The sequence below is a fragment of the Ylistrum balloti genome, unplaced genomic scaffold (assembly GCF_031769215.1).
Source record: "Ylistrum balloti isolate Yb309-2 unplaced genomic scaffold, AGI_CSIRO_Ybal_v1 Utg371196, whole genome shotgun sequence".
Classification (NCBI taxonomy): Eukaryota; Metazoa; Mollusca; class Bivalvia; order Pectinida; family Pectinidae; genus Ylistrum; species Ylistrum balloti.
The window spans coordinates 974,872-1,095,303 of NW_026782651.1; the positions used below are offsets into that span (position 1 = coordinate 974,872).

Consider the following 120,432-nt stretch of genomic DNA (forward strand, 5'->3'; position numbering starts at 1 on the left):
GATAAGTTATGACTTGTGAGGTAAAGTTATACAGTATCTAGATAAGTTATGACTTGTGTGGTAAAGTTATACAGTATTTAGATAAGTTATGACTTGTGTGGTAAAGTTATACAGTATTTAGATAAGTTATGACTTGTGTGGTAAAGTTATCGTGTATCTAGATAAGTTATGACTTGTGTGGTAAAGTTATCGTGTATTTAGATAAGTCATGACTTGTGAGGTAAAGTTATCGGGTATTTAGATAAGTTGTGACTTGTGTGGTAAAGTTATACAGTATTTAGATAAGTTATGACTTGTGTGGTAAAGTTATACAGTATTTAGATAAGTTATGACTTGTGTGGTAAAGTTATACAGTATTTAGATAAGTTATGATTTGTGTGGTAAAGTTATCGTGTATCTAGATAAGTTATGACTTGTGAGGTAAAGTTATACAGTATTTAGATAAGTTATGACTTGTGTGGTAAAGTTATACAGTATTTAGATAAGTTATGATTTGTGTGGTAAAGTTATACAGTATTTAGATAAGTTATGATTTGTGTGGTAAAGTTATACAGTATTTAGATAAGTTATGACTTGTGAGGTAAAGTTATCGTGTATCTAGATAAGTTATGACTTGTGAGGTAAAGTTATCGGGTTGGCATGGGAAAGAATTTAATTCGCTCTGTCTGAAAATATTCTTTATTAAATTTAAAAAAAGAAAGAAAAAAAACACGTGCTATTCCTCAAAACTGAAAACTGAAAATGTAGCCGACCCGTAATGTACATTTCCCCTCCTTATACATTTATTTGTATCTCACTTCTACCGTACCTCCATTGGAAGAGCGAAATCAATATGTATATTTATGTCATCTTGTATTAATATTAAGGTGTTGTATATTAATTATTATGTGCCTGATCTCCGTTAAATATATTTGATACAATAAGAAATACTAAAACCCCATACACCCGGAACTGCAAGCTTCCGGAAGAGTTTATATATATGTGTACAATGAAACTAGTTCCAGAGACTGTCAAATGTTGCAGTACAGTTGACAGTCAGCAGATCATATTATTAAGTATATCAATCAAATATTTGGCGCGAATCAGTGTGCGCGTGACGAAGTTATCGCCCCTTGAAATGCGGGCAGGGCACTGCGATCAGTGGGATTTACTTCCTGAAACTGTACATGACAGAAGACGGTGTCTCAGATTTGTTGCAACGGACTGGTATGATGTGTCATGTTTACAGGAGGCGAAGGGTGAAGACCAACTAACCAACAGAACAAACAGGTAAACTAAATCTCATAGAATTCACAAACACATTGTCGTGAACATGGATCTCGACTGTTTCGTGTTTTCTTATATCAAAACAACCCGGAGACTATTTCATTGGGCTTGTCCGACGATCCCACTACTTCCTTGTTGGTTGTGATAATATTTGCGTTTGTTATAATTGTTGCAAGATTGTTTTACCTAAATTATGTTGTCCATACCACCGTTGATTACTATTTGAGCAATATTTTTTGTTGTAACGATCATAAACATTGTAATTATAACAAATCAGATATTGAGCAGATCATTTGACCCCATGGACTCGGTTGTGCGGAAGGCAGTCGGCGTACTTCTATTATTATACCAGTGTCAGCGCAGTGGTTTAGTACTCTGATTGGCGACCCATTATCGTGAAAAGTGTTTTTTTTTTTATTTATTGATTTGACATCAGGTTTTATGTTTGTGGTAGAAGTAATCTTTACTCTAGAAATCTTTACGATTTTGTAAAGTGGTTTGTCATTTGTGGAGAATACAAATTGTTTGAATTCGCCGTAATGTTGCACCCATTATCATGATTTTCAAATGAAAAAATATTTTTAATTAAATGGTTATCAATAAATAGGAGGATACTTCAATTTTTAAAATGATATTTTGTATTTTATGTTTCATGAATATAATATTGTTTTTCTGCATCCCATCAGTGTGTGGTCAAGGTCTTGAGACAAATGCCCAGTCCGAAGATTTACCCCAAAACACTAAAAAAAACACCTCAGTCTTACCCAAAAACACCCAGTAAGAATGAGTCATATGTGAGAACAAAACAAATACTCTATATTTCTGGAACTTGCAATTGTACGTAGGATTTTTTTATATTTACCTATTCCAAAAGGAGTAACTTTAATAGGCATACTGTTTTTACATTATTACTAGCAATCGATGTCAGTAATCTGCAGAATACTGCAATGCTTTAGTATTGATATCTTTTGTATATAGAAGAATAAGAAAGAATCCAGTTGATTGTTATAATGTTTATTTGGTATAGACAGAGACATATATATATACGTCTCTGGTATAGAGTAATAAAACGGCAATTTTTCTCCAATTTCACATACATCCCCTTGGCCTTTCCATTTTGGTGTTGATCAGACAAACAAGATGGCTGATAGGCGACCACCGTGAATTTGACAGTTAAAGATTGTTGTAACAATATCTTAAGAAGAAAAAGGTTTCAACCTAAAACAGAGGAAGTAAGGGAAAAGAATAAATAAAGACTAGACAATGGATTGGCCCAAGATCCTTCTGAGATCTGTTATGATCATAAATCAGTAGACTTTTGTTTGGAAATTCTTTGCACTCAATACTGGTTCCATGGTGTGACCAATGTAGATTTTTTAACTAGGCAGAGAAGTTTTATAAGTGTTATACTGACAGTTTGTCCAGTATTACCTTGTTATCCAGCCACCATTTGTCCCGTATGAATTTGGTATTCTGCAACCATTTGTGAAGTAAAACGTTGCTAAACTACACATATTCATGTGGTAAAACCCTTTTATTTAACTGCAATCATTTTCTCAGGAAAAGCATGTTATACAGCCATTATTTGTGCACTAAAACCTTGTTATACTGTCATAGTTTATCCTGAAAAGCCTTGTTATATTACCTTTTGTCCAGTAAAATTTTGTATGACTGTCATCATTTGCCTTGCAACGTTTTAGCATGAAAATGGGTTAAAGGTTTTAATGTTAAATGAAATGACAGATGTTACCCTGTATTTCTTGGTTTTAATCTAACTTGTTGTTTAAAAACTATCTTACATGTAAAGTCCTATATTTGAAACAAATCTATAAACTTTATTATAAAATTTGTAAACCTTCTATCCCTTTTTGCTGCTGAAAATGTTTACAAAAAGAAAATGTTGATAACTGATTGTATCTAATGTGGAACTGAAGCAGGCCATGAGTGTTCAATCTCCCTCACAAACACATCCTGGTGTATTGATTTTGTAGGGTTTAGGAATGTTTCAAGATGGAATCAGTGATTGTTAGTGTAAAGTGATGACATTCAGCAGGTTTTATTTCAATAACTGTAAATGGTGGAAAATTTGCTGCAGCTAAGCTTTTGCTTCAATCACCCTTTATATGATGGGCTACCATAAGATGCCTATGGTGAAATACATGTTTCCTGTATGTTAGACACAATTAAAGATTTTGTGAAGGTGAACAGTTTTATGTCTGGACTGGCAAATGTTGACAAATTTTTCCTATTATACAGAAAATGAATAATACTAAGATTAGAATTCAATGAAAAGAATGGCTTTTATAGGATGTCATGATGGAATTTTGTCAAAATAGATTTCAAAGCTTTTGTTTACAAAGAAATAAGGTTGTTTTATGTCACCGTCTTTTTGTTATGGAAGTCCTTAAGGCTATTACAATTTATGATAACTTTGACGGGCCTAATGATCTGATTTCCATTTAATTGGTTTGTACATGTGTAGAGTATATAATTTCCTTGTGTTGCATCGAGTAACAGGAGACACTGATAACTACAGAACCTCTTGAACCACTTCAGATGAATTTTATGACTATTTATTATAAACAACAATGGAAAATTTAGGGTATTTTTATTCCATGATCCTGGAGGATGACACTTTTTATTATATCACATTATTACCATCATACATCCTTGTGCTATAGGCCACCATCTTGTGCTATCACATTAATCAATAGCAGTAAGGAGATTCAAATTTTCATTAACTAGATGGCGTTTTGAATTTCATGATTGTTTGATATTTTATTGCAACAATATATACTTAAGTGATCATTGTTGCATATCTTTTGATATAATATTCAGGAGAAACAATTCAAAATATAAGTTTGAAATACAACCACCCTATTTTCCAGATTATAAGCTGCACCTATTTTCCTTGTGAGTCGGGTATGTGGCTTATATACTGATGCAACTTATATGTGGATAAAAAAAATGGCAGGATGAATATCAACAGTACAAGACGGTACCAAGTTTTTTTATGAGTACCTGCCGTCATATGTATGTGACTGAAACAGATGTCTAGAATCGTCATTTACAACTGCATACAGGATAATTTAAGCTTGGAATAAAAAAAAGACATTCTCATGGATTTTATTAATCATACCTTTTATTATGAATCACAATAATGTCTTCTGGACTTTCGAAGCCATAACGTAAGTTTACAATGGCCTTTTGCATCCTGGGATCGATAGGTCATAGGTCAAATTCTAGTTGATCGCCAAACTTGTTTATGATATGATTGGTTTCATGTAACTCATAAGAAATAGTATAGGACTATAAGAATTTTATCAGCATGCAAGTGCCTGCATTAATATTTTACAGTATGGACACAAATGGAGAGATTGTTTAGTAAATCATACATAACGCCAGGCCCTGTGCATAGACAATCTATGAAGGCACCCAAGCCAAACGAGTTCAATATTTGCTTCTTTACTTTTTTTGAAGACATCAATAAAATAAAGGATTTTCTGTGTATGATTCATTTGCAAACTTTATAAAATGTTTCACTGACGATCTTGATAAATTACCTTCTATTGTCTGTTATATCAACAAACTTTGGTCAACATAACAGTTATCATATTGTAAGAAAGAGTGCATCTTATATGTGGATCAAATAGGAAAAGCGAAAAACTGGCTCTGTGGCTTAAACTTGTGTGCAAACGAAAAATACAGTAGTTTTATTTTGTGTTATTGAACATCAACTTCTACAGACAGGTGATTTCAATGTCATGTTTTGAAATACCAAAAGACAATGAATGATGCTTATAAGGCTGTTACATATTATAATTACTTAAACAGTCACAAGTTTCCAGCTAGGTCACCCAAGACATTGTAATGTGAAATTCATTTCTCTCTAGTAAACAAACTAACTATTAATATCTCCCTTTTTCCAGATATTTCTGGGTTTTTTTTAAGGTTTTCTGTACAAATCTCCCTGCATCTGTGGTTTAATCTTGTCATCAGTGATCTGTTCCTCTGCCTTTAAACAATTCTTGTTATCTCTGATCATTCAGTGCTTCTCATGAAACATTCTTAATTTTCATGTTTATTTCCCTTGGTCCCTAATTGTGCATTGTTCCAATTTTACTCTCAAAAATAGGTAACACTTGTTACATTTACCTACTCCTCACCAAAACCACCATCTGCATTATGGAAAACAGCTTCTTATTAAGATTTCATTCAAAGTAGAAAAAATAACCCTTTTCCTTGCTGAAAGTTTTTTTGTAGTCAGATGACTGTGAAGGCCCATAGGTCTCTTGTTTATTTATTTGTGGTGCTAAACTTAATGGTACGAGGGGCAGTGCCTAATAGGGGAAATTGATATCAATTGTTAAGATACTTGTAGTTCAAATGAAGCAATTTCATTCCAACCAAACCAGGTGAGAGACACTGTCTCTTGTAATGGGCCTCATGATTGTGTATTTCTAGTGGTGATCCTCAGATTTTGAGAAATCATAGAAGATCGATAATGATTGATATTAAAATATATATTGTAAATTATCAGAATATTTGTGTTTTCTCATATTAGATTGATAGTCTAAAAGCATAAATTACATAATGTATTCTGGGAAATGTTCACACCAGTTTCTATTTGCCCTTTTCATCTATTTTAAGCAATTTTAAGATGGGGACAAAAACCTGCAGCACCTATATAACCTTTCCAAAGTATAAAGATATATGAATGAAAAGCCAATCCTGGTAGTTTAGGCTTAGTAAGGTTGTCAGTGCCCTCTTGGATACAGTAGATGGTATGCAGGGCATCCCACTAAGAGGAAGTTGTAAAATCCTGGAAAAATAGGGTCACACCAAGCTGAGTTTGGTGAATTTGAAGTTTTAGTTACTGTCGAGTCTAGTTTCATCTGTGAAGCTAGGTTATATAACCCTTTTATATAATGACCAGAGGGCGAAATGAATAGGAGACAAATTTGTGTATAATGGAACAAGAGCAAAATTAACCTTGAGCAAAAAATATACGGGTATATAGTATATATGTATGATTTTACAAGAAGTGATGGTTTACAAAACATGAATATTGGCTTACATGCTGTAAGTTAAAGTGAACCAGGAAGTACTGCAGTTTGCATAAAGATAATCAAACTTAAGAAAAGCAGAACAAGATATAACACCAAATTGTAAATAATATTCTTGTTACTTAAACAAATTCTTAATAAAATCAATGTTAATGTTTACAAATTACAAATAAACTCATTAACAATAGGACAGCCATGATTTTGGGGATTTCCTAGAACGCTGAGTCATATACCCAGGTATCTGATATGTTTACTATCTGGACATGTGTCCTATGCGTTGTGTACTTATGTACCTACTTAGATGGCCATCCTAGCTTTCACTGAAGATAGATTATTGAATAACAGGAAACTGTCATCTGTTGATGGAAACAAGTATTCTCCATTTATATATATATGTGTATGAACTTTATAAGGAAGAAGTGAAGTGTTTTGTATGTTTGAGAAAATGGAAGTAGATAATTTTTGTATGTTTGAGAGGATGGAAGTAGATAATTTTGTATGTTTGACAGAAAGGAAGTAGATAATTTTGTATGTTTGAGAAAATGGAAGTAGATAATTTTGTATGTTTGAGAAAATGGAAGTAGATAATTTTGTATGTTTGACAGAAAGGAAGTAGATAATTTTGTATGTTTGAGAAAATGGAAGTAGATAATTTTGTATGTTTGAGAGAATGGAAGTAGATAATTTTGTATGTTTGAGAAAATGGAAGTAGATAATTTTGTATGTTTGAGAGAATGGAAGTAGATAATTTTGTATGTTTGAGAGAATGGAAGTAGATAATTTTTGTATGTTTGAGAAAATGGAAGTAGATAATTTTGTATGTTTGAGAGAATGGAAGTAGATAATTTTGTATGTTTGAGAGAATGGAAGTAGATAATTTTTGTATGTTTGATTGAATGGATTTTACTGGTCAGAAAACTGAAAAGGTCAAAAAGTGACCATTTATGAATTTACTAAATTATTTGTTATTTCTTTGCAAAAACAGGAGGAAAGAAGGGAAAAGATAAAATTCATTAAAAAAATAAAGATGTTATTGTAATTGGCACCAATATATCTTGGATCTCTTTTGTCAGTAATGGCATTGCCCTTTCTGGAAAAGTACTAAATGTGATCTCTTCATCCATATTCAACAGGCAGCTGTCTTGAATTATCAAATTAGAGTTTGTGATCACTATTTTTGGAGACATACTGAATGGATCTTTGTCAAATATCATAAGTGTATTTTCAGTAGCCGTAATTATTAAGCATTTTCAGTTATAATTGATCAGATGATACTATGGTGGGTGCCAAGATTTCATGGATGGGATCTCTTGTTTCAATATTCAATGTGACAGTGCAGACTTTTACATCAACCTCCTCAGAAACACATTAAAAAAAGTTATTAGATTATATTAAGTGCAGTGAGTGCTTTATGGTATTATGTGTTACAAGTTGATCCCAACAAATTCCAACAAACTGTGTGTCCTATCAGCCTTGGAGAGCTGGCTGACTTGTTCGCTGAAGGGAATAGGAACTTCAGACATTGGTTAAGAGATATTGATTGGTTAAGAAATATTGATTGGTTAAGAAATATTGATTGGTTAAGAAATATTGATTGGTTAAGATTGATTGGTTAAGAAATATTGATTGGTTAAGATTGATTGGTTAAGAAATATTGATTGGTTAAGATTGATTGGTTAAGAAATATTGATTGGTTAAGAAATATTGATTGGTTAAGAAATATTGATTGGTTAAGAAATATTGACTGTTGGTTAAGAAATATTGATTGGTTAAGATTGATTGGTTAAGAAATATTGATTGGTTAAGAAATATTGATTGGTTAAGAAATATTGATTGGTTAAGAAATATTTTTATGAACATTTTCTTCAGGTTGGTAATATTATTTGAATGAAAGTTCTTATAACACAACCAGTAGAAGATTTGAGTGTTTTGATGACTTTACCATCACCATCAGACAAATGACCAATGTGAAGTGTACCAGAACTGATATACATAGTGTACCAGATGGTAAGGGTTTGGCTGTACTAAAATCCTTTGTACACAAAGGTAAAATCAAAGTGTGACAAGATGACATACAAAATATTCCTACAAACATTCATGTGGAAATAATTCAAAACAAAATTTTTAAAAACATACACATTAACAATTTGAAACCAGTTAATTATTATTTAATCAATCAGGATAAAATCACAGTTGATTTTTAGGTCATCTGACTGAAGGGTCTGATGACCTATTGCGAGCGCCTTTTGTCTGGTGTCGTCCATCATACGTTGTCCGTCGTAAACATTTTCAACTTCTTCTCAAGTTCTACATGTCTCATTGAGCTGAAACTTACCTGCAATGATCCTGACATGATCCTGACCAAAGTTTGTTAATTTCGGGTTGGTCCGAAATCCAACATGGTCAACATGGCCGCCATCTTGAAAACACAATTTTTGACTTCTTCTCAAGTTCAAAATTTGAAATCTTGTATTTTATATCAGCTGACCATTAAGGCCCATGGGCCTCTTGTGTGTTAATCTTATGTCCAGTTTTAAGCATCAGGCACCCGAAAACTAAAGAAAATTTGTAAATTGGACATACTGACTACTATAACACAGATGGATATGACCAGAGACATATATAACATATATATATATGTCTCTGATATGACATGATGATTTCTTGTACTAAGTCATGCTATCCACTCAATATGAAGACATATCATTGCTATCCCCTTTGAGTGGTACAAGAGTTTACTGGATCAGTTGGTTAGTAGATTTTCTTAATGTATTGACAGATGTCTCTTGTTTGAAAATATAAAGACACATCAATGTTTTTTGATGATTCAATGACCAGGAAACAGCTAATTTGCCTCTGATTGTATTTAACACATTGAACAAGCTATTAGGAAGTGCCTACTTCATATAACTTATTGTCAAATGTACTGTATATCAGGTACGCATTAAATTTTACAGATTTTTTGTTTTTTTTCAGATTGATCATCATGACTGGATTTTACAGGAGTTGCATATGTTCACACTGACTATCCACTGACCTCAGTCTGGGACACAGAACTGATAAGTGTCCATCTGTTTCAATTTATTTACAGTAGTGATACTAACAAGACACTCATCATGGGTTGTTGCCAAAGCAAGGACAAAAATAGTGCTTCCAACATTCAGTTCTCCGACATAAACAGTAAAGGAGCAGAGGAGTCAACTGGATCTACAGAGAAAAAGCGAGAACGTTATACAGAGGATCCAACAAAAAGTACGGGACGACAAAACAGTGAACCAGCAGCCTCAACAGGTACAGTAATAATCATATTGTGACAAAACAGTGAACTGGTAGTCTCTACAGGTACAGTAATAATCTTATTGTGACAAAACAGTGAACCGGTAGTCTCTACAGGTACAGTAATAATCTTATTGTGACAAAACAGTGAACCAGCAGCCTGGACAGGTACAGTAAAAATTATCCTAGTATGACAATTCAGTGAACACAAGTGTCAGGATGACCTATAGCTATTTTATTTCATGTTGTTACCCTGTGTTAACTTTCCATTCTAATTACTTTTTTCAATAACCAAAGGCTTAGGGTGCGATATTGGACATAGTGGTTGCTGGGAGGAAGGGCTACAAGGTTTGTGTAAATGAATGACCTTGACCTACTTTTAAGATAACAGAGGTCAAATGTGTAAAAATCTTCAAACAACTTCTCAATAAACTAATGGCCAAGGCTACTGATATTGGTTCTGTAACATGCTGGGATGAAGGGCTACCTTGTTTGTTGAAGTAAAAATGACCCTGACCCACTTTCAAGATCACAGGGGTCAATCATGTCACAAACTTTAAACTACTTTTCCTCGATAACCAAACAGCCTTGGTTTTTAATATTTTTTGCAGCAGTATTGGATGAACACTACCAATTTTATTCAAACGATTGACCTTAACCCACATTCAAAATCATAGGAATCATATGTGTTGAGAACTTAAATTTCTTCTTTCAGCAAGTAAAAGGTCATGGTGTACTTATGTAGCAGTATGTTTGACGAATAGGATTTTGAGCAGACCAAATTTTGCAAACAGTTTTCTTTTTCTTGTGATTTACTTGGTGATTGAAGCAAAATAGAGATAATCAAGCACTACAAATTAAAACACAGATCTATTCAACATCGACTTTCATAAAAAAATACATGGCTATTTACCTTGCATGCAGTTTATCATTTATCTATGCGTACAGTAAATACAGCTACTTGGGTAATAAGGATGTTGTAAATTTCAGTGTCAAGGATAACTGAATGTATCGAAGGCTGAAGTATTAGATTAGAAGTAATTATGAGGATTATGGGTTATCAAAACAAAAGACACCTAAAATTGGGTTATCGAAACAAAAGACACCTAAGATTGGGTTATCGAAACAAAAGACACCTAAGATTGGGTTATCGAAACAAAAGACACCTAAGATTGGGTTATCGAAACAAAAGACACCTAAGATTGGGGTTTTCGTTGTGGAACATTTGCTGTTGCTATTGTCAAAAGTTGGTTCTTAACTGACCTGTGGCCCTCAAACACCTAACAGCATGGTTACCTGTAGTTACTGTCTAAATTTGTAGGCAGACATTGGTCTCCCTACAAGGTTGAAATTGACTATGGAGATGAAGATAAATAGCTAGATATAAAGGACCCAAGATCACTCTTCTTTGCAGATGAAATGCGTATCGGCCAGATTAAGTTATACGATCTTTATATTCTTCATTTGAGAAACACTTCATGTAATTGTGAACAAAGATGTTTTGATATCAGCTGAAATATACATGATTGAGGCCATGCACTTGGATGTTGCAGGTTTGCCATGATATATATGTACAGGGTGCCCCTAGTCTCTAGTTATGTGGCAGACAAAAGAGCAAGCAAGGTCCAACTTATACATAACCAAGAGATCCCTCTCAGATTTCTCATTTATCTTACAGTTATTGTTGGAAAGAGATCTTGGAGAATTGACTTATAAGTATAGGTCTTGTAACAGTTAATTACTCATGGAACTGGAGTTTGAAAACAAATGATCCAACCTTCCATTTATGACTTGTACCCAAACAATTAAGAAAAAAATGTGTATTCTGAATTTTAGACCTGTCAGTAAAATTTTGAGTGTACATGGCATAACTGGTTTTCAAAGGAGAGACTGGCCATACAAAATGAACTGGTCTGTAGGAAATGGCTTCATTGTCTTGATTGGCTGTAATAATTATATTTATATAGAAAAACAATTTGTGAGGTTATAAATGATATACTTCCTGTGTTGATGTTTGTGTTATCTACTAACTTTACCACAGTGATAGGGTTCCCGTCACTGGTGATGACACTAAGACAGAACTTTGTACTGTTAGGTTGTGGTCAGGAAGTGTATAAATATCTCGTGTTGAAGTATTCAGCAAGTATCTTCCTCATTGGATAGATAAAGTTGCTATACAACAATAAATGTATATACCAGATGCACTATTAGCCTGTAAATTTAAAGCAAGAATTAATTCTCTTTCTGTGTATAGAAATAAATGATGTTGACATTCTACAACTTGGCAGAAACTTTTATCTGAGGTGTTTTTAGCTCACCAGTCTGAAGGCTTTTGACATGGCAAGGCGTTTGGCACTTTTTTGTTAAAACGCTACACATACTAGTCATGAATGACTTTGACCATACTTTATGAGAGGCATCCATGGAAGAACGGGAATGACTATGGAAGGGATGGTTTTGGCCCCAGTGGGCCATAGAGGGGGGCCCAATATGGGATATATAGCAAAGTTTTTAAAACCCTTCTTTAGTAAAGTAGAATGACATTATTTTGTCAAATTCATCAGAAGCATCCTTTTGGGAAGAAATATTGTTTGTGTACAAATGGAGGGTCTTGGCCCCAGGGGCCTGAGATGCCAAGCCAGTAGGGTACACAAATATAGCAAACTCTTAAAGATTCTGTAGAGTAGAAAGGGTTTTTATTTAAATTTTGTCTGAAGCAGCCTAAGGTGTAGCAGATTAAGCTTAGTTGAATGAATAGGTCTGATTCTCTGTTGGGTGGTGTGTCAATCAGGAGCCTTTTTGGAGGAAGGAGAACTTTTTTGTGTAAATTGTTGGTCTCTGCTTCCTGGGATTAGACCAGTATTTAGACTTAGGTCCCCTTGGGGCCAGAGGGGCAGGGCTCAATAGGGAAAACAGAAGGAAAGAGTTTGAAATTTTTTTCTACTTAGATAAATAGGCTGTTTTGTTTTATAAATGATGGGTCCGATCCCCTCTTCCCACCTGAGCTCATGCCATAATAGAGGAAATAGAGGAGTAAGATTTAAAACCATTTTCCTTCTTTTTGCCTGAAAACGTTTTGTCTGAATTCACTTTTCTAATGTTCTGGGGAAGAATACTCAATTTTGTGTAAATCAAGGGCCTTTACCAGCTTCAGAGAGACAGCGTTAAATACGAAAAAAGGAGGTAAGTGCTTAAAATAATATTTTATTTCTATTTTTTTTTTTTTTTTAATTTTTTATTTGAGGCTTTATAATACCTCATATTTTGGGAGAAACTTACAAATATAAGTCACAAATAAGTGTTTGATATGAAAGCTGAAGTATCTTGTGAATGATACATACTGAATGGGTCACAAAGTTATTACTGGTATCTGATGGAGCTTTTTGTAAATAAATAAATTCCTGGCATTTCAGCTTACCACAGAACGAGAGGTAATGTATATTGTGTTATACAATACCAGTGATCCTCCTTCTCTCTATAGCTTAGTATTGGTGTAGTAAAAGATCTATGCATGAACTTCTATTAACTATTATAATATTAATTGTAAAGTGTTAAGGCATTGATCTAGTCTTGTGTCAGATAATACCAAGAGTCTTTTATTTCAGGGGTCAGTAAAGTTTTACTGATGGCAAATTCTGTTTCATATTCTGAAAACAAAACTTTTCTGAGGATTGAAAAGGGTTGTTATGCAGCTGAGATAGTGCTGTCCCTGTTAATATATATGTATAAAAATGCTTTTATTTGTGCATCATTCATTGTATATATAGTCCTACAGGGTGTCAGATTAGACAGGTAAATCTGAGCAGTATGACAGAGTCCCACAGGGTGTCAATTAGACAGGTTAATCTCAGCAGTATGACAGAGTCCCACAGGGTGTCAGATTAGACAGGTTAAACTCAGCAGTATGACAGAGTCCCACAGGGTGTCAGATTAGATTGTCTCGTATATGTGTACCTTACTTATTTAATACAGTATACTGATTCATATGTACAAAACCTTCTACACTTATACATGCATATATTGTATATTGTGTGTTTATAAGGAGTGATAGCATGCCCTTATAAGGAAGTATACTCTATTTACATTATAGTATGTAGGAGATTAATGTTGATCATGTGACTGTTCTGTTATCTAGTAAATATACAAACCACAGTCATTCATGTGATCTGACCCACTGTGATATAAAAAAAATAGAAATGAAACAATGCCACGAGAATAGAGACAGAAGAGGTTGGACCAGCACAGAGTGACACAATAAGTATATTATCCTGATCAGCTGTGTACTTAGTGTATAACTGTGATGCAACAATACCATGTGATCTGGGCCTTTTTTAAGGAATCAGCTGTAAATAAAGTACATTTGCTTTCTCGTATGATATCAAATGTGTTTCTTGAATATGGCATAATATCTGTATTCTTTTTATATATGTATGCTGTATGTGAAAAATATGTAATTATGTAGCTGGAAACTTTATACAGTGGAACCCACAACAGTGTGTTATGATATTCTGTTTTCTAGAAAAAAATATCATAGTATGCTATCCATTGTGATATTTACCAAGCTGGTCACAGGAACCAGAAGTACTATAATAGGCAAACCTGGTAGTAAATAAAACAGAGTGGAAAAACAAGATTATGATAATGGGTACTGATATTTTGTGACAATTGAATTAAACATAAAATCTCAATTATATTGATACCTTCACTTATGTATGTTTAATCATGGTAGGCACATCCATGCAAGATAATTTTGTAAGTTCTGTTTCTGACTTAAAACTATCACAGGATAGATTATTGTAGCATATGGATGGCTTTCCCTTGGGTATCTTGTCTTTTTCAAACATATCTTGTATGCTTTTATTTTCAAATTAACTGTGTTTAATTTATTCAGATATATCAGAAAGACCACTGAGTATAGTAACTATTGATTGTAAAACATACTATCTCCTGTTGACAGTTCAGTGTCCAAGTTGACCTATCATAACACCCAATATCATAATAAGTTGGTGCCAATGTGTAAATCACATCCACCTTTTTCCTTTTATTACATTTTTTAAAGTGAAAAAAAAAATGAAATAAAAGCTAATTGTAACATAAAATAAACCTAAGCTAAGTTTGATGAATGAGTGGTATAGGGTGCAAGTTATACATGGTAATATCTGTTGTATATTATATTTATGCATTGTTTGAAAATTGGAAAAAAATAAAAAGTTACAAAAAACCCCCCAAAAAACATAAAATAAAGCATAGAGAGGGGTAGTAGAGCCAACACCGGGTGCGGTTCGGTTGGAGGTTAGTAGGATCCTGACCCTCTTCGTCTGGATACCCGAAGGTATGCAGGGTGATTGAAGGAATATTGAGTATCAAAGGCATTGTGATTGACTTCTACCCCATAAAATAACCAGAATTAAAAAATGTTAGGGTGTCTTTGACATGAAATAAGATGCCATTTAAATTGGTCACTTTATGTGAAATTTTACCATTTTATAGGGTTATCTGGTACAACATGCTTAGAGAACTGCTTTGAAACCAGATCAGTGAAAATCTGAAATTTACAAGGAAAATATTTGATGAAAACATATATTTTGTCCTCTCTTCATTTGTATCCATACATGAAAATTTGTGAATTGGAATACAGTGTCTATTAAGTACCTTTCTGATGGGTCAAAACTTCAAAAGATTTTTTATATCATCCCTGCAATGATGGTATAATCTTTTTATCAATTTGATAAAAACAGATTTCTCCATTAAATATCTTACATGTTTCACAAGTATGACAGAATATCTATATTTGCACTTAGGGAAAATGTACCAGATACATTTTGTCATATGAGTGAAATATATGATATTTGATTCGGAAACAAATAAGTTTTCTTTTTGTTACATTTTCAAAGGCAAAATAAAAAAAAAAATCCAAATATAACATAAAGGAGTATTCAGAAAATGTTTGGAAATTTAAACATTTTCTTCGAAATCTGATAGTTTGACATTACAGTGACACCATTTGAATTGACTGCTCCTGGTGGTAGTCTACCACTGTGTGCTGTTACCTAGTAAGAATGTCATATACACATATTAAAATGTACATGGAAAAGACTTGATAGAAAACTAACTCAACGTTATCTATACAACAGGAAAATTAAATCTGAATGCAGTGGCTAGAAAACTCAGATTAGTTATACCACCCCATCAAACTGATAAACTCCTTCATTTCACTGGCAAAATTGTAATAGATTATGTTATCAATAGAGGAATTTGTATGTAACACGACGTGCCACAGACATAACACTGTATAGATGACCTTATCTATCTACCTGGTTGATATTTTATCTGTTATGATTCTCAATCAGGAAGTTACTGCTACAGTTATAATGATAACACCACAACTAAAGTGATAGGTACAGTGTAGGTCCTGATCAGACATAACTAAGGTGATACAGGGTAGGTCCTGATCAGACATAACTGAGGTGATACAGTATAGGTCCTGATCAGACATAACTGAGGTGATACAGTATAGGTCCTGATCAGACATAACTGAGGTGATACAGTGTAGGTCCTGATCAGACATAACTAAGGTGATACAGGGTAGGTCCTGATCAGACATAACTGAGGTGATACAGTGTAGGTCCTGATCAGACATAACTGAGTTGATACAGTATAGGTCCTGATCAGACATAACTGAGGTGATACAGGGTAGGTCCTGATCAGACATAACTGAGGTGATACAGTACAGGTCCTGATCAGACATAACTGAGGTGATACAGTGTAGGTCCTGATCAGACATAACTGAGGTGATACAGTATAGGTCCTGATCAGACATAACTGAGTTGATACAGTACAGGTCCTGATCAGACATAACTGAGGTGATACAGTATAGGTCCTGATCAGACATAACTGAGGTGATACAGTGTAGGTCCTGATCAGACATAACTGAGGTGATACAGTACAGGTCCTGATCAGACATAACTGAGGTGATACAGTATAGGTCCTGATCAGACATAACTGAGGTGATACAGGGCAGGTCCTGATCAGACATAACTGAGTTGATACAGTATAGGTCCTGATCAGACATAACTGAGGTGATACAGGGCAGGTCCTGATCAGACATAACTGAGGTGATATAGGGCAGGTCCTGATCAGACATAACTGAGTTGATACAGTATAGGTCCTGATCAGACATAACTGAGTTGATACAGTACAGGTCCTGATCAGACATAACTGAGTTGATACAGTATAGGTCCTGATCAGACATAACTGAGTTGATACAGTATAGGTCCTGATCAGACATAACTGAGGTGATACAGGGCAGGTCCTGATCAGACATAACTGAGGTGATACAGTACAGGTCCTGATCAGACATTACTGAGGTGATATAGTACAGGTCCTGATCAGACATAACTGAGGTGATACAGTACAGGTCCTGATCAGACATAACTGAGGTGATACAGTACAGGTCCTGATCAGACATAACTGAGGTGATACAGTACAGGTCCTGATCAGACATAACTGAGGTGATACAGTACAGGTCCTGATCAGACATAACTGAGATGATACAGTACAGGTCCTGATCAGACATAACTGAGATGATACAGTACAGGTCCTGATCAGACATAACTGAGGTGATACAGTACAGGTCCTGATCAGACATAACTGAGATGATACAGTACAGGTCCTGATCAGACATAACTGAAGTGATGCAGTACAGGTCCTGATCAGACATAAATAACTGAGGTGATACAGTACAGGTCCTGATCAGACATAACTGAGGTGATACAGGGTAGGTCCTGATCAGACATAAATAACTGAGGTGATACAGGGTAGGTCCTGTCACATCATACTCCTACACTGCTACATGCCACCATTTCTTAGGATTTATTTTTTGTATTTCGTAAAATGTCTCATCCCTGATACAATTTTTGTTTTTGCTCAAATCATGCAAAATTTTGTATTTGCTTGTTTTAAAGTAAAAACATGACTTTATTTTTGTGCTATTTGTGTTGTTTCAGCCCACAAAGGCCAGCTGCGAGCCCTGTATGACTATGATGCCCGTGCAGAGGATGACCTCAGCTTTAAGAAGGGTGATCTACTCTTCCTTATTGATGACAGGTAAATAATAGTAGACACAACCTTGTTATACTCTTAGCTCTGGTACTATCTGAAGATTCCTAAACCCTACTTTATTAGACTTTAAAACCCTACTGTCTTAGACTCTTAAAGCCTACTGTCTGATACTCCTAAACTCTACTGTCTTAGACTCTTAAACTCTACTGTCTGATACTCCTAAACCTACTGTCTGATACTCCTAAACTCTACTGTCTTAGACTCCTAAACTCTACTGTCTTAGACTCTTAAAGCCTACTGTCTGATACTCCTAAACTCTACTGTCTTAGACTCTTAAACTCTACTGTCTGATACTCCTAAACCTACTGTCTGATACTCCTAAACCTATTGTCTTAGACTCCTAAACTCTACTGTCTTAGACTCTTAAAGCCTACTGTCTGATACTCCTAAACTCTACTGTCTTAGACTCTTAAAGCCTACTGTCTGATACTCCTAAACTCTACTGTCTTAGACTCTTAAAGCCTACTGTCTGATACTCCTAAACTCTACTGTCTTAGACTCCTAAACTCTACTGTCTTAGACTCTTAAACCCTACTGTCTGATACTCCTAAACCCTACTTTATTAGACTCCTAAACCTACTGTCTTAGACTCCTAAACCTACTGTCTTAGAATCCTAAACCCTACTGTCTGATACTTCTAAACCCTACTTTATTAGACTCCTAAACCTACCGTCTGATACTCCTAAACTCTACTGTCTTAGCCTCCTTCACCTGTCTTAGACTGCTAACCCCTAATGTCTTAGCCTCCTTCACCTGTCTTGGCCTCCTTCACCCTAATGTCTTAGCCTCCTTCACCTGTCTTGGCCTCCTTCACCCTAATGTCTTGGCTTCCTTCACCCTAATGTCTTAGCCTCCTTCACCTGTCGTGGCCTACTAAACCCTACTATCATGGACATCTAAAACTCGTTTGTCAATGAAGTGAGATATAGACTTCTGAACCTCAATGTTCATAGATGAAGTGACCTTTTGTGATCACCTTTTCCTGGCATCATGTGTTGTTAACTTTTAACGTTTTTGGTTTTTTCATGAAAATCCTAAACCAAATTCAATGAACCTTGCATGGCCAAAAGTGCATCAAAATTAAAAATTATATGGTCCTCAACCCCTAGGGGCTTGAGAGGCAGGTCCAAAAATGGTGAAATTGATTGAAACATCAAAACTCTTATTCTCAATACCCAGGTATGGTAGAGTCTAATACATTGCATGGATGGAGGGGCACTTGTTATTTTGTTAGGGGGGTGCTGGGAGGGGAAGAACTGTGATAAGTTTAGTTTTATTTGCCTTGTATATCCATGTTAAATCACTGATGAATAATCAAGATCCATTTTCTATATATATTATAGTGATGCTGACTGGTGGCTAGCAAGACACACTGATTCTAAATATAGTAACCAGGATGGAGGTTACATACCCCGTAACTATGTGGCAAAAGAAGATACTTTGGATGCATATGAGTAAGTATGAGATTCAGAAAATCACCCGTGGATACGAGTAACGAATGATGTGCGATATGCGTGTCAAATAAAAAAGGATGAAATTGATTTACACAATAAACTTCTTTCCTTTCAGCTGGTTCATGGGTAGTCTGTCTAGGAAGGAGAGTGAACGACTCTTACTGGGGCACGGCACAGAGCCTGGAACCTTTTTAATCAGAGAAAGTGAAACATGTCCAGGTTAGTCAAAACACTTGTAAATCTACTTGGAATGTCTACAGATAAATACCAGTGTTAGATATTCAGTATGTCTACAGATAAATACCAGTGTTAGATATTCAGTATGTCTACAGATAAACATCAGTGCTAGATATTCAGTATGTCTACAGATAAAAATCAGTGTTAGATATTCAGTATGTCTACTGATAAATATCAGTGTTAGGTATTCAGTATGTCTACAGATAAATATCAGTGTTAGGTATTCAGTATGTCTACAGATAAATATCAGTGTTAGACATTCAGTATGTCTACAGATAAATATCAGTGTTAGATATTCAGTATGTCTACAGATAAATATCAGTGTTAGATATTCAGTATGTCTACAGATAAATATCAGTGTTAGATATTCAGTATGTCTAGAGTTAGATACCTAGAATGTCTACAGGTAAAAATGTCTACAGGTAAATCGTTAGATACTCAGTACAACTTCAGGTAAATACCTTTGTACAATGATTAGTATATTGATGACTCATCCTTCTGATAACTTAATTGATGTTCATGTTAAATTGTTTGTGTGATATTTTACAGGTAACTATGTGTTGTCTGTGCATGACCATGAGTCCACAAAAGGGGACACTGTCAAACACTACAAAATTCGTAACATGGACGAAAACAAAGGCTACTACATTGCAGCACGAAGAGTACTGGACAGTTTGCCAGAACTTATACACCATTACTCAGGTTAGTAATACATAGGTACAACACAGGTAAAAATATATGTACACGGGTAAAAATACATGCACACAGGTAAAGTTACATATACACAGGTAAAAATACATGTACACAGGTGAAAATACATGTACACAGGTAAAATACATGTACTGCACAGGTAAAAATACATGTACTGCACAGGTAAAAATACATGTATACTACACAGGTGAAAAAACATGTGCACTACACAGGTGAAAATACATGTACACTATACAGATGAAAAAACATGTTCACTACACAGGTGAAAATACATGTACACTATACAGATGAAAAAACATGTACACTACACAGGTGAAAATGCATGTACACTACACCGGTGAAAATACACGTATTGCACAAGGTAAAGATACTAATGGATAGAAAGAGACTGTTATTTCAACTGTTATCTAGACTTTGAAACCAATCAAACAGGATTCTATTCCCGAACAACTAACTTTGGCTAATCCCACCGCTGCCACCATGTTGTTAACGTGGAACGAGCGTCGGTCAGCGATCCGGGGAATGAACACCGAAAAGATTGATTGCAATGACAAATGTTTATTTACAATGATGACAATAAAGAGATTAAATAAAAAAAAAACCTATAATACCCACACGTCACACTCACTAATTCACTCATTCACAAACACAATTATTACAAGTTACAGTCTGTAGCTACACACACAACGACGAATGGGATCCTGGTACAGTTCCGGTGCAAGACAGTCGCTAACCTGCAACCACGCTCAATCCAGAGCCAAGAGGTATAAACACATCAAGCAGCACCATGCTTGCTTGAAACGCCCAAATTGGCAAACTCACTAGTGTCCAAGACACGACAGGAAAGCTGGGATGTACACACTAGTGTCCTTGACACGACAGCCATCCCAATAGTAGATATACTGTGACTCAGCCTCCAAGCAAGTCGCTGACCCTGGCCTACGTAACGACCCAACACATGTATTCCATGCTGACCTTGACCCTGGCGAAGAGAACTTATCCGGTCGGTCCTGACGCTGGAGTCACAATGAGTTGGCACAGCTGACTGGTCCTGGCTTGATAGCTGAGAATCCTAGTCCGTTATGTGAAGCTACAATAATACATAGTGGAAAATAATGCTGTAGTCACACAGATTCACTCTCACCTGGCATACTAATTAACTAATAATTAATTATCAATAATATAAATATTCATTAATATATTGTAAATATACGTAAATCAATATAATAAAGATAAAGGGATAAGTGTGCGGCTCCAAATGGCTATAAAAACACGACTAAGCACAATTCATAGAAGTTGGCGTCTCACGGCTTCCATACTTTTTTACCCAGTGCGCGTACACACTCCAACTAACGCTATAGCTCTAGCTCAGGGCTTCCATAGAATTTTAAAACGGACAAGAACCCTATATTTATTAAATAATTCTACACACAACAATCTATTATGTTTATATTATCTAAATACACCAGAAATCAATAGGAAGTATGAAATTAAAATGATATAGCAGAAACACACCACAAAACAAGTGTACTACATGTATCAACAATAGTTACGCATGATTGAAGCGCACCGACACCTCGATTGCTTGACCCGATAGATTTGACGGCATGGATAAAATAATGCCAGAAAAAAAACCATATGGAAACGGAAGAAAGAAACATAATTTACCACAGTCTGTCGTCTGTGCCTTGTTCACAATATCGGAAACAGCTATATTTACATATCGGCTACACGAACTCACAAAACTGTGGACCGTAAACAAGTGTCCATTCCGTGCACAACCGGTCAAGCCCGTGACGTATATCCGCCCAGTGGTGCGGACAATTAAGAGTCCTTACACCGCAAAACAAACTCAAATTAAAACTTACCATTTATAGACAAACTATACATGCTTACGTGACAGATATATAAATTCATTGAAAAAAATAATATGTTTTGTTTTGAACTAAATCTTTCTTTATATTGCAATATCCTCATAATAACACAGTGAATCAGACAATTTGTCAATCAGGATTGAAATTTATAGCCATATAAAGATTTTTACTAATTTGATATGATAAATTTCAGCAAAAATGATGTCAACATACTGCTATTCAAAGCACCACACATTCATAAACAATTTTTTTATTGAAGTGAGCTTAATCAGCCTTGTGTTCACAAAAAAGTGCCATACTTAGAGAACCTGGCTCTGCCAGCCGTTTCCGAACTCCAAAATGGTGAATTGAGTAAACAAAGAGTTAAAGATGAAGATAAAACTAACAATTGCTTATCATATAATCATTCGCAGAAGGAGCAGATGGACTGTGTCGGATGCTCACAAAACCGTGTCCTAAGCCAAAGCCTGTTATGGATGACTTATCACGTGAAACAAAGGATGCTTGGGAGATAAATAGAGACACATTGGAGTTTACCAAGAAACTTGGGGCAGGACAGTTTGGAGAAGTCTGGAGAGGTCAGTAGAAAATCAGCTTACGGATGTCAGAGACATTGACAGGTGTTGGTGCATGTCTGTACATAAAGTACCGTGTGCACAGGCATATAACATATATTTCCTAATATTTTATTTACCATGCATGTAAATCAGTTGCTGGGCATGTAATTTTGCGCCATTTGATGGTGGCAGATATAGCGGGGTTAAATTCCCCAAGAACATTACAAAATATACACAATATGATGGACTATCTTCCAACTCACTCCTGCCATTTTATTTTGGAGAGGGGAAGTGGGGAGTGTTATCCATTTCCATCTATTACATCACATTGTATCCTGTCCTGTCTTGTCGCACCATGTTACAAATCAGTACCAAACCCTAGAACTTGTCATCAGCTCTGATTCATATCTATTTATGTTTACAACATCATATGGTATAATAACTTCAAGCTTGCAGCAATACAGTGGTTTATTTAGTCTAGATTTTTGTTTTTTGTTGACTCTTTGTTACAGCGAGCTATGTTTGATAAGTACCTGTATAGATATATCTTTATTGGTTGATGTTTTCTGCTGGTAGGAACTTGGAACAAGACCACAGAGGTTGCTATTAAGACACTGAAGGAAGGATCCATGACTGTAACTGCCTTCTTAGCTGAGGCTCACATTATGAAGCAGTGCAAGCATGATAAGCTGGTGCGTCTGTATGCTGTGTGTTCAGAACAAGAGCCGATCTACATCATCACTGAGCTCATGTCTCACGGCAGTTTACTTGACTACCTGCGAGATGATGAACGAATGCAAGTCAAGTTTCCCCAGCTTGTCGACATAGCAGCACAGGTAAAAAATATATGTTTTTGGACAATTGTAAATAGGTCATTATGAAACAACATTTTCTACACCTACTGAATAGCTATAGTATTGTCATGTGATCCCAATAAAGGGGCATATTGACACACCTTGCCGAAAAAGCTGGTTTAAAAAAAATGAGCTGTCATACCGTGGCATACATCAACTTTTTCCATAAAAATTGTAAATTGCTAAATGGATTTTGACCGAATTTCGTTTAACTGCGGATTTTTTCAATAGGTTTAGGGTTTAACTACAGACTTTTTCTTTAGTTTTAGGGTTTAACTACAGATTTTATTGCATCATCTTTGAACCAAATTTGGTTGATTGCCTTAGATCAATGAGATCACTGATAAGTTTGTATTTGGTGAAAATCTATCAACGTTTGTCAGAGTTACAGGACTTTAATATCATTAAGATAGAAAATTTCTGTCTAAGAAATATTTACTGACAAATTTGAACCAAATTTAGTGTATAGATTTTGAACGATGACATTCCAGATGGATTTGATATCAGAGTAAGTCTAAGTAAGTGATAATGGACCAGCATAATAATTGAATATTGGCAAGAACCATCGGTCTTATAGATTGTTTTAATCCATGTTCATGGGGACACAGTAGAAAAATTCAGTTGAAACCCCTGATTAACCCTGCCATGATATATGTATATCCATTGATTGGCAGGTGTCAACAAAATGGAACATAAGTTTATAGACTGATCTGTTTCATTGATATCAAGCTGAAGTCTCAATAATAATAACACACACATGATTATGAAATTGAACTTACCTGGGCAGTTATATTCACGAATTCATTATTTCGCGCTATAGAAATGACTTTGAATTCGTAAATGATGAGTTATTAGATAAACTAAACAGAAGTGTAAACTACATTAAAAGTAAATTAACAACAGCGATTCATACAAATAATCGCGAAAGATTTGAATTCGTGATTGGCTGTCCTTGCATATTAACGTGAAAATAGATACCGTGCGGAATATAAGTGATTTACAGTACTTGTCTTCAACCTCATCTTTTGTCACCATATTGGAACTCAACTAACCAGACTGGAGGATGAGTTGGTATCGTGTAGGGTTCATAGGTCAAATGATATACCTTGGTATAAAGTCAAAACTCTCTCAGTTTTGTTGAAACACAGGCCAGTATAGATCAAATATATCTTATGTTTTATTTAGAACTGATCAGTAGTTTCTCAAATATATCTTATGTTTTATTTAGAACTGATCAGTAGTTTCTCAAATATATCTTATGTTTTATTTAGAAGTAGTTTCTCAAATATATCTTAAGCAGTAGTTTATAATATATCTTATGTTTTATTTAGAAGGAAGCTTTATAAAATCAGTTGAGGATATTTCCAGCTTTTTTAATCTGATGCTAGAATCATTTTCTGTTGTTGATGACCTTTAAATTTGAGGTTCAAAGGTTATAAAGTAATAGCCATAGATTTCATAACATTTGATGTTTCCATTATAGGTAGCCAGTGGAATGGCATTTTTAGAAGAAAAGAAATTCATCCATCGAGACTTGGCAGCCAGGAACATTTTAGTGGGTGACAATAATCTTGCCAAAGTGGCAGATTTTGGATTGGCCAAAATTATAGAGGATGACGAATACAACCCCAAACATGGTAGGTTAAATATCTACTTGTAATCGTTTGTGGCGCCTTTGTCTATCCATTGTTCCTAATTTTTTTTCTCTAAATATATCTGCTAGTTATAAAGACCTTAAAAAATCGCAGCCATAAAGAACTGAGTGAATTTTGACCAAATTTGGTCAGAAGCATCCTTGGGGGGAAAGGGAATATATTTCATATAAGCAGTGGGACTCAACCATCTGGGCCCAATATGGGAAATCTCTAAGAATGACTGGATTAGTGTCAAAATTGGGTCTGTAGCATCCTATGTAGGCTAAAAGAAAACTGATTCGATATAAATGTCTCTGACCCCTTGGGGCCTTATTAGTGGGGCCTAATGAGGGAAATTGTATCCTTCTTGTAGGATAAAGGATATTTGTCTAATAATGGTCAGAAGTATCCATGGATTAAGGAAAACAAATTCTGTATTTGGTAATCAATACTGGGTTTCTGTGTCTTGTGTTTCTTTCTTCAAGTGTTACATGTTAGGTAACCAGAATGATCTTGTAATGTGGTTCCTCAGGTCTATAGTGCACATGATACGGACGGCAAAAATGTTACTTAGAATTGTAGATCTGTGTAGATTGGTGTCTAAGCAATGCTGTTAAATGTCTGTTACATGTGAATTTATATAATAATTAGCCATTGTAAGTAACACAAATAAATGATAAATAAGGATTTACAAGTTCTCACTACATGCCATTTTTTTATCTTGAATCAGGTGCGAAGTTCCCTATCAAATGGACAGCTCCAGAGGCAGCCTTGTACGGTCGCTTCACAATCAAATCAGATGTCTGGTCTTATGGCATCCTCCTGGTTGAAATAGTGACACATGGTCAGGTCCCATACCCAGGTAAGTGTCATATCAACAGTCACTTGCCTTATATAAAGTTATTTGTCATACCCTCTATATACAGGTAGGTGTTATACCTACAGTCATACCCTCTATACACAGGTAGGTGTTATACCTACAGTCATACCCTCAGTACACAGGTAGGTGTTATACCTACAGTCATACCCTCTGTACACAGGTAGGTGTTATACCTACAGTCATACCCTCTGTATACAGGTAGGTGTTATACCTACAGTCATACCCTCTGTATGCAGGTAGGTGTTATACCTACAGTCATACCCTCTGTATGCAGGTAGGTGTTATACCTACAGTCATACCCTCCGTATGCAGGTAGGTGTTATACCTACAGTCATACCCTCCGTATGCAGGTAGGTGTTATACCTACAGTCATACCCTCCGTATGCAGGTAGGTGTTATACCTACAGTCATACCCTCCGTATGCAGGTAGGTGTTATACCTACAGTCATACCCTCCGTATGCAGGTAGGTGTTATACCTACAGTCATACCCTCCGTATGCAGGTAGGTGTTATACCTACAGTCATACCCTCCGTATACAGGTAGGTGTTATACATACAGTCATACCCTCCGTATACAGGTAGGTGTTATACCTACAGTCATACCCTCCGTATACAGGTAGGTGTTATACCTACAGTCATACCCTCCGTATACAGGTAGGTGTTATACCTACAGTCATACCCTCAGTACACAGGTAGGTGTTATACATACAGTCATACCCTCTGTATACAGGTAGGTGTTATACATACAGTCATACCCTCTGTATACAGGTAGGTGTTATACATACAGTCATACCCTCAGTACACAGGTAGGTGTTATACATACAATCATACTGTAATATTGGGGCTGATCAAATAGATATTGTACAATCAGGGACCAAATCACCCCGTATACAAGATTTGAAAATGATCCCTACATTACCTCTCCAAAAGTAGTGATAACTAAACATGTGACAGGTTAGCATTTTGGATTTTGCCAGTTCAATTGTTATTGCTATTTCTTGCAGGATTTTTTTATACATAATTTTTCAAACTAAGTGATTGACTAAGATTGACACCAATTAAAGTGTACCCTGAGAGGTCAGCTATGTTGACCTTGAAAAATAGTTCTGCACATAAAATACACTATGCCGAAAACGCGAATGCCGTGGAATGTTCCGTTACTGAGAAATTGCGACTTTTCTGAAAAACACACCTATGGCTGAGAGGCGTTGACCTCGTTTTCGGGCACCCAAACCTGTGACGTCATAAGTTCAACGCTTTTGTTGATGCAGCCATATTGTCTTTACTGTGCTACATGTGATTGTGATCTATTTTGGGATTTTCCGTGGTAATTTCTTTGTTTATTTACGTGAAAGTACTTCACATCTTCGCAATATCTAAGGTAGTGAACGAGGGGTCGGTGAATTAGCGCTTAAATCCGCTAAAATGGCTTCCTATCGACCAGGGAAGCGGTGTGTATGGTTGTCCTAACACTAACACTGATGGGGTGTCGATGCATGACGTCGATAAATAAAACTGATTGTTGATTAAATAAAAGTATATTTGTTAGGTTGATATTTTGTTATTAATTCTACAACTAAACATTTTAAATTGATAGTCTAGCCTATGACTTGGGCGGTCATAGGAATATTATTCCTTCGTAATTGTGAACGCCTAATACTCGGAGAAGGCCTAGTCGTGAATGGGTCACGGGAATTTTCACCCCGAGAATTTTCATACTACTATTATATAGTATAGAATAGAATTATTAGAATCTATAGAATAGGTTATGTGTGTATGTTGTTTGCATAAGGTGTATTTGGTTTTTAGATCTTCCAGCAGACGATGTTGTTTAGTTATTAATTTTGCGATCGTAAAAATAACAATAAGATCACCAATCTTGATTTGAAAACACAGTTCACGGTGTAGAGATGTCATCTAAACTCATAATCACACCTGTGCCAGGTTAGGTAATTAGCACCTCTGTGGCTGGAAAAAACAATTGTGACACCTGTGAGGCGACATGCCTGTCGGCTAACAACAGACGCGTACCAGTGCTAGGGTAAAAACCAGTCAAATAATTGTTTAAACTTCTAAAACATCAAATTTTTATTATTAACACAGCGGAGGGTGTTATAATTGGTTGTTGACACCCTATCTATATATATCCATAGTGCTACGAAAATTCCCTGGAAAGAAAAATTCCCCTCGGACGAAACTTCTTCGGTAAGAAAATTCCTGACACCTCGTGAATGTATGCATGGTCTTGCACAAACGCGATTTCCCGACGTCAGAAATTGTTGATCGAGACTTGAAGATAGTAAAATTAGTCCAAAACCACACCCAATTTTATTTTGTTTCTTTGAAACGACGATTCACTGTTCGACTACTTTCACGACTACTGATGAGACCTAGTGAAGTACGTGCCAATCTATGTTGCCCAAGCGATCGTCACTTTTCGAAGGGTCATTTTCCTCCTCACTGGATACATCGTCTTGTAATTCCAGTTCAAATCGGTAGGGCTGGATTCCGTCTTCAGACATCATTCACACCATAATCAGACTCCTCAAAACTCATGCTCAAATCGCTCTCAGTTGCGGTGTCATTGTCACTGTCAGTCATGTTGACTGCCATTTCTGTTGAACTTATGACGTCACGAGTAGAAGAGCCTCGATTCCGCAGAAATGACGATTCGGCTGATTAGGTCTGGGCGGACAGGTGAAAATCGACAACTTTGAGCTTAAATAACTTGACACTGGGGCAACGGATTTTGACGGGGTTTTCATTATTATTATTTTTACGGCATTCTTAACATTATATCTAAATATAAAATTACTCTCAGGGTACACTTTAAGATGATTAGTTAGTAAGATTCTCCTCAGGTCTCCAGTTCATTGATGTATGTAATTGTACTAAATTATTTAATGTAGAATTGTACAGTGATGATAGTAGATAGTAAGATTCTCCTCAAGTCTCCAGTTAAATGATGTATGTAAATGTATTGCATTATTTAATGTAGAATTGTACAGTGATGATTTTATGTTTTACTCTAGGAATGCCAAACCGAGAGGTCCTGGAACAAGTAGAACGGGGTTACCGTATGGCTAAGCCACGTAACTGCCCGGATTCCATGTACGATATTATGAAAAAGTGCTGGGATAAGGTCTCGATGAACAGACCAACTTTTGAGTTCCTCTATAATTTCTTTGATGATTACTTTGTAGCAGTTGAGCCAAACTACAAGGAATCTGATGAATTCTAATGATGGTCAGAGTTCGGCGATTACATGGGCAGAACAATCAGACATCTAAAATGTCTGCATGTAGGTTTACATTCCAGTCTATAAGGACAACAATTCGATGGACAGTTATTTTACAAATACAAGACAATGATTGACACTGATTGCAATGGCAGATGGTCAACCAAAAAACTGACCATTAACAAATACGCACTTTAATAATGGACTCACTTATAACATGTTCTAAAGATCAGCTAGACAGTTTTATAATACAGTATTGGATACTATGAAGACTTTTATCCAATTTACAGATGTTTCTGTACAGGTTCAGGATTGTGCTATTTTGGTAAGGAATCTAAACCAATTTGTCTGACACATATTCTGGGTGGAGGGGTCATGATAAGGTAATCAAAGTCTCAATGTCAAGTCCATATTGTAGGAATGATGAGATTATCACTCAAATGGACACAAGTTGGAATATGGAAGTTTTAGTTTTAAACTTAAAGCAGTACACATATTCCTTCAAACATATTTTTGTGTATATATGTGCTTCAGATATATCACCATTGCCTCAATTTAGAAATAGAAAATCAAGTACAATGTACTGCGTTATGTTAACAATGATTTTTTGATATTGCTCCAGGCAGTGTGCTAATATTTAATTCCACAGTGTTTTGAGGACTGAAGGACTGGTAAACTTATGCCATGATGCAGCATCTGCCATCCTTGATATTTGTTCTAGAGTTTGCTTCTTGTCATGAACAACTGAGTGGATTTTGACCAAGTTTGGTCAGAAGTATTCCTAGGGGAGGGGAACAATTTTGAATAAAAGGTTGGTCTCAGCTCCCTGAGCCCGAAGGGCAGGGCCAAAAAGGCGAAACTTTGGTAATACTTAAAAATCCTTCTGTAGGATTCTATCAAAATTTGGCCTGAATCATCACTGATTGAAGGGGAATCAATTTTGTATAAATGGTAGGTCTAACCTCCTGGGGCCTGAGGGGCAGGGCCCAAAAGTGGAAATTTTGCAATTCTTTAAAATCCTTCTTCACCTGTATTCTGTCCAAATTTGGTCTGAAGCATTGTTGATTGAACAAGAATCTCTTTTATTTGTTAGGTCATGGTCTCCAGTAGTTGGAGGGGAGGGGCCCAATAGTGTAGATAGAACTAATTCTTTAAAATCCTTTTACATCTTGGTAATATTCTTATGAAAGACATTCAAGTGCTGTAGGGCACAAATTGAAATTGTTTTAGTTAAATTACAAATTATGCATGATTAGATTCATTTCTGTGCCTTTTTTCAACTGTTCTTATAAGACCATAATACATCGCTTCGGGATAAATTTCATCTTGTTGCAGAAGAAAATTTTTGCTATGGATATTTCATGGTAGTTTCTTCATCAATGTTATGTCAAGAAATCATCAGTGTTTTGTCAAGAAATCATCAGTGTTTTGTCAAGAAATCATCAGTGTTTTGTCAAGAAATCATCAGTGTTTTGTCAAGAAATCATCAGTGTTTTGTCAGGAAGTCATCAGTGTTTTGTCAGGAAGTCATCAGTGTTTTGTCAGAACGTCATCAGAGAAATTTTGTGCATTGATTCTAGATAAAGTAAAATCCTCACAGATACCAAGACTGTATGAGATTGATTTGAATATTTGACAAAAAAATGTCAAATGTCAAAGGCCAAAGGTCAATTAAGAAAAGGACTATAAAGTGAATGCCGAGAGAACAATGATTTTAGAGTTAATGGATTGTACTTTACATATATATACGGACCACAGTTTTGATATATGTAACAAGTAAGTACATATTTTTATATCGTTTTACATATTTTTATAATTTTTAGAACATTATTCATCCAGTGTATATAATGTATATTTCCTGTTTATGTGTTGTTGTAGAATTGTTTAGAACAGACTAACTCATGCACAGCATATATCATCAATATCTCACCTGTATTAATATAAATTGTATGTGTTCTGTAAACGTGCAACAAATCCTACAGTATATTACTTTCCATTATTTTTAAAATCAAATGTGAATCCAGAGGTTAGATTGTGTGGAGATGTACCAACATTCAAGGGATCTGACAGGGAGATTGCCTCTTTTAAATCTTTTTGGAATTAATCTAGCTAGGAAAACTGAAAAATGTTGTACAAAAATTGTTATACTGCCACCAGTTGGCAAAGAACATGGAAAAATATGAATGTACCAAAAAAAACAAGATGTTTACATACAGAATGAAGTACGATAACGTATGATGAGGGATGTGTAGGACTTGTATAGAATTCTGCATAGGACTTGTATAGAATTCTTTATAGGACTTGTATAGAATTCTGTATTACGCTGTAAAGGACTTGTATAGAATTCTGTTTTACTCTGTATAAGACTTGTATAGAATTCTGTATTACTCTGTATAAGACTTGTATAGAATTCTGTATTACTCTGTATAAGACTTGTATAGAATTCTGTATTACTCTGTATAAGACTTGTATAGAATTCTGTATTACTCTGTATAGGACTTGTATAGAATTCTGTATAGGACTTGTATAGAATTCTGTATTACGCTGTAAAGGACTTGTATAGAATTCTGTATTACACTGTATAGGACTTGTATAGAATTCTGTATAGGACTTGTATAGAATTCTGTATTACTCTGTGTAGGACTTGTATAGAATTCTGTATAACTCTTTAACTACTTTTTGTTTTTTCTGGGTAGGAGACAAAGTCATTAAAATCTGTGAACATCTATGTTGTTGATAATAATATGCTGAATCAATGGCTGTGATAAACTAAAGCACAAACATTCCCTTTTTTTACGCGAAAAACATCATGGTATTGGCATGGGCAAAGCATTGGGTCGAGGAGGTGGGGGGTGGGTTCTAGAGATACACAGCTACACACTAAGTTCAAGCTAGTTGTTTATTGCTGTGTTGATAGATGTTTTAAGCTTTAAAGCATTATCCCAATAGTGTTGTTCTGAAGGAAAGATAATCTTTTAGAAAGAGAAAAATGAAAAGAATTTTTTGTCTTGAAGCGATCAGAGATCCTAGAAATCCAGTAATTTTAATATATTGGAGATTGTTGTAGGTATTATTATAATGGAGGTGAAACTTAATATCCATAACTTTTTTCATAGATGTTTATATATACAAACACATGTATTACAAAACCATGTCCATATCCTATGCCTGCATGATCTTTATACATTCCTATATCTGATCAAAAGAATTTGATGATTTTAATGTAATTTGGTGAATTTTAAATCATTTGATAATTCTTAAATGTATTTATTAATTTTTAACCAAATTTGGAATCAAAAAAATATATTTTACTTAACAATGCTTATCTGCTTTAACATCACAACATATTTCATGAGTTATATGTTTTATCAAAGAAAAAAAAATCAGATTTATACGAGAAAAAAATATGAATTTTTTATAATTCTCTTTACTGATGAAAAACATGAATATAGAAACAAAATCTGCTGGAACAGCAAGCAGACAAAGAGATCATTTTATTCAGCTCTGACCTCTGCATGTGCAAAGATAGGTGGAACTGTAGTATAAGAGATTAAAACATTAATATGGAGCGTGATGTTCAATGTCATACCAAATAAAATGTGAATGTAATAGCATATTACAAATTGTACAAATGACCTTTTTTTATCCAATAAAGAAAAAATGTTCAAATATTTGTTGTATATGTTGTTGCTTATTGGTATTTTGTTTTTTTATAAGGTGGCACGGTTTTCTTTGATGATGAAATCATTTGTGATCGTATAACTGACACTGTCTGGAGCAACAGTCATAACTGTTGTGACATTATGATAACATCAGAACACAAGTGACAAGTTGCTGTAAGTCCAGGATGCCATTACAACCGTCTATATATATTGTTACAGTCTCAGCCTCACTTCCATTCTTTGATACCCATGACAGAATAGCAGGTATCTGTTGTACTGTAGTCCTAACAAAATCTTGCTTTTCATGAAAAAGAACAATCAGGGAGAGTAAGTCATAAGGGTAAGACAAAACTTGGTTTCTGAAAACCTTAACACATTGTCCCTTGTGGAGGACACCCTGTTCAGACCCCTGAGGAACCTGGAGGTATGGTTTGACAGTACATAACTTTGTTTCTATTGCCACTGAATCTCACTATACTTGAGACCCAATGACATTTATAGCAAATATGAGAAGTTTATAAAAAGATGACATCCTCAAATTTATAATGATATACATGTAAAACACTTCTTACCTCCAAGATTGTACTTAAAATGATGATACAGAAACTTTTAGTTTCAATGATTTGAAACTAAAGTAAATTCCACCCAGCTACAAAACAGAATTGTTCTCTCACAGAAGTGGTCTCTTACAGAGTGTTCTCTCACAGAAGTGGTCTCTTACAGAGTGTTCTCTCACAGAAGTGGTCTCTTACAGAAGTGGTCTCTCACAGAAGTGGTCTCTTACAGAGTGTTCTCTCACAGAAGTGGTCTCTTACAGAGTGTTCTCTCACAGAAGTGGTCTCTTACAGAGTGTTCTCTCACAGAGGTGGTCTCTTACAGAGTGTTCTCTCACAGAAGTGGTCTCTTACAGAGAGTTCTCTCACAGATGTGGTCTCTTACAGAGTGTTCTCTCACAGATGTGGTCTCTTACAGGAGTGTTCTCTCACAGAAGTGGTCTCTTACAGAGTGTTCTCTCACAGAAGTGGTCTCTTACAGAGTGTTCTCTCACAGAAGTGGTCTCTTACAGAATGTTCTCTCACAGAGGTCACAGAAGTGGTCTCTTACAGAGTGTTCTCTCACAGAAGTGGTCTCTTACAGAGTGTTCTCTCACAGAAGTGGTCTCTTACAGAGTGTTCTCTCGCAGAAGTGGTCTCTCACAGAGATGGTCTCTTACAGATGTGGTCTCTTACAGAAGTGGTCTCTCACAGAGATGGTCTCTTACAGAATGTTCTCTCACAGACGTGGTCTCTTACAGAGTGTTCTCTCACAGAAGTGGTCTCTTACAGAGTGTTCTCTCACAGAAGTGGTCTCTTACAGAAGTGGTCTCTCACAGAGATGGTCCCTTACAGAGATGGTCCCTTACAGAAGTTGTCTCTTACAGAAGTGGTCTCTCACAGAGATGGTCCCTTACAGAAGTTGTCTATTACAGAATGTTCTCTCACAGATGTGGTCTCTTACAGAATGTTCTCTCACTGTGCTGACCTCTGGATTGTTGCTCAGTGGATGTGCCAGTTTTTATAAAATAAAAACATGACCTTAGCAATCAGAATCAGGCTGATAAGGCTATGGATGGTCTGTGATTGATTAGATTGTTACAGGAAGTGTCTGACTTTGCCTCAGAGGGCAAAAAGGATGTAGAGGGGAAAAAACCTTCAATAAGACACATTGCTCTGAAGAGGACCTTACCTTATAACCACTGCATTGCATCATGGGTCATCTAGAAAAATGGTGTAGAGCTGTGTCATCTAGTGACACTTAACCCTATAGTGCTGTAACAAATAGATCAGGCTGCTGGGTCTTCACTGACTTTTTCCTGTGACATATGCCATGATGTGGACAATGTCCTTCCCCAACTGATCAGCTGATAAAGGGGAGGTAACTTTCACCTTCTTACATTGCAGTGGATTGATTATCACATGAAAACCCTTTCAGATGGCTTGATGTCAAATAGGAACTGCTTGTTAGTTTTAAAGCAATGATCTACAGTAGGTACTTTATCTATTAATGTCAAATTTCTTTTGCTGGGATGACAACTCGAAGATGGTATTGATTTCATCGCTTGTACAAAGTAACTGTTAAACTTTTTCATTTTATGTCATCAATGAAATTAATTCACCATGAACCACAACATGTTTGAGTTGTTTGAGTAGTTGTGAGTTGAATTTTACATGCATATGACAAAAGTGTCATGGCAAAATAGATGTAACATTATTGTACATTTCTGAAATGAGAAATGTTGTCAGTAGGTAATGGAGGATGTGGAGTGCCAGTTGTTAAAGAATTAAATACATGCATCAAGGGAATCGTGTATTTGATATAATCTTGTAGTTAAGATATTTGATTTACTCAGTATTTCATGGATGAAATATTCACCTGGATAACAATGATAGAGGGATAGAAATGTTACAGGACACCCCAGAATTGAAGTAAATAAAAATGGAATCTGATAGGCTACCCAGTGATCAACAACAGTATTAGGTGACTACACCAGGAAGTACTTGAAATAGGTGGATGGTGACAGACTTATTATAATCACTTCCTGGTAGAGTTTACAACAATATATACAAAATAAATCAAGAGTAAATAAAGCCAACCTTACCAGTGATATGTTACTATTTATAGTTCAGACCTACCCTATATTATACCAGTGATATGTTACTATCTATAGCCCAGACCTACCCTATATTATACCAGTGATATGTCACTATATATAGCACAGACGTACACTATATTATACCAGTGATATGTTATTATGTATAGCCCAGACCTACCCTATATTATACCAGTGATATGTTACTATATATAGCCCAGACCTACACTATATTATACCAGTGATATGTTACTATATATAGCTCAGACCTACACTATATTATACCAGTGATATGTTACTATGTATAGCCCAGACCTACCCTATATTATACCAGTGATATGTTACTATATATAGCCCAGACCTACACTATATTATACCAGTGATATGTTACTATATATAGCTCAGACCTACACTATATTATACCAGTGATATGTTACTATATGTAGCTCAGACCTACCCTATATCATACCAGTGATATGTTACTATCTATAGCCCAGACCTACACTATATCATACCAGTGATATGTTACTATCTATAGCTATATACCTACCCTATATATATATTATACCAGTGATATGTTACTATATATAGCTCAGACCTACACTATATTATACCAGTGATATGTTACTATATATAGCTCATACATACACTATATTATACCAGTGATATGTTATTATATATAGCCGAGACCTACACTATATTATACCAGTGATATGTTACTATATATAGCCCAGACCTACACTATGTTATACCAGACATACACTATATTATACCAGTGATATGTTACTATATATAGCCCAGACATACACTATATTATACTAGTGATATGTTACTATATATAGCTCAGACCTACACTATATTATACCAGTGATATGTTACTATATATAGCTCAGACCTACACTATATTATACCAGTGATATGTTACTATATATAGCCCAGACCTACACTATATTATACCAGTGACATGTTACTAACTATAGCCAAGACCTACACTATATTATACCAGTGATATGTTACTATATATAGCTCAGACCTACCCTATATTATACAAGTGATATGTTACTATATATAGCTCAGACCTGCACTATATTATACCAGTGATATGTTACTATATATAGCTCAGACCTACACTATATTATACCAGTGATATGTTACTATCTATAGCCCAGACCTACCCTATATTATACCAGTGATATGTTACTATCTATAGCCTAGATCTACACTATATTATACCAGTGATATGTTACTATATATAGCTCAGACCTACACTATATTATACCAGTGATATGTTACTATATATAGCCCAGACCTACCCTATATTATACCAGTGATATGTTACTATCTATAGCCCAGACCTACACTATATTATACCAGTGATATGTTACTATCTATAGCACAGACCTACACTATATTATACCAGTGACATGTTACTAACTATAGCCCAGACCTACACTATATTATACCAGTGACAGCCAAGACCTACACTATATTATACCAGTGATATGTTACTATCTATAGCCCAGACCTTCACTATATTATACCAGTGACATGTTACTATCTATAGCCTAGATCTACACTATATTATACCAGTGATATGTTACTATATATAGCCCAGACCTACACTATATTATACCAGTGATATGTTACTATCTATAGCCCAGACCTACACTATATTATACCAGTGATATGTTACTATCTATAGCCGAGACCTACACTATATTATACCAGTGATATGTTACTATATATAGCTCATACATACACTATATTATACCAGTGATATGTTACTATATATAGCCCAGACCTACCCTATATTATACCAGTGATATGTTACTATCTATAGCCCAGACCTACACTATATTATACCAGTGATATGTTACTATCTATAGCACAGACCTACACTATATTATACCAGTGACATGTTACTAACTATAGCCCAGACCTACACTATATTATACCAGTGACATGTTACTAACTATAGCTCAGACCTACACTATATTATACCAGTGACATGTTACTAACTATAGCCCAGACCTACACTATATTATACCAGTGACATGTTACTATCTATAGCCCAGACCTTCACTATATTATACCAGTGATATGTTACAATGACCCAGACCTACACTATATTATACCAGTGATATGTTACAATGACCCAGACCTACACTATATTATACCAGTGATATGTTACTATCTATAGCCCAGACCTACACTATATTATACCAGTGATATGTTACTATATATAGCTCAGACCTACACTATATCATACCAGTGATATGTTACTATCTATAGCCCAGACCTACCCTATATTATACCAGCGATATGTTACTATATATAGCCCAGACCTACACTATATTATACCTGTGATATGTTACTATGATCCAGACCTATATTCCGATGATGTATGTCACTATTTCTGTAAAAACAACAGGCACATTATGGATGTATCACTACACTTGCTTTGATTGAAATAGCTTAATTCTGAAGTTTCCTTTTTCCTATTGAACATAACCTGTCTGCCCCAGAGGGTCAGCGTATCCATTAATACAAAAATCGCCTTTACCTAATAAAGCTTCAGACTAAATTGATTCACCTTCATCCAAGTATGCTGTGGACCAAATTTTGCAAAATCTTTTCATTCTTGCAGGAGGAAAAGGAATTTAAACAATTTGCTTTTATTTCCCCTATTGGACCATCCCATGGATCAAAAGACCCACTGGTTACCCTTCAATGAAGGAAGCTTCAGACAAAATTTAGGCAAGGTCCAATCATTCCTACAGGAAGAGTATAATTTTCAACAATTTGCTTTATTTCCCTATTGGGCACTGCCCCTCATGCCCAAGGCGCAGAGATTCACCCTTTATACAAATTTGATTTTCCTTTCCCAAAGAATGCTTCAGACCAAATTTGGGCAAAAACTAATCATTCCTGCCGGAGGAGTAGATTTTAAAAAATAATTAGCTCTATTTCTTTAGGCTTCATGGGGGCGAGACCCACCATTTCTACAAAACGTTGCTTGTAACCAAACTTGGTCAGAATCTGCTTAGTCCTTCATCACAAGTGTGATTTGTACGAGAAGTTAACAGGTCAAGGCAATAACACAATTGCCTCCCACCCACATCTGTAGCAGACAGAGGGCAGGGGCCAATACAGAGAAATGTGAAGCAGATTTAAAATCTTCTGTTGCCAATATTTGGTTTAAATACTAGGATAGAGGGTTTGGGTTCCCAAGAAACTAAGGGATGGGCAAAAGAAGGGAAATTTAGTGTACTCTTGTAAATCTTTCTTGAGTCAAACAACATTTTATTTCAAACATCCAAATGAAACATACCAAGTACTCAATTTTGTTTAAACCATGGGTCTAATTCTCCCACCCCTTAATCATACTTCTATCAGGATACTGCATCAAAATTTCTTGAAGAGTAACAAAACAGCAAAAGAAAGATAATTCATGTTATTATTTTATTATCAAATAAGAAAAAAATACATCGATCATTCTATCAGATGACACTTCATTTAGGACTATGTCAAATGAGATTGCCTCAGTATCCAGCCAACTTCATCCTACTGGGATGTTATGATGTTAAAATCATTTTTTAATTTTTAGTTACAAAACAGTGAATTCTGTCTTCAAAATGGTCACAGACATACTTCAGTCAGATGATAAAATCAGCCAATTAATGAGAGCAAAGGTGTTGTATGAAAATGTATATTCATGTGCAGCATTTGAATGGTAAGTTGCAGCATTGTGAATGATAAGTTACCTTTGCGATTGATTCTATGACTTTTGTAATTCTCATTATCAATATTTACAGATAATGAAAGTTTCCCTTGTGCACATAAAACACATCTGTATTCTGATTAAGGAAACCTGTAAATATAAAGATCAACTTTCTGTTTTGTTCAGGTTCTCAGGGGAGATAACTACAAATTTTACAGAACTGGCATCACCAGTTTTTCCATTTGCATGTGTTAAATTGTAGTTACATCCCGATAACCTCAACATAATAGTGATTTAATCTTTAAGTAAGACTAGTTTGAAAAAACAGCTAATTTCTGCTTATTAAAAATAATACTGAGATGTGTTTCAGGATACACAAATGGTTTCAATACTTTCTCATATCTAAGGTGGAAACGTTAGATATGACTTTCAGGTCTCTAATCAGCCATTTTTCTCCTAATCAATAACCCTCATTTAACTAAGCTCTCTTCTCTGACCAAATCATTCAGTGCCTTTTGATATCAGTAGGCTTTCAGTCACATACCAAATGACATAGTTCTTCACAAAATCTGATAAGAAAAAAAAAACCTGGAGTTGTAATCATTAATTGTATTTGTTTGAATATGGTTTATAGATGATACATACTAAATTATGTAGCAGATCACTTTATATAACAATCAAAACAATGTCATAACAATGCATTTTATAACTTCCTATATAACAACACATGCTTAAAGGCCAACCTGAGTGTGTTCACATATTATGTGGTCTTTCTACTTCCACGGCCATCAACACCGCACACATATGTATGAAAGCAGCGACAAAATCTAACCTTAGACTTGTGATTATAATACATGGAAGAAAGATTAGGCAGATCGCGAGAGGTAAAACCAGAAATCCCTATCTATGATAGGGGACCATTGTTAATCAAAACTCCAGAAAATAGGTCTTAAGCTTGTGATACACAACTGTGTACATTCTCATCCCAATTACACTGGGATAATCATGGTCTACCATCATTATATCAGTACAGGTATATTTTGCATGCTTTTATTTTGTATGTGTTGACACTTGAAATGTATATCAAGATTGTATCAAATAAGGTGAAAACAGATACTAAGGAACAGTATAATACGTCCCATTACCCAAACAGTGTGGGGTTTTGTGAAACAGTGTGCATGTCATTAATCAGAGTAATATTCCTTACAAATAAATAGAATGCCCTTGGATGTGTCACTTCTGGTCCATGTTTTCCATGGCTGATTAGCTTTCACCACACAGTGAAGAAGGCTGTTTCCAACTCAAATACCATTTTATTTTTACATTTCAGATCAGGATATGTTACATATTTACATAAAAAAATAAATAATTTTGCACTCAGGTTGACCTTTAATTTTTCATAATAATTAAAAAATCATCTTACATCTTATTATTGTGTGATAGAAAATAAATTAGGAAATAAAAAGACTTCTACAAAAACAAGTCCTAGTAATTCAATGATATGCCAGTCTGTAGCAATTCTGTTTTTGGGAATTTGTTTTGCCTTCAAATGATTAAATGTATTCTCTAGTTTTGAACCTCCTTTATTAAGTCAAAACATAGATTATTTATTTTGTTACGTTATTAAGCTGGACTAGGGTTTTAAGAACCAAGTTAAATATAAACTTTTCCTGGATCAAATAGATCAAATTTTCTTTTTATTAAAAACATGAGAACAAGGTATATTTATCATTCAGTGAACCCTAGGTACATGTGTTGTTAAAGCAACATGCTATATTACCACTGCCAACTTTCACCTAATTGAGGTGATTAAAAAAAAAAAGTTTACATAAACGTAATGTTCGCACTGCTAGTTTAAAATCCCAAGGCAGCACTAAAATGTACAACTGATAGAAATAGTGAAAACACCTTCAACAAGATGGATTGAACTCTTTACATCATTCAGGATAATCCTAATTCTAATTCAGTTATTGAAAAACAATGTTTCCCTAGTATGATATTTCTAACACTGATCATCACTGCCTCTAACCTAGAGCTGACTTGCCCATCATTTTTCACATTCCTTTCCGTAAATGAACACATTCACTTCTGTCTCTGACCAATTCCTTTCTGTCACTCATCATACTTCTCCTTTCAGTAGCTAATCACATGAAAGTTTTATTTCAAATAGAATACTCCTATAAATAACAGGTGCAACATTAAAACTAAGGTTAAAAAAGACTTGAATGCTCAAACTAAAAATTTTGCTTTCAAATTCTGCTCTCAAAAGTTAGGGTAGGTAGGAAATATACACATATAATAAGAGACATGCTTGTGATATTTCTCTATAATTCTATATAATTACTATGATTTATCATTATACAGACAATCAACATGGTAAATTTTATAACACAAAATATTTAATTCAGCAATACACAAGCTGAACAAGATTCTCTAAACAAAAAGCCTGCGACAAATGCGAAAGTTACATGTTGAAATGTACAATGAGTCAGAATGAAACAATTCCTTGTTTTGGACAGATTGCCAAGGTGACAAGGAATGTTGATAATGGTGTGATGCACTGGAGATCCCCTTCTTCCCTCAGAGACACAACACATAATGTTTAGATGTCTATTTATCAGTGTACCACAGTGTTTTACACATCAGGGATGGAGTGGTCCATCAGCTTCTTGATTATACTGTTACCCATGCTGCAAAAGAAGAAACATCTAGATTACAGATACTGATCATATACAATATATTCAATCATTGATCTTCTTCACCAGAACAATGCTACCTTGCATTTTTGAATTTCACATTTTAGCAATTCATTTCATACACTGTATCATGACAAAAGGTTCTTACAATAAAGTGTATTCTGAATGTTATTCAAGTTGATATAATGACAAGTGACCTGGTCAATTCAGAGGAACCTGATTGGATGCTATGGAGGATTTGCCCGGACATCTTGTATTTATATTGAATTTTACTCTGTTATTTACTTATAACTACATTAACAACAAGTGTGAATTTCTTTGCTATCCAGATATAAAGAGTGAACATTTTATATGCTGGATTCAGGAACAGCCGAAACATAAAAAACAATATATAGTCTTGTCGGAATGGGAAGGTGGTTGGTAAATACAGTCGTAAATATCTTCCATTTCAAAAAGATATCAAGAAATTGGGCCTGATCTTGTACATTGAAACTGCTATATTATATAATCCCATTAATCCTGAAAACACTTATTGCTGTAAACAATGTTATTTTCACTGGCGATGGAGTAATATCAAATCAACATGGTTATTCTTACTGAAGGTTAATTTTGCGATTCCATTAAGCGAACTGTACATGTGGAGGTTATTTTTCATGTATATCTCAATATGTATGTAATATGTAGCACACATTCATATGTTTGAGTGTAATTTGCACATTTACAGCAATGCAACTAAAGGAAATACATACATGACAATGGAAAGAGAAATATCAATCCAAACCAATCTAAATTGGTCTTGATAAAACATATATCTATTCTTTATGTGAAATGAGAATAACTGTAAGTTACAGTATAAAATTCAAACATACCATTTTACAATGTGTTCGTAAAGGAAAGTTGGCATAATGGTGATGGTCACTGTCCTGCCAGCAGCATCGAAGATCTCCCCAACTCTATCATCCTAAAAACAATCATGAAAGTCAGACCAATAAATAACATTACTTATCACAAAATACAGAAATGTTTGCAAAATATGTCACCAGAGACGTCATTATTGGAGACCACCATTTTGTAGAATTATTCAAAGCGAGATAATCCCAATAATTTCAGTTCTGTTTTCTCATGCGAGCAAGAATTATAATAATCATATCGACAGAAGCATCAGTGAAAGGAATGAATGGTCCTTGAAAATGACTTAAATGCACACAGAATTTTACAATAATTCTGTAATCAAGAGATTGTGGGCCCTAAATTTGTATACAGCACATTCTCTTAGTAAGATTAATGTATACACCAAGTTTAATGCTCCTAGTTTTAATTGCAAGCAAAGCTATGCTCATGACACTAAAATGTTACCAAAAAGCCATAACTGTGTTCTGAGGGGTTATGGACCCTGACTTTGTCTTAATGCACCTTGCCTTTGTATGACTTTTGTATCCTTTTTCAATATCCTAGTTTAATGCAGGCAAAGTGATGTTCAAGACACACAATTTTATCAAAGGTGAATAACTCTGTAATCATGGCATTGTGGGTTCTAATTTGGTACACTGCACATTGTTATCATGTAATCACTGTATACACAAGCTTTATTATCCTATCTTAAATACAAGCAAAGTTATGTTATGGAAGAGAAATTTTAACAAAGGGCACTAACTCTGTAATTTGGTGGTTAAAGGCCCTGAATTTGATACAGAGCACATTGTCTTAGTATGATCAATACATACACAAAGTTTCATAATATTTGCTTAACTGTGGGCAAAGTTAGGCTCTAGACAACAAATTTCAACATACGGCAATAACTCTGTAATCAAGGGGTTGAGTTTGGTACACTGCACATTGCCTTCATATGATCAATATATACATTGTTATCCTAGTGTATATACAAGCATAATTAACCATTTACCTCTATCAGATAGTGACCTTGTTCTGACCGTTGACCTCTATAAGGTCATGACCTTACCTTGAGTCCCACCACGTTCTGACCATTGACCTCTATCAGTTGATGTTCAATAAGAACACCATTCCTTGCTGCTGATGAATCCTTCACCAGAGATTTAATCTTTCCATCCTTGAAGACAAAGCCAATGTAGCCATTGCTGTCTTTCTGCATAGAGATGGTCCTCTCGAACGGTCTACAGAATATAATACAAATTAATGTCTGGTATTCAAGTTAGGAGATATCTATAAAAATAAATTGTTTGTATAATGTTTTGAATGAAACAAGAGATTTCAGCTGGACGTACGATTCTGGAACTAAAAACACATCAATAATAGAGGCATTTGATGTAGACCATGGACTTAAAAAAAGATGATGAAAATGCTGACATGAAAGCTGTCAGGGTTCATGTCTTGGAAAAGTTTTAAATTCAGTGACGCTAGGTATCAATTGTGCTGAAGCAGTCACAGCAAGGGTTTCTATACATTATGATAAGGATATGCAGCCTTTGTCAGACTTGGCACTCAATATCTTGCTAATGATTGCAGTTTGAATGTCCAAATAATTATGTATGTTACTGTGAAGAGAGACCCAATTAATCTGACCACTTAAGCACAGCTATCTGCATTATACTGGTATTTTTCAATGACATATAAAACACCTGTTTTAAGTGTGAACACATGTACAGCAGACATGTCCAGCAATGCTACAAAACAATGCACTAAGGTATTTTTTGCCCTGAACGAAAGCATGCAACTCACTTCCATCATCTAGAGATGGAGCGACCAGAATGAACTACCGGGTAGTTTCATTGTAAACATTTACAGCCACAATAAAGCTCAAATGTGTTCACCTGTCTCTAACAGCAAACACAATCCTTTCAGGTGAGGCATTTTTCAGAAATTTGTGTGCCTTATCAGTGTCCCAACCAGCAACGTCGTTCTCGTCAATCTGCAGAATCTGGTCACCAAATCGGAGGCCAGCCAGAGCAGCTGGACTGTTGTCCTGTACTAAGGCCACAAACAGACCCTGAAACAGAGAATCATTGGAGTGTGACAGAAATACACACATAAATAACTGTCACCTAGCAAAGTCATAATATTGTAGTGAAAATTACCGTAACACCCTTTGAAGAAAAAACATTCTGATAGACTTTTCCTGAATAGAATTACTTCCCTTGGCAGGGTAACAATTTTTCGCTACTATGTTAACACAATCTTGGTAAAGTAAGGTATATAAAAAGCAGATGTGTTTCTTTTTTGATGCATGAAACTTATTTCTTGTGTTTTCTTATTTGTTTTTAATATATTGACATTTTTGTTCCCAATTGATTAAGTTTCAAACAATCGTAAATGTTCCAGATGTATTGTGGGGTGTTTTTTATTTGGTAAGTTAAACAAGTTTAGAAATAACTTGACTGACACGTCAGTTTACCTTGTTAACATGTCTTAATCGCAGCCCGATCTTGTTGTCAGCATCCTTGCATGCTATCACCTGCCTGATGCCCTGTTTGATTTCTGCCCGTTGGAGTCCCTTGTTGTTGCCAGTGATGGGGGCAACCTGTGTCTGTCCTCCACCTGTCTGTCGTACACCCACCGCCATAGGTTGCTAACACATACAAACACAGTGTGAGTAGAAATAGTTGTATTTATGATGTACAGGTATAAAACACACAGTGTGAGTAGAAATAGGTGTATTTATAATGTACAGGTATAAAACACAAAATGTGAGTAGAAATAGTTGTATTTATAATGTACAGGTATAAAACAGAGTGTGAGTAGAAACAGTTGTATTTATAATGTACAGGTATAAAACACAGAATGTGAGTAGAAATAGTTGTATTTATAATGTACAGGTATAAAACAGAGTGTGAGTAGAAATAGTTGTATTTATAATGTACAGGTATAAAACAGAGTGTGAGTAGAAATAGTTGTATTTATAATGTACAGGTATAAAACACAGAATGTGAGTAGAAATAGTTGTATTTATAATGTACAGGTATAAAACACACAGTGTGAGTAGAAATAGTTGTATTTGTAATGTACAGGTATAAAACACAGAATGTGAGTAGAAATAGTTGTATTTATAATGTACAGGTATAAAACACAGAATGTGAGTAGAAATGGTTGTATTTATAATGTACAGGTATAAAACACAGAATGTGAGTAGAAAGGAATATAATCGCAATGTATAATTACAAAACAAATAATGCACATAAGGTAGAGCTCAATTCCATATTTAAGTCTTCTAGCACTATCATGTAATAAAGTTCTAGGGGGCAATCACATGACCTCAATGTAGGGAGGATGACTTATTAAAAGTTCTAGGGAGCCATCATATGATCTCAGTGTAGTGAAGTAAGCTTTAGAAATCTATAGAATTTGCAATAAATATTTGTGGGCTTATTACCAAAATAAAGTTATCATCAAAGCAAAATTTGAATTATCAAATTTCAAGCACAAAAAAACCTACCTGTGGTACAATCTGGAATTGATTGTATGTCTCGGGGCTGAGCTGCATGCCCATGTATTCACCCTGTAGAGATGGGTACATGCTCCCACTCGCGCCCTGCTGAGGGTATACAAGAGGTGGCTGCTGCTGTGGATAGGTCACCTGTGGCTGCCCATGTGCTGCTGCCTCGTGCTGCATCTGTGCCTATCAAATACAGAACATGAATCTCTTTACCAAGTGGCCGATCGAAAGGAAATTCCAGGTCAGTACAATGTATAGTTTCTATCTTTTCAAATGACATAATGGCATATTTTTTCAGTTTCATCCCTTTCCTCATTCTTAGATGGCTGCCTTTCAGCCATTATGTTATTGTATGTCTAAACGTTGAGTGGATACCACAAAAGAACAAGGGAAACCTACAAATCAAATCTGACTAAAGACCTGCCCAATAGTTCTTAAGAAATAGCAATAATTAATGTTCACTTTCAAAATCCAAGATGGCCACATATCAGCCACTTCTTTTTTTCTAACAAATCTCAAAAAATGAGCATGCACCACTAGATTCCCATCCAATAATTCTCAAGGAAAAAAGGTAAATCATTTTATATCAAAATCCAAGATAGCTGTCTGTCAACCGTTGCATTCTGCTGATCAGTCTCAAAATTAGAAGGGCACAAAGACAAAGAGGAACTTTTCAATGAAATTTGAGCAAAAGATCCATCCAATACTTCTCATGACATAGCAATAACAAGGACTGGTATAAAGATCAAAAGAACATGGACAAAATAGACAATGAGGATAATTTGAACAGCCTGCCATCCTCATATAATGGTCTAAGAAGTAATGTAAACAAAACACCAGATCCCAAAAGGATCTTGGTGCCTACTTTATCTATTCTTTCCAATTTGAATCGTTCCCTTCCTTCTTCTTATTTATTATTAAATATATGATATATCACAACTAGTGACCAATGGGAACCTTTATATGAAATATGTGAGAAAGATCCATCCAGTACTTTCCTAAGACATATTTATAATAAGAAATGGTATGAGGATCAGAGTGCTTCAAACAACCTACCATTATCAGCTAAAGCAAACTTATATATCCAGAAGGGATTGTAGTGTCCACCATTAATTGGTCTTTGTTTATTAGAAGTTGGATATTTTTCCTTTTTTTCTTCTTTTATTTTCTCTGATTTGCTCTTGATAAAATGTGAGAATCCATCTTAAGAAAAAGCCATAATAGTTTGCAACTGTCAGATCAAAGATGATCACCAATCAGCCGTAAAAACTTGTTTTCTGATCAGTCCCAGGATCAAAAGGGCACACTTGAAAACCAAAAGAAACCTTACATACCACATTGGAGAAAGATGGATCCAGTGTCTCTAAAGAAATAGCGATAATAACAATTATTAAGGACTGATGGATGACAGACTACAGACCACAGATACAGGATGCTTTGAACAACCCCCTGTCTGATGATGGTAGTGTAATAACATTGAGACAATGTTCTCATACCTTGGCCATGTTGTCGACCTTCATATCTTCTAATGTTGGATACAGCGACATGTTTTTATCGTTGATGAATATATTATAATCTGTAAATAGAGAGAAAAACAAACAATCAAAATACCGAAAGTAGGAGAAAGAAGAAGGTATGATGATCTAAAATAAGATAATAATGACATTTCCATGTTGAAATATGCCACTACCGCTACACAACCTGAAGAAAACAAGGATCTGCAGTAAAGAGGCCTATGGGCCATAACGGTGTTCTGAGTATAATGTATATGGTAAATTGTTAAAAGTGTAAAGTAAAAGTGGAAACAATTCTTAACCAATTAAAATCATTCAGAATATTTCAGTACAAAACATTCCCACAAAATTTCAACCCAATAGCATCAGTGGTACCAAGGATAAAGTTTTAAACACATTTTTCAATATTGTATGGCCATTTTGGATTATGGACCACCGCCGACAATAACAACTTTTGGTCAGTATCATCTAAAGATCATCTCCAGCAAGTTTCTGCTAAATTAAGCTGGTGGAACTTGAGATGTTTTAAATAAATATTATTAAGTGAAACCATATTGCACAATAATGTTACAAAACGGCCACCATGGCTGCCACTTTCAACTTTCTACAAGGACAAAAAAGCATTAGCTTTGTATCAACTTCCTTTCCTTAGCAATCCCTGCAATTTTTTGCAAAATGCACCTGTGAAACATGAGAAGTTCAAAGGTGTATTTCAAGATGGCAGCCATAATGGATTTTGCAATGACCTGAAAAATAACAAGACAATTCAAATATCCTCACACCCAAAAGTTGTATGAAATGTAAGAATGTAAAGGGTAAAGTAAAGTGATGTGATCTGTTTCATGAGCCTTTCTCTCCACTGAAAATGTATGCATTTTGTGTCTTCAAAAACTTCAATAAACTGGAAATATTTTTTCAATGAAGAAAATACTTTTTGAAAGGACACTTCTTTTCACGTTTTGCAATTTTGTGGGACAGAAGAAAAGATGTTTTTATGCATTTTAACATAAGTAACATTATAAATGTGACAACATGTTTGTAAATCTGTCATTCTGTTGCTGATTGATATCAACTGTCCACAAAATGGCACGAAAGAGTGAAATGATAGTATCTGATTGTAATTGGCCTATTTACATAAATGTTTCTGTGTGTCTGTTTCTCCATGTGAACCTGGTACTGTAATATGGTTTCATTCCTCATGTTTGCCCTGTCAATCATTCTCTCGAACACCTTCCTGAACTCTTTTAAAAACTACTAAACTGGTCCCGGATATGGAATACTTCACCGTCTGCATCTACACTATCCATGGAAATCTCCTGAAGCCTTTCATATGGCCAAGGATGTACGCAGAGTCATTTTGAAGACAGCTATAAATGTGATTCTACACATTAGAGTAGCAGACCTTGAGCTTCAGGTTTGGATTATACATATTTAACATGGAAACAATTAAAAGGGATGTTGATTGCAACATATGAAAATAAAGGTTCATAGTTACATATACATGTAGCAGTGTCTTTATTTTTATGTTTCCTTCTTAAGAGCGTAGCTGAGCAGAGTTCTTGACAGTCTAGAGTTTGGGAATTAAAATGAGTTACTTCCTTTTTCGATATGCGATACCTTTACCTCTGGATTACTCAAAAACTGGATGCATTACCCTAGGGGAGAACTTTTTTGTTCAACCAGCTCTTGAAAATAACGTTTTAGGAAGAGATCAAGTGACTGGGTGAATGAGATTAAAATTTTAATATCTTCTTTTTATAAGTATACCAGAAACATTGATGTAGTGCAGTCTGTGTCACACTTTTACATGACTATGACTAGCTATATGACTTCAATTCATTCACTAATGTCAGAACATATATATTCATTCATTTAAGCAATATATTACATTCAAACTAAGTACTATTATCGGAATGTATAGTCATCTGAAATTAAAATTTTGGACTCTATGCAAATATTCTGGTACCAGAAGAGTAAATTTGCAAATAATGTTATAGGAAATTTATAAGAGACATCAAAGTAACAACATCTACCGATCTATACTGATATAATTAGATACAACTTTAGATTTTAATAAATGCTACATAATTCCTACTTTTTATCTACTTTATATAAAATAATTAGGTATATTAGTCTCTATGTATACCTTACTATTCAGCCTGATTCCTCTGTTTCAGTAATAAAACTCAGAGTCATAAAAGAGTCATTCCTCTCTTAATCAGTGCATAATAAGACTTATTCTCGATTACAGAATCATTATTTTAGATTTGTGTCTGGGTTCATGTCATGAAAGGTAGAATTGTACTTTTGGTGAAATTATCACTCATCCGCAGCTTCATTCACTTCACACCATGTTTTATTTTTTCTCTCGGAAAACAAGTTACAGTATCAAACTTATAACCAATGTTACCTAACAACAAAATATTTGGAATATCTAAATAGCTTGTTATTATGATTACTAATAAGACTAGACTTGATAAGAAAATATCCTTTTTGTAATTATCTGTGTTTAATAGAGGAATATATTGATCTAATTGAAAACATGCAGAGGTGTGCTACCAAGATGATATCTGGTTTTAGAGACATCACATATACAGAGCGCCTGCAGAGATCTAAATTTACCAACCCTGAAGCACCTAATAAACGTGTCCACGATTGTAAAAAACTTTTATGATCCTAGAATGACTAGAAATATGTTTAAGACCATATGAGTAGTAAAAAAACACTCTCACGTTGATATTTCCTTTACTTTCCGCGTTATTGAGCTATGAAACAGCCTAGATGAATACTGTAACCGTAGTAACATAACTCTCAATTTTTAGTTTGAATGTTGCTCATTGATACAGGAAGTAGTCTAAAAATTCAACGTGTTGTATGAACTGATAAGGATATAGAGGCTTGTGGCCTGCGTCCATAATATATCCTATTAAATCCTATTAAAAATCCTATCAAATAAATACATTTTATTTTGATATTGAGTAAATTTTATAGTTGATTAATATACATATATACGTTAATTGTGTGGTTGTAATGACGACTGAATAATCTCTGTCACAAGAAAAATAATAAGAAATGTGCCCTTTCATTGTAAAATGATTCTACTGCAATTCCTGGAAATCAACATTGTGGGCCTATATAATGTAAAACGCACGGCTACACATTTCCTGTTAATCAAGTTTTAATTTGAGTAAATTCAGCCGGTCGTCCATTACATAGAATTTTCACTAATAACTGACGTAGAGAATGTAGATCGTATTTTAAAAGTGAATTTCACCGAAATGGTTTCCTTTGACAGGTGTTGTCACAACCATATACAACCACGGACTTCCTGACACAACACAGGTTCGGGATATACAATCGAGTATGCATGGTTTAGCATGTAACAAACAATTTTTCATAAAAATATATAACTTACCAAAATACCCTTAGCTGTGTTTTAACGGCTTCTCTGATCAGTTTGCGAATGCTCTCATCAGGTGGAACCTGTGTATTTCAGGATGTCTATCCCGTGTCTTGACGTCACAAGTCACGGGTTATTGACACAGTTTATAAAAACTATTTTTAGTAACACAATCGCGATTAGATTCATGAGTCACCAAGATTGGAATTAAACATTGTCAGTGACAATGGCTTGAATAATATTATCTATAATTGTGATAATAACCGAGAAACAATATTTAATTATTTTATTCATTTTATTTTATTTTTCAAACTCAAACCGGAAGTAAACCAAAAATGGGTATTGCCGAACATGGCCACCAAAACAGAGACAGAGGAGACAAAAATTGAGTACGACCGACAAAGAAGTAACAGTGACCCCCGACCGAATCTGGATTCATTCAAGCCTGTTGTGACGGAGAAGGGTAATTGTATATATAACCATAAAATTTTAATTTAACGTATCCATATACATGTGAGCTTGAGAAATCGACAGCAGTAGGCCAACATCTTTTCAATGATGATTCGCGAGTGTTTTTTAGGTCGTAAATAGCGCTAATCAGCTGATCAAAAAACTGCCCATATTTGAATATGAGAATGGCTGTATTTCTTTTTTTTAACAAGTGAATTATCGTTATGTAAAAACAGACGATCATTGCATACATATGTTAACATTTCATACCGGTCAAAACCAATATTGCTGTCCTGTTTCTGTTGGAAGTTCACTTCCTTATTTTGATTCTCTCCCCTGACCAGTTATCGATGAAAGCGGTATTTTTATCATGAGTTATTTGTGATTCACTCGGGTTATTTTTTCCATCGTAGTTCAGATGCTACTCTGAAATGAATGATAATGATATTCAATTATTTAAAAGCAAAGTGTCCTTCATGACAACAAGTATGTACTCAAAATTGATCTCCTAAGTATTTCTTGAGATGTTATCACTTGACTTTAACCTGTCATCAAAGTGATAATGTCCGTTAAAGTCATGGTATTACCATATATTTGATAATACATCTTTATGTATTTGTAATTGATCTGCTAAAACTGATCATAATCACTGTACAGGATCTAAAATGTTGGTCCATGGCTTGTTTACCACTGGTCTTATTGTCCAGTGCTAGCAACAGCGATTGTGGAAGTTTGAGGGGAGAAACAAAGAGAAAGTTATATATCATTATGTTCATAACTGGTCAATTTATCAGTATGTTCATAATTGGTTAATTTGTCCAAATATGGATGCTATATTGTTTCATTTTGTTGAAGTTTCCCTTCCAGCAACATGTGAGAACATTTTTATCTTTTGATTTGTTTGCTATTGTCTTTATGTTTCTTGTAACCAAACCAAACCATATTAGAAGATACATGTTTATAGATTAAAAATGTTTACTACATTTTGCTAGATGCCAATTTAATGTTATGCACATTTTCATTTACAAAAGGTATCTCACATGTCACTCACATGATCAATCTTTCATTATCAAGATGATGGGTATGACATGTTACAACATACATTTACTTCAATGAACATACATAAATGCTCTCGCATCTTTACTACACATTTTAGATGTGATGTCACATGTTCATTATGATTGTACTTTACAGAAATCAACATTTAATCTTCGCATGTCTACATTTTTTTTTTTGTATTTAGTCACCAACAAAGTTATGGCATATCTATGAACACTTACTCATTTCTGTTTTTTTAATTACCAGTGTAGTCCCAAATAAGAGACAATAAAATGATTTTGTGATACAAGATTCCTCTTCTTCCTTCCTATAGTTGACAAATATATACGGTATATGTAACTGCACCTGTTCACATACAACAAGGTATTTGTAGGTGTGATCCTATGATATGACCTGCACCAAAATATTTATTTGATGCGGAAGGAGAATTGAAACGCCAATTTTGTGAATTTTTGTTGGTGAACTTAATTAAAGTTATTTATGTTGTTTAATGTACCATATTTTCTGGGTTATAAGCCGAAGGACCAGTTTTCAGTGATTTTTTCAATTTTATCCACTATTGCTGATGTTTGATATACCGGAAACAGATAACAGAAGGCAGTTCTAACAAAGTGGTAACCGTTACGTTGACCAAAGTTCATTGATATAACAGAAAAACGAAAGGCAATTTATCAAGATCCTCAGTGAAACATTTGATAGCAGTTTGCAAATGAATTAAACACAGATAGTCTTTAATTTCATTGACATTTTTGAAAAATGTAAAATAGCAATTATGGAACTTGTTTTGCTTAGGAGCCTTCAAAGATTGTCAACACACAGATATAGGGCCTGATGTTATGTACTGTTTACTAAACAATCTCTCCATCAATGTCTGTACTGTTAGATATTAATGATGACCCTTGCATGCTAAAGAAATTCTTATAGTCCTATATTATTTCTATTAAGTTACGCAAAGCCATTCTTATCATAAACAAGCATGGCTGTCGTTCTAGAATTTGACCTGATGACTAATTGATCCAAGGATACAACAGAATATTGTAAACTTCTGCTATGGCTTCTGAAGCAACCATAATAGTTAAGAAGATATTACTGTGATTCATATTAAAAGGTAGGATTAATTAAATCCATGAGAACGTTATTTTTATTTCAATCTTAAAATCAACCTGTATACGGTTGCAAATGACCGTTCTGGATGATCTGTTTCAGTCACAAACACGTGATGGACAGGTCTCGTAAAAAACTTGGTTCCAACATTTCATACTAGTGTACTGGTATCCTTTGTTTAAATCACTATTTTTCTTCTTTCTGAAAGCATGACATTTTACAGCAACCAAAACTATCAGGGTGCAAGGTCACGCAGGTCAATAGTGCATGTGATACGCCTCAACAAAATGGCTTATATGAAATACATCACAGTCCAGAACCGATGTCCAGAGGATACCTACATTTTTTTTAGGTTTTGAAATGAGATCATTTTACATAAGAAAATATAACTGATATATATCCTATTGAGTAATACATACTTTCCAGAAACTTAGATTGACATTTTTACTGGTTGATGGCCCTAATGACCTTTTATGTGTTGACGGGCCGTTAAGAATGTTATAGTAATAATAAGATTGACATTTATATCAAATACATATATTTCTAAGTTGACTTCAAACTTAATGTATTTGTACTACAGCAAAGGTTATACAGAGTGACTATAGCTGAGTCAGTTAGAGGGTTGGATTAAGTAATTTCAGGAGGTGTGTAATTTTATGTTCCCTACCCATGACGTACATGTTGTCTGATGTTTCTCAGAAGCTGAGAAATTGGCTAGTCTGTGCTCTCTTGGTATTGTCCTTGGACTTGAAACTTAACTGACTTAATTTGTCTGAATACCATATAAAAGACCTCCTGTATGTTGTTCAGTGAGGTAGTCACCAGCTACCCCATCTGAAAATGACCGTGGCTGTTCTTGGGGCAGAAAACCCAGCAATACATAAACAAATTGTGTTATGTATCATCTGACACAGACATTCCATCTTTTCTTTGGAGAAATTTGCCATGCACTTAATTTCATACAGGGCTGTTCAAATCTTCATCCTAGGTCCATCTATATGCCTTTCATCCTTCTGATGGGACATTGTGTATATTTTAGGACTGATAAGAAAAACAAAATGGATGCTGCTAGTGGGGCATTGTGTACATCTTAGGACTGATAAGAAAAACAAAATGGACGCTGCTAGTGGGGCATTGTGTACATCTTAGGACTGATAAGAAAAACAAAATGGATGCTGCAAGTGGGGCATTGTGTACATCTTAGGACTGATAAGAAAAACAAAATGGACGCTGCTAGTGGGCATTGTGTACATCTTAGGACTGATAAGAAAAACAAAATGAACGCTGCTAGTAGGGATTTGTGTACATCTTAGGACGGATAAGAAAAACAAAATGGACGCTGCTAGTGGGACATTGTGTACATTTTAGGACTGATAAGAAAAACAAAATGGATGCTGCTAGTGGGACATTGTGTACATTTTAGGACTGATAAGAAAAACAAAATGGACGATAGTGTCTCTGGAGAATATTCTTTTCTTATGTTGATCTCTCTTCTATAATGTTGTAATGATATGATTGTTTCACCTGTCAATGCAACAAACAAATTATTAGATGGAAAATATCCAACTTACATAGAACCAATAAAGACCATTCAATGGTGAGCACCAAATCTCTCTGTGATGTCATTTCACAGACGTAAAAGTTGTCTATTATCAATAGACAGTATTAATAATGCTATTATATAATTATATGATGACATCACTTAAATTGTTTTATTTCTGACATCACACACTATACTCATTATGATAATGCACCAAAGTGGATGTGTGCTGTATATCACAAGCCTTAATTACTGTACAGCTCTATTCATTGTTTAAACATTCTACAATATCTTACTTTCTGTTTTCTGTTTCATTGTCGGCTATCCTCGTATAGATGGGTAAGTGAAGAGCCTTATAGCGCATGCTTTTGTTTGTTTAGAAACTTAGCTGTTGTCCATTTTTTATATGTCAGTTATATAATGTGTGTCCCATGTTTATTTTTCAATACCTGTGGATATTTCAGCTAAAATATCATTAAATTAGATTCATGGTTTTGGTATGTTTGGAATAAATGGATAGGAGTTAACACATTATCCCTCATTGTGACGAAAATGTTCTTTAACATTCATACCATAAATCATTTTGATAACTTTTTTTTGTGGGAAGCATTTAGCGTAAAATTGATGTTGAGATAACGCTAAGATAATACTTCAGAAATAGGAGGACTGATATCAAGACTCTCGTTATGTGCTTAAATACGCAATTATGTTTCAAAATCAGGTATCACGATGTTCTGTTTGATTTCATTTTCTTGCATGAGGAAAATGAAAATACAGTTCGATACCAATAGGGATATGTAAATATAATATATATATATATATAATATAATATAACACACAAATAACAATATAACAATGTAACACACGTGTAAAAATATAACACACAAATAACAAAATGTAACACATATGTAATGTCTAATTGTAACTAGCATTCTTTATCATGTACAATGTAAGCTAAAGTGTAAACACCTGCACAGAGGGAAAATTAAGGAGCAACTGTAACAATAATTACATGTACACCAAACAGATGGGTTGTGGTATACATTACCTCTACTGCATTGTCACCGTTATATCAATAGTTACATAGATGTTGATTACTGGAGTATGGCATGCTTTTACAGAAATCAATAAGTTAAAGGAAATACATTGACAGATTTATTGTAGATATTTTGAATCATTTGCCAGCGCTACAAGAGGTTGATGGAAAATGTTGCAAAAACATGTTTAGATACAGAGATGAAGATGGCATTTGTTTGAAAAATGAGTTTACAGGTATATTTCCCCATGAAATATTTTCACATTACAATAGTAGACTTGAGAGCTCCACAACAAATTTCTGGCAATAACACCAAAGGAAGTACATAGTGATTTAGAACTTTCATATAAAAAATAAAATTGCAGGTGGCTGTATGTAAGGCAGTGCTTGTGGATGAGGGAGAACTGGGATACACTTTTATATTGATGATTAACAAGAATAAATTAGATAATTTCAAACTTAGTTATATTCTCAAGTGATGGTGCATACAATATAAAAGGTATGGCTCCTACTAGTTACTATACTTACTAAGAAGTTGGGGTATCCTGGATCACCTTATCATCAATGAACATTGTTTGAACCCTATTCTATGAATCAATAATGATGAGATACACAGGAATATTAAGGACCATAATTTTATCGGGTTCATGCAGGACCTGGAAAAACTCCTGGAATTCAACAGGATCCTTGGAAAACAGGAGAAGTTTAAATATCCTAGAATAGTTCTAGAAGTGTTTGAAATTATTCTTGGTTTTTTTTCCAAAATTCTTCAAAAAAAACTTCATTTTCAAGTGATGCATTCATTCTTTTCATCTGCTAATAAGTCGTTTTTTAATTAATCTTTTATCCAACTTGGGGTTGATGAATGTTACTATGATTGAAGGAGTGTACCATTTTGATATTTTGTGATGTACTTATTTAATACTTCAATTCATATGCATGCAATACGAACATTGAAGAAAGGCCATATTTGTAAAGTTTTGTGATTTTCATAAATTAAGTGCTGAAAAATCAATGAAAACATCAGAATTTTTTTTCAAACAATGTCTATTTGAACCACGTATATGTACAACTTCTTTTTAGGGAAATTTTGGTTGCCATGGTAGCTTGGTCACTATCCTTAGATTTTTCATATAAAGGGACATTACTCCTCCGCTCTTCCATTAATTCTCTTGTTTGACATGTAAAGTGTTAGTAAAGTCATTGCCATGGAAACAAAGTTCAGTCTTCTGAGTGGTTAAAGGAAAATATTGCTAATATATAACAAGTAGAAAGTCTGCATTTCCATTATACTGTTGCCATGTTTGTATTATATCACTGTGTATGATAATGAAATTGCATTATCATGTAATTTACAATGTAAATAAATCATCACTGATTATAAAATAATTGCTGATCATAAAACTACCACACACTTTGTTCTTATAGTATCTAACGTATGAATTGGATTTGTGATCTTTTTATATTCTTTGATGTGATAGGATAGTTTTCACAGATTGTAAAAAGTTACCATCAATAAGATGCTAAAGGGAGACAACTCTTGTGTTCTTATGTACTGTTGCCTATCAACTGTAATTATAACTCTAATTGATGTGTTAGATTAATGTGTTTTGTATTAATTTTGATGATCAGTAAACAATCATGACAGAATGTAAAAATATATGTATAAAGTTCAGCAATGAATAGTGAACTTTTTACAAACTTACATTGTAGTATTTTTCTAGGCTTTACATAGATCAAAGTTATATCAGTAGCAATCACAAAATGTAATGTCAAAGAAAACACCATTAAAGCTCTTTTGATAATCTAGTTATAGAGTTGGTCATCCCAATCTCTTTACTTGTAATCCTTAATGTATGTGTATTAAGACAAAAAGATGAACAGAAAAGTTTTTGTTTTCTATTCAATAAAATTCTCTTGCCCTAATACACTCAAGTGAAGCCATTGAACTGAAATGTTCTTAGATATGGCTCTGCTTTGGAGATGGAATGCCCTAAAGTAGATTGTTCATCTTTCTGTCAATTTTGTCTGTCTATTTGTCTTTTTCCATTTTTTGTTTTTGCACAATATCTCAAGTTATGTTTGGCCAATTGCACTCAAACTCCATTAAGTGCTAATGATTGTGAGGTCAAAGGTCAAGGTTACTATTACTGTAAATAGCAATTGGAACTATACAATAAAAATATCTTATTTCTGAATGTTATTGGTAAACATTTACTATGACATAATGAAGCATAATTGACTGAAACCAAAGAAAAGACATTTAACTATTAGTTCAAAGGTCACAATAGACACAGGTAGACTTTAGATATTTCACTGACAAAATATTTTAAGTCACATGTTGAGGTCTAATTTGAAATAGTTTACTAGTAAATGTTTTTCACCCACCATCATCAGATCTTTTTTTTTTTTTTTTTTATGAAATAATATTTTTTCTTTGAAGACGTGATGCACACTGTTCACAAACAAGGCATGTTCATAGACTAGGTCTATTTATAGGCCAATTGTTTCCCAAAACTAAGTTTTGTGTACAATGCCATCAGAGCCAAAAGAAAGCAATAACTATTTGAACATCTTTCCATGTTTAATATCCTGAACACTGCGGACATTCATGTTATTCTTAGCAACGTTGTCATAGTAGAAATGTTGCACTACAGCGGATATGCAGTAAATATAGGTCTATTTTGAAAAAAAAACCTATGTATCATATCCCTACTGATGAGGTCAGTTTGCAATATATGGGCCCTTCTGTTTTTGGAAATACTGAACATATGTGGAAGTAGGTCTGCTGTATCCCGTCTCTTTCAGCACACAGATCACCACAGAAGCTGATCCTGTCCCTTATAGCTTAGTCTGGTGATTATTCTTATTTTTAATGCAAAACGAGGTCATATGATGCATGAAATAAGGTATTGTATATAGTTATTTTTTTACGTATAATGACATTTGACAGTGCAAAATAAAGTGTTTTTTTTCTTTTGAAAGGGAACCAATAACCAGACACGGCTCTGTTCAGTTCTGTAAACAACAAAGTCCGCAATTACTCAACGCCTTAATCTAGTTATCTTAATTGTTTCTTTTAATTAGATTAAATGCCATAATTAATGATTACATAAGGTAAATTATTGTGTCATGACATCTAAGACAGGTATTTAAGCATTGAACTGCTTTCAGTTGGCATTCAAGGGCTTATGAATGTCACCTGGACAAAGGCAAATTCAATGAAGCACACTAGCTTTCATCAATGTCAGTACTGTTAGATATTAGCGATTATTTCTAGTAAGTTACGCAAAGCCATTCTTATCATAAATAAGCATGGCTGTCGTTCTAGAATTTGAGCTGATGACTAATTGATCCACAGATGCAACAGACTATTGTAAACTTCCGTTATGACTTCAGAAGCAACCATGATAGTTAAGAAGATATTACTGTGATTCATATTAAAAGGTAGGATTAATTAAATCCATGAGAAGGTTATCCTGTATACGGTTGCAAATGACATTTCTAGATGATGTGTTTCAGTCACAAACCATGATGGACAGGTCTCGTTAAAAACATCTTGTTCTAGTGTGCTGGCATCCTTGGTTTAAATCAATATTTTTCTTCTTTCTGAAAGCATGTCATGTTACAGCAACCAAAACTATTGGGGTGCAAGGTCAGGCAGGTCAATAGTGCATGTGATACACCTCAACAAAATGGCCATTCTGAAATTGATGTCCATTGTCATACCTCCAAAAACTCACAAGCCGAAATAATAATGAAAATCTTAAACATTTGTATTATCATATTCTATGTTATATATCAAAAATTTATTTCATAACTTAACAGCTGTTCATACCATGATCTTGTATTCAGAGATGTTATGGCATATAGGTGTACTGGAATATCGTCGACTAAGGATCCTTCAATGTGAATTTTCCACTTATTTTGTTTTCTCTAAACTGTTTTATTTTCCTGAGTTCTTGTATAACTTTATATAATGTGAAAGTAGAATATATCACTTTCAGTTAAGGGTATTTTTACAAAAAAAACAGGATCTTTTGAGAAGTGTCTACCACCTGTACTGCTGCCTACATATCAGACACAGTTACTCAAAGTAAGACTTTGACATCACATGTACCACATGAACGGCCATCTCATTGAATTCCTCACTCATGCGTAACAGGTACTTTTGACAGTCTGTAAATAAGGGATTGGAACATATTTGAGCAGCACCATATCAGTTGTAGTGAGATTATTATGTAACAGCATTTAACAAAAACCAAACACATGGTCAGAACCCTTACATTTATTCAGTATAACAACTCACACTTACTTTTCAACTTGGATTTGCCCACTAGGTGTATCCTCATTCCTATACCATCACTGAAATATTTCTACAGGTTATACTGATACCCTATGCTGATCCTCAGAATATTCTAGCAATATAAGACATCGCTTGCTTATAATTATTGGTTGATGAATACTATTATGCAGAATTTGGGCAAAAGATAGAACAAAATGTGCTTATGACACACTATACCCCATCCCCTCCCAGTTGCAACAAAATTAAAATCACATGATCAGAAATCTTGATACCACCAGAAAGGTCGTGTCACAAGGAAGACACTTGCCAAATATGAAAACTATACAACTTATCATGCAATAGTTAAGGCCAATGTAAATTTGTTTTTTAATGTAGGTCAAAGGTCACTGTCAAGGTCACATGATCAAAAATTCTGATACAACCAGAAAGTTCCTGTCACAAGGAACACAAATGCAAAATATGAAAACCCTACCTCTACGATGAAATGGTTACAGGCAAGGTTAAAGTTGAGAACAGACAAACAAACAAACATTACAAAATCAATATGCCCCCAATCTTTTGATCCTGGGACACTATATTCATTTCACCTCAGTTCCTTTACAAAGGAGACAAATGATTTGTTTCAAAAAATACCTACCATATGTCATTGACCTACATAAGTACTTAGACGAAGAAAGAATAAAGGGGTCATTATACTGGTTTATAATAACATGGAAAAATATATGTCAATAATTGATTAAATGATCTGGCTGTACATCAGAAAGTGGAAGCTTAAGAAATAACTGGCTAGAATGTGGCTAATGTATCTACAGGAAGTTAGGACAAGTAGGTGAAGGCTTGAGTTAGGACAAGAGGGTGTTGGCTGGAGTTAGGATAAGTGGGTGTAGACTGGAGTTAGGACAGGTGGGTGTAGGCTTGAGTTAGGACAAGTGGGTGTAAGCTTAAGTTAAGAGAAGTAGGTGAAAGCTTGAGTTAGGACAAGTGGGTGTAGACTGGAGTTAGGACAAGTGGGTATAGGCTTGAGTTAAGAAAAGTGAGTGAAGGCTTGATTTAGGATAAGTGGATGTTGGCTGGAGTTAGGACAAGTCAGTGTAGGCTGGAGTAAGGATAAGTGGGTGAAGGCTGGAGTTAGGACAAGTGGGTGTAGGCTTGAGATAGGACAAGTAGATGAAAGCATAAATTAGGACAAGTAGGTGAAGGCTTGCCACGCTTTCTGCTTGAGAGATTAGAGATGGTATGAGGTACACTTACCAGTCTGTTGGACAAATATATATGATGGCTCACAAATGAATTGCCAGATGCCTGCTGTAGTGTGTAGAGAGAAATTTCAGTTAAAATCAATGTCTGTATCTTAAGAACATGATCAGCCCCAAGCGTGCACAACACACATGTGTGTCCTTATGTATGTCCTCACGAGGGTGCTTCAGTCTCCTGGATCTCATCAACACAGGTGTGTGTGTGCCCTACTTACATACCGCCCATCTCACACACAACACAGATAGCTGTATACCTGTTTGTTTGTGGCTAGCCTTCATTTAAACTTCAGGTCACATGGTTTGAGGCCAGAGATATACAGCTCCTCCCTGTTGTTTTAATGGTGGTCCTGGCCTTTAGAATTGGTGCTACATATACAGTGGATTTAGTTCTCTGGTAGATCACTATTACGGGAAGCATTGAAGCAATCAAGTGTGTTTTATTGTGAGCCACATCACTTAGGAGTGGCCGTCAAATTCTTTATTTGGATGAAGTTTTAACGGCAACGATGAGACTACGTCGTAGGAAGAAAGGTAATCATTCTGTTATTTTGTTGTGTTTTGTCTTCACACCAGCCTTGATTCTTAAGATGACAATCAGATTCCAGTCAACTGATGAGTGTATGAAAGTGTTTATTTAAATAAGAGGGCTTAAATTTATTTGTAGTTTCCGTGTAGTGGTATTTAATTCATACTTACACATGTACAGGTAAACTCGGCTATCATCTGTTAAATACCTAGAATTACAACAGTAGTATCAGTTACACCTTTTTGTGTAAGATTTTACAGTACCAAGTCAACGTTATATGTATTTTCAGTGTTTCTGACGTGTAGGATAGGACGTAGTTCATCGTCTGTAATTATACACCTTAGCTGTCCTACAATCAGCCTAGAGGGCCAACACATTCCTTCTACAGGACGATGAATTACATTATATAGAATCAACGGCAATATTTCTATATATGGATGAACTTCAAAAAATTGTTTTTAAATACTTGGTAGATGCAGTGTGTACAAAAGTATGGAGGGATGAAATTGTTTAGTATCGTATTTATTTTACAAGTTAACCATTTTATATCCTTGTCATATAATTTAGTAGAAGGTCATTCATAGTAATGGATCATCTGGAGGCTTACTGCATGAACTTATCTCTGTTTGCTGTTAAGATAAAGAGATATGGTGTATTATGCCTGATGTGACCAAACTGTAACCAACAATAAAATAGAAAAATGAATTTTCCGTTGGAGTGAATTTGGATAGGAAATTGTGTTGGTTACATCATGATGCCAACTATCAGAAAAATTATCAAGGATATGCTTCACATTATTTTTTAACGAATCATCAAACTTGGTACCTTAAGCTTTACCGTGCATCAAAACATCAGTGTTTAACAACATTTAATGCATTTATGACACATAGTGCATACACAGATCAACTTTTAGGTAGCTGAACCTAAGCCGGTATGATTACATAAATTTTATCCTCAAAAACAGGTATAAGTGTGTGCTGACATTGGAAAACTAAAAAATTGAATTGGACTAAAAATATTACAAACCTCTGCTTTCCATTTTGAATTTACCATTACAATGTTGATGATCTCTTCAACAGTTTCTATAGCACAGGCAGGAAGTCTTTACTCATAAAATAGTCATATTTTCATAGTCCTATTTAAATCAATCTTTGTAATAACCTAATTCTAGTAACCAGTGTCATTTATTTAATCATTCATATGCATTGCAATGATAACTTGCCTAAACTCGACCCATTACCTCAGGTGATTATGAATGCAGTCGATAAGATATATGATATTAGTAGTGACTTTAGTCTTAGCTGATAGTGTTGGAGGTAGGATAAAATGACCTTTATGTTCAATGTATCTTTATAAAGCCATATATTAAGCATTGATTTGGCCATTGAATTGTTTTGTTTTGTCTTTTCGTGTACATTTCCTAGCCAGTGACTTATCACAGTATAAACACACCACTATCGGGATGTATACACTAACTCCAATTCTGTGTTTACCTGTGGTCATTAGCCATGTATTTTTAGATCGACCATTAAGCCAGGGTAAACATCATACCTCTTTCATTTATAATCTTCAGGCAATTAAATATTTCACATGATTATCTGACCTTTGTTTTAGGAAGCAGAATTTGCCCCAAGTTTCCTGTGTTAGTACCTTGAATGCTGAGGGATAGAGATACTGAAAATGAATTATAGACACAAATAACAATAATACTATTTCATCAAAGGCTGAAAAATTCAGTAATTTTTTAAAAGATGGCTAAATTAAATGTTTTGTGTACAATCATATACTCTAACTATACACAAACAATACTTATACATCCCTTGGGATGAAATCAACTGAACTTTCAAAAATCTTCTTCTCAGTAACCAGATAAGGTAGAATCAAATACCCTTCTTGGATTGAAGGGTCTAGAGGTTGTTTACCAACATTTCACGACCTTTGGTCTCTAGGGTATCACATTTCCTTCTAAGGAGGCAGTAAAATATACAATAGTTTATAAGGTCATCGGTATGTAAAAGTCTCTATTCCTTGTACAATTAGAATGTCTCATTTTCTGTGTTACACATTAATTCCAACTATTTCGGTTTGTGAGTTTGTGACATTAAATCCCCTGGGCACCATTAAATCCCCCTGACACCATTAAATCCCCTGGGCACCATTAAATCCCCAGGGCACCTTGCTTGAATTAAATTCTATCAGTTACATCTTATCCTGCATCTTCAATCGTTCAGTCATCTCGTAGACAACACTTTATGGGAGACTCTGTTCGATCACAAATAAACATTTCCCTGATGGAAAATGGGAACCATAATAATGAGCATGATTCTACACAGGTGCTGATAGCTGTGTAGACTTACACCAGTCACTATGTGGAGACTGTGATGAGGAATAACCATGATACTATATAGGTGCTGATAGCCATGTAGACTTACACAAGTCACTGTGTGGAGACTGTGATGGGGATTAGCCATGATACTATATAGGTGCTGATAGCCATGTAGACTTACACAAGTCACTGTGTGGAGACTGTGATGGGGAATAGCCATGATACTATATAGGTGCTGATAGCCGTGTAGACTTTATAGACACAAACCATTTGTAATGATTATAAACGTGATAATATTTGGATAGACTGTTACTATGTTTTAATATTAAGCAGTGTATAGCATTCTACCCCTAAACACCTCCCAGCCAGTTAAGTACAGTGTTATTATAGCTGTGTACAGCTGATCCAGCAGACAGGTGGTTGAAGGAGTCTGTATGCTGCCACACCCAATCTAATGGTACCGAGAAAGTAGACAGGGATCAAAGCAGAAATGCACATGGGAATGTTATGGTAGTGTGACTTGTGTGTGATAAGGTACTGTCTGTCAGGAATTCTGTCTGCTTCAGTAACTTGTTTAGTGTCTGACATGTGTATAAACAGAGTGAGTAGGAGGAAAGAGGTGAAGGAGAGACTGCAACAATCTTAACCTTACACCTTATACTGCAATTGTGTAAAGTTTTACTCTGGTTAGCCAACTTATAAACGAAAAGTGTTCAAACTAGATTATAGGGAGAGAAATAAAATAAGACTTTTCAAGCCAATTGAAATTTTGCAATGAAACCTTTTTCGCCGACAATCAGATGGTAAGCTGTTGAAATCACCCTCGGTCTGTGGTCCATCCACTGAGGAAGGATAGTTCTCAAACTTTGTCGGTAGGATTCCCTTGTTCCCTTGTTGAGTTTTTGAGTCTGAGCAGAAGAATTAAATGGCTGACTGGTGGCCATCTTTGATTTTAACAGATGAAGTCTGTTACTGCTATTTCTTGTAAAGGGTATTTTTTTAACTTGTGTTACTGATTGGGGGGAAATTGCATACAGCATGTCTTCTTGTACTGTAATTATTTATGTTTGAAATAGCTATATTTTGAGAAATACTTGATGAATCGTTCTTAAATCTCATATGTTTGTTCTTCTTGGTTCCTAGTTGTTCCAATTTGATTTTTGGGGGGATTGATTAGAAAAAGAAGATTGCTGAGAAATGGATATCTCAGATTTTGCTGATGAAAATTAGTTCTCTGTTTTTCTAAGAAGTAGTATATGGATCTTCCTCAAATTTCATATGTATAGGTTCCCGTGGTCTTAAGTGTTACACTTTCAATTTTGCGATTGGTCAGAATAACAACACAGCAGACTGGGGACCATATTGAATTTCTTAAGAATATAAGTAAAGATCTTTTTTAAAATTATATGTGTAGGTTCCCCTTTGTCTGTTGTTGTTCCAATTGGATTATAGAACTGATCAGAAAAACAAAGTGGCTGAAAAGCAACCGTCCTAGATTTGGCAGGTAAAGATTGTTATCATTATTTCTTAAAAAGCATTTTCAAATTTCATATAATCAAGAGCAAGAAACAAGAAAAGGAAAAAAAAAAGATTCAAAGAACAAATAAAGATCAAACGATGGTGGATGCCAAGATCCCTCTGCTATCTCATGTTGTGAAAGTGTACTGTGTAGTCATCGGCTGAATAAAAAAATTAGTGATTATTTTTAAAGTGGTGAAGGGCAAGTGGTTATGACCTTGGGCAAGGCAATTAACTCCAATTGCTTTTGAAAGCAAAATGCAATTGCTTAGGATGTAGAGTGAGGTATCCACTTGTGTGATAACCTAGTAAACAAAGAAATCAACATAGAAATAGCATGTTGCACTGTCAGTTTGTGGATGTATATCTCTCCTGTGGTAATTTATATAGTCACATCTCATCAGCTTTCCTGTCACTAACCCTTGCCAAGTTTTGGATGACAGAATGTTCTGTTATGAATTTGGGTTTCTCAATTTACTACATGAACAGAATATTAAGTACCACTATTACAGCATTTTGTCTTCCTCCTATATTTAGAGGTATGCAGAGTCATGATCCTTTGTTCTCTGCATGCATATACAGAATTCAGCTAATTTGTTCAGTACATGAACATGGCAAATTGTAGCCCATAGTTTTCTGTGTATATACAGAGTTATGACCCTTGGTTCTATATATGTATATACAGATTAATGGCCCTTTGCTATATATATATATTTGCAGTTATGATCCTTTGTTCTCTGCATGCATATACAGAGTTATGGCCCTTTGGTCTTGACAGGCAGTGTTTCTCTGTCTTAGAAATGTCTTGGATTCTCTATCCACAACACCTTTTCAAAACTTTGTATGAGATAACCTCTTAGGAAATGGAGTGTCACACAGAGAATTGTTCTCTACAACTTGTAATTGTCATACTGGTGTAACTAACAGTGACTGCAGTGTGTTGTTACTGTATATAGTTACCAATGGTTAGGTGACAGGATCTGACTCACAGTGACTGCAGTGTGTTGTTACTGTATATAGTTACCAATGGTTAGGTGACAGGATCTGACTCACAGTGACTGCAGTGTGTTGTTACTGTATATAGTTACCAATGGTTAGGTGACAGGATCTGACTCACAGTGACATTTGATTGGCAGTAAGTAAGACCAGGAGACTAATCAATTGAAGAAGAGACAGTTGATTAATGGGTGAGATAATAAACCTGATACACTGTCACAATTAATCTGGCAACCTTACCTTTAATTAAGATTGTAGAACAAACTGCTGTGGTAAGTTTCAAAATTGTTTTAGTAACCATCCCATTAATGTCATTTTCAATATTTCACTGTTAAAAATAACCACCTTTTATTACATGCCTCATCATTCTGATCCAGTACTGGTCTCATACAAATTGATATAGTTCATATCTATCACGCCCAACATCACAGTGATGTTTCAGGTTCATATGTATCACGCCCAACATCACAGTGATGTTTCAGGTTCATATCTATCACGCCCAACATCACAGTGATGTTTCAGGTTCATAAGTATCACGCCCAACATCACAGTGATGTTTCAGGTTCATATCTATCACACCCAACATCACAGTGATGTTTCAGGTTCATATCTATCACACCCAACATCACAGTGATGTTTCAGGTTCATAAGTATCACGCCCAACATCACAGTGATGTTTCAGGTTCATATGTATCACACCCAACATCACAGTGATGTTTCAGGTTCGTATCTATCACGCCCAACATCACAGTGATGTTTCAGGTTCATAAGTATCACGCCAAACATCACAGTGATGTTTCAGGTTCATATGTATCACGCCCAACATCACAGTGATGTTTCAGGTTCATAAGTATCACACCCAACATCACAGTGATGTTTCAGGTTCATATGTATCACGCCAAACATCACAGTGATGTTTCAGGTTCGTATCTATCACGCCCAACATCACAGTGATGTTTCAGGTTCATATCTATCACACCCAACATCACAGTGATGTTTCAGGTTCATAAGTATCACGCCCAACATCACAGTGATGTTTCAAGTTCATAAGTATCACGCCCAACATCACAGTGATGTTTCAGGTTCATATGTATCACGCCCAACATCACAGTGATGTTTCAGGTTCGTATCTATCACGCCCAACATCACAGTGATGTTTCAGGTTCATATGCACTTTATGTTCGTCACATGAATTGGAAACAGAGCATTATTAATATAATAGACATCAAAATCACAAAGTGAGACCAATCTGATATAAATGTGACAGTAATATAACCAGAAAGAGTATTGTCTAAATCATTTATAAAGATATGTCTTTTGATTTTTTTTCTTGATTTGATTTGGAAAAGATAATGAAAGCAAGTAATGAGACGTTGTTATGGCAATATTTACATGGATTTTTTTTTTGTTTATCTACAGTTGAGATTAGTTAGGAGGACACTGGAATTCAGATTGTTGGAGTTATATGCATTGTGTTTTGATGGTAAAATTACTTCTGTTTCCATACAGTCTTCAATTGAAAATTCATCAATGATGGTGTTACTCAATGTCATTGCAACTGTGTTGTGTTACATGCATCAATTACAGCAGTCGTAACAAGAAGTAAGAAGTTGTTTTCCATCAGCAATCTTCCCAAATTTCTGGTAAATGCATGGAAATGCTGATTGGATGTCAGAAATATGTTCAAGTATATAACAACAAACAAATTGCTGTAAAGTTAAAAAATTAGTACATAACATTGCTCTCGGGATACCCACTCCAAAAAGAACAGAATTACTTCCTGTATCAGTGCAGACGAGACTGTCAGTCTCTCAGATAGGAAATCATACTAATAACAGTTTACTTATTGTTAAAGCGCAGGACACATATAAGTATTTATATGTAAGTATTGTATATATTCATCTAACCATAACAATGAAAAATAAGATTGGAGACATAGTCCTATAACTCAGTCTCATCAACGTGTTCTTGGAAATGTGTTATAATTATTGTGACTCAGTCTCATCAACATGTTCTTGGAAATGTGTTATAATTATTGTGACATCATCATTTTTGAGATTTGTTACAATGTGTTGTTTGTGTGAACACATTAATGAGTAAAGTTTCAAGAAGCAACATTAACATATGTGTGTAATTATCTTGAATTTATTAGACAACAAACACACAAAACTTGCGTGCCATTTATCGACCTGTTTCAAATTTTTATCATACCACTGAGGTTGAGAAAGCTAATTAGTACAGGTAGACCAAACCAGACAATTTCAGTCTTGGTGGTATCTTTTCAACTGCTTTAGTACTATTAACATAGGTTCAAGTCTCATGTGACCTATTTCAATCGCCTTCTATCTGGTGCCATGCGTCATACGTCCATAAATAATTGACGTCTGTAACTTCTTCTCAAAAACCTCTGAAATTTTTTTTTTTTTTAATTTTAGAAAAAGCTTTCATGACTGGTCCCTACATTCTAGGAATGTAAAAGGCAGGTAAAAAGAGGTCAAATTCACCAAAATTTCAAAAAATCTTCTACTTAAGATCTAGATGTGGTAGAATCAAATGAAAGGTACTTTGTCCAAAGTTGGGGAGGGGGTTTACTATGTTAGTTTACATATGAGGTTTTTTTAAGTAAATGATAATAATAACGGCTTTCATGAATAAATTTTTTACCTTCAGTATTATATGATAATTTCGCTTATATTTAACTGCTTTTGGTCCCATTTGCTGAATTATTACAAAACAAAGATGATTTATCAAAATATTTTATTGTTTTTTAGCATCAAAGTCTGGCATCCAAGTGTCACAGGCTTAACATTTCCTTCTGTAATTTTGCTTGAGCCTTTCAGTTATCAAACTTTTTAGACTCTCCTTACAAATTCTTTACTAGCAAAAAAAATCAATGAAGGAAATATTTTCCTTGAAGTAAAAACATACATTTAAAAAAAATTATAGTCATTAATGTTTATCTCATCAAACTTTCCTGTTTAAAAATAAACTGCCGATGGAGTGGGAGAGAACCAACTCCTGGTTATCTTTGGTCAAAGATTAGATACTGAAGGAACCAAAGAGGGATACCTAACAGTATTCAATAGAGACCCATCAAGGAAGGTAAATACAACAGAAGATGGAGAATCAACATCTAGATTCTGTTGTTGTATTATTGGTTTACATGTTTCAGGTAGCTAGGCTAGCCTTCATCAGAACAACGATATAAATATTTACATAGCTGAGGTGAAATTATGGCTCAGCCGTGACATAAATACAATTTTCTTTATGATATGGTAATGACAATACAGCAGCACTATTATAGTCCAATTACATTGACAAAATTTACATATACGGTAAGTTTTGTATGCCTGAAAATGAGTTTCTTGTTTATAGGTATATATATTGTATGTGTCCAAGCTTTTAAACTGAAATGTCAAAGAAATGCTATATAATACATTACAATAGTAACAAGATAAAATACAGCTGGTCTTTGATGCAACTATCTTTCCATAAATTTGTGTGGAAGTTATGTTTAACAGACAAATTCAAGAAAGTGACAAGTGTTATTTGACATCACAAACCTACAAATGATATATAAACTTTTATGTACATTGAATAAACTAACAAAAGTGATTCGTTAAAAAGTGTCCAAATTAGTAATTCCATGAAATAGTTTGGATTATATTAGTCAGAATATTTCAAAATTCTGTTAGGCTTTAAAATTCTTTTTCTGACAAAGTTATTCATTTGTAGGGAAGTAAGGGGGTGGGGGAAGGGGGGTGTGGTGTGAGTAACTCAATTTTGTATAAAGTGGTAGGGGGGAGGGGGGGGGGGTGAGTAACTCAATTTTGTATAAAGTGGTAGGGGGGGACACTCCCCCTCTCCCTTTGGGAAGGAGGGTCAGGACCCAATAAGGGAAAAAATTGATTCTTTAAAACCTTCTTCTTGTGTAGGACAGCCTAAAATTCATTAAACCACTCATAATCTTTATGTCATATTAAAGTGTTAATGTGAGACACTACTGAGTATATAAACCTATTACTGGGGGCCAGGCCAGTACCTAGAAGGATTGAGTAATCAATTACAAGGTTATAACACGTCGTCCATGTGACGATACTAGAGCATGGCAGTTCTCTTGGACTATTCATTACATAAAGGTGACAGTTATCAACTGTCCATTGAGGATCAGCCAAGGGACCTTGGTAAGGTGTTACAACCCTCACATACAGGTAAATCTTGTGTCCACAGGCTTTAGAATCAACAGTGGATTGTTAAACAGAGAAGTAGGATTGTGTCAACAAGGCGGACTTTTTCCATTATGTTTTCCCTCTTTTTTCCTGTGGACAGTTTCTAAACACTGATAAGGAACAACAAGGCATCAATTGGGATAAATGTTTTGTTAGGTACTTACAGGGCTATGTATCACAGAGAGTTAAGGGTGTATGATATATCTGTGTCACTTACTTTATACACTAATACAAGTACCTACCCTGATTTGAGGACTAGCCAGAACAGCCTACTGTGATTGTATCAGGGGATTATAGAGGTCTGACTATATACTCTAGCTGCTGCCTTAGGCAGGGTTGTATATATAGGTACCTTGAGAGTAAACCTACACAATTTTAGAGATATTTCACATAAAAGGAATTATATTTCAGGCTGTTAGACAAGTTTCCGAAGCTTTCTAAAGAAAACTTTGAGGAAATTGTCTTTGTATTTAATCTCTTTTTCATGGTATCTGGTACAGTTGTTTGTAGTTTAATCAAGTACAGGAAATATTTTACACATATTATAAATGTAACTCTTTGTTTCCTAAGTTAATACTGTATATTGTGTCAGTTATTGCTGTATATTGTGCCAGTTATTGCTGTATATTGTGTCAGTTATTGCTGTATATTGTACCAGTTATTACTGTATATTGTGTCAGTTATTGCTGTATATTGTACCAGTTATTGCTGTATATTGTACCAGTTATTGCTGTATATTGTGCCAATTATTACTGTATATTGTACCAGTTATTGCTGTATATTGTGCCAGTTATTGCTGTATATTGTGTCAGTTATTGCTGTATATTGTGTCAGTTATTGCTGTATATTGTGTCAGTTATTGCTGTATATTGTACCAGTTATTGCTGTATATTGTGTCAGTTATTGCTGTATATTGTACCAGTTATTACTGTATATTGTGTCAGTTATTACTGTATATTGTACCAGTTATTGCTGTATATTGTGCCAGTTATTGCTGTATATTGTGTCAGTTATTGCTGTATATTGTACCAGTTATTACTGTACATTGTGTCAGTTATTGCTGTATATTGTGCCAGTTATTGCTGTATATTGTACCAGTTATTGCTGTATATTGTACCAGTTATTGCTGTATATTGTGTCAGTTATTGCTGTATATTGTACCAGTTATTGCTGTATATTGTACCAGTTATTACTGTATATTGTACCAGTTATTGCTGTATATTGTACCAGTTATTGCTGTATATTGTACCAGTTATTGCTGTATATTGTACCAGTTATTGCTGTATATTGTACCAGTTATTGCTGTATATTGTACCAGTTATTACTGTATATTGTACCAGTTATTACTGTATATTGTGTCAGTTATTGCTGTATATTGTGCCAGTTATTGCTGTATATTGTGCCAGTTATTGCTGTTTATTGTGTCAGTTATTGCTGTATATTGTGTCAGTTATTGCTGTATATTGTGTCAGTTATTGCTGTATATTGTACCAGTTATTGTTGTATATTGTGCCAGTTATTGCTGTATATTGTGTCAGTTATTGCTGTATATTGTGTCAGTTATTGCTGTATATTGTACCAGTTATTGCTGTATATTGTGTCAGTTATTGCTGTATATTGTGTCAGTTATTGCTGTATATTGTACCAGTTATTACTGTATATTGTGTCAGTTATTGCTGTATATTGTGTCAGTTATTGCTGTATATTGTGTCAGTTATTGCTGTATATTGTGTCAGTTATTGCTGTATATTGTGTCAGTTATTGCTGTATATTGTACCAGTTATTACTAGTTATTGCTGTATATTGTGTCAGTTATTGCTGTATATTGTACCAGTTATTACTGTATATTGTACCAGTTATTGCTGTATATTGTACCAGTTATTACTGTATATTGTGTCAGTTATTGCTGTATATTGTACCAGTTATTGCTGTATATTGTACCAGTTATTACTGTATATTGTGTCAGTTATTACTGTATATTGTGTCAGTTATTGCTGTATATTGTACCAGTTATATTGTACCAGTTATTACTGTATATTGTGTCAGTTATTGCTGTATATTGTACCAGTTATTGCTGTATATTGTACCAGTTATTGCTGTATATTGTACCAGTTATTACTGTATATTGTACCAGTTATTGCTGTATATTGTACCAGTTATTACTGTATATTGTACCAGTTATTGCTGTATATTGTACCAGTTATTGCTGTATATTGTACCAGTTATTACTGTATATTGTACCAGTTATTGCTGTATATTGTACCAGTTATTGCTGTATATTGTGTCAGTTATTGCTGTATATTGTACCAGTTATTGCTGTATATTGTGTCAGTTATTGCTGTATATTGTGTCAGTTATTGCTGTATATTGTGTCAGTTATTGCTGTATATTGTGTCAGTTATTGCTGTATATTGTGTCAGTTATTGCTGTATATTGTACCAGTTATTGCTGTATATTGTACCAGTTATTGCTGTATATTGTACCAGTTATTACTGTATATTGTGTCAGTTATTGCTGTATATTGTGTCAGTTATTGCTGTATATTGTGCCAGTTATTGCTGTATATTGTGTCAGTTATTGCTGTATATTGTACCAGTTATTGCTGTATATTGTGCCAGTTATTACTGTATATTGTACCAGTTATTGCTGTTTATCGGGCCATGAGTATGAACTAATTTTCTTTAGCTACACAACACTGTATGATATATATATAAGAGAAGGTGATGACCTGTTAGTGCTAGCTTTCTGGGTTAATGAACTATGAAGTTATCGAAAGATACCAAAGGAATAAGAAGTGAAAACTGCAGGATAGGTGAGGTTGTCTGTGTGCTAAATAAGTACATATGTAGTACTTGTGTTCACATAATTGATCTGTACACACGTTATTAACACTCAATAAAGCTTTTAGATAAATACTGCTGGAATTTTGGGCCTCTTTTTCGAAATATGAAAAAAGGAACCAAACTACTTTTTTTTGCTCACTTGGGCCAAAGAATCAAATGAGCTGATGGTTTATCACAGTATCTGTTGCCCATCTGTCAACTTTGTCTACACATTACATTACATCATGAACACATGAGCGGATTTTGACCAAATTTTGAATTGATTTAAAATCCTTGTTCTGTAGGAATGAGAGGATTCTGTCTGTCCCAATTTGGTCTGAAACATGCTTATATGAAGGAGAAATTTGTATAAATGGTTTTCATGACCTCCACAGGATAGAAGGTGGGGCCCAGTATTGAAATGGATGCAAACTTCAGAATTCTTTTTCCTTTACTTTGGATGAAGAAATTTTAGTCAAATTCAGTTGATCAATACATGCCCACTGGGCCTCTTAACTTTTATGTATTTGTATCTTATTTTGACATTGGTATTTTAGGAACAGAATAACTGATGAAGTGCTAGATATTTTTGTGACCTAAGTAATGCCATCAAAGGAAGAATCATGATATTCAATGAGAGAAATGTGTTTTAGATTTCCCACAGGTAATCATTGTCATGGTCACCTGCTTCTGAGGTCATCACAGGTGTGTTGTGATGGTTAGAAGTGTGTTAGGGGATGACATCAGGTATGATCTGTCAGGCTTTCTACGTTCTATATATATATAGTGATGTACTGGTAGGATTTACAGGTGAAATTAGGCCAACCATCATCTTTTTAAATCAAGCGTGATACCCTGGGATAAGTCCTAGTAATGTATATATACACTGTGTATGTATTGTAATAGTCAAGTGTAGTTCGGGTATATATAATTACATTGTTATTATACACACTTAAATAACTTCGTTTTATTCCCACTGACTAGAGGTGTATGTAACACTAATGATAACACATGATTTTATTTCTCCTGGAGATATTTCAGGTCTGTCTTTAGAATATTTGACTCTTTAATGTCATGACATCAGCATCAGACAATGAAATTTGAAAGGTTGTGATTACCTTATTGAAATAGTATGTATCTTGGATATCAAACTTTGTTCTTGTTAGAAAAAGAAAACACCTTGGAAATACACTTATATTTCATTTTTAGGCTAAACATAACACAGTTTCAGCCTATCGTCACAGCCTTTGGAACTCGCCTGTGCTTCCAATCCTAGCTTTGTGATTGGTGGAAATATTTGAACAATTAACCAGTGACACCTAGCGGCAGTGATGTGCAATAAATTGCCATCTTTCATGTATGCATACTGTCGCTATGAGACAATCAAGTCTTACACTTAAATCTTACCATAATTGTCAGACTAGGTGTTCATAAAAATGTTCAGATTGAGATTGATGTTAATCATGAATGAATATTGCTTTGGTTCACAGAAGATTCTCAGAGTGGGACAATATGACAGAATGCACAGAATTGTGGGATCATTTAAACTTAGCAATATATCTAAAAGTCAGCAACAGGTGATAATCAGCAACAGTAAGAGTCGTAAAGACTTCAGAAAATACATTTCAAAATAATCAATATAGTTAGTAACATCATAGATATAATCACAATACATCCTTTTTACTGAGTTTTATGTTGATATTTGTAAAATGACTAAGTAATGGAGAATTAGATACTCCTCAATCCTAGCAGCACCTATACATTGTGTCTCACACTCGAGGGCAGCCTCTTAAACTAGATATCTAAAAATACTAATTGCTCATATTGTTCATATGATTATGATATATTAATATACCAAATTTCAGCTTGATATATGAAAAAATATGAGTTATGATGATTTTACTGTAACGATGAGACAGCTTGGCACTTGTGTGTCTGTTTGATACAAATACCAAGGTTAATCGTGAAACGTCTTGTAACAAGTTTCGTGTCGATATTTGTAAAATTGGCAGAGCTACGCAGAGATACATTTTCCTTGATCGCAATAACAGGAATTCTTCTCCTAATCTTTTTATGACTTTAATCAGAGACGTGTATGTAGCATGTAAGTGTTTCTGGTTTTATATTCCTCATCACATGATGATTATTCATAAACCAGGTAATTATGAAATATGAGTGAATTTTTCTGTCATGTCCAGCTGTCACAATGTGCACATACCAGCTGACACAAACTGAGGCCCCAACACTGTATTGTAAGTGATTGGTATGTGAAGCAAGGAAAGTAGGCAAGTATATGTACTTTGTCAAAGAGTAATGGTTTTCACTACACATTTTAGCAAGATAATTATAATGACAAATAAGGAATTGAATAGTCGTAAGACTCACAGATATACTTCATAATCATCATTGAGGCGGATGAATGATCAATCTGTAGTCGTAAGACCCAATGAAGACTAATCAAAAGATTAGGGTACTTATATTGAAGCTTTACAATGATCATACCAAGTTTGTTGAAATGAATGACCTTGATCTACTTTTGTGGTCACAGTTGTCAAATAAGTTAAAAATGCCTTATTCTCAATAACTAAAAAAAGCACAGGGTGCTGATATTGGGCCTGTAGCATGCTTAGATAAAGAGATTCCAAGTTTGTTCAAGTGATAAGTGTTAAGATACATGTAACAGGACTCAAAAGAAAGTCTTTAAACAACTTTTCATTACAGGAGAGGTATAATGGCTTCATATTGGAATTAGCTCTACCAAGTTTGTACTAATTTATGATCTTCAGCACTGACAATACCACTCTCCAATAACAATATCACTGATGTGAAATGTGTTAAGAGCTGCTTAGTGTCATGGTGTTTGTGTAGTAACATTCTTGAGCACTATCACAACAATAAATGATATTAGAACAATAGTGAAGGTTGTTAACCTACATATATCATGAAGTGTTTGATGTAGTAATACCTGAAGGAGTCAGTGTGTTGGTGTAATCTCTTGCCAGTTATTAGCATAAACACCATATATTAATGTAAGACCGACTAGTTGGAGTTGTTTCCCTTCCACTCTAACCCACCACTATGCACCTTTTTAGTGCAGCTCTTTAACATAACACACATTATACAGTCAATATCATCTACCGTAAATCCCTGTATATTCACACACAGTGATTTATCGTGGAAATGTTAATTGTTATTGATTAAACAATAATCTACAATTTCTTAAAATCACTGTTCTGATTTACTGCAGTTGTTCAAACACATATGTAGTTCATCACAGGCATTCTTTCAGCTGCTTAATTCATCACATGTTTAGTTAATTGCAGATGTTCTATGACTTGTTTAATTTATCAAAGGTGGCCTGTCACTTGTTTAATTACCACAAATGTTCTATCACCTGTTTAATTCATTAAAGGTGTTCTATCACCTGTTTAGTTCAGTAAAGATGTTCTATCACCTGTTTAGTTAATTAAAGGTGTTCTATCACCTGTTTAGTTCAGTAAAGGTGTTCTATCACCTGTTTAGTTCAGTAAAGGTGTTCTATCACCTGTTTAGTTCAGTAAAGGTGTTCTATCACCTGTTTAGTTTATTAAAGGTGTTCTATCACCTGTTTAGTTAATTAAAGGTGTTCTATCACCTGTTTAGTTCAGTAAAGATGTTCTATCACCTGTTTAGTTAATTAAAGGTGTTCTATCACCTGTTTAGTTCAGTAAAGGTGTTCTATCACCTGTTTAGTTCAGTAAAGGTGTTCTATCACCTGTTTAGTTCAGTAAAGGTGTTCTATCACCTGTTTAGTTCAGTAAAGGTGTTCTATCACCTGTTTAGTTAATTAAAGGTGTTCTATCACCTGTTTAGTTCAGTAAAGGTGTTCTATCACCTGTTTAGTTCAGTAAAGGTGTTCTATCATATGTTTAGTTCAGTAAAGGTGTTCTATCACCTGTTTAGTTCAGTAAAGGTGTTCTATCACCTGTTTAGTTCAGTAAAGGTGTTCTATCACCTGTTTAGTTCAGTAAAGGTGTTTTATCATCTGTTCAGTTCATCACTGTTGTTCTTTCACCTGTTTAGATCATCAATACTATCATGTCACCTGCATGATTCATCACAAGTTTTATCACCTGTTCCTGTGATGGTTTTATTTTTCCATGTAACAGCCTAATCACATGTTTATGGTCAATAGATATTGATTGTAGTGTATTTCAGTCTGTAATTGATGTGTCATTGCAGATAAGAAGAAAAATGGAGAGATGAAGTCTGGTTCCTTGGGGACCAGCACCCCGCCTCCAGAGAGGAAAAGTAAATTTGCTTCCATTGGAAAATTGTTCAAACCTTGGAAATGGAAACGAAAGAAAAAGAGTGAAAAAATCGAGAAAACTGCTGTTGGTGAGTATTCATGTGTATGCTATGTATAGTTACATATAGTTAATACGTAAACAAGTAAAGAACGAAGGTTCTTATATAGATGAAAGTGAAATATTCATAGCTTTGGCTCTGGCTTATTTCCAATTTGAGGTATTTCCTAATATGGCCATATTCCAAAAAGATATTCCTAAATTTTTTCCCCAATTAATCAGTATTCTTTCCAAAACAAAATTAAAAGACCTTTTCCTGAAGGGTCAAGTGAGCTTTTGGCTTACAATAGCATTTGTTGTCAATCAACTTTTCATACAAAGTACAACTAGTTATGAAACACTGAGGATTTTTAGTTAATTTGGTCTGAAGCATCATTGGATAAAGGGGAGTTAATTTTGTATAAATGCTTGGGCTGACCTCCCCTTGGGCCTGAGGGGCAAAGTCCCAAATTAGAACTTCAAATCATTTTCCTTTTGTAGAAATAATAAGATTTTGTCCAAATTTGATCTGAAGCATCCTTTGGTGAATATGATTCAGTTATTTTTTTTAAACAGTTGGTCTTGGCCCTCTAGTTAAAAGGGAATCAATTTTGTATAAACGGTAGGTTTCAACTCCCTCAGGGCGGAGCAGGATCCAGTATGGTATATAGAGAAAATTCTTTGAAATCATTTCTACATCAGGAATTGCAGGATTCTTTCCCTATTTGATCTGAAGCATCCTTGAGTGAAGTAGACTTTTGAATAAATGATTTGGCTGACCTCTTGGGCCATATATTTTATAAACCCATTCCTCTGCTTCAGCTAATATTGAAGGACAAATAGTTGATTTCTCAGTCGGAATATTAAACCTTAATAATTGTGTCATGTTGTAGAGTTAGAACGTAAAATTTCCCTTCGCTCAACACGGGAGGAGTTGATAAAGAAAGGAGTTTTGAAGCCAGACGATGGCTCTGTCAAGTCTCAACAAAACCATGATGTGGTGAAGGATAAGATTGAGGAAACTCCAGAACCACAAATGACGCCAACTGTGGAGACTGTGGAGCTTACAGGTAGGCGAAGTATATCTGTCTCTGTAGACAAAAGATTGGTATGGTGTCCGTCTCTGTAGACAAAAGATTGGTATGGTGTCTGTCTCTGTAGACAAAAGATTGGTATGGTGTCTGTCTCTGTAGACAAAAGATTGGTATGGTGTCTGTCTCTGTAGACAAAAGATTGGTATTGTGTCTGTCTCTGTAGACAAAAGATTGGTATGGTGTCTCTCTCTGTAGACAAAAGATTGGTATGGTGTCCGTCTCTGTAGACAAAAGATTGGTATGGTGTCTGTCTCTGTAGACAAAAGATTGGTATGGTGTCTGTCTCTGTAGACAAAAGATTGGTATGGTGTCTGTCTCTGTAGACAAAAGATTGGTATGATGTCTGTCTCTGTAGACAAAAGATTGGTATGGTGTCTGTCTCTGTAGACAAAAGATTGGTATGGTGTCTGTCTCTGTAGACAAAAGATTGGTATGGTGTCTCTCTCTGTAGACAAAAGATTGGTATGGTGTCTCTCTCTGTAGACAAAAGATTGGTATGGTGTCTCTCTCTGTAGACAAAAGATTGGTATGGTGTCTCCCTGTAGACAAAAGATTGGTATGGTGTCTCTCTCTGTAGACAAAAGATTGGTATGGTGTCTCTCTCTGTAGACAAAAGATTGGTATGGTGTCTCTCTCTGTAGACAAAAGATTGGTATGGTGTCCGTCTCTGTAGACAAAAGATTGGTATGGTGTCTCTCTCTGTAGACAAAAGATTGGTATGGTGTCTCTCTGTAGACAAAAGATTGGTATGGTGTCTCCCTGTAGACAAAAGATTGGTATGGTGTCTGTCTCTGTAGACAAAAGATTGGTATGGTGTCTCTCTCTGTAGACAAAAGATTGGTATGGTGTCCGTCTCTGTAGACAAAAGATTGGTATGGTGTCTCTCTGTAGACAAAAGATTGGTATGGTGTCTGTCTCTGTAGACAAAAGATTGGTATGGTGTCTCTCTCTGTAGACAAAAGATTGGTATGGTGTCTGTCTCTGTAGACAAAAGATTGGTATGGTGTCTCTCTGTAGACAAAAGATTGGTATGGTGTCCGTCTCTGTAGACAAAAGATTGGTATGGTGTCTGTCTCTGTAGACAAAAGATTGGTATGGTGTCCGTCTCTGTAGACAACAGATTGGTATGGTGTCTGTCTCTGTAGACAAAAGATTGGTATGGTGTCTCTCTGTAGACAAAAGATTGGTATGGTGTCCGTCTCTGTAGACAAAAGATTGGTATGGTGTCTCCCTGTAGACAAAAGATTGGTATGGTGTCCGTCTCTGTAGACAAAAGATTGGTATGGTGTCTCTCTGTAGACAAAAGATTGGTATGGTGTCCGTCTCTGTAGACAAAAGATTGGTATGGTGTCTCTCTGTAGACAAAAGATTGGTATGGTGTCCGTCTCTGTAGACAAAAGATTGGTATGGTGTCTCTCTGTAGACAAAAGATTGGTATGGTGTCTGTCTCTGTAGACAAAAGATTGGTATGGTGTCTCTCTGTAGACAAAAGATTGGTATGGTGTCTCTCTCTGTAGACAAAAGATTGGTATGGTGTCTGTCTCTGTAGACAAAAGATTGGTATGGTGTCTGTCTCTGTAGACAAAAGATTGGTATGGTGTCTGTCTCTGTAGACAAAAGATTGGTATGGTGTCTCTCTGTAGACAAAAGATTGGTATGGTGTCCATCTCTGTAGACAAAAGATTGGTATGGTGTCTGTCTCTGTAGACAAAAGATTGGTATGGTGTCTGTCTCTGTAGACAAAAGATTGGTATGGTGTCTGTCTCTGTAGACAAAAGATTGGTATGGTGTCCGTCTGTGGAGCCCACAGACTGGTGTTGTGTCTGTCTGTGGAACCTACATACTGGTGTTGTGTCTGTCTGTGGAACCTAAAGGTTGCTGTCAGTCTGTGGCACCGACAGGTTGGTGTAGTGTTTGACAAATGAGCCCACAGATTGGTGTCATAGCTCTCTTTGGAGCCCTCAGATTGGTGTAATGTCCATCTATGGAGCCAACAGATTGATCTTATAACGATCTATTTGTAGAACAACCATGTTGCTGTTGATGAAGTGTCTCTTGAGCCAAAATGTTGGTGAAGTGTCTATGTATTGAGCCTTCAGATTGGTGAAGTGTCTATATATTGAGCCAACAGATTGTTGAAGTGTCTATGTACTGAGCCGACAGGTTGGTGAAGTGTCTATGTATTGAGCGGACAGATTGGTGAAGTGTCTATATATTGAGCTGACAGGTTAGTGAAGTGTCTATGTATGGAGCCGACAGATTGGTGAAGTGTCTATATATTGAGCCAACAGATTGTTGAAGTGTCTATGTACTGAGCCGACAGGTTGGTGAAGTGTCTATGTATTGAGCCAACAGATTGTTGAAGTGTCTATGTACTGAGCCGACAGGTTGGTGAAGTGTCTATGTATTGAGCGGACAGATTGGTGAAGTGTCTATATATTGAGCTGACAGGTTAGTGAAGTGTCTATGTATTGAGCGGACAGATTGGTGAAGTGTCTATGTATTGAGCCAACAGATTGGTGAAGTGTCTATATATTGAGCCAACAGGTTAGTGAAGTGTCTATGTATTAAGCGGACAGATTGGTGAAGTGTCTATGTATTGAGCGGACAGATTGGTGAAGTGTCTATGTATTGAGCTGACAGGTTAGTGAAGTATCTATGTATTGAGCCAACAGATTGGTGAAGTGTCTATATATTGAGCTGACAGGTTAGTGAAGTGTCTATGTATTGAGCAGACAGATTGGTGAAGTGTCTATGTATTTAGTCGACAGATTGGTGAAGTGTCTATATATTGAGCCGACAGCTTGGTGAAGTGTCTATGTATTGAGCCGACAGGTTAGTGAAGTGTCTATGTATTGAGCCTACAGGTTGGTGAAGTGTCTATGTATTGAGCTGACAGCTTTGTGAAGTGTCTATGTATTGAGCCGACAGGTTAGTGAAGTGTCTATGTATTGAGCGGACAGATTGGTGAAGTGTCTATGTATTGAGCGGACAGATTGGTGAAGTGTCTATATATTGAGCTGACAGGTTAGTGAAGTATCTATGTATTGAGCCGACAGCTTGGTGAAGTGTCTATGTATTGAGCCGACAGGTTAGTGAAGTGTCTATGTATTGAGCGGACTGATTGGTGAAGTGTCTATGTATTGAGCGGACAGATTGGTGAAGTGTCTGTATATTGAGCTGACAGGTTAGTGAAGTGTCTATGTATTGAGCCAACAGATTGGTGAAGTGTCTATATATTGAGTCGACAGATTGGTGAAGTGTCTATGTATTGAGCTGACAGCTTTGTGAAGTGTCTATGTATTGAGCCGACAGGTTAGTGAAGTGTCTATGTATTGAGCGGACAGATTGGTGAAGTGTCTATGTATTGAGCGGACAGATTGGAGAAGTGTCTATATATTGATCTGACAGGTTAGTGAAGTATCTATGTATTGAGCCGACAGCTTGGTGAAGTGTCTATGTATTGAGCCGGCAGGTTAGTGTAGTGTCTATGTATTGAGCGGACTGTTTGGTGAAGTGTCTATGTATTGAGCCGACAGATTGGTGAAGTGTCTATGTATTGAGCCGACAGGTTAGTGAAGTGTCTATGTATTGAGCGGACAGATTGGTGAAATGTCTATGTATTGAGCTGACAGATTGGTGAAGTGTCTATTGAGTTAACAGATCTTTTGATAACCACATTATTGATATTAAAAAGGGAATGTATTGTGAAATTTAAGGACAAGATCCTTTATAGTACTATAGAGTAGACATACTGTATGCACAGAGGGCAGAGTAGACATGATTCTGTATACACAGAGGGCAGAGAAGACATGATTCTGTATACACAGAGGGCAGAGTAGACATGATTCTGTATACACAGAGGGCAGAGTAGACATAGATCCTTATATACAGAGGGCAGGGTAGACATGATTCTGTATATACAGAGGGCAGAGTAGACATGATTCTGTATATACAGAGGGCAGAGTAGACATGATTCTGTATATACAGAGGGCAGAGTAGACATGATTCTGTATATACAGAGGGCAGAGTAGACATGATTCTGTATATACAGAGGGCAGAGTAGACATATTTCTGTATATACAGAGGGCAGAGTAGACATGATTCTGTATATACAGAGGGCAGAGTAGACATGATTCTGTATATACATAGGGCAGAGTAGACATAGATCCTTATATACAGAGGGCAGGGTAGACATGATTCTGTATATACAGAGGGCAGGGTAGACATGATTCTATATATACAGAGGGCAGAGTAGACATGATTCTGTATATACAGAGGGCAGAGTAGACATGATTCTGTATATACAGAGGGCAGAGTAGACATAGATCCTTATATACAGAGGGCAGAGTAGACATGATTCTGTATATACAGAGGGCAGGGTAGAAATGATTCTGTATACACAGAGGGCAGAGTAGACATAGATCCTTATATACAGAGGGCAGAGTAGACATGATTCTGTATATACAGAGGGCAGGGTAGAAATGATTCTGTATACACAGAGGGCAGAGTAGACATGATTCTGTATACACAGAGGGCAGAGTAGACATAGATCCTTATATACAGAGGGCAGAGTAGACATGATTCTGTATATACAGAGGGCAGGGTAGAAATGATTCTGTATACACAGAGGGCAGAGTAGACATAGATCCTTATATACAGAGGGCAGAGTAGACATGATTCTGTATATACAGAGGGCAGGGTAGAAATGATTCTGTATACACAGAGGGCAGAGTAGACATGATTCTGTATACACAGAGGGCAGAGTAGACATGATTCTGTATATACAGAGGGCAGCATAGACATGATTGTTTATACACAGTCCAATGGTCAGTTTGACCCCCCTCCCCCATCTCCCTGTGGCATATTGTCCTTCTGTAGGAATGACAGGATTCTCTCCCAATTTTGCCTGAAGGATCCACGGGTGAAGGGGAATGAATTTTCAGCCAACCATCATGAAATTTCTTTCCAAATACCAGATGGATCTCTCTCCTATTTCATATGTAGGTTCCCCTTGGTCCCTAGGTGGGCCCATATGATTTTTGGACTGATCAGAACAATAAAATGATTGCCAGAGAGCCATTTTGGATTTTGACTGTAAAGGATTGTTATCGCTATTGATTGAAAAGTACAGCATAAATAGTTGTATACTCCTCATTTTTAGACTTGATAGAAAAACAAAATGGCCAACAGGAGACTGTAGAAAAGACAAGGAAAGAAGGGAAAAGGTCAATTTTTTTAAAGAAAAAATAAATATCAAGTGATGGTGAGTGCCAAGATCCCTGTGGGATCTCTTGTGTATATGATATATGAAGGTGTCTTATGAGACCTTGTATACTGGAGGACACAGCATCTGTAGCAGCATCTGGCTGTGTTTGTGTATAGCTAGCCTCATAGCTAGCCTCTGATCTGGCCTTAATGGATCAGCCAAAACCTGACAAACCATTTACCAAAATATTGTGCTAGTATACACAGCCCAGGCTAATTGGTTTTATAGCAAACAGAACTCTGAAACTGTGTGCAATGATTTCACGCACAATTATCGATGTGACAATCTTCTGGGATGCATATGGGCCAGTGACATTTCAACAATATGTGGCCTGATCTCTTACACTGCAAGCGCTCAGAAGAACTAAATTTAGATTATTAGAGTAGGTACTGCAGGTCTCACCTGGTAGTTGTGAACTATGTTTTGAGTGTATAGGAATGGATGTTTTCACCAGCTAATGCCTGTCTGTTTGTATGTATAAAGAGATCAGGACTCCATCCTCTGAACCAGGAAGTACAGATTTACTGATGACCTTACTTATATATATCAGTTTTGTGTGCAGGCCAGTCCCCAGGGCAACATCCAGCCTCCACACCAGTTTGGAATGGACAGAGCTGTATCGTCAAAGAAAGTGACTTTTAATAGACACATACTGTTTAGTGTTGGAATAAAACTTTAATTTGAAAGTAATGTTGTTATAGAGCTGGATTCACTATTACAGGAAGTGAGATCTATATATAACCGCACAGCGACCTATTTAGAATTATTTTCGATTATTTCTTTGTAAAATTAGTTACTAACTTTACTGTATGAAATTTGACCAAAAAAAACCTATCGTTATTCAAGGACAAGCATGATCTCTTGAAATAGGATGAAGATTTGGAATAACATAGTTTGTGCTTGATGTGTTTCTAATGCTTGCTTAAATTCTGAAACTACCGATTCTTAGAGTTTGATAATCGCACTCCTTGGAGCAGTTATATTTGACTAATGAGAAAGCTTGACGAGGCAGAGTGGCATGTGTCCATTCTTTAAAGGATTCTGTACTACTATTTCCTGGTCTGTACTTAGTGACCAATATAGTCGTCTGATACTCTAGGATGACACTGTTTTGATAAACTATGGGATCTGGATGTTGGTGGGAAGGTAAGTTTTCAGTTGTGAAATGTTTACTTACTCTATGTAACTAGTCTGTGTATTTTTAAGAGATATTTATTTAACCTGCATAACTGGTCTGTGTGTCTATAGATGTCCAGTAGTTCTCCATAATTAGTCCTGTAGTTCTCCATAACTGGTGTGTGTCTATAGATGTCCTGTAGTTCTCCATCACTGGTCTGTGTGTTTATAGATGTCCTGTAACTGTCCATCACTGGTCTGTGTGTCTATAGATGTCCTGTAACTGTCCATCACTGGTCTGTGTGTCTATAGATGTCCTATAGTTCTCCATCACTGGTCTGTGTGTCTATAGATGTCCTGTAACTGTCCATCACTGGTCTGTGTGTCTTTAGATGTCCTGTAACTGTCCATCACTCGTATGTGTGTCTATAGATGTCCTGTAGTACTCCATCACTGGTCTGTGTGTCTATAGATGTCTTGTAACTGTCCATCACTGGTCTGTGTGTCTATAGATGTCCTGTAACTGTCCATCACTGGTCTGTGTGTCTATAGATGTCCTGTAACTGTCCATCACTCATGTGTGTCTATAGATGTCCTGTAGTTCTCCATCACTGGTCTGTGTGTCTATAGATGTCCTGTAACTGTCCATCACTGGTCTGTGTGTCTATAGATGTCTTGTAACTGTCCATCACTCATGTGTGTCTATAGATGTCCTGTAGTTCTCCATCACTGGTCTGTGTGTCTATAGATGTCTTGTAACTGTCCATCACTGGTCTGTGTGTCTATAGATGTCCTGTAGTTCTCTATCACTGGTCTGTGTGTCTATAGATGTCCTGTAACTGTCCATCATCACTGGTCTGTGTGTCTATAGATGCCATGTAGCTCTCCATCATTGGTTTGTGTATCTATAGATGTCCTGTAACTGTCCATCACTGGGCTGTGTGTATATAGATGTCCTGTAACTGTCCATCACTGGTCTGTGTGTCTACAGATGTCCTGTAACTGTCCATCACTGGTCTGTGTGTCTATAGATGTCCTGTAACTGTCCATCACTGGTCTGTGTGTATATAGATGTCCTGTAACTGTCCATCACTGGTCTGTGTGTCTACAGATGTCCTGTAACTGTCCATCACTGGTCTGTGTGTCTATAGATGTCCTGTAACTGTCCATCACTGGTCTATGTGTCTATAGATGTCCTGTAATTCTATATTACTGTTTTCTCTTAGATCTCTCTGTCATACCTTTGGTCTTTCCACACTGTCCACCCTATGGTCACTCTGTCCTTTATTGGTTGGTAATACTGCTCGCATTCATTTTGTCTATTTTTTTCTTGTTAGTTAGGCTATTTTGATCAGTCTGCCTACCGATGGGGTGACTCTCACAAGTTAACTTGGTATTATAAGACTATCATGAACTACTTTTACATGGTACAGGCAATTTGATACATTTTACAGGCAATTTGATACATTGTACTGGTGATTTGATACATTGTACTGGTGATTTGATACATTGTACTGGTGATTTGATACACTGTACAGGTGATTTGATACACTGTACAGGTGATTTGATACATTGTACTGGTGATTTGATACATTGTACTGGTGATTTGATACACTGTACAGGTGATTTGATACATTGTACTGGTGATTTGATACACTGTACAGGTGATTTGATACATTGTACTGGTGATTTGATACACTGTACAGGTGATTTGATACATTGTACTGGTGATTTGATACATTGTACTGGTGATTTGATACACTGTACAGGTGATTTGATACATTGTACTGGTGATTTGATACACTGTACAGGTGATTTGATACATTGTACAGGTGATTTGATACACTGTACAGGTGATTTGATACATTGTACAGGTGATTTGATACATTGTACAGGTGATTTGATACATTGTACTGGTGATTTGATACATAGTACAGGCAATTTGATACATTGTACTGGTGATTTGATACATTGTACTGGTGATTTGATACATTGTACTGGTGATTTGATACATAGTACAGGCAATTTGATACATTTTACAGGCAATTTGATACATTGTACTGGTGATTTGATACATTGTACTGGTGATTTGATACACTGTACAGGTGATTTGATACATCGTACTGGTGATTTGATACATTGTACAGGTGATTTGATACATTGTACAGGTGATTTGATACACTGTACAGGTGATTTGATACATAGTACAGGTGATTTGATACACTGTACAGGTGATTTGATACATTGTACTGGTGATTTGATACATTGTACAGGTGATTTGATGCACTGTACAGGTGTTGTACAGGTGATTTGATACATTGTACAGGTGATTTGATACGTTGTACAGGTGATTTGATACACTGTACAGGTGATTTGATACATTGTACAGGTGATTTGATACATTGTACAGGTGATTTGATACACTGTACAGGTGATTTAAACGAATATTAGATACATGAATCTTTCTTGTGGATCTACACTTTTGAAGGAAATACATTTCTATAAACAAGTACAGCTGTGGCTCTCTAGAGCCAGCCTGTAGGCCTTGTGCTGGAATGTCTCCTGTTTACAGAGGTTACCAGCTATACAGGAGAATAGATGTGTTTATAATAATTGTACTAGAATTCCAGGCATCTGTAACATTAAATGGCAAACAAATTGATCCTTCAGGTTTCTAGGTGCATTATAAGACAAAGGGGGAAACATCTTAAAGTGAAACAAACAGCATACAATATGTAGAACAGAGTATGAAATTGTATCTGTATGGACCAAGTAACAGGTGAGCACCTTCACTAGGGTCACTTAGAATACAGGATTGTAAAGGTCAGGTGAGACCTTGGCAGTGTTGGATTATGGTTTTATTATAGAATTATTGGTTAATGAAGATCTGTCATCATAATGGACCATTTTGAAGTCAGTTGTCCAAACAGAATGATTTTAAGAGGTCAGTATGACCATTTTGGACCAAACCAGGATGAAGTGAACATTTTGGATTCAGAGGTTAGTGGTATATTGTGAACCAATAAATGAGATCACTGTGGATGAAAGGGTGGACATGGTAATTGTGGATTAAGGGATATTGTAAATAACAGCCTTTACTTCCTGGGGAAATCCAGTTTAACATACCTGATAACTTCATTACAGGAAAAACAGTTGGCTGAAAGCCATCACTACCTGTTCTCAATTATGTATTCTTCACAATCACTACCAGTGCTCTATAAAAACAGACAGAGAGAGTGCATGACCTGTGGGTAGGATTGCTACATTATTTATAAACTCACCATCATCAGATGGTTGGCTGTTCAAATCAAGTTCAAGTTGAAGTTCATTGTCACTTTTGCTTGATACATAGGTTTAATGACAGGATATTTATCAAACTTGATACATAGGATTAATGACAGGATATTTCCCAAACTTAATGAGTAGGTTTAATGACAGGATATTTCCCAAACTTAATGATTAGGTTTAATGACAGGATATTTCCCAAACTTAATGAGTAGGTTTAATGACAGGATATTTCCCAAACTTAATGAGTAGGTTTAATGACAGGATATTTCCCAAACTTAATGAGTAGGTTTAATGACAGGATATTTCCCAAACTTAATGAGTAGGTTTAATGACAGGATATTTCCCAAACTTAATGAGTAGGTTTAATGACAGAATTTAAGAAGAACTACTGGATTGACAAAACAGAAACTTGAGGTACAGGTTCCCCTGCATTTCTCGTAGTGACTGCAGTTTTGAGTATGGAAACAAAATAGTGGACAGGTGGCCATCTTGGATTCTGACAGAAAGTTTGCCATTTCTTTTTGTTCTGTATGGATATTTTTTAAGTTTCTTGTGTAGTTTTCTTTTTCAATCAGTAAAACCAAGATAAAAGAGAAAATATCTAACTTTTAAAGATCAAATCTTCAACTTCTACTGATTTACCAAGTGACATAGAACCGTGATATTCATCTCGTAGGTTTATGGGATGAAGTCAGACAACTTTTTGTCAAGGGAAAAATGACTTTGACCTATATTCAAGTCAAAGGGGTCAAATTTAATGAAGCTTTAAAACTGCTTTTTCTGATTAATCAAGAGGTCAAGAATCATGCATGATATCTTGCGGAGAGATACAAGGATGACCCCTGACAAATTTGGCCAAAAACAAAAACAAAAAAGAAAAGACATTACTATGTAATGTACCACTGGTGAGCGATGCAGCCCCATTCAGCCTCTTGTCAAGGTTTTATTCAAAGAAAGGTTTGATGACATGTTTTATATCTTTTCTTTAAATTAGTATTTTTCTCAGAAATCTACAGTTTTAAGCCAGGTTGAAGGTTCAAATATTTTGTTACTATATTCATAAATTTATTTTTTACAACCACAGTAAATCAGGTTATACTGACTTTTAACGCTAGATCCTGTTTCTGATATGTGAAACTCTGTGCCACCTGACCAACAATTATACTATCATTTAAAACATTGTCACACACACATAGTGATACTTATATCTTGTATTACATACCATTTACACCTTGTACATAAAAGGTCCATTTCCTACAACACCCATCACTACTTCAGATTATCTGATACTAGGTTTGATTGACATGGAAACATGTAAACAGCTTGTAGCAGGTAATTTCGTAACACACATTTTGTAATACTGAGACACAGCAGCCATATTACAGCCAGGTTTCCATGGCAGCTGCAGACTTGTGTTTGTATTACTGTAAATAAAGCTTGGATCCAGTGGGCATCCATCATTAGGTCTATGAGATGCAGGGTAAAACTGAAGCATACAAAAGTGTATTAGTTTCTTGAAGGTGGTGAATGAATATAAAGCACTTTAGCCCTGAGATCTCTACATGTATTTGGCAGCAGTTCGTTTAGTCCATGGGTTAATTTGACATTGGTACTGTGGGTAGAACAAACAGGAACAAGGATCAGTGGGGCCTTGGCAGTGAGTGTACTGTGGATGGGTGTGGCAGGTGTTGCTGCATACTGAGCTATTGTAGTGATGAGGCTGAAACCAGGTACACAGCTATGATGTCATGAGACAAGTCAACACGGAATTAACAGTCTTCTTCCTGGCTCACCAACATTACTGGTATTCTGTGTACCACTTAGTGTAAGTGTGGTTGATTGTAGCAAGACTTGGAGGCTCCAGTACACACAGCACTCAGTGAGTATATATTGAATGATGTCACCGAACCTTGTGTGGTATTTGTCACATAAAAACCACTTCACAGTGTCTTTTATGTATATAGACAGATACACTTCATAAATCCCTGTCTTATCATCCCATTTAAATGATTATCTAGACCATCAGCGCAGCTAGATTTTTGATGTAATGGTTAAGACATTAGGTCTGTCTATTCAGACTTTCAGGAATGGTCCAGACCTTAGGTCTGTCTATTCAAACTTTACGAATGGTCCAAACCTTATGTCTGTCTATTCAAACTTTCAGGAATGGTCCAGACCTTATGTCTGTCTATTCAGACTTTCAGTAATGGTCCAGACCTTATGTCTGTCTATTCAAACTTTCAGGAATGGTCCCGACCTTAGGTCAGTCTATTCAAACTTTAAGGAATGGTCCAGACCTTATGTCTGTCTATTCAAACTTTCAGGAATGGTCCAGACCTTATGTCTGTCTATTCAAACTTTCAGGAATGGTCCAGACCTTATGTCTGTCTATTCAAACTTTCAGGAATGGTCCAGACATTAGGTCTGTCTATTCAAACGTTCAGGAATGGTCCAGACATTAGGTCTGTCTATTCAAACTTTACGAATGGTCCAGACCTTAAGTCTGTCTATTCAAACTTTCAGGAATGGTTCAGACCTTAAGTCTGTCTATTCAAACATTCAGGAATAGTCCCGACCTTAGGTCTGTTTATTCAGACTTTCAGGAATGGTCCCCACAACCTAGGTCTGTCTGATACAGACCAATAGGAATAGTCCCCACACTCTAGGTCTGTCAATACAGACTGATAGGAATGATCCAGACAATACAGACTGACAGGAATGGTCCAGACAATACAGACTGACTGGAATGGTAAAGACAATACAGACTGACAGTAATGGTCCAAACAATACAGACTGACAGGAGTGTGTCTAAACAGACTGAAAGGAATCATCAATACCCTAGGTCTGTCATTAAAGATTTTAAGGAATGATCCAGTCCATAGCTATGTCAATACAGACTGATGGGAATAGTCCAGATTCTAGGCCTGTCAATACAGACTGAGAGGAATGGTCCAGTTAATACAGACTGAGAGGAATGGTCCAGTTAATACAGACTGAGAGGAATGGTCCAGACAATACAGACTGACAGGAGTAGTCCAGACAATATAGACTGACAGGAATGGTCCAGACAATACAGACTGACAGGAATGGTCCAGACAATACAGACTGACAGGAGTGGTCCAGACAATACAGACTGACAGGAATGGTCCAGACAATACAGACTGACAGGAATGGTCCAAACAATACAGACTGACAGGAGTGGTCCAGACAATATAGGCTGACAGGAGTGGTCCAGACAATACAGACTGACAGGAATGGTCCAGACAATACAGACTGACAGGAATGGTCCAGACAATACAGACTGACAGGAATGGTCCAGACAATATAGGCAGACAGGAGTGGCCCAGACAATATAGACTGAAAGGAATGGTCCAGACAATACAGACTGACAGGAGTGGTCCAGACAATACAGACTGACAGGAGTGGTCTAGACAATACAGACTGACAGGAATGGTCCAGACAATACAGACTGACAGGAATGGTCCAGACAATACAGACTGAAAGGAATGGTCCAGACAATACAGGCAGACAGGAGTGGCCCAGACAATATAGACTGAAAGGAATGGTCCAGACAATACAGACTGACAGGAGTGGTCCAGACAATACAGACTGACAGGAGTGGTTCAGACAGTACAGACTGACAGGAGTGGTCTAGACAATACAGACTGACAGGAATGGTCTAGACAATACAGACTGACAGGAATGGTCCAGTTAATACAGACTGACAGGAGTGGTCCAGACAATACAGACTGACAGGAATGGTCCAGACTCCATATCTGTCAATGCAGGCTGATGGTCTGAACCTTAGGCTGTCAATACAGACTGATTGGAATGACCCTGTTGGTAGTTTATTGGTATACAGATAGTTTATCTGGCTGATTATCCTCAGGGGTAAAATGGGTCTGACAAAAAAAGTGTTGGACTGAATGAAAAGGTTAAAATCTCCACAACTTGAAGTAGATGCAGATACTTAATAGAAATGAATTATTACCATGGATGGAACAATTTTGAAGAAATTCTCTGAAATTGTGTGTTCTATAAGCCAGTGTTGTTGAGGAACTCATCTGACTAAAAGGCCTTGGGGCTTTTATTGTTAATTCCAGTACATGTACATGGAGCTGCACTGATGAGTAATACATTGATTGTTCAGTACTGTCACACTTACACATGCCTGATTCATGTGGCTGCAGAGACACTAGAAAATGATCCTTACTGCAGACTGAAGTCTAATAGTGGTAAGAGACCATAAGTATGCCTGGATTAAACCTGGGACACCAATTATATATACCAGGTTAAAACCTGGGACATCATAACTGTATACAAGATTAAAACCTAGGACACCATAACTGTATACCTGGTTAAAACCTAGGACACCATAACTGTATACAAGGTTAAAACCTAGGACACCATAACTGTATACAAAGTTAAAACCTAGGACACCATAACTGTATACCTGGTTAAAACCTGGGACACCATAACTGTATACCTGGTTAAAACCTGGGACACCATAGCTATACCAGGATTGAACCATGGACACCAAAAATGTTTACCAGATTAAAACTTTGGACACCAGAACTATATACCTGGGTTAAACCAGGGACACCAATACTGTATACCAGGATTAAGCATGGGACACCATAGCTATACCAGGATTAAAACTAGGACACCAAAAATGTTTACTAGATGTTTTACTGCTTGACTCATCAGAAACTTCCACACACCAAGGCTAGTTTGGTGACCTGTACTCTCAACTTCTACATATTTAGTATGGGTAGGACTCATCAGTTTTACATATACAATGTGTATGTATGAACCAAAAAATGCATGTAGTGCTCAGATTTACATAGAGTAGATGTAATATCATTGGTCACAAGAACAATCAATTATATAACTAATTGAGTAAAAAAGTGTTCTGTTGTCAGTACTTAATTACAATAACTGTTCATCAATTGAAATTCTCATGAACACTATAAACTATTCTTTGTGAGAGTCTACTACTGTGTTCCTTCTGAGCTCATATCATGCTCATTGTATGTGGCCACACCCCTCTAAGTGATCACGTTGTCCATGGTTACAGATTTAAGTCATGCTTGAGTCATTGTATGTGGCCACACCCCTCTAAGTGATCACGTTGTCCATGGTTACAGATTTAAGTCATGCTTGAGTCATTGTATGTGGCCACACCCCTCTAAGTGATCACGTTGTCCATGGTTACAGATTTAAGTCATGCTTGAGTCATTGTATGTGGCCACACCCCTCTAAGTGATCACGTTGTCCATGGTTACAGATTTAAGTCATGCTTGAGTCATTGTATGTGGCCACACCCCTCTAAGTGATCACGTTGTCCATGGTTACAGATTTAAGTCATGCTTGAGTCATTGTATGTGGCCTAAGTGACACGTTGTCCATGGTTACAGATTTAAGTCATGCTTGAGTCATTGTATGTGGCCACACCCCTCTAAGTGATCATGTTGTCCATGGTTACAGATTTAAGTCATGCTTGAGTCATTGTATGTGGCCACACCCCTCTAAGTGATCACGTTGTCCATGGTTACAGATTTAAGTCATGCTTGAGTCATTGTATGTGGCCACACCCCTCTAAGTGATCACGTTGTCCATGGTTACAGATTTAAGTCATGCTTGAGTCATTGTATGTGGCCACACCTCTCTAAGTGATCACGTTGTCCATGGTTACAGATTTAAGTCATGCTTGAGTCATTGTATGTGGCCACACCCCTCTAAGTGATCACGTTGTCCATGGTTACAGATTTAAGTCATGCCTGATCAGTTATTTCCTCTAGTCCTAATTATCTCATCAGTGTAAGACTAGATGTCTAGAACCTCTCTATACATCAACAGCATGGCTGACCACTAAAGAGCATAATTTTGCAACCATTTGTCATTGAACTCTGTTTCATTTATTAAAACAAATGAATGATAGTGAAAAAATCCAAGTTTATATGATGAATAGGGGACACTGACATGCTTTCTCCAGTTTTTTTTTTTTTTTTGCCTGTCTTTCCATACTGGTATACCGCTTAGTTCATTCTTTTGTATTTAAGCCCATCAAACAGCATCCATAAGTGCTCTCAATGTTTTGATTATAAAATTGGTATATGGGTGGTCAAATACATTATTGCTATTTTCTAATATGTAGGTTATCCTGAAGTGATTACAATGGTAACCAAAGAAAGACCTGTGGTTGGTCAAAATCTTTTTTAGAAAGCTACGCTATCCTTATGAGGTGTGTGTATGAAATGACACGGGAATATTAGGAACCATATGTAGATATGCATGCACTTATCAAATACTCCCTGCAGCATTTGACAAGAGAATGGTTTATGGTTAGAAAAATTCAAGGTCTTACATAAAACTTCGAGGTCACTGAACTGAAACTAAAACAATTTTTCATAGAAGATTTACATCTGTGGAAGTAAATAATTTTCTACAGGATGACAGTTCAAGTTGATATAGGGAATGAAAATAGTTTGCATTGTTATTAAATGTGCCAATAAAAGGTATAAAATATTAATTGATATTGATGACGTATTTGACCTGTGACCTATGGTGACCTATAAATCATCTTTTTACATTACATTGTAATAAGATGTGCATATGAAATTATACAATATTGATTTATATTGATGAGGTAAACTATAGTTTCTGCAAGGAAATAACTATTTTTGTGGAGCTCAGTTGAGCATGAAGGTCCCAAGGTCACTTGTTAATGAAGTTGTTTGTGTGTTTTACAGAAGCAGTGAAGGAGAGAGGGGAGGCAGAGGATCAGAAGGAGGAATCAAGTACAGACTCTCCCATCCCAGACAGGAAGGAGGAAGAGGAGGTGGCAGCTCCTGAAGCTCCAGAATCTACCACTATTACAACACAGGCCCAGATCACCCCCACCAGTACACAAATCAGTAACCCAGGTAGGAACTGTAGTACAGGGTCTGTTGATCCTGAGGCTCTAGAATCTACCACTATTACAACACAGGCCCAGATCACCCCCACCAGTACACAAATCAGTAACCCAGGTAGGAACTGTAGTACAGGGTCTGTTGATCCTGAGGCTCTAGAATCTACCACTATTACAACACAGGCCAAGGTCACTCACATCAGTACAAGAACTGGTGAATAGAAACCAGTTGTTATATCTGTTGTTAGGACATCTGAACCGAACGTTATCCAAACTATAGCCATCATGTTTCATTTGTGGTATGCCATCCGCCATTTATAATACTTTTGATTCAAATGACTTCTCAATAACCAGAAGGCTCAGGGTATTGATATTGGGCCTGTGGCATGAAAGGATGAAGGGCTTTGCTGATATGAATGACTTTGACCCTCTGTCAAGGTCACAGGGGTCAAATGTGTTGAAATGTGTAAGCAACTTATTCTCATAGCACCTGTTAACCTTGATTGTTGTGTATAGATCTTCAGCTGAGATCATCATAGCACCTGTTAACCTTGATTGTTATGTATAGATCTTTAGTTGAGATCATCATAGCACCTGTTAACCTTGATTGTTGTGTATAGATCTTCAGCTGAGATCATCATAGCACCTGTTAACCTTGATTGTTGTGTATAGATCTTTAGCTGAGATCATCATAGCACCTGTTAACCTTGATTGTTGTGTATAGATCTTTAGCTGAGATCATCATAGCACCTGTTAACCTTGATTGTTGTGTATAGATCTTTAGCTGAGATCACCATAGCACCTGTTTATTGCTGTTTTCTTTGAAATATGGTGCAGCTGACAGCTCTGTATACATTTTATTATAGAATATTGATATAATATCACTCATCTCTGATATCACACATAATAAGCAGTAAGTTAGCACATGTATTTTGATATCACTTAATTTTCCTTTGTTTCCTTTATATAAAGCCTTCCTGTTTTAACTATTACAGTTCTCACAACAGCCAATGCCAGGCCGATGATTATACCTGCTGCTGCTTCTCAAGTACCTCAGGACCCGCCAATCCCAGCCCCCAGACCTTCCATTACCATGGAGGTGCAACAACCCAGTACAGTCCAATTTGTTGCTAAAGAACAGATTATCTCGGACAATCATCTCCCTGATGATGATGATGAAGAGGAGGAGGAAGATTTGAGTAAGTTTCCAGGTTACCAATTCATGAAATGTTTACATTGCTAAATTATCACCCAAAACTACTAATGAGAAATCTATTTCCTGAACTTCTGTCTAGACATAAATGACACTGTCATGGTAAAAAGTACTCATATTTCAGTTAATTCCAACTCACAATGACTTCATAACACACATTGACAAATCAAGATGGAATATTACATAATTATATTGTAACTAAATTTAGGTGGCATGACTTATGGGACATGTGATTGTCACATGATTGTCACATGATTGTTTTGTTTTTCATGCAGCACAATTATAACCACATATAAAGGAACTGGGTAACATTTTATCTTTTAACTGGCAAATTATGATAATTTATAAAATGATGATGACTGATATTATAAACCAAACTGAACATAGCAGTACAGTAATCTATTCTGCCTTCAGTTCAACTCTGTTCTTAGAACAGGAACTAAGCATTTGATGTGCTTATATTAAATATACATTGATCAAGGTATGGATATAATATTTCATGTTGATTTTACTTGTTGGCAACCTAAATAACCTCACATGATCAATGCAGCAACTTCAGATGGGTAGTGTTAATCATTCACATTACATATTTTGTTGTCAGGATATATATAGCAGTTAAAGATTATTAAAAATGGTCTCAAGTGACATATTGCAATAGTCTTGTCCGATGTGGTCAGTCGTCCATCGTAAACAATATATATTTTTGACTTCTTCTCAAAAGGCCTAGGGTCATAGTATTGGGCCAGTAGCATGCTGGGATAAATGGCTACCAAGTTTGTTCAAATGAATGACCTTAACCTTAATTAAGGTCACAGGGGTCAAATGTGTTAAAATATTGATATTGGGCCAGTAGCATATTAAGGTGAAGGGCTATCGGTTTTTGGTTTTTTTTCATCATATGAATGACTTTGACCTTTATTCAGAGGCACACAGGGGTCAAATATGCTAAACTACAACAACAGACAATGTTTCCAGTTCCGTTTCATTGAAAATTAAGCCTTCAAATTTAGAAACAATAGAAACTTTGGAAGTTTGCATATATCAGTTCAGTTCTGCCTACCCAAATGCTGGGACTGATGGACAGATTCTAAAACTGTCCAAAGACCTGAAGACGTCAGGTGACAGTTCATGCCCATGGACATCTTGTTAATATTTTCATCATATCTTAAAAGGATTTCTCACTATTCTATTGTGAAAATTAAAAGATGGAGGAAAGAATAGAAAAGAAGGGAAATCATCTGTTAAAGGATGAATACAGACCATGATGGTCCCTGTGGGATCTCTTTTGATTTGACTCTTAGAATTTAAGAGCTCAGTCACAGACCCTTGAATTTTTCATCCTACTGCATGGTCAGCATTCAACAGTCTAATGCAGACTTGATATTTCATCTAAAACTCTGTGAACTTGACATGTAATCTTATTTGCTGTAGGTGACCTAGATGTGACAGAACCAGAGAAGAGTGAACCGGAATCGAACTTGAACCCTGGCTTTGAACAGGTCCCTGCTTCTGAACCGGATCTGAATAAACAACCTAAAAAAAGTGCTTTGAAGTCCAGATTTGAACTGAATGGTGATGTTCCTGTGACGCCAGAGCCTTCATCACAAATAGACAGCAGTAGTACACTTAGTGTTAAGAACATCGATCAGCAGCCGAAGCCTTCTCCACTAGCCACACCCCTCACTGGCAATATAGGCCGGCCTCGGCTTAGAGCAGGATTTGTGTAAGTGTTGAGAAAGTTTGGACAGTATTGAGGGACTTTATCACTTCTGTATTACCAACTTGGATAATGTTGACTCTTGAAGTTTAATTAAACTGAAGTGTCAATAGATTTTTTTTTTTCACAAACTTTAAATTGCCTTGCATCTATGGTCTGTTTTTTGTCAACTTTTGTCCTTCTGTCTTTTTCTCTCCATCCATAAATGATCCTTACTACCGTTATTTTTTTATATGTACCAGCAGGATATTTCTCAGACAGTTATTGCTACTTTATGAGAAATATTGGATGGATTTGTCAAATTTTATATATATGTTCCCCTTATGGCTAGTTGTGCCCTTTTTATTTTGGGACTAATTGAAAAATGAAATGGCTGACAGGTTGCCATCTTGGATTTTAACAATGAAAGTTTATCACTATTTCTATAAAAGTGCTAATTAAATCATTTTTTTACTTTTATTAAGATAGTCGAGGATATTTAAATTTTTCACATTTAATATCACATATTTCACAAGTATGTACAGATTGTCTATATTTTTCATAGGTACGAAACATGAGTGAAAAACATAGATACATACAAGTGAAATATACATGATACTTATCAGAAAATCATTTGTGTTTCTCTTTATTACATTTTCAAAAGAAAAACAAATGAAAAAATACAGTCTAAATATATAATAAATCAGTGTTTAAAAAACTTCGGGAAGTATTTGCACATTCTTTGACATAAAGTTGGAAGGTACACTTGACAACAAGAAGACACCATTTTAGTTAGGTTGCTTTATGTGGTATTTTATCACTTTGTGCTGTCACCAGTTAAAAATTGATAACACACTCTATTACTAGACTATGGTGACTAGAAAATAACATTATAACTTGTCAAAACTTCAAAAGTTATATCATCACTGAAAAGATATAAGATTGAAAATTTTCATCAAACTGATATATTCCTACATTTCACTGGCTAAAATGCAGCTGGTCCCAATATTCTTCTATTCTGGCCTTTGGTTTTATTTGATATATGTATTAGGAGTGAATTATGTCCAATAAATGACAGTAGAATCAGGTCCTCTTTCAAATGCAATACTCATACGAGTAGGCTATCCTTTTGAAAAGAACATAACTTTAGATATTCCTTATATAACAAGATGACACAGGCATGAGTTTGTTGTAAAGATGATATATTTCTGGTTGCAGGCATGTTCCCACACCAACAGGAGGGGATAGTGATAAGGAAAACACCCCAATCCCTGTGTCGATGCCAGTAGTTCCCTCACCAGTGTCTTTCCAAAACACACCCAACTCATCCACACAGCAACACTCCTATGATGACTCTTCATCTGACGATGAAGAAATCAAGTACCGTGATGATGACGAGGATGAGATGGAGACAAGTAATAACAGATATAGAATTCTGATTCATTGTCTTAATCCATGTTTGTAATATACTGACCAGTTATATTCCTGAATATAGCGTGTCTAATGTAGAATCTACTGTATGATGCTCGTGTTTCATGGTATTGGACCTTGTTTTAATTTCACTGAATCTATCAAATCTAACAAATAACTCATAGAATTGGCAAATTTGTTTTAAATTACTAATGTAAATGAAAGTTAACAGAATTTGCATGAAACTTTATGAAGAGTATTAGGAAAAAGTAAAGAGGTATAACTCTGAATTTCCTTCAAATGAGGAAGTTAATTGTAGAGGAAGAAAAATATTGTTTAGTTTAGGTAAAGGGAAGTAACTCTCTTTTTTTTACTTTTTCATTATTTTCAGTTTTTGTCATTTTACCCAAAACACTTCTTTTCCTAATATGGACTTCAACCAGATTTTGGATAAAACATCATTAGGGATGGCCAATCATTTCTCAAATTCAAGCCCCATAATGCAGAATTTATATCACTAAGTATATAGGCCTGCTCCAGCCATTAAATATGGTTGTTCTTTAACATGGTCGTTCATTTGACTGCATTGTCATGTCCAGTTATGGCAAATGTTTGGGGTGGAAAAGGATAAAAAAAACACTTGATTTCCTTGCTGTCCCACATGAATTTGCAAAGAATACACCATATTTGTTTGTAGACTTCACTTAAAAAAGAGTTCTGACTTATGTAAATGTTAATTTGTGTTAGGTGTGTATGCATTTCTCACAAGCCAAGTAAAAGCTTATTATCACTAACGTGCCTATGGCATATGTTTTGTAACATGATTGTGCAGTTATGGTTTTACTGAATGACATCAACTTTAAACTTTAAACAGGATCCTGAGATGGTCCTGATCAAGGGTCTGCCTGAAATGATCCTGAGATGGTCCTGATCAAGGGTCTGCCTGAAATGATCCTGAGATGGTCCTGATCAAGGGTCTGCCTGAAATGATCCTGAGATGGTCCTGATCAAGGGTCTGCCTGAAATGATCCTGAGATGGTCCTGATCAAGGGTCTGCCTGAAATGATCCTGAGATGGTCCTGATCAAGGGTCTGCCTGAAATGATCCTGAGATGGTCCTGGTCAAGGGTCTGCCTGAAATGATCCTGAGATGGTCCTGATCAAGGGTCTGCCTGAAATGATCCTGAGATGGTCCTGATCAAGGGTCTGCCTGAAATTCAATATGATGATTATGGCCACCCTGTTCTTCTGGTGGTGTTGAGCTGAAATTTTGCGGGAGAAATTGAAATATATAGTTTTGTTATTTTTGTGACCTTAACTGTTGAAACATCTTAAGTGTTTTATCATTGAACCCAATCAGATTTAAGCTGTTTTGTTTTTCAGGTTCTTTAGCAGCAAAAGTTGCCAGACAGGATAGTTTAGCTAGGTTTTTAAGTAATCGACCATCACATCATGACCTGGTGGAGAAAAACATCATCCCCTCGGAGACAGAGGACCAGAAGCAGGTTCAGAGATTCAACATAGGCCATAAGTTAACCAGGTAAATTATGTTACGACATTTAGCATATATCTATCACGTAGGTAAATTTAGTGTCACAACATTTCACAAAATTGGGCATATATCTTCCAGGTAGGTAAATTTAGTGTCACAACATTTCACAAAATTGGGTATATATCTACCAGGTAGGTAAATTTAGTGTCACAACATTTCACAAAATTGGGCGTATATCTACCAGGTAGGTAAATTTAGTGTCACAACATTTCACAAAATTGGGTATATACCTACCAGGTAGGTAAATTTAGTGTCACAACATTTCACAAAATTGTGTATATATCTACCAGGTAGGTAACAACATTTCACAAAATTGGGTATATATCTACCAGGTAGGTAAATTTAGTATATATCTACCATGTAGGTAAATTTAGTGTCACAACATTTCACTTAAGTTGTGATAATGCTATTGGGTTTTTTTTTTCAGTCATTAAATCAGATGATAACGTTTTCATACATACCTCATTAATATACTGGGCACAAAAAAGGTAGGGATCACTTATTAAAGATAAATTATTTGTATCATATGAAAACAAAATTAAAGTCTCAATGCCGCTGAAAATTCGAAATGCTTCAGTAGGTGGGGCAATAGGATGCAAGATGACAGGATGTTCAAAGAAACACAAAATTACTTAATTGATATGTCGTTAAGTCAACACAGACTTTCAATTAAACCATAATTGACTGTTTGATTTTAACCCTGTGTTATATGATGTCTCCTCGCATGTTTACTGTAGGTTGCATGGCAAATCATTACCAAAATGTTATTGTGCATACATTGGTGATAAAACAGAGATCAATGAGTATCAAATGAGTGTGAAATATGGGAGTAAGGGAGGATACGCTGAAATCAGATTGTCCCTCCATCCGTAGAAACATGTGCATGTATAAAGATTATGATTTCAAGTTTTACAGAAATAACTTTAGAACCAACCAATGTATTCTGTGTAAGCTGTAGTGTAGTTTAGCAATTTATTTTGGATCTATTTGGCCTCTGTCATATATAGGTCTTTATAGTCAAATGAGCCTTAAGCCTTGGGCCTCTTGTTTGATATGTGACCTTTGGTGACCTGATTATTGTCTTTTGACACAAGTTTACATTAATAACAAGGGGAAAACAATCAGCGTTTGAGCTGGTTTCTGCCTGATGAAAAAATTTGGGTTAATAGGTCGGGATTTTTAGGTCACCAGAGACAAAGTCTCAGGGAGAACTATTGCCATCACCTTTTGTCCGGTGTTGTGTGCTGTACACTTTTAATATTTTCAACTTCAGGAAAACTCCTAAACTGATTTCAGTGAAATTTTACATAAAACTTCTGTGGTTTAAGATGCACCAGAATTGTAAATTATGTGGTCTCCAACCCCCAGGGGCTGATGGATGGGGCCAAAAAAGTGTCAAATTGATTGAAACTTCAAAAATCTTCTTCTCAAATCCCAGGTAGGGTAGAATCAATTAGTACTCTTCATGGATGGAAAAGCATATTGATGGTTTACAAAATTTTTAATTTCATGACCTCAGGGTCTCACATTTCTCCCAGGGGAGGGGCTTACATTTACCCAGTTTATATAGGAAAATTACGTTATTGAACATTGTTTATTTTCTATAGGAAATAGTTCAAACTTGGTTTGAATAATTAGTTTAAGACAACAGTCAAATGAGATGCACATATTGACCTCGACTAATCCCCAGGGGCTGATGGACGGGGCCAAAAATTGGTCAAAGTTACTGAAATTTAAAAGATCTTCTTCTCATTTCCCAGATAATGTAGAATCAAATACTCTTCATGGATGGATGTTTCTTACAGTGCTTTATTAAAATTGTGAATTGGTCAAACTGAAATTTCAAAGATGGTTCCACTGTTCCTGGACGGAAGATTTTATATACCGTAGGAAAATTCAAATCTTGAGTGTAATTTCTTTTATTTCACACTTGGTTAGAAGCCTTAGCATAGGACAACTGTTAATGTATACACAATTTACATTTATGTTATGTGTACAATATAATTATTCATTCGTGATTTTTTTGTCTTGGTTGCGGTCGATAGTCAGAACTCATCTCTATAGCCAATAAAAGCAAAATTTAAGGAACCCTTATATGTATCACATAAAAGCATGTAATTGATGCAATAGATAATGGCTTCAGTGTTCTAATTAACATTTTGGCTGTTGATTCTTGTGATAACCATGTAGCAATGAGCAGTCATAACAGCTGTACAAAGCTAAGAATCCATCGACCAATAATAACCAATCCTATATACTGTGCTGTGTATAGTATGACCCATCCTATATACTGTGTTGTGTATAGTATAACCCATCCTATGTACTGTGCTGTGTATAGTATGACCCATCCTATGTACTGTGCTGTGTATAGTATAACCAATCCTATATACTGTGTTGTGTATAGTATGACCCATCCTATGTACTGTGCTGTGTATAGTATAACCAATCCTATATACTGTGTTGTGTATAGTATGACCCATCCTATATACTGTGTTGTGTATAGTATAACCCATCCTATGTACTGTGCTGTGTATAGTATGACCCATCCTATGTACTGTGCTGTGTATAGTATAACCAATCCTATATACTGTGTTGTGTATAGTATGACCCATCCTATGTACTGTGCTGTGTATAGTATAACCCATCCTATGTACTGTGCTGTGTATAGTATAATCCATCCTATGTACTGTGCTGTGTATAGTATGACCCATCCTATGTACTGTGCTGTGTATAGTATAACCCATCCTATATACTGTGTTGTGTATAGTATGACCCATCCTATATACTGTGTTGTGTATAGTATAACCCATCCTATATACTGTGTTGTGTATAGTAACCCATCCTATATACTGTGTTGTGTATAGTATAACCAATCCTATATACTGTGTTGTGTATAGTATAACCAATCCTATATACTGTGTTGTATATAGTATGACCCATCCTATATACTGTGTTGTGTATAGTATAACCCATCCTATATACTGTGTTGTGTATAGTATGACCCATCCTATATACTGTGTTGTGTATAGTATAACCAACCCTATATACTGTGTTGTGTATAGTATGACCCATCCTATATACTGTGTTGTGTATAGTATAACCCATCCTATGTACTGTGTTGTGTATAGTATAACCAACCCTATATACTGTGTTGTGTATAGTATGACCCATCCTATATACTGTGTTGTGTATAGTATAACCCATCCTATGTACTGTGTTGTATATAGTATAACCCATCCTATATACTGTGTTGTGTATAGTATGACCCATCCTATATACTGTGTTGTGTATAGTATGACCCATCCTATATACTGTGTTGTGTATAGTATAACCAACCCTATATACTGTGTTGTGTATAGTATGACCCATCCTATATACTGTGTTGTGTATAGTATAACCCATCCTATGTACTGTGTTGTATATAGTATAACCCATCCTATATACTGTGTTGTGTATAGTATAACCCATCCTATGTACTGTGTTGTATATAGTATAACCCATCCTATATACTGTGTTGTGTATAGTATAACCCATCCTATGTACTGTGTTGTATATAGTATAACTCATCCTATATACTGTGTTGTGTATAGTATAACATCCTATGTACTGTGTTGTTTATAGTATAACCCATCCTATATACTGTGTTGTGTATAGTATAACCCATCCTATTTACTGTGTTGTTTATAGTATAACCCATCCTATATACTGTGTTGTGTATAGTATAACCAATCCTATATACTGTGTTGTATATAGTATAACCCATCCTATATACTGTGTTGTGTATAGTATAACCCATCCTATATACTGTGTTGTATATAGTATGACCAATCCTATATACTGTGCTGTGTATAGTATAACCAATCCTATATACTGTGTTGTGTATAGTATAACCCATCCTATATACTGTGTTGTGTATAGTATAACCAACCCTATATACTGTGTTGTGTATAGTATGACCCATCCTATGTACTGTGTTGTGTATAGTATAACCCATCCTATGTACTGTGTTGTATATAGTATAACCCATCCTATATACTGTGTTGTGTATAGTATAACCAACCCTATATACTGTGTTGTGTATAGTATGACCCATCCTATATACTGTGTTGTGTATAGTATAACCCATCCTATGTACTGTGTTGTATATAGTATAACCCATCCTATGTACTGTGCTGTGTATAGTATAACCAATCCTATATACTGTGTTGTGTATAGTATGACCCATCCTATGTACTGTGCTGTGTATAGTATAACCCATCCTATGTACTGTGCTGTGTATAGTATGACCCATCCTATGTACTGTGCTGTGTATAGTATAACCCATCCTATGTACTGTGCTGTGTATAGTATGACCCATCCTATGTACTGTGCTGTGTATAGTATAACCAATCCTATATACTGTGTTGTGTATAGTATGACCCATCCTATGTACTGTGCTGTGTATAGTATAACCAATCCTATATACTGTGTTGTGTATAGTATAACCAATCCTATATACTGTGTTGTATATAGTATAACCCATCCTATATACTGTGTTGTGTATAGTATAACCCATCCTATATACTGTGTTGTGTATAGTATGACCAATCCTATATACTGTGTTGTGTATAGTATAACCAACCCTATATACTGTGTTGTGTATAGTATGACCCATCCTATATACTGTGTTGTGTATAGTATAACCCATCCTATGTACTGTGTTGTGTATAGTATAACCAACCCTATATACTGTGTTGTGTATAGTATGACCCATCCTATATACTGTGTTGTGTATAGTATAACCCATCCTATGTACTGTGTTGTATATAGTATAACCCATCCTATATACTGTGTTGTGTATAGTATGACCCATCCTATATACTGTGTTGTGTATAGTATGACCCATCCTATATACTGTGTTGTGTATAGTATAACCAACCCTATATACTGTGTTGTGTATAGTATGACCCATCCTATATACTGTGTTGTGTATAGTATAACCCATCCTATGTACTGTGTTGTATATAGTATAACCCATCCTATATACTGTGTTGTGTATAGTATAACCCATCCTATGTACTGTGTTGTATATAGTATAACCCATCCTATATACTGTGTTGTGTATAGTATAACCCATCCTATGTACTGTGTTGTATATAGTATAACCCATCCTATATACTGTGTTGTGTATAGTATAACCCATCCTATGTACTGTGTTGTATATAGTATGACCCATCCTATATACTGTGTTGTGTATAGTATAACCCATCCTATGTACTGTGTTGTATATAGTATAACCCATCCTATATACTGTGTTGTGTATAGTATAACCAATCCTATATACTGTGTTGTATATAGTATAACCCATCCTATATACTGTGTTGTGTATAGTATAACCCATCCTATATACTGTGTTGTATATAGTATGACCAATCCTATATACTGTGCTGTGTATAGTATAACCAATCCTATATACTGTATTGTGTATAGTATAACCCATCCTATATACTGTGTTGTGTATAGTATAACCAACCCTATATACACTGTTGTGTATAGTATGACCCATCCTATATACTGTGTTGTGTATAGTATAACCCATCCTATGTACTGTGTTGTATATAGTATAACCCATCCTATATACTGTGTTGTGTATAGTATAACCAACCCTATATACTGTGTTGTGTATAGTATGACCCATCCTATATACTGTGTTGTGTATAGTATAACCAACCCTATATACTGTGTTGTATAGTAACCCATCCTATATACTGTGTTGTGTATAGTATAACCCATCCTATATACTGTGTTGTGTATAGTATAACCCATCCTATATACTGTGTTGTGTATAGTATAACCCATCCTATATACTGTGTTGTGTATAGTATAACCAACCCTATATACTGTGTTGTGTATAGTATAACCCATCCTATATACTGTGTTGTATATAGTATGACCAATCCTATATACTGTGCTGTGTATAGTATAACCAATACTATATACTGTGTTGTGTATAGTATAACCCACCCTATATACTGTGTTGTGTATAGTATGACCCATCCTATATACTGTGTTGTGTACAGTATAACCCATCCTATGTACTATAGTACTGTGTTGTGTATAGTATAACCCATCCTATGTACTGTGTTGTGTATAGTATAACCCATCCTATGTACTGTGTTGTATATAGTATAACCCATCCTATATACTGTGTTGTGTATAGTATAACCAATCCTATATACTGTGTTGTGTATAGTATAACCAGCCCTATGTACTGTGTTGTGTATAGTATAACCAATCCTATATACTGTGTTGTGTATAGTATAACCCATCCTATATACTGTGTTGTGTATAGTATAACCCATCCTATATACTGTGTTGTGTATAGTATATCCTATATACTGTGTTGTGTATAGTATACCCTATATACTGTGTTGTGTATAGTACCCATCCTATATACTGTGTTGTGTATAGTATAACCCATCCTATATACTGTGTTGTGTATAGTATAACCAACCCTATATACTGTGTTGTGTATAGTATAACCAACCCTATATACTGTGTTGTGTATAGTATGACCCATCCTATATACTGTGTTGTGTATAACCAATCCTATATATAGTATAACCCATCCTATATACTGTGTTGTGTATAGTATAACCAACCCTATATACTGTGTTGTGTATAGTATAACCAACCCTATATACTGTGTTGTGTATAGTATGACCCATCCTATATACTGTGTTGTATATAGTATAACCCATCCTATATACTGTGTTGTGTATAGTATAACCAATCCTATATACTGTGTTGTGTAGAGTATAACCCATCCTATATACTGTGTTGTGTATAGTATAACCCATCCTATATACTGTGTTGTGTATAGTATGACCCATCTATGTACTGTGTTGTATATAGTATAACCCATCCTATATACTGTGCTGTGTATAGTATAACCAACCCTATGTACTGTGTTGTATATAGTATAACCCATCCTATATACTGTGCTGTGTATAGTATAACCAACCCTATATACTGTGTTGTGTATAGTATAACCAACCCTATATACTGTGTTGTGTATAGTATGACCCATCCTATATACTGTGTTGTGTATAGTATAACCCATCCTATATACTGTGTTGTGTATAGTATAACCAACCCTATATACTGTGTTGTGTATAGTATAACCAACCCTATATACTGTGTTGTGTATAGTATGACCCATCCTATATACTGTGTTGTATATAGTATAACCCATCCTATATACTGTGTTGTGTATAGTATAACCAATCCTATATACTGTGTTGTATATAGTATAACCCATCCTATATACTGTGTTGTGTATAGTATAACCCATCCTATATACTGTGTTGTGTATAGTATGACCCATCATATATACTGTGTTGTGTATAGTATAACCCATCCTATATACTGTGCTGTGTATAGTATAACCAACCCTATGTACTGTGTTGTATATAGTATAACCCATCCTATATACTGTGCTGTGTATAGTATAACCAACCCTATGTACTGTGTTGTATATAGTATAACCCATCCTATATACTGTGCTGTGTATAGTATGACAGAAGGGACATTTGTAATAACTTACCAAACATTTTAGGCTGTTAACTTTAGCAGACATTGTTGTTAATGATGAGCTTCCAGCAACTCTACTTAGTATCATTAATACCCACAACATGTTTGGAATTTTACTGTAGTTATTATCATCATATTTTCAAGGGGTTTAATTTTTGTGGCTTTTCAAAAACAAAACCTGTTTCATGGATAAATAAAGCTGAATTTATCTACATACTTTTATTTCAGAAGTTTGCGGACATATGAATCTGTGGATTAAGAGCAACCATGAAATCCCTGAAAATAAATTCCCCCACGAAAATTAATGGTTTATTTTGTTATGATGTTATGTATCTGATCATTACGTATACTGTTGGTACCACACTCATACCTTTGTCCTGGTGATGGCCACCTGGTTGGCTGAAGTATGTAGACAACTACACAGATGTCCTAGTAATTCCTGTATTGTTTAAGTAAGGAACTGAACCCTAAACAGATCAACTAGAGGATCTGTGGTGATGGTCATTATTCATCAAAGCAATTGATTAATTGCCTGTTTTCTGTTGCTAGGCGACTGAGCTTACGGCCTACCCAGGATGAGCTACTTCAAAGAAATATTTTACACAGTAAGTAAAATTTGATGATTATCACAGTGAAGGATGAAGTAATATGAGGAGTGTAATTAGATGAATTATAGAATTTGACACACAACAGTACTGTAAATATGTGGACGAACAGAAGTTACACCAAAGGTACAAGTCCCTTTTCTTCAAATCTTTCATAACTTCATATACCTTATGTAACGCACAATGCACTCTGATGTTGAGTTGAAGACTCTATGTTTTGACCATTATGTAATGGAAGGCTATAAAGAGATCATAACATGTTCAGGTGTACTACTAGGATTTTGCCAAGAGTCAAGCCCACACTTTCATCCTTGAATCACAACTTGAATGACTTTTTTTGAGCTGCTGGATGGAACTTTATCAAAATTTAAAGGTTATGGCCATTCAATATTTTATAGATATGAATGTACTGGTCTATAACCATGGTGACAGTTCAGAACCCAACCCTATATCAGGGACAGTTCAGACCCCCAACCCTTTACCAGAGAGACAGTTTTGACCCCAAACCCTTTACCAGAGAGACAGTTCAAACCCCCAACACTTTACCAGAGAGACAGTTCAGACCACCAACCCTATACCAGAGAGACATTTCAGACCCCTAACGCTTTACCAGAGAGACTGTTCAGACCCCCAACACTTTACCAGAGAGACAGTTTAGACCACCAACCTTATACCAGAGAGACAGTTCAGACCCCCGACACTTTACCAGAGAGACAGTTCAGACCCCCAACACTTTACCAGAGAGACAGTTTAGACCACCAACCTTATACCAGAGAGACAGTTCAGACCCCCAACACTTTACCAGAGAGACAGTTTAGACCACCAACCTTATACCAGAGAGACAGTTCAGACCCCCGACACTTTACCAGAGAGACAGTTTAGACCACCAACCTTATACCAGAGAGACAGTTCAGACCCCCAACCCTTTACCAGAGAGACAGTTCAGACCCCCAACACTTTACCAGAGAGACAGTTCAGACCCCCAACCCTTTACCAGAGAGACAGTTCAGACCACAAACCATTTACCAGAGACAGTTCAGAACCCAAAACTTTACCAGGAGACAGTTAAGACCCCAAACCCTTTTCAAGAGAGACAGTTCAGACCCCCCAACCCTTTACCAAAGAGACAGTTTAGACCCCCAATCCTTTACCAGAGAGACTGTTCAGACTCCAAATCCTTTACCAAAGAGACTGTTCAGACTTCAAATCCTTTACCAGAGAGACTGTTCAGACCCCCCCCCCAACCCTTAACCAAAGAGACAGTTTAGACCCCCAATCCTTTACCAAAGAGACAGTTTAGACCCCCAATCCTTTACCAGAGAGACTGTTCAGACCCCCAATCCTTTACCAGAGAGACTGTTCAGACCCCCAATCCTTTACCAGAGAGACAATTCAGACCCCAAACCCTTTACCAGAGAGACTGTTTAGACCCCCAATCCTTTACCAGAGAGACAATTCAGACCCCCAGCACTTTACCAGAGAGACAGTTCAGACCCCCAACACTTTACCAGAGAGACAGTTTAGACCCCCAATCCTTTACCAAAGAGACAGTTTAGACCCCCAATCCTTAACCAGAGAGACAATTCAGACCCTAAACCCTTTACCAGAGAGACTGTTCAGACCCCCAAACCCTTAACCAGAGAGACTGTTCAGACCCTAAACCCTTTATCAGAGAGACAGTTCAGACCTCCAACCCTTTACCAGAGAGACAATTCAGACCCCAAACCCTTTACCAGAGAGATTGTTCAGACCCCCAAACCCTTAACCAGAGAGACAATTCAGACCCTAAACCCTTTACCAGAGAGACAGTTCAGACCTCCAACCCTTTACCAGAGAGACAGTTCAGACCCCAAACTCTTTACCAGAGAGACTGTTCAGACTCCAAATCCTTTATCAGAGAGACTGTTCAGACCCCAAACCCTTTACCAGAGAGACAGTTTAGACCACCAATGCTTTACCAGAGAGACAGTTCAGACCACCAATGCTTTACCAGAGAGACAGTTCAGACCCCAAACCCTTTACTAGAGAGACAGTTCAGACCCTAAACCCCAAAATATTTTCCTTCTAAAGAAAAGTTTTGCATTTTTGACTTAGATATCCAGGTGAGCGATTCAGGCCCTCTTGGCCTTTTGTTGTTGCAGGGACTCATCACTCACCACTCTCACATGTGAAACTATACTCTAGGGAGACTTATTAACACATGGTTGTATTTCAGTGACTGTCAAAATTGATTGTTATATTCACTGATCAATATTTGACACCTATGCTCACTATTTAGTCATAACTTCTCAAATTTTTCATTTAATTTTCAATTTGTAATATTAATAAACCGTTTTTACCAAACTGTGACAAAGTATGTGATCTAATGAGACTTTTGTGTGCTAGGTACTGTATCATGTATGTTTGTGGACAATGTAGGCACAGTGTGTGCTGTAAGTTTTTGGTGTGTTGTGTGTGTTACCATAATGGTAATAAGATGGATTAACCATTTGATTCAATAGCAGAGCTAGGTAAATTAAATAACTGTAGATTTTATTGATTTGAACAAAAGATGTGACAACGGGCCACTCAGTTTCTGTGACGTTACTAAACTTTGTCATTATGGACTGGTATTGATTGTGTGGTTACATCAGGTTTTATATTGTAATACCCAACTCCAAAAGCACCTCCTATTGAAAGTTTTATAAATGTTTTTAATCAAAACATTAATACAATTAACTGTTACCAGAAAACTATCTATGGTTTTATTTATTTATAATAGATATAAAGGAAATCATTACTGGGTCATTTTATCTATATTATACTCACAAAAAGGTTTCACACGCAAAATGAGGTTTGAGAGGCCATGGTATTCCTACTAAAATGCTGAACAATTAATTTACAATACTTCTGTGATTATCTTCAAAGTTGTGTTGTTATAGTGTTGGGGATAGTTCTAGATCAATAAATATTGATTACACACTCAGGATAATGAACAACATCGCTCTTACACAGGTAGTCCAACACTGGGTCAACTGATGACTAATTCTATTCATTTATAATTCAGTCAGCTGATTTCACCATTAGGTTGCCTTGGTAACTGGGCCAACTGTGTGTCACAGATGTGTTGGATGTTAGCTGGTTAATGAATATGTATTTACTGTCACTGTCAGCCTGTAGAACAATAGCTCAACTAATTAGCCCCTCCTTGTTCACTAGAACAGAAATAACCATGGTGGTTTTACAACGAGAGTGAACACAGATTACACAGCCATTAGACTATCATGTGAGGAGATATTAAGGCACGTCAGAAACAAGAATTTAAGAAATGTGTGTTAGATCTGTGTCACATTGAGGAATGTGTTGTTTTGGGGAGAAGAGATGAAGATTATGTTCAGATCTATGACAATCAGAGATAAAACAGAGAAGCAATTGATTGAGAAATCAGTGAAGAATTTTAGGAACCGATTAACTCTGTCTCACAGAATACTTACAGAGTGTGTTAATAGTCTAGAACAACTAAAAACTTATATCACATTTTATTTGATAGACCAGTCCTCAGATGATGCTATCCGGGAAAAGGAAGAGAAAAAGAAATATCTGATCAGAAAAGTAAGCATGTTTTTATGTTTATCAATACAAATGTGTTTAAACAGACCTCATTTGTTACTTCAGCTCCGGTAAAGTTTGATATCAACAGTTCTAATTTTTTTTTTCATATTATTAAGGTGTTTGTTAAAGTGTCGTTTTTCTTTCTAATCAAAGAACTTTTCAAAAACTAATACACTTATTTTCTATATGACTATTTGGACTATTTACAGATAAGTCTTGTTATATACAACTATTTCTATGGTTGGTTGTAGAGATATACAACTATTTCTATGGTGGGTCATAGAGATATAAAACTATTTCTATGGTAGGTTGTAGGAATATACAACTATTTCTATGGTTGGTTGTAGAGATATACAACTATTTCTATGGTGGGTTGTAGAAATATACTACTATTTCTATGGTGGGTCATAGAGATATAAAACTATTTCTATGGTGGGTTGTAGGGATATAAAACTATTTCTATGGTGGGTTATAGGGATATACAACTATTTCTATGGTGGGTTGTAGGGATATACAACTATTTCTATGGTTGGTTGTAGGGATATACAACTATTTTTATGGTGGGTTGTAGAGATATACAACTATTTCTATGGTGGGTTATAGAGATATACAACTATTTCTATGGTGGGTTGTAGGGATATACAACTATTTCTATGGTTGGTTGTAGGGATATACAACTATTTCTATGGTGGGTTGTTGATATACAATTATTTCTATGGTGGGTTGTAGAGATATACAACTATTTCTATGGTGGGTTGTAGATATACAACTATTTCTATGGTGGGTTGTAGGGATATACAACTATTTCTATGGTGGGTTGTAGGGATATACAACTATTTCTATGGTAGGTTGTTGATATACAACTATTTCTATGGTGGGTTGTAGATATACAACTATTTTTATGGTGGGTTGTAGGGATATACAACTATTTCTATGGTGGGTTGTAGAATACTTTATAGAGATACAATACAACACTAAAATACCTTTCTCAGTCACTACTGTTTCTTTCCTTTATATAGCTCAGCTTCAGACCTACTATAGACGAGCTGAAGGAGAAGAAAATTATCAAATTTAGTGACTATGTGGAGTGGACAGACGCCAATGAGTATGACCGTCGCGGCGACAAGCCTTGGACACGCCTCACTCCTAAAGATAAGGTAAGGTCAACTATGAAGCTATTTCAAGGTCATAGATTTTATGACCATATTTACAAGGCAATTAAGTTCATGCATGGTAATTTCATTGTTCTGTAATAACCCCACACTTGACTTTGAATATGAAGATGTTGACCCCCTTGTCATATTAACTTACCTGGTCAAAAAAACCATGTGACCATTGTTGTCCCTCCATCCATTGTCTGTGTTTTAGTTCCCAGAGGAGACATTGTTGTCCTTCCATCCATTGTCTGTGTTTTAGTTCCCAGAGGGGACCATTGTTGTCCCTCCATCCATTGTCTGTGTTTTAGTCCCCAGAGGCGACCATTGTTGTCCCTCCATCCATTGTCTGTGTTTTAGTTCCCAGAGGGGACCATTGTTGTCCCTCCATCCATTGTCTGTGTTTTAGTTCCCAGAGGGGGCCATTGTTGTCCCTCCATCCATTGTCTGTGTTGTAGTCCCCAGAGGGGACCATTATTGTCCCTCCATCCATTGTCTGTGTTTTAGTCCCCAGAGGGGACCATTGTTGTCCCACCATCCATTGTCTGTGTTTTAGTTCCCAGAGGGGACCATTGTTGTCCCTCCATCCATTGTCTGTGTTTTAGTTCCCAGAGGGGACCATTGTTGTCCTTCCATCCATTGTCTGTGTTTTAGTTCCCAGAGGGGGCCATTGTTGTCCCTCCATCCATTGTCTGTGTTTTAGTCCCCAGAGGGGACCGTTGTTGTCCCTCCATCCATTGTCTGTGTTTTAGTCCCCAGAGGCGACCATTGTTGTCCCTCCATCCATTGTCTTTGTTTTAGTCCCCAAAGGTTACTAAAATTTCCCTTTCATCCAGTGTCTGTGTTTTAAATCCCAGAGGGGGCCTTTCAGGATTTTGATCAAACCTCACACACTTACAAATTATCATAATATCTTGAACAAATTGGAGTTTCAGTTTGTTGAATCAAGGTCACTTTTACTATTAGTTAAAAAATTGTCAGCATTTAAGCAGCTTTTTTGAAAGGATTTTGATCAAATATCACATGTTTACAAATGACCACAAGATACTAAACAAGTTTGAGTTTCAAGGTTGTTAGGTCAAGGCCACTGATGGGTTAAAGTCACTATCACTTAAGAATCTTCTATATGTGGTCAGACAACCCTTCCGTTCATCTGATTAGGTCTCCAAGTCCGAGTAAGAGACAATATTTGAAATAGTTCTATTGGCTAGGATGGTTTATCTTCAATATTGAATGTGTTGGAGGAGGATTTTGACCTTTGTTTTAGAGGTTATTGCATCCTGTAGAATTTACAACTACTGAGTAGAGTGTATGGTGGGTAGTGTGTTCCATCACCATTAACATTCCATTGTAGTCATCAGGATTCTTTGTTCTAGCTACCTAAATTTCTCTATCATCTACTGACTCTCTCCCTCTACATGATTATACTTATCAGAAAATTTATCCTGCTTGGTGCCTGATTATTTAATTTAGTTATGATTTTGATTTTCAGGCTGCAATAAGAAAAGAGTTGAATGAATTCAAAAGTAAAGAAATGGCTGTCCATGAAGACAGTCGACATTTAACCAGGTGAGTTGAATACCAAAATCAATATGGCTTTTTATCCCAACATCATCAGGTGATGGATTTTCAGACAGTTCTTCATCAGTTGTCAATCTGCCTTAAACAATATCATTGTTTCTGGAGAAGGACTGAATGGATCATTCACAGAATTTATATATAGGCTTCTCTTTTAGTTGAGCACAGTTTATTTCGGGATTGATTGGAAAAAACAATATGGCTGATCATTGGCCATCTTGAATTTTGACAGTGATAGTTTGTTATCGCATGGCTAAGACCTGTTTAAGGTTGTTATTGCCATTTCTTAGGCGAAATTCTGAATTTAAAAAGTTTAAAAGCAAATGTGAGCAAAGTAAAATCAATTAATTAATAAGTATTTTGATAAGTATAGGATCAGGTAAGACCGTGTGAAGTGGGAAGTTATAAGAATGAATAATCATGATGTATAATTAATGAATATGTTCAAATTTTTTCATCACAGGTTTCACAGGCCTTGAGAACAAATCTACATTATTTGCTTAACAAACACCTATGTGATATAGGCCTGCAGAGAGTCAACAGCAGATCGGGACAGAAATCACAGCCATCTGATTGGCTGTGTTGATCAAATGCTGTGTTCTGATTGGCTGAGCTTCCCAGTGAAACTGGAATGTTGCAGATTATCAGGGACTTGAAACATACCATTACACAAATAAGACTTTATTTTTATTGATGCTGACATTTGATATGTTCTGGTGCCTCCAGTGGAGAACTGGAAAACTCCACAAGATGCAAGCAAGCTTATTGCAGAGATATGAATGAATGAATGTGAGATGATGTGTGTAATGATGGCGCTTGAATACCACATCTAAGTAAAACAGTTATATTATTTTTGTGGTGATCATTATTGGTATTTTGTTGATTTTGTTTTGGGAATCCAAGATATGCACACTAATGATGTTTGATTGTTCCTTGTAAGGTAGTGTTCTGGAGATTTACCATTAAAGGTTGACACATATAATATAGAGGTGTACACTGATTGTAATATAGAGGTGTACGTTATCTCTGTAATATAGAGGTGTACATTATCTCTGTAATATAGAGGTGTACATTATCTCTGTAATATACAGGTGTACATTATCTCTGTAATATAGAGGTGTACATTATCTCTGTAATATAGAGGTGTACATTATCTCTGTAATATAGAGGTGTACATTATCTCTGTAATATAGAGGTGTACACTTATTGTAATATAGAGGTGTACATTATCTCTGTAATATAGAGGTGTACATTATCTCTGTAATATAGAGGTGTACATTATCTCTGTAATATAGAGGTGTACATTATCTCTGTAATATAGAGGTGTACATTATCTCTGTAATATATCTCTGTAATATAGAGGTGTACATTATCTGTAATATAGAGGTGTAATATCTCTGTAATATAGAGGTGTACATTATCTCTGTAATATAGAGGTGTACATACTGTAATATAGAGGTGTACATTATCTCTGTAATATAGAGGTGTACATTATCTCTGTAATATAGAGGTGTACATTATCTCTGTAATATAGAGGTGTACATTATCTCTGTAATATACAGGTGTACATTATCTCTGTAATATACAGGTGTACACTTATTGTAATATAGAGGTGTACATTATCTCTGTAATATAGAGGTGTACATTATCTCTGTAATATAGAGGTGTACATTATCTCTGTAATATACAGGTGTACATTATCTCTGTAATATAGAGGTGTACATTATCTCTGTAATATAGAGGTGTACATTATCTCTGTAATATAGAGGTGTACATTATCTCTGTAATATAGAGGTGTGTAATATAGAGGTGTACATTATCTCTGTAATATAGAGGTGTACATTATCATTATCTCTGTAATATAGAGGTGTACATTATCTCTGTAATATAGAGGTGTACATTATCTCTGTCATATAGTGGTGTACACTTAGTGTAATATAGAGGTGTACATTATCTCTGTAATATAGAGGTGTACATTATCTCTGTAATATACAGGTGTACATTATCTCTGTAATATACAGGTGTACACTATCTGTAATATAGAGGTGTACATTATCTCTGTAATATAGAGGTGTACATTATCTCTGTAATATAGAGGTGTACATTATCTCTGTAATATAGAGGTGTACATTATCTCTGTAATATAGAGGTGTACATTATCTCTGTAATATAGAGGTGTACATTATCTCTGTAATATAGAGGTGTACATTATCTCTGTAATATAGAGGTGTACACTTATTGTAATATAGAGGTGTACATTATCTCTGTAATATAGATATAGAGGTGTACATTATCTCTGTAATATACAGGTGTACATTATCTCTGTAATATAGAGGTGTACATTATCTCTGTAATATAGAGGTGTACATTATCTCTGTAATATACAGGTGTACATTATCTCTGTAATATAGAGGTGTACATTATCTCTGTAATATAGAGGTGTACATTATCTCTGTAATATAGAGGTGTACATTAACTCTGTCAAAATTTTAATAATGTTTACAATAAGAATGATATTTATCATACAACTACAAGCCCTTCATTTCTCAGTTGTAGCCCTACAGGTGTCCTAGCTGTACCGTCAGATCTGATACAATGTTAGCCCTACAGGTGTCCTAGCTGTACCGTCAGATCTGATACAATGTTAGCCCTACAGGTGTCCTAGCTGTACAGTCAGATCTGATACAATGTTAGCCCTACAGGTGTCCTAGCTGTACTGTCAGATCTGATACAATGTTAGCCCTACAGGTGTCCTAGCTGTACAGTCAGATCTGATACAATGTTAGCCCTACAGGTGTCCTAGCTGTACCGTCAGATTTGATACAGTGTTAGCCCTACAGGTGTCCTAGCTGTACATTCAGATCTGATACAATGTTAGCCCTACAGGTGTCCTAGCTGTACAGTCAGATCTGATACAATGTTAGCCCTACAGGTGTCCTAGTAGGTAAATATATGATAAATATTGATTCGTTTGGTCTTGACAAAATTGCTGACTTTTACCATTTGCTGGATATAGTAGATATGATAACCCTTAAATGGTATATCCTATTCTGGAGACAGGTAAATCTCATACAGCTTAGTATTGTAAAATTAAAACCTTTAATTCAGATTGTGGAATTCAGCTCAGATAGAAAACAGAACATCTTTTTCTCTTACCCTTGTCAGTTACCCCAGAATATTACAGTAAAGCAATGCCAAGCATAAGAAGGCCAGCAGAGTAAGAGAAACAGTCATTCACACCAACAAGTTTAGATCCCTAACTCCAGGAGGGTGAACATTTTGTTAATATATCAAATTAATTTCAGTTAGTTTTTGACCAAAGAATTTTACTTCCTTTTGTAGAAAAAGACTGATTTTATGTAAGTGAATGAAAGTATTTTAGTGTTATAATGTTCAACCAAATCTATCTATACCAATTCTTAGTCAGCTGATCCATGTAGGGAAATTTAGTATCACCTCCAGTCAGAGTGAAATGCAGGTTTAAGTGAGAGTGGCTGGAGAATGTTTTTATTGTCAAAGATTTTGTTTACCTGTGTGACTATTTGTCACTATATGCAAATTACCAAATTATTAAGTAGTAACCGATTAAACGTACATGTAATACAAAGATTCTGTCCTAATGTTTTTAAAAAATGCTTTTCCTGAGATGTAATAATTTATCAGGATCTTGCAAGTATCATTTGAAAATCGC

General features: G+C 35.6%; 3 protein-coding genes across 4 annotated transcripts; 2 read left to right on the forward strand and 1 right to left on the reverse strand.

Moving 5' to 3' along the window:
- Positions 1 to 1,173: 1,173 nt before the first annotated feature.
- LOC132561361 (tyrosine-protein kinase SRK2-like) lies at positions 1,174 to 32,839 on the forward strand. The gene is made up of 11 exons (XM_060226085.1): positions 1,174 to 1,269; positions 9,309 to 9,623; positions 17,615 to 17,714; positions 19,073 to 19,183; positions 19,299 to 19,402; positions 19,970 to 20,122; positions 22,419 to 22,583; positions 23,139 to 23,398; positions 24,900 to 25,053; positions 25,781 to 25,912; positions 28,963 to 32,839. Exons 2-11 carry the CDS (start codon positions 9,449 to 9,451, stop codon positions 29,169 to 29,171), a joined length of 1,563 nt encoding a protein of 520 aa, XP_060082068.1. The 5' UTR covers positions 1,174 to 1,269; positions 9,309 to 9,448; the 3' UTR covers positions 29,172 to 32,839.
- A 6,068-nt stretch (positions 32,840 to 38,907) lies between these two features.
- LOC132561353 (syntenin-1-like) lies at positions 38,908 to 62,092 on the reverse strand. 2 transcript variants are annotated; one of them, XM_060226079.1, is made up of 8 exons: positions 61,945 to 62,092; positions 47,781 to 47,860; positions 46,285 to 46,467; positions 45,247 to 45,420; positions 44,666 to 44,841; positions 43,837 to 44,008; positions 42,746 to 42,837; positions 38,908 to 41,870 (listed from the first exon to the last, which is right to left on the reverse strand). In XM_060226079.1, the coding sequence occupies exons 2-8, from the start codon at positions 47,829 to 47,831 to the stop codon at positions 41,816 to 41,818; spliced, it is 903 nt and encodes a 300-aa protein (XP_060082062.1). In that variant the 5' UTR covers positions 47,832 to 47,860; positions 61,945 to 62,092; the 3' UTR covers positions 38,908 to 41,815. The 2 variants fall into 2 exon arrangements, with proteins under 2 accessions (XP_060082062.1, XP_060082061.1); XM_060226078.1 differs by lacking the exon at positions 61,945 to 62,092 and adding an exon at positions 51,214 to 51,311.
- On the forward strand, positions 51,550 to 117,920 carry LOC132561354 (phosphatase and actin regulator 1-like). Its single transcript, XM_060226080.1, has 13 exons — positions 51,550 to 51,661; positions 78,588 to 78,743; positions 79,585 to 79,761; positions 96,211 to 96,384; positions 97,367 to 97,570; positions 99,016 to 99,307; positions 100,499 to 100,695; positions 102,073 to 102,229; positions 110,363 to 110,418; positions 113,948 to 114,009; positions 115,029 to 115,166; positions 116,656 to 116,732; positions 117,205 to 117,920. Exons 1-13 carry the CDS (start codon positions 51,550 to 51,552, stop codon positions 117,218 to 117,220), a joined length of 1,818 nt encoding a protein of 605 aa, XP_060082063.1. The 3' UTR covers positions 117,221 to 117,920.
- The last annotated feature ends 2,512 nt before the right edge of the window (positions 117,921 to 120,432 follow it).

Coding starts and splice junctions, on each gene's coding strand:
- LOC132561361 (XM_060226085.1), top strand. CDS start 9,449: ATGGGTTGTTGCCAAAGCAAGGACAAAAATAGTGCTTCCAACATTCAG. Junction 19,184..19,298: donor GATACTTTGGATGCATATGA/GTAAGTATGAGA, acceptor CTTTCCTTTCAG/CTGGTTCATGGGTAGTCTGT. Junction 20,123..22,418: donor ACTTATACACCATTACTCAG/GTTAGTAATACA, acceptor AATCATTCGCAG/AAGGAGCAGATGGACTGTGT.
- LOC132561353 (XM_060226079.1), bottom strand. CDS start 47,831: ATGTCGCTGTATCCAACATTAGAAGATATGAAGGTCGACAACATGGCC. Junction 46,468..47,780: donor AGGTCGACAACATGGCCAAG/GTATGAGAACAT, acceptor TGTATTTGATAG/GCACAGATGCAGCACGAGGC. Junction 45,421..46,284: donor AATTCCAGATTGTACCACAG/GTAGGTTTTTTT, acceptor TGTATGTGTTAG/CAACCTATGGCGGTGGGTGT.
- LOC132561354 (XM_060226080.1), top strand. CDS start 51,550: ATGGCCACCAAAACAGAGACAGAGGAGACAAAAATTGAGTACGACCGA. Junction 102,230..110,362: donor ATAGGCCATAAGTTAACCAG/GTAAATTATGTT, acceptor TTCTGTTGCTAG/GCGACTGAGCTTACGGCCTA. Junction 110,419..113,947: donor TCAAAGAAATATTTTACACA/GTAAGTAAAATT, acceptor TTTATTTGATAG/ACCAGTCCTCAGATGATGCT.